Here is a 144,179-nt window from a genome sequence, read left to right as displayed (position 1 = left end):
CTTGCAAGTAAATCATCCACATGACCAAGTACTGGCCAATGAGATAAAAACACTAGTTTTATGGCAGCAACATCTGAGAAACTTTCTTAAAAGGCAGCTTTCTGCAAATATGGATGTGCTGCTGGAGCTCTAGTCATCATCTTTAACAAACGGCCGTACTCTTAGCTCAGTAGAGCTAAAGGCTAGCAAGAATCTGAGTTCCTTGTTATCATGAAGCCACTCCATACAAGGGAAAGAAATAAAATTATATCTTGTCCTAATCTGCTTTGTCTTTTTTTTTTTAAAGATTTGTTTTTTTATTTTTATTGGAAAGGCAGATATACATAGAGGAGAGACAGAGAGGAAGATTTTCCATCCGATGATTCACTCTCCCCAAGTGAGCACAACGGCTGATGCTATGCCGATCCGAAACCAGGAACCTCTTCCGGGTCTCCCACGCGGGTGCAGGGTCCCAAAGCTTTGGGCCGTCCTGGGCTGCTTTCCCTGGCCACAGGCAGGGAGCTGGATGGGAAGTGGGGCTGCCGGGATTAGAACCGGTGCCCATATGGGATCCCGGGCGTGCAAGGCAAGGACCTTAACCACTTGCGCCACCGCTCCGGGCTCCATCTGCTTTGTCTTTAGTTTTTAATCACCTGATGCTAAACCCAAAATGTTTTTGTTTATTTTTATTTTTATTTTATTTTATTTTTATTTTTTTATCCACTTAAAAAACATTTTAGAAAAGGCATGATACCATTTAATTCTTGTAAGATTGTATTTGTTTGCTTGAAAGGTAGAATGACAGAGAATGACAAAGAGAAACAGCAAGTGAGAGATCTTTCATTGACTGGTTCGTGACGAAATGGTTGCAATATGCAGGACTGGGCCAGGCCAAAGCCAAGAGCCAGGAACTGTATCTAGATCTCCACACAGTTGGCAGAGCCCCAGCACCTGAGTCATCATCCGGCTGTCTCCCAGGATACACCAACTGGAAGATGGAGCAGAAGCAGTTGCTGAGATAGGAATTCCAGTTTGGGAGGTAGATATCACAAATAACATTCAACCTGCTGTGCCATAATCCCTGTGCCCCAAATATTTAACTTCACCACTCTCATGAGAGCATATTCAGATTATTCAACCAACAAATTGAGAACCTGAAATATACCAGGCACTAGGAACAAAATTAAAGACAGAGGAGATGAGATCCTGGTCTCTGACTGTCTTTTGAAAGATAGAGCTATGGATCTTTCCCCTCTTGAAACCCCCTCCTGATGCTGTGCAGGAAGTTCCCATCTTTAACATTTTTAATAAGCCTTGCTTTTTACACTGAAAATAAAGATACAGGTGCCTACTAAGCAGGCAAATGGAGTAACTACAAATTGTAATCAAGGCAGTAAAGGAAATGATGAAATGAGCGGCAGGAAAGACCAACAATAGACATGGCAAATAGACACACTTCTCTAAGCAGGTGAAAATTAGGCCTAAAGAATGAAAAGGAACCAGCCGTGTTGATTAGGGATAAAAGGAAAAGTTTTGTATATAAAGTGGCAAGTGCAAAGGTCCTGGGGCAGCAATCTAGTCTGAGAAAGAAACTGAAAGCAGACTAGCATTACCTGGAACATCAAAAACAATTTTCACAGAACCTAGCATTGCCCTATTGACCAAGGGAATGCATCCATGTCGACATGGGCCTTGTTAGCCTCTGTGAAGCTCAGTGGTCTGTTCGAGGCCAAAAGGCAGAACCCAGCAAGCGTTCATTCATATAGTGTGGAGCTCAGGGTGGTAGTGGAAAGACAGATGGTTTTCCTGTTGGGAAATAAACTTCAAGGCAAGAAGAATATATCCTCTGAGCTTATTCATGAGCCCACAAAGCTCTGCTTTCTTAGCCAAACACACCACACCCTGGGAACCTCCAGTTATCAACTATTAGTATTTTTCAAGAATTTCCACTGAAACAGCAGGGCTCAGTGGAACTTATCAAGATGGAAGGGAAATTAAAAAAAATCAAAGGATAAAGAAAAGAAAGAAGTGCTTTACTGCTGAAGAGATAAAAGGTGAGACAATCCCAGTTTCCTGGCAGTTTGTCCAGGCTGATTAACTCCTATGAACTGAAGCAGTTGATTGATAATCAAGGAGGAGCTCCTTTTTAAAGGAAGTTGGTGCTCACTCCAAAAGCATTTATTCTCAATCCCAGTGAGGCTAGGATCCTTTGAACTCTGGTTTCAAGTATAGACACAGGCAGGAAATTTTCCCCAAAATTTCGATCCAGTGAGCTGAGGATAGGATGGGCCCAGGGAGCTCTTTAGAAAACACCAGAAATTTCTGACATCATTCACGAATATGAATTGGGCCAGGGCCAGGGGTCAGATGGAGGTCAGGCAGAGACTCCTTGGGAAACATGCATCACACTAAGCCACATTCATGTTGAGCAACCAACGCAGCTCTGCCAACATGTCAATTTTAACCCAGTAACCCATGTCCAACTGCTAACATCTAGAGCTTTCATAAATTCGTGTTGTCTTCAGCCACTGTGTGAAAAGTTGCTACAGTAACAATAGGAAACCAATACTCTACCTGAAGTTCTAATGCATATTATTTAACAATTCTCTCCCCTAAAGAATGCAAGCCTTATGAGGACAGGAACCTAGCTTACTCTCTGAAATGACATCTACAGTATTTATATAATAAATGCAAACCACTTCAAACTGCTCTCTTTGCTGTCATGAAAGCTTGAGAAGGCATGGGAGCTTGGAATTGCAGGCCATTGAAGGTGCCCCATAATGTTCAAAGTGCTGAAACCACACATGTCGAGGAGTACTGGAATTCCTGCTGTTTATTGAAGCTCAGCCTTACACATCACAGTTACTTCTCTTAGAACCACCCTCATCACCACATATACTTACTTGGGCCGCTTCAAAGTACAAATTAAGAATGTGAAATGACTCTGGTAATACCCAAAGATGTAACAATCAAATTTTGCCCCCCTTTTTTTCCACTACTGTTTCCACCTGTAGAACAAAAGAAAATCCTTCCAGAAGCATTTAAGAGACATGTCTCCAGCCCTGTTCCGAGTTTCTGGCTACTCTTTCTTGATTCTTGCTCATGAGGTTCGTGATGGCATTTAACTCCTCTCCACTGACACATCTGTCAATTCAAGAATTGTAGACGCTAGCATCATGATACCTATTCAACTCTCAAGGAATCTTGTTTGCAAATTATCAGAATTTTCTTGCAGCCATCGTAGTGGAAGCGGAATGTATGAGGCTCCCAGGATTTGCCGGCCCTACAGGAGTGCTAGCTTCAGGCATAGACCCAGGGTCATCAGGACCTGACACCTCTCCATCTTTTGACTCAGGGCTACACAGTGATGTCTTATGACTTACAGCCTTCCTCTTCCATCCCCAACAGGAAACAAGAGTCATGTTTTTGCTCAGTAACATTGGGTCATGCTCCCATCCCTGGCCAATCGCATCAGCCGGAAGGTTGAGACACCCACAATCTCTTTTCTGAGCTCCAGGGTAGAGTCAGCATCACTCATTTAAGACACGTGGATGGTAAGGGAGACTTCTTAGCAGGAGTTCTTAGGAGAAAATCAGACTTAACAGCCAGACGAACATAGTGAATGCCTTCTAGAGGAACAAATGCATTCATCTTCCACTCGGTCTCCTAAAGGGAAAGAAAACCAGAAAATTCACTTCCTGGTGAAGGCTATCTAGCTTGATGTGCAAATCCAGTTTACATAGGGTCAAAGATAACGTACACAAGCATTGTCTTAGCTCTCAGCTCAGGTCAGAGAGAGTCAGACACTGCAGCCCTAGAAAACATGGAGAACAGTTTTCTCAAACTTCTGGAGCTTCCATTCTTGCAGGCAAACCATTGTCATTTCCTCAGCTGTTTTTATGAGACTGCATCCTCCTTGTGAGTCCTGACATGTCAACATCCCTCTCTAATGAAAACAGAAGCATCGCACCCATTAATCCCAACACGATAGACTCACAGCTCACCTAGGAGGTGGACCCTCAAATCAGCACATGGCAAAAACCAAGGATGCCTGAATCACACTCGAAGAAAGCTACAGCCTGGGAGAACAGCATTATCACCTATAAGCCATCCAAAACCGACAGGTGTTCTCCAGTGCTGGAACAGATCACTGCCCTTAGCTGGATCACACAATTGATTGGTTCATTTTAGAAGCTGCTTGCACCTTAAACTCAGTGTTAACATCTCTATCTATGTACAACAGAATCAGATCTAAACCAGAGAGGTACTCACACTTGGAGAAACAGAGGAAATGAAACTAATGGATTAATTAATTCAGCTCTTATTCCAAATGAGGTATACACTTGTTGAGAGGTATACACTTGTTGAGTGGCAAGCTAGCAGAAGTTATGCACAATTCAATCTCTATATGTTTGTATTTAGATTATGTAAATATATGTAAGCAAGTATAAATATTTCCCCCTTTGGCTGTTCCATCCTACCCAAATGACTAAAAATAAGGCTACATTATTCTTATATATTAATATACATTAATAATTATTACCCCACCATATTTTTAGCAGCTGATTCAAATAGTTTGTTAAATTTAAAGATTACTTTTTATTTGAAAAGCAGATTTTACAGGGAGAGGTCTTCCATTTGCTGGTTCACTCCCCAGATATCCGCAACAGCCAGATTTGAGCCAACCTAAAGCTGGGAGCCAGGAGCTTCTCCCTGGTCTCCCTAATGGGTGCATCTTCCACTGCCTTCCAGGCCATCGGCATGTAGCTGGATTGGAAGTAAAGCATATGGGATAGCAGTGCCTTGGCACCAGCCCCATATTAAACCTATTTTCAACCAAACTTCGAGGGCTTATCATCTTAACAGAAGGACTGTTATCAGGTCAGAACTCTTGGATACTATTTATGTAACCAGTTACTGCTCTGGCCAGTAGAGCCAGTAACATGGACAGGGAGAGGATCTAGGGATGAAGCACCAAACGGGACCAGTGATAGCAGAAGTCTCTGCGAAGTTTCTATTGTTCCTTCACCACCCCTTATACACTCTTCCCTCTCACCACATCCTCATTTAGCAGGATATTGGAGACAGATGAGTCCAATTAGTCTAGGTGTTTTTAGCCACAAGCCTAGTTCCTGTTCCTGCCCAGGCCAACCAGCGCTAATCAACTACTTAGCCCACAATAAGTTATTGTAACCGAAATACTATACCTTGATCTTTACTTCTGTTCAATTTTGTCCTGCCAATTTCACCCATGAGTCCACCTTTGATAGTTATTTGGGGATCCCAATTCCGTCACACCATGTGTTCATTGCCTTTCCTAGGATTGTATCGAGAACAAATGTCCTATGATTCAACCCAAATACTGACAAAAGTATGGACCAAGTTGGAATCACCTGTGTCCAAGGCCCTGCGGCAACTCGCCAACTGTTCCTTCTTATTTGTCAAATAGTTGGTTCCCCAGCACAAAAACAAGGAGAGGCATCCCAATCACATGTCTTATCTCATCTCAAAGAGATGCTACCACAGTTCCACTGAAACCCAGATTCTCTGTGTGCACCATTCCCCAGGGCCATCTATCTCGTAACCCCTCTAAAAACAAATGAGTCGCATCTGGCATGATTCTTGGAGAATCAGGCTGAATCACACAAACCACTCCTTAATACAGTTGCTCAACACTGTGTAAAATTTCATTCTAGAATTTTGCTGCCCTGAATGGAAGCCTGTTACCAATGTATTTGATTCCCAGCTGCAGCTCCTGACTCTAGCTACCTCCTGGTACAGTCCCTGGAAGGCAGTGGTGATGGCTTAGGTAGAATAGGGTTCCTACCATGCATGTGGGAGACCAGGAACGTGTTCCAGGCTCCCAGCTTCAGTCCTGACCCAGCCTCAGTCACTACAGACATGTGGAGAATGCAGCAGAGAATGTGTGTGTGTGTGTGTGTGTGTGTGTGTGTGTGTGTGTGTGTGTGTGTGTGTTTCTCAAATTAATTGTTAAAATTAAATTTTAAATCTTTTGCACCACCCAAACATTTTAAAATAGTTTTAAAATCTTTAAATCAATTTCCCAAATTTTATATCCAGCTTGGTTGGGTTCATTCTGGCAAAACTCTAGATACACTGAAGGAAGGTTTGAAAGAACTGAAATGTTCTCTGTCTCTGGCATGTTCTGTCCATGTTCCCAGTGAATCCTAGTGAAAGAATGAGGCCTGAAGTAGGTTCTGTTTCAGTAGAAACTTCAGGAGCCATCGCCTAACTCAGCATGCCTTCAGCAGAACTGCATTCAGCCTGGGACCAGAATGAAGATTCCCAGTCAGTGTAGCTGACTGGTCGCCAATGTGCACACCAGTAAAAATTATCCCTCCATGGAGTTGGCATTGTTGCATAGTAGGTGCCTACAGCACCAACATCCTATATGGGCCCTGGTTTGAATTCTGGCTGCTCCAGTTTCGGTCCAGCTCCCTTCTATGCAGCTGGGGAGGCAGCAGAGGACAACCCAAGTGCTTGGGTCCCTACACCAAGTGGAAAACCCAGAAGCTCCTGGCTTTATCTGGCCCAACCCTGGCTGTTGTGGGCATTTGGGGAATGAATCAGAATATGGAAGACCACACCCTTCTTTGTTTCACTCTGTCTTTCAAATAAATAAATCCCAGCTCCCAAAAAGGACCTTCATACTGACAGCACTGAGATGAGGTAGTAATTTGCTGTTTCTGTAAAGATGAATAATACATAATCCAACCTCACTCTTCAAACTAAAGAAAAAAAATCAAGGCCCTAAACCTTGAGGTGATTAGTTCATTACCATAACTACTTAATAATTTCAACTAGGGTTCAAAGTAAGGCCTTCTTATAGGTCATGAATTTACTCCTCAGTTGATGCACATTGAAGTTTTATCAAAGAAAAAGAAGAAAAATCTTAAATTTAGTGAGGACAGCATTTTAGTGAGGCTAATAATAGTCATGCTGCTATATTAATGGGAGATCCACATAATAAGAACCAAGAAATAGGATGTGAAAAATGAGACATCTAGGAGAGCTGCCAGCCACCTCGCCAGCAGTGCCCACCATGGAACTACCACATTTGTGGGTTCTGGGTGTTAGGCTGGAAGACCGAGAATCCACACCCCACAACCAAAACTTTTAGCCTCCTCTATTGTTCCTCTAGTGTGATTTAATGAAATCTTTCTGGTGGCTTTGTCCTGTACTGTTTTCCTCCTCAGAGATTTTAGTTAGGTAAAACTCTAAGAAATCCTGTGGTAGACGAATATCCTTGACTTTGCTTAAGGCAGTATTTCCCCAGCTTATTTGAGCATGGAGTTCTCATCTGGGACCACATTTGCTGCATTCTGCCAAACTGTAAAGCTTTGTGGACATAATACCCCTCCCCTGTTCCCAATGCCACTAACACCCTTCGTGCCAATCAGATCAGTCACAAGATGTGGTGCTACCAAGACTCCTTCTTTTTAAAAACTGGATGCCCTTCAGAGTTGTGATGTAACAGGTTAAACTTCCATCAATGATGCCGGCATCCCATGTAGGCACCTGTTCGAATCCTGGCTGCTTTACTTCCAACCCAGCTCCCTGCTAATGCACCTGGGAAAGCAGCAGAGGATGGCCCAAGTGCTTGAGCCTCTGCATTGAGCCAATACAGGAAACTTGGAGGAAGCTCTAGGCTCCTGGCTCCAAGCTCCAAGCTAACCCAGTCCTGGCCATTGCAGCAGATGGAAAACTTCCTCTCCTCTCTCTGTAACTCTGTCTTTCAGATAAGTGAATCTCAGAAACAAACAAACTTGGCTGGCCCTGAGTTCTCCTTTTCTACCCATGTAATTCTTGGCTCATAGATACTAGAGAGAGAATAGCTGGATACAGCTCTCACACCAATCCTTGGGTAGGTTAATTTAATGTTTGTCAGGTGTCCAAGAGGTGGGGCTGTTTTGGTGGGGGCAGGCAGTAATCCACAGCCCTGAGCCAGACATTCCTCCTACTGCTAGGCTGTCCTGGGAGATGTTCTCACGCTCAGCAGTGCTGCTGCCTGCTCTTCTAGAATGTCACCTAATGCTAACACTGCAGAGCCAGAGCAGAGCTGGGGTATGTGACTAGCCTGCATAATGCACTCAGCCTCCCTTACTTGTGCTTTGTTTCTGCCTAGAGTTTCAGTAAGCTAAAGACCCAAAGGATTCAAGGTTAGAGCTGATCTGGTCCAGGACCCTCATTTTGTAGATGAGAAAGCTGAGGTACTCCAGAAGCCCCAGGTTATCCCCTAAATCAGCAAATTGTCATGGAAGCCCAAGCTTGGGAGCCCTCAAGTCCAAAATGTTTTCAATCCTATAATAAGGTTGTCAGTAATAACAATGAACTTTGAAAAAGAGAAAAAGCTGTTCAGACATAAGCTTCTCTGGCACAAACATCCACACATGTGTTTGATGCACATGGCAGAATTTAAGAATGGGTACCTGCAAAGGGGAGGTGGTAGGTGGAGAGTAAAACCAGTCATGCCAGTATGGGGCCAAGTAGAAGGATATGCAGGCCCATATCCTCACAGCTAATCAATCAGAAGAATCCGTGGAACAAAAAGGAGGAGCTGGGCCAGTGCGATGGCTCAATTGACCAATCCTCCACCTGAAAACACAAGCATCCCATATGGGTGCCAGTTTTTATCTTGGTTGCTCCACTTCCCATCCAGATCCCTGCCTGAGAAAACAGTGTAAGATAACAAAAAAACTTTGGGACCCTGCACTTGTTTGGGAGACCTAGGAGAATCTCCTAACTCCTGACTTTAAATCTGTTCAGCTCCAGCCATTGCAGCCATTGCAGCCATTTGGAGAGAGAACCAGCTGATCTCTCTCCTTCTTTTTATAAATTCTGCCTTTCTAATAAAAATAAATAAATCTTTTGAAAAAAAAAAAAAGAGTCTCTGAGCCCGCACCAGTGACATAAATGCATCTGAAAGGGAACTGTGTTCAAGTAAATTATGGCCTCTCAGTACTTAGAAGGCAAGCCAAGGAGGAGACAGTGTGGGCACAGCCTGTAAATGGAAGGTAGTCTTACCCTCTCTCACTCAGGTTTCCTATCCAGAAAGCTCACACCTGAGCTCAGCTGTTATCTCTGGCAGCTCCCAGCCCTCCCAGGAAGAGCCTCTCAGCTTGCACTCTGGCGCCAGCCCTTGGGTGAACTGCATGAGCCTGGCATGACTTGTCTCCTTGGCTGATCTGGCTTGTGACTCAGGGATATAAATCCTTCTCACAAGTGGCTGGTGCCAAAGGCCCTGCAGGGGACAGGCTGTGGCCTGGCACATGAACCATCCGTCAGGCTGTGGTCACCAGAGTTGTTGATAACCCAGACCTTGAGCTCACTGTCCGGTGCCATCTATGGTAGGCTATCTTGTTACCACTCATCTGTACTCAGCTGCAAAATTCCACCTGGCCCGTGGCAGTGAGCAGGATGATTGTAAAGGCCTCACCTCACCTTGTGCTAGACAAGAGATTGAAACCCTAGAAAACTACACATTGATGACTGTATTGGCCCTTAAGGAATGCTTGTTGAGTATTCATTATGTTGGCTGCATATCAACACTTATTAACTGCCTGGCAGGAATTATTCAAGGTGCTGTTTTAAAGACTCTCCCTCTATGATTACAGGCTTGGTGAAGAACCCAAAGTAACAACACAATGAGCAGTTTTCATTCAGGAACCATTGACTGAGAAGCCTGTACAATTCACTGGTGGGCAGCAGCAAAGACCAAGAAACCCTTAGCCCTGTCCAGGTTATACTCTTATGAGCACACTAAACTAACAAATAACTTTCTATGAAGTGGTATGGATATTAGGGAATGTTGAGGAATTTCGGTAGAGCAGCTCTGCAGCGGGAACCTGCTATTAAAGGAAAAGCTCCTGAGGAAAGCAGATGGGTGGAAGGTGGGAAACAGTGCCACACTGTAAAGACAGAGCAGATTATGGCAGGCAGCAGCTCAGAAGCTGAGTGTGGGAAACTTAGATCAAATCCAGCTATACTACCTGCCATGGTTCACTCTTGGACACTTTGCTCACAATGGAACCTCAGGTTTATCACCTGTGATAAGATGCTGATAATTATAGTACCTATCTCAGAGGATAGCTACAGTGATTAAATGAGTTCATTAATAAAAGGGAAACTCTTAATTAGCAGAACCAATTCTCCATTTGCAATAATTTTTAAAAATTTTTTTTATTATTATTTTTTCATTGGAAAGGCGGATACACAGAGAGGAGAGACAGAGAGGAAGATCTTCCGTCCGATGATTCACTCCCCAAGTGAGCGCAACGGCCGATGCTATGCCCATATCGAAGCCAGGAGCCTCTTCCTGGTCTCCCACGCGGGTGCAGGGTCCCAAAGCTTTGGGCCGTCCTCGACTGCTTTCCCTGGCCACAGGCAGGGAGCTGGAAGGGAAGCGGGGCTCTATGCCCCCATATGGGATCCTGGGCGTGCAAGGCGAGGACCTTGACCACTTGTGCCACCGCGCCAGGCCCATTTGCAATAATTAATATCTGGATATTATCATAGCTTAGCTGAAAGTGGAACCAGAGAAATCATATTAAGTCTTGCTAATGGAGTGAGTCTTTTGACTTGGGAAGGGCCAGCATGGTGATACAGCAAGTTAAACCAGCTCCAGTAACTCCAGCATTCCACACGTGTGCTGGTTAGGGTCCCAGTTCCTGCTAATATGCCTGAGAAACCATGGTATGACCCAAGTTTTTGAGCTCTTAAACCCACATGGGAGATCCAGAAGAAGATGTGGGCTCCTGGCTATGGATTGGCTCAGCTCTGACCATTACTGGAGTGCACCTGCTGATGGGAGATCTCTCCCCCTCTCTGTCACTCTGCCTTTTCAAATAAATATCTTTAAAATTAAGACTTCTCAGATAACTGAGAAGTAAAAAGGCATCAGCAATGATTCTGTCATAGTGAATAAACAGAGTACAAGCTGCAACAAGCCATGAATTAGAACATTGTAATTCTTAGTGTGACTCCTGTGATGATTCTGAGACTTAGCAGGTACTTTATTCCAGAAAATCACTTGCGGTCTTGATGCTTAGTTTCTACATCTACACAATTGAGGTAGCACTGTCTGCTCTGCAAACTTCGTAAGGTGGAACTGCAAAGCAGGTGAATGATGGCAAATCACACTGTATGATGTTCCTAAGGCATGAATTGTTGCTCCACAGGTTTTAGCTTGGGCAACCCAAACTTTGTGCTTTGGGCAGAATCTTCAATGAAGAAAGATTCTAGACTTTTCACTCTCCTCTTTTACTTGTTTTTAGAAGTCCTAAGGCTGTGTTTCTCAAACTTGACTGTGCCCACAAATCACTTGGGGACCTTGGTAAAAGGCAAAGCACGACTTAATTGATATGGAGTGAGTGCTGTGTCTCAGCACCGGAGATGCTGGACTATGGATGACGCTTTGAGCAGCAAGTTTCCCTAAAGAAGCATGCAGACAAAAAGGCCACGTTCCTCAGGTTGAGCTGCTAGCATGCACTAGGGGAGAGGAGTGAGTCCCTGAGAGCATGTTCAGAACCCACCACTGTCAACCAACCAGAGGCTCCTCCTCTGTTAACAATCAACTCTCAGATACCTGTTTAAAGTCAAGCACTATTCTAAGTGTTTGGCAAGTGTTTACCCAAATAATCCCCACAAAATCTCTATTTTATACTACTACTGTACCTATCTTATAGAAAAGGAAACTGAGATCCAGACAGGTTCACTCACACCTCACTCAGTCCCACACCTTCAACTCCAGACTTGAGTCCAGAGTTGAGGTTGACAAAACAGCTTGTTCTGTGATTTGGCTGCCCCTCCAAACCACAAGGCAGAATATCAACGAGTGCCTTAAAATACCATTCTGAATGGTGCTCAGAGCTGAGTCACTCAATGGCCTGCATTCCTGTCCTATCCAGCATTCCCCTCTCTCCATTCAGTGAGCCATCTAGTATCTATTCCCTTGCCACTTCCCCTCGCATATCACAGCCAGTCTACCTGGCTTCAGGTCTTGGCCTCACCCTCACCATTAGTTACAGAACTGTGGCAAGGCTTAGTTTTCCCACTGTAACATAGGGATAATAGTAGTGTTGCCTCCTTGACATGGCGGAAGAGGATTAAATGTGACCATTCAAGGTGAGCACTCAGCCTGATGCTTGACACACAGTAAGGGCTGACCTCTGTTCCTAGTATAATTATCAAGGCAAACTAAGACCAGTTTCTCAGTTCCTACAATGTGAAGTCAGTTCACAGGCCCACAGCTATCTGACTCCCTTCCTCGGATTCTCTCAGAAGCCCCCCTGGTGTTCAGGCCTGGACAATGGGAACAACTTGCTCTCTGGAAGGACTATAGGCCATTACACCTGCCAGCTGTGCTTTACACTGCTTCTCTTGCAATATGGGTGCTGTAGGCAGAAACTAAGTGTTTCTGAGAACAAAACTCTGCCAGGGCATTGTGCATGTAAGGCAGCAGGTGGCCCACAGATGAAGCCCTCAGATGCAAATGTTGCTCTTAAGGTGACAGGTTCAGATGTTACAGGTCATCAGGGAGAGACATCAGTGAGTGGAGGACAGAGACACACCCCAGTGACAGAGTCTAAGGATAGCAGCTATAAAAGAGTAATATTGTGTTGACAAAGTGTTTGATGAGGTCTGTGTCTGGCAAGGCCAGAGCCCCAGGTAGCACATGCTCCTAAGACAACTGGCCAGTGCTTTGCTTGCCTCCTCTCTGGGTGTGCCATGACCTCCCTGAGGACCTCCTGGCAGGGACAGTGATGAGTCAGCAAACACAAGTCCCTCCTCCGCCCCGTGAATGAAGTTGGCAGGAAATGAGGTTCCCCAAATGAATGAAAGATTTTGGGACAGGTGTTTAGCTCACTCTTTCTGAGAGAAACCCTCTGAGCTTCTCCAATTAAAAAAAAAAAAAACACTTCCCTTTTGTATCTTTCTTTTCTTTGCTCCTTCCACATTTCACCCTCTTCAAACACTGGTTCATGCTGTGCTGGCGACAGCAATGAGGATGTGTCACATATGTGGGGGCCCTTGATCACACATCAGGGAAGTGCTTAGTACAAGTGTTTGGACCGACTTCTCATGATTCTGGCCCTGGGCCTGCCATGAGTCAGCCTTACATCCCCACCACAGATCCTGAAGCTACAGTCCCCATTTCTGCCAGTCTCCTGTCCCTCCTCCCCTCACTGCCACCTGCTGTTACCAGCCAGGGCTCTAGAGTCCCAAGAAACCCAGAATAAAAGGGGGAGATGTTGAGCAATGTGAATGACAATTGCCGCACTGGCCCTCTAGGATAGGATAACTGCTATTAAAAGATATTCCAATCATTATTGCCAGCTATGGGGACCTTGCTGATTGCAGCAATCTGAGGCTCCCTTTGTGCTTCTGTTGGAGGGAGCTACCTCCTGTGTGGGGCGGCGGAGGGAATCTCATTTTGTGCCTTTCTTCTAAAATATAATTTAAGAAAAATAGCTAGGGCAAAATGTGATACTGCAAACGAGTGAGATAAGGGCTTAAGTGTAGAGCGGGTGAATCACAAGTAGAACTTTATTCAGCTACGTAGACATTGGAAACAGACTTAAGGGATAGAGTATTGTGCTTAGTGAGCAAATCATTTTCTCTTGATTCTCTTGTGCAGCCTCTGATTTCATCAGTGGGGAATTCTCCTTTCCTGCTAGCATATCTTCAACACCCTTTGGCACTTTTCTGTTTTAACAATGAGTAGAGAGAGGCCCACACCAATTGGGGTGATACAGAATAGCAAGCTCACACTAAAATCCAACTGAGGCACACAGGATCCCTAGGGAAGTTATCATGGCTTGGTTTCTTGATCTGTACAATAGAGTTAGTTAGAGTCCTTTCACAAACTTACCGTGAGGGCTGAATGAACAACTTTGGGTCAAGCAGGCTTGGCACTCAACTGACCTGAGTGCCTTTGACTGTTGACAGTGTCTGGCTGGCATATGATAGCCTTATTCTCACTGTAGTTACTTGTAAGGTGCCTTTCTGCTTGGGCAACATGATAGTGGTTCTTCATTTTTAATAGCAATGTAAAAATATATTTGTAGAAGAGATGTACTTAAAAGTTAACCCAAAATAGTATATGCACAATGGTCCAAATGATAGCAGATTCTGGCAGAACTCATAAAAATAAATGCCAAACTCTTGGGAAGCTTGTTCTAGTGTAATCCACTCATTACCTGGAGAACATGGTCACACAGCAGTCTGGCAACAAGGTGGCTCTAGAATCCAGAGCTCTATCTCCCAGCTTAGTGGTTTATTCAACACACTAAGAGCCACTAAGTTGATAATGTCTTAGAAAGAACAAATAAAAACTTGGACGTTGAGTGTTACCAGTTTGAAGCCCTAGAACTAAGGCTATGGAAACCTTCCACTACAGTGAGTCACTTTGCTCACAGCAATAAGCAATAGAGAAATAATACCATTTTCAGAGTTTTCAAAGAATTCAGGCTGAGCACAAAAACAACTCAGAACCCAGGTTACTCTTTTCTTTGGACCTTGTGCAAGACATGCCTTTGGGTTTTGGTGTATACACACACACACGCATATATATATATATATATATATAAAGGCATATCCAAGCTAAAGTGCAAAATACTGTGGTGACTTTTTCATAAAAGCAAAAAGGGCAGGCAAGAAGGCATTTGTCTCCTTGGCGAGCAAAGGATAAATTTATGAGCTCCAGTGTCACTTCAGCATAACAAGATTACGTCGTAGGGTAAAATCAGTCCAATGGCAATTAGAAAGCAGAAAAACAAATTACTTTCCAACCCTGGGCTGAGTGGTCACTGACTCCGAAACTGAACGTTGAATTCCCAAGCCTCTTTATTGTTTCTCTTTAGTAGACAGGGCTGGGGGCCTTTTAATATCCAACTTTAGATATTGATCACTTGCTAGTGCTTCAGAGGCTAAGGAATGGGCTTAATTCCATTAGTCTGAATGAATAACCACCTTCACCCTGTACCTGCTGCTATGAGCAACATATTAAATGTCTCCACCTCTGAATATATCCTTCCTCCCACTAAAGTAGATTAGACCCATACTTGATGACTAGAATCTGGGAACCAAGAGGAAGAATTTGATGTGGAATCAGAAAACTGACTTGCCTGGAAGTGGCTCTTCTCAAGGGTTCTACCCACCATCACCCCCGTATGACCATCACAAATTCTGAAGTCTTCAGTGGACAGGCAGACAATGCAAGATAGGACAGTAGGTCCTCCGGGGATTCTGAGAACCTGTAAAATGTGTGGCTCTCTAAAGGAGTAGCAGCAGCTCAGTTCCTGTCACCTGTTGTTGCCTTGCAATGGAGACCCTATAATGGAAGATATTTGCATGATTACTGTATAGCTGGAAACCTAGATTTCCATGTCAATTTGTCTGAGTTTTAAATGTCAGTGATGAATTCACCTTTTTTACCCCTCAACACAAGTATCAGGATCAACACCTGAGCCAGTCTGCAGGTGCCTCCACTCTGCATTCTTCCCCCAAGAGTCTTGCTGCTTTCTTAGTTTCAAATATAAAGTGTGAGCAATATCTTCCCCAGGCCGCACTTCAGCCTAGGTCTCCTCTCAGTCAAGGTGCATATATGGCTTTTGTTTTGTTTCTCTCTCAGTGGCATCTAACATAACAGGTCTTCATGTACTCTTGTTCTTCCTTTCAGCAGAAACACTGATCACAAGTCCTGGTACACAGTAGGTGATTTAATAAATGCTTATTACCAAATGAAGCAATGAACTGGAAGACAAATGAGCCACTGTGTTGTTCATAAGGAATAATGATCAGGATCTGATGCAAAATTTATCATCCCAAAATGGAGTCAGGGATAGGAAGGATCCCACAAAGTCAAACTGGGAGGGAAAAGAAAGATGAGGATTTGAAATTCTATAACCTGAATCAGAGCTGAGATATATCATTTGGGGATAGCCTGGCTTTGAATCAATGCTTTACTCGTTAGGAGCCCAGGGTTTTTGGGTAAATCATGAACCCCACCAGGTTCTGGGTTTTGGTTTCTACAACTGAAAGCCAGTACTTGGATTACCTAGCTCCTTAGAGGTGATTGATACATCAGACAAGAAACTTGTATCATCTTTGTTAGCCAGAAAACAAAAAAGCAGAAGAAGGAGAGAGGGATGGAAGAGTCCAGTCATGTGGAAGATGATGAGTCAGAAGGTCAGTGCTGAACCAACATGTTTCTTGGACTGTTTGTATCATTTAACATTTAGGTATGGCTGTTGTTTTAGTTCTTGACTTGAGTCATCCTGGTGCCTGGACTTCTGGAAGTTTTTAATTCCAGCTAAAACTGATTGGATGATTGACTAGGGAAGAGCTCCTTCACTTGGCCAGTAATGGGAGTAAACTAAGACAATAGATAAAGACAAAGTCACATACTCCATCCAGCCCAAGGACAAGTGGGTCACCTACGAAGCTCATCCAACAGGCTGTTTCTAAAGGCACACTTGAAACATTCTTCTAAGGCCTCCATGTTGATGAAAAAAACACACCAAGGAACTGGTTCCTTCATGGTGTGAATTATTTATGTTCATAACATGCAAGTTTACACAGAGCCATTAACAAAATTTCTCTCTGGCAACCACTTATAAACAGTTACGGTCACTGTGGTTTTTAAGTAGAAAGCGAGACCACAACATACAGCAGCTCTCCTCACGCCTGCTGAGTTTTTCTCTCCTTGTTCTCAGCATCTTGGAGCTGGCTGAATGGTTAAGAATGTGGTTTTGGAAGGCAGACAGACCCAGTTGCAAGCCCTGCTGAGTTACCTTGGACTACTTGACCTCTACGAATCACAGTTTCCTCAACTGTGAAGTGGGAATAATATCACCAGCAACTTTCATGAAAGGTTACTGGGATTACACGAGATAACACTGGCAAAAAGCTGATTGTAGGGCTTCTCTCAGGGAAAAAAAGAATCTGCATCTGCAGCCGCTTTGGACTGCATCTTTGATGTAGTCCTCTTCTCACTGAGATCTAGCTGATTCCAGACTACTAAAGGCTCTTCATCTATAAAAGATTCATTTTGATCTGCTCTTTTATACTGGAGCTGGGTATAGGATTTCTCTTGATGAAAGGTTTTCATTAGCAAACACGATCCAAACTCGCCACTGTATGAAGACAGGAGCAGAAATCCAGAGAGAAATATATTGTGAATAACTCCCAGCCATGAGACTGACTTTTATGTCTCAAAAAAAATAGATGTAAATAATAATTAGCCTAAATGATTAATTATTAGGAAATTACTATCTCCAGTGCAACTATTCTGGCTTTAATTGAATCAATGTTACTTTCAGCAAGTCTTTTTCTTCTCCTTTGAGACAGGGTCTAAAAATGCCCATCTCACATTCACAGATATTTCACCTAAGCACATACATGCTTTGTGCCTGAGTTCTACAATATATCCCCAACAATCCTAATATTCTGTGGTTTTACCCAAGCTGGTTCATAGAAAAATAAACCAAGCCAATTCAAAAGAGAAAAGGGGGTAAGGTAGGGAGTCCCAGAAAAAAAAAAAGAATCCATGAAATCTTAAAATAGAAGGGTTATATATCTACACAATGACTACACCTCCCAACTCAGGGAAAACCAGTAAATTATTATCATCATATCATCATGAACAACCACAGAACTGGCATCTTAAGAGCATGTCTTATAGCCAGATCATGCATCTAGTACTTAGCTCCTGTGTTCTCATCTAAACCACTAAAGAATGCTAAAATATTGTTTTTCCCTTTTCACACATGTAGAAAGAAATACAGAGAGAATTAAATAGCTCAAAATTGCAAGATGAAAGTATAATTGAAATTTCCATGCACATCACTGTGATTCCATAACTCTTGCTCTTATCCATGCTATACAGGTGGACTCACTCTACAGCCATGTGTAGCTTTCATAGATTCAACTAGAAGTTTCCCAAAAAAGCAAATAAAACATGCAGAAATAGAGGAATTCAGTGATACGGAGAGGGAGATGGAGGAAAAGAGAGATTCCTTGTCCTTCACCCACAGACCAGTGGAGTCAGAGAGATGTGTTCTGATGGTCTGAGCACAGGCACATGCCTTTTATAGCATCATCAACACTGCAGCAGAGAGTGACCCTAGGGCTTAAAGATACTTTTTCCCCCATTTTGCCAAAACCTAAGCCAGCTACGTAATCTGGGGCTCTAAGAAAGAGCAACATTCTGGTCCAACTCTGGGAAAAATGACTGTGTTTTGATTCCATCCATCTCCAACAAGAGCAAACAAACCCTTCTGAGGGATGTTCAAGGAAGATTGTGGCCACATCCTATTTTTATTCTTAAGAGCTCAGTTTAGATCTCCTCTCCCTGAGAAGTTGGGTCTCCTGTCTGCTGAGCAGAAGGGAAATAGCAATGGAAGAGGGTCAACCTCTAGCCCTCACTCTGTCACCAAACTCAAGGTGCCTCCTCACTGCCAAGAGAAGATTTGCACCAAGCTGGTCACAAAGAAGTCAAATGGTAAAGAAGCCCTGACTCAGTGTCCTAGTCCCTGAAGGCTGTGGGATTTGGATTAAGCCAAGTTGAACTCTACAAAGAGACTGTCCAGGGGGCAGCCCAATGGCTCAATTTACTAATCCTCCATCCGCAAGAGCCAGCATTCCATATGAGTGCCAGTTGTTGTCCCAGCTGCTCCATTTCCCATCCAGCTCCATGCTTGTGGCCTGGGAAAGCTGTAGAGGCTTGCGCCCAACCCACCCACCCACCCCCCAAAAAAGCCTTGGAATCCTGAAACTACATGGGAGAACCAGAGGGAGCTCCTAGCTCCTAACTTCAGATTGGCTCAGCTCCAGCTGTTGCGGCCTGCCATTTGGGGAGTGAACCACCAGATAGTGAAAGTTTCTCTCTGTCTCACCTTCTCTCTGTTAAATATAACTTTCCCATAAAACAAACAAATATAAACAATAACAACAAGAAAAAAAAGAGGCAAAGAGACTGTCTAGACCCTCCAGAGAATCTGATCTCATACAGAAGAGACCCCCAAGCCCCTCCATTCCCTGCTACACCATATAGTGCCTAGGATGAGCCTCTTTCTAGCCCTTCTGGGAATAAGACAGTTGCTAGGCCTGGAGGCACAGTGACAGCTGGGCTGGGCTGGACTCCAACATAGCCTCAGCTGCAGCTCCCCTTCATCCTAACCAGTCTCCCTATCCCCAACCCCAGCAACCAGCCACTAGATAAGTTTTGTCTCTGTGACAAAAGAAGGGTTACCAGAACCAAAGAAGGAGAGGCATCTGTGTCATTCAACTATGATCTGATCAGTGAATGCAGATGTCTGTTTTATTAAAATTTTAAAAAGGAAAGCAAAAATAGACCAAAACAGTGGCAGAGAGATCAAGACTGCACACTGTGGGGCCACCTTGTATACAAGGAGGATTTCCTCCTTCCGCCCATGGCTTTTGTCTTCCCCCGGCCAGCCAGCCATTCACTTTGTCTTGCCCTTTTTAAATGAACTGACCTGCTTTATTCCAACAAACAGGCCAATTGTTTCAATGCCAGACACCCTAGCCATCATATTCTGCTGCAACTGAACAAATTTTCTCACATCACATTTTGTGTGCCTGTTCAGGCTGATGAAATATACAACTTGATCATCCAGGACATGAACCAGTGTGACTGCCAGAGGAGGAAGTCAAAGCTAACAATCTGTGTGTAATGTGGGCCCACAGTCCCACAGAACAAAGTGCAATGCAATCCCCTTTGGACCTTGACTCTGTTACAGCGGTTAGATTCTTCCCAGTGGGATTTCACTGGTGCAAACTCAAAACAGACATTCCATGCCTAACAGTTCACTGCTTCTGTTGCACTAGGTAGCACAACACAAATTAGGGTTGAGGAGAAAGGCAGCCTGTAAGAGATGGGCAGAGGGTGTGCAGCCCTTCCAGAAATGACTCACACTGAGCAGATGGAGGATTCTCTCTTTCCCTCCCTCTCTCTGTCCCTCCCTTTCAAATAAATAATTAATGGATATACTTTTGGGGAAGCTTGGGAATTTTCTTTTCAATTACATTGATTAACTGATTGATTTGAAGGTAGGTTATGCCCGGCGCGGTGGCGCAGTGGTTAAGGTGAAGGTAGGTTATGGACATTTCCATTCACTGATTTACTCCCCAAATATCCAAAACAGTCGACTCAGAAACTGGGAATACAATCCACATCTCCCAGGTAGGTAGCAGGCATCCAACCACTTGAATCACCTGCAGCCTCCCAGGGCCTGCGTTAGCAGGAAGCTGGGGTCAGGAAGCAAAGGCAGATATCAAAACCAGGGCCTCTGATGCAGAATGTGGAAGTCTTAGCCAACATCTTCTCTGGTAGGCTAAATGCCTACTTTAAGATTTTGCTTCTTAATTGCGTTTCCAGAGATCTTTCAAATGGTACATATATAAACATTTTGGACAAGCTTCATTCTTGGAAAAAGAAAAAAAAAAGACAAGGTTGAGCATACAGGACAATGCTGTTCAGAATTGAGAATACCAGTGATGGCACATGAGCAGTATCAGATAGCCATGGAGAAGACCATTGAAACAGCATCTTCTCAGAGGATCCTTGGGTCCCTCATGTATTCCAAAGCAGAGAGAAGCTCAAGAGTTTGACTGAGGAGCCAGTGTTAAGCTTTAGCTCATGATATTGGCATTCTTTATTGAAATGCCGGTTCTAGTCCCAGATACTCTGCTTTTTTCATGGAGCTCCCCGATAATGTTTCTGGGAAGGCGGCAGAAGATAGCCCAAGCACTTGGGCCCCCTGCCATCCATGTGGGAGACCTGGATGGAGTTCCAGACTTCTGTCCTTGGCTGGGTTCAGCCTCAGACATTGTGGCCATTTAGGGAGTGAACCAGTGGGTGAAAGATCTGTTTGTTTCTGTCTCTGTCTGTCTCTGTCTCTCTCTGTCTCTGTCTCTCTGTGTGTGTGCGTGTATGTTGTCTTCTAAATAAATATATAACCCTTTTTCAAAAAAATAAAAAGCATAGAAGCTTACCTAATAATGGGCTGGAATGACTTCCAGGTCAAAATTCTGTTAACTAGGATGTGCTAGACCAGGATATTGGCCGTCAAGATAATCCCGACTGCTGGCTGTGACCCTGTGTACAGAACAAAACACTTAGCCCAATATGACAATGTGTAAAAACTAATTAAGTTGGTCCAAGACCAGCCACAGTGATTTCTGGAGAAGTCTCTGTTGCAGCCTACACTTGTCTTCTTTTGGCTTCATCTGCTTATCCTTAGCAAATAGATTGCAAAACAAACACTAGGTTTTATCTGTGTTTATTTAGATTTTGCTATTTGCTAACCCGTTTTTCCTTTCAATAAAACAAATTCACCGTAAACACGATTTATTTTCAAACACTGACTCAATCAATGAAGAAAATAAAAATCACTGAAAACACTTTTATAAGCATTCTTCTTTTTGTTTCTATGACTCCATCACCCAATATTTTATCTTTGACATGGTGCCATAAGTTCCCTAAAATTACCTTTCTTTTTTTTTTAAGATTTATTTATTTATTGGAAAGTCATATATACAGAGAGGAGGAGAGACAGGAAGATCTTCCGTCCGATGATTCACTCCCCAAGTGACCACAATGGCTGGTGCTGAGCCAATCCAAAGCCAGAAGCCAGGAACTTCCTCCAGGTCTCCCACATGGGTGCAGGATCCCAGGGCTTTGCACCATCCTCAACTGCTTTCCCAGGCCACAAGCAGGGAGCTGGATGGGAAGTGGGGCTGCCAAGATTAGAACCAGCACCCCTATGGGATCCCAGCATGTTCAAGGCAAGGACTTTAGCTGCTAGGCCACGCCGCCAGGCCCACTAAAATTACTTTTCTTTGAGTATGGTGGGGGCTGAGTCCTCTGTTATCTCATTTAATTGTCACATCATACCATGTGCAAGTTCTCCCCATTTTACAGATGAGAAACTGAAATTCAAAGAGACTGTCATCACCAAAGGGCACACAAGTCAGTAAGCCACAGAGATTGGTATCAAATCCAAATTTATTTCCAAATATGAGCCCAAATAAATAATGATACATTTTCATAGCTTTAATTTGTGCCACTGTGTTGCTTGCCTGACATACATTATCTCAGACCTTCCCAGATTTTATTCTAAGAACTATACATGTTGGGTGACTTGCCTGGATTGATACAACTAGTAAAAGGCAGAGCCATGAAGCAAATCAGGATTTCTGACTCATAAATTCATGCTTTTCACCAGAACCCTGAGTGGCACATGCCATTCCACAGACTAAAACAAGTGTCTGTGTACATGGAGTCATACTCAAAATGTCACTCTGGATCTGATTTTCTTTTCTGAGAGGTAATGGTAGTAGGTTTTTTAATCCTCATCTTTATGCTTGAAACAACAGGAGTCAGACTTGCTCCTTGAAGCCAGTAATTAGGTCTTCATTATTCTATGGGGTCTTGCTGGACCACAGCACACACTCTGACCCCTGAACCATCCTGCCCTATGTATCTCCTTTAATTCATTTAGGCTTATCATCTCCCACTCACTTGTCAAGTCTGGTACCCTACACAGACAACGGAACCAAACATTGGATTTCCAGTAAACCTCATTTCTGTGTTTGGCTTCTGACCAAGACCTTAGGGCAACAAATCCTTCCACCCAGCCTGCTAGCCGTAATTCTGACTTCAACATAAGCCCCTTGCCTTTGAGCAGTTGCCTCTCTCCTCACTGCTCAGGATTGGTTATGGCTTAATTATTAAGTCGGCACAGGAAATGCCATTAGAGAAGCCCCAAAATCTCAAAAGTCGTAAAATATCCAGTGTTATCACTTCCACAAAGAGATGAAGCTTTTTGGTAAATAAATACGCAGATGACAAAATTTGAGGTTTGCATTATGTCCATCACTCTGCTTTGAGGGAATCCAGCCCCATGACTTTGAGCAGTCACTTCCCCATGCTGGCCCTCAGTGGCTTTAGCTATCAAACCATGGGTAGCTCCAGGTCCCTGCAAACCCTATGAATCCATGCTTCTGTGATATTAAAAATGATAAGCCTGGTAGATATTACTCCCATCAATGTTTTTGTTCAATCATTAACCAAACTAATGAAACGACTTGCAATCTGACTGCAAAGTTCCCTGGGAAGGGAGGATCCCAACAGTTACACATTTCAGGACAACGTAGGGGCCTCACACTGACATGATTACCGGGTGCTGGCACTGGGGGATCACCACAGAAAAGGGGGACACTTTGGAATAAAGAATGAACACCCTTGGTGAGTAGATACTATTGAGTGACCAAAGTCAAGATGAATTCCGCTTTCTGAATTTTTTTTTTCTATGTTTGGCACCGTTGCTTGTTTTTCTCTGTTCCTTATGTAATCTTGTGGGATGCAATGTCAGAAAGTCATAAATCATTCATGGTGCTATGAAAAAAAAAAGTCGTTGTGCAAGGCAGATACTGCTTTAAATGAATGGGAGCTATTTTTGCATAACACCCCCCAAAGGAAACACAAAATTCACATGGCTTGTAGCCCATACTGATGGCCAGTTTCCACAATCACTATGTGGTTTGATCACTTTTTTCTAGTTTCGTGATGTGTATAGTTTCACATAGCAAGTAAGTTAAAGATAGAGCCTGTTGGAACTGTGCTAATTCTTCCGGGAGTCATAGTGAAAAGATGCTGAAGTCTTGGCATTCTTGGGCATGAGGAAAGTATGTCCTGTTTAAAGAAAATTAGAAAGTCCCCTTGCTCCCAAGTGCCCCTTTCCATATTTGTTGCTATTGTCCATCTTCCTATGGGCTAATTAGGCTCCTTTGTAAAATATAAAAACTTTTCCCCAGAACCCTTCAAGTAGCCTTCAATGTTAACAATTACCTCTACTAATTCTAAAACATTAACCAAATCTTAGTAAAATGGATTTGGCTAAATTATTTCTAATGCGGTAGCTAGCTGTGATAGAATTCCTGGTAAACAGGCAAATTATGTGGGTTTTTAAAATACTTTTTTCATATTCATTAACTTGTTCAAGCTTCACAGAAGTAACAAGAACACAGACATGCTCATTCGTGAGTCTATATCTACAACAAACTTCTCTGGCTGCCAAGTGCTGTGCTCAGGAGCAAAAGAAACCAGATAATAATGCTACTTGCCTTCATGATGTCCACAGTGCCTGGGTTGGAGGGTGACCCACATTAAAAATATTACAGTGACACCTAACAGCTTCGCCCCATGTCAATTAGCTAGAAAGTTCTACGGCAGAGATTTCCTTCTAGACCTCCCAAATCTATTTTCTGACCACTCACAAAAACATCCTATAGGTTTCCAATAGGTTTTTGTAAATTGAGTTTTCCTTCTTTCTTTTCTCTCTTTTTAAAAAAGATTTATTTATTTTTATTGGAAAGGCAGATATACAGAGAGGAGGATCTTCCGTCTGATGATTTACTCCCCAAGTGACTGCAACAGCTGGAGCTGAGTCAATCTGAAGCCAGGAGCCAGGAGCTCTTCTGGGTCTCCCATGCGGGTGTAGGGTCCCAAGGCTTTGGGTCGGTCCTTGACTGCTTTCCCAGGTCCCAAGCAGTGAGCTGAATGGGAAGCAGGACTGTCAGGGTTAGAACCTGTGTCCTGACACATGCAAGACAAGGACTTTAACCACTATGCTATCATGCCAGGCCTCTTTCTTTCTTCTCTTAAGTTCCATTATACCCTGATGTCACAAGACATTTTCCAAGAGTAATCTATTTCTCCCCAGCCATTTGCTAAGCTTTCAAGGATTCAATGAAGCCAAAAGAGTGCTGTGAGAGACTGTATCATGCACAGTTGGCCTAGCTCATTCACCCTGTCTCTCTCAAATTGCTCTCTCCCTTTCTAGAACAACAAATTCATTCTTCTCTTTGCTTAAGCACTGCATTTTGTGTGCTCAGAGTCCAAGTTTCTCCAGTAAAGGTATTTTTTTAAAAAGAGTTTTTTTTTTTTTATTGGAAAGGCAGATATACAGAGAGGGGAGACAGAGAGGAAGATCTTCCGTCCGATGATTCACTCCCCAAGTGAGCGCAACGGGCCGATACCATGCCCATATGGGATCCCAGGCGTGCAAGATGAGGACCTTAACCACTTGCGCCACCGCGCCGGGCCCCAGTAAAGGTATTTTTAAGGGTTTCTTTTCCTTGCTGTCAGGAGGAGCTTTTCTTTCAGAGAATTCTTTGACCAACTGCTAAGATAAGAGATATTTTCTAATTTAACAGAAATTGTCCAGCTCTTACTCCACTCAAGTTTAAAATCAAAACTTTAGACTACTGTTCAATATTTTCAGTATTTCCTTTGGCCACTTGATGAAAGATGGCAGAAAGTCACTGTCATAATATAGCTTCCAAATACTCTTTTTTTTTTCTCAATTTAAGAGTTCTTAACTCTTCAATTTAATGCCTGGCACTGGGTTTTTGTTTTTATTTGAGAAGCAAAGAGACAGAACTCCTCTCTGCTGGAATACTCCCCAAATGCCTACAACAACCAGAATTTTGCCTGGGGCCAAAGTTATGATCTGGAAACTCAGTCTAGGCTTCCATGTAGTTGACAGGGACTCAGGTACTTGAGCCATCATTTGCTGCCTCCCAAGCTTGTGCATTGGCAGGACACTGGAATTGGAAGGCAGAGCCAGAATCACTCCAATAGGGGAAATGTGCATCTCAACTAGAATCTCAACCACTAAGTCAAATGCCTGCCACTGCATCTGGCTTTGAGTAGCTGATACCATGGGTTTTGTGTCACTGAGTGTAGGCTTATATGTTCTGGGTCTATGACTATAATCACAAATATGTGTGTGTATATAGATAGATAGATAGATACATACATACACACACACAGCCACTGCATGCCAAATACTATGTTAGTGGAGAAAATAAAAAATCGTGCCATCTGCCTTCTAAGAACTTATGAGTCCAGCTCTGGAACCAAGTTAGCACAGAAACCTGGAGAAGTTATGACCTCCAAACCTCAGTTTCCTCATCTGTAGTAATGTCATAGCACCTGCTGTATAACATCACTGCAAAGAATAAGAAAAACATATAAAGAAAGAAAGAAAAACATCTAAAACACTCAGCTCACAGTTAACAATGTTGAATGTCAATAAATTCGCACTGATTGGTGAATGAAACAGGAAAATATAAATAATACAGAGTATACTAACAAATTTTATAGCAGAAATGGAAAATACTAGCATTGTTATGAGAGAATGAAATACCCATTCTAATTTAGAGGACTCAGAAAGACTGCTTAGGGTAAATAAAAGTGGAACTAGGTATGGAAAATGAGTATGATTTGAACAACTTAGGGAAAATAGAAATGGAATTGCGCATGGAAAATGAGTATGATTTTGAAAAATGACTTTGGGCAGTTCATGTAAGCAGCTGGTAATCAATATTGAAAGTTGCTTCTTTCACTTGTATTTCAGATTCAAAGTATGGTGATGTTGATTCCTACCAGTTAAGATGACAAGCAGTGTTGCCATATTCAGAGATATTTGGTCCAAAAGAGTTTTTAAAGCATGTAGTAAAACTGCCTGGTCCATGTAGTCTGTTGGGAGCACAGAATTCTTTTTTTTTTTTTAATTATTTTATTTTGATAATCTTTACATAATTGATTAGGGCACAAAGGGTCAAGGGCTACAGGAAAGTGGATAATACTGTTGTTTCTCTCTCTCTCTCTCTCTCTCTCTCTCTCTCTCTCTCTCTCTCTTTCCCTGTATCTGGAGTAAGGGGGGGGAAGAACCCCCACCCAGCAGCCTCCCACCCATCCTAGGGTCCTCGACATGGGGCATGCTCCGAGGGCACTGCTCAAGTGGTTTTGAGAGTTCAACAGTTCTGAATTGCTGCTAGTCTTGCCATTCCAAGCATGACGCAATCTCTCCAGAATCTACTGACTAACATAGTCCACCTTAGAATCTCCGTTTGCCCAGATTTTCACTGCCACACATGGCTGGGATAGATGATTGATTTGTTCTGTTCTCCATCCTCTGTTGTAGTACCAAGTGTCCTCTGCAGACCCCAGTGTACTGCCACATCTTCTATGGGCACCTGGACGTGTTGTCACTGCTCTGTCTGAGCCTCTGAGGAGGTTCAGCTTTGACACATGCACTCCATGGTTAGACCATGGAACCTGCACTTCTATTCATGATTGGGGTTCTGAGATCAGCAGTTCAGTTGGAGGGATCCTCAAAGAAACTTTGTCTGAGGTGATCTCAGACCTGATTCTTGTGTGTGTTTGCCAGTACAGGGTCTGGAACAGTTTGTCACCCCAATCAGCTTATGCATATGCTGCTGGTTGCTATTGCTGGGTCAGTTCTGCTTCCATCCCTGTCTTCTACACAAACAAATGGGTGTTGCAGTCCAACCTGATTCTGTCCACTTCACACTCAGCTTTCACGCAAACCAGTGGGAGCTTCAGTCAGTTGGGGCAACTCCCAATAACCCCACCAGGCCTGCCCCCTACCCTGGTTCCCATGCTTGCCAGTATGTACCGCAGACTTGTTCAGTCTGTCCCACATCCCAGTCAGCTCTTAACCATGTCACAGAGCATTGAAGCCTAGTTCAACCTAACCAACCCTACTGTCCAGCCCACACACATGCTGGTGGGTGCTGTTCTGTCTAGCCATGCCTGCCCAGTCCTGGTTTTCATGCTTTCCAGTAGGAGTGATAACCCAAGAGAAAGGTGCCCATTATTTCCGTACTGGGCCCACTCCCACTCCCGAATCATGCACTCTCCAGGTGGTTCTGCAGCTAAACTTGACAGAATTAGCCCCCAGTGCCAGCATCTGCCAACTGATACTGTGGCAGAGTCCAACCAACCCTCAACCACTTAGCCCAGCCTGGCTTTTCCCTGATTTAGCTCACATGAGGCCCATAGGTGTTGTAGTTCTGCCCAGTTTGATCTGCCATAACCCAACTCATGCTCTCCAGTGGGAGTGGTGGTCCTGCAGGGGAACCCTCCATATTCCACCTACAAGCTTTGCTTACCCCTCCCTCTGGTTCTCATGTGTGCTTGTTGGATGCTGCAGCCCAGTCTGGCATGGACTACCTCACCTCAGCATTTGCCAGTGGGTGCTATAGCTTGGCTGGCCCAGCCCAGCCCACCCCCAATTTCAGCTCATGCTGATGGGGGTTACAGCCTAGCCCAGCCCAGCTGGCACCCAGTCCCAGCTGTAGTGTGTACTGGTATGTGTTGTGACCTAGCCTGGCTCGACCCATACTATTCTGGTTTTCAGATTCACCAGTAGGTGATGTGAACTGGTTCAGCCTGGTCCGCTTCTGACCTGTGCCAAATGTATGCTAGTGGGTACCATTCCCTGTCCTGGTCTGTGCTGCTCCCTTTCTTGGTTCTTGTGGGGAGCACAGAATTCTGAAACCAGATGTTATGTTGCCTGAAAGATCCTGTAGACCAGTACTTACTAGATGATTCAGTTGTTTTTATACATACATCTTTGTCCTAAAAGATGTCTAATTTTCATACTTACTAGGGTGGGAAATTAATTGCCAGATAAAATTTTTATTGCAACATACTGAAAATAGCCATGAGTTATAAAACCGACCAGGTTTATGAGAAAACATGATAGCTAGTAAGAACAATTTCCAGAAAGAATATGTTTTAGAATGGAACTTAGTTTGGCCCTGCGCAAGCCACCCAGCCTCTCTAATCCTCAGGGCATCTCTCCTGCTGCTTTTATCCCTGCTATCCTAAAACTTTCAATCAAAAAATAATGCAAATCAAATTGATATATAGAGAAAATTATCTGAAACCAAGCATGCAAATGTATTATTTGTAACTTTTCAGCTATAAAATAAAGGAATTATTATTACACTATGAAATCATTCCATTGCAACTTAGCAAGGACACAGAGATCAACAACCATATTCTACTTCATCCTGGACAAACAATGCCTAGAAAGCCTAATACCCACTCTATGGATACTACAGTACAACAGGGAGAACAGTATACTATGATTTGATCATAGGCCTGAGGTATCACTCAGATAAAAGCTGCCAACTAATTGGAAACATAGGAGTAAATGAAATTCTATTAAAGGCAGGGTAATTATTACAGATGGACTTCCCATAGAAGTAAATTTCAGCTTCTTACAAAGATTATCCATCCCATCATAGTTTCCCAACTGGGAAAATAAATGAATCCTGAAAAGTATTTCAGAAGGCTCTGGAGAACTAAATCAAAGCAACTGTAGGAGACATTTTTTAACTGGCTAGGAGATTGGCTCAAAGATACAGAGTGTTATCTCATTTCTAATTTCTAATGCCACCTAAAATCCAGTAATATTTCTTGTGATTCATTCATTCATCCAACAAATATTTGTCATGATTCACTCAGTTACCAACTCAGGATGCCTCCTGAACTAGAGTTGGCTATGGCTGGGCTTAAATGTCAGCACTACTACTTCCTACATATGATTCTTAAAGGACAATTTTTTTTAAGATTTATTTTATTTTTATTGGAAAGGCGGATATACAGAGAGGAGAGACAGAGAGGAAGATCTTCCATCCGATGGTTCACTCCCTAAGTGAGCTGCAATGGCTGGAGCTGAGCCAATCCGAAGCCAGGAGCCTCTTCTGGGTCTCCCACAGGGGTGCAGGGTCCCAAAGCTTTGGGCCGTCCTCGACTGCTTTCCCGGGCCACAGGCAGGGAGCTGGATGGGAAGCGGGGCTGCCGGGATTAGAACCGGCACCCATATGGGATCCCGGGGTGCAAGGCGAGGACCTTAACCACTGCGCCATCACGTCAGGTCCCCTACATATGATTCTTTAGACAAACAAACTCTGCTGTGTTTTTCAATATTAACAATTATAAAATAAGAGTAATAGTAATTCTTGCCTCATAGAACTGTTATAAAGATGGAAGGAGATGAGTTATGTAAAGCACTTCTGAACAGTCTTTCACACATCATAAACAATTAATACTAGATAGTAATAATAGTAATAAGTAATGTGCTACTATGGTGATATATTACAGTAATATGTCAAGCACTGAGCTTGTTACTAGATCATTAAGGCTAAGGAAACAGAAATGAATCTTACCTTTCTTGAGTTTAAAGTCAGCCAGAATGTGGGAAGTTGGAAGAGATTGAACAATGTCACAAAAATATAAATAGGGTTTCAAACGATGACAAATGCTATGAAGGAAAAAAAGAGAGGATTCCATAATAGCATGTGATAGTGTAGAGAGGTACTCATTTAGATTGAGAGGTATATGGAAGAATTCTTCAAGGAGCTGATATTTAAGCTAAATTGTAATATTGATGTATCCTGGCCACCAGTGTTTTAGAGGGGTATACCCATGCCTAACAATATTTTTTTAAGGTTGGTTTGTTTGTTTGAAGGAAAAGGGATAAACAAGAAGATACTGATCTTCCATTCACTGATTCATTCTCCAAATGGCAACAACAGCTAGCGCTAGGCCAGGCCAAAGCCAGGAGCCAGGAATGCCATTTGGGCCTTCCCTATTGGTTGAGGAGCCCCAAGTACTTGGACCATCTTCAGCTGCCTTCCTTGAGCCATTAACAACAAGTTCAATTGGAAGCACAACAGCCAAGACTTGAACTGGCACTCCAATATGGGATTGGTACACAGAGAAAACATTATGCAAAACTTTAAGTCCACAGAGAAAACAAGGCAGCCACCTGCAAGAACAGAGTTTGTTGGAAATCGAACTTCCAGTTTTTAATCAAGTATCACATTAAGCATTGGGTACACTGTCTATTAGAGTCCTTTTGATTTTTTTTCTGATATCTAGAAGCCCATCAGTTTTTGTCATCCATCTCTCCATCAAGTCAGGTACCCATAAATCTATTTTTCCGCTCAGGAGGAGGCTCAATGATATGAATTCCCCAATGCCAGGGAACCTATATGGGAGACTGCTCTGTACAAATGTTCCTGAAAGATACATGGGGAAATGGAGAGAAATCATGTGGAACATTGAAGGAACTAGAAATTCAACACAGCTGAGAGTATAAATTAGAGGGCATTTCAGAAAATGTGGCATTCTGATTTATACCAGGGGATGCCAAGCAAAGTTAATTCAGCATTTAGGTTCTAAAATCAATATAGAAAATCCAAGAAATGAATAAATGATCATCAAATGAACCCTTAAAATTCCCTTAAACATGGAACATGTTGGAGAATGATAACCTATGGCTCAAGGAATTCAAGGCAGCCATCATTTCTTCTAAGCCTTTGCGTATACTGTTATTACTTGGGCAACAGGTGAATTTGTGAACTTGCTTTCAAGGGCATTGTTGTTTGAAACCTATAAATTTAGTCCATGCTGGACTAACATGTAGTGTGAAGAGTTGTTCTTTAAGCAGCTTAGGAAAGTGTAGCTATGGCTGACTGATCTGAGCTGCAAAGAGCCACCTTGTGCAGAATTATGCCCTTGTTTGGCAGCCCACCTCCACCCATACATAACAGCTCATCTTTTTAGGCCCATTGGAGAACAACTTTAATGAGCATCATAGTTCAGCTTTCTCTCTCTATCTCGTTCTGCCTGCTCTCCCTTCCCCAGGTGTACAGTTCCACCCCAAACCTTGTCCATGACTTTACTGTCAGGCTTTGTGATTGTTAGTATTCTCAGCACACAACCCCCAGTCTACATATGCTAGCTGATGATGCAGTAATGGAAGCAATGGTGGTATGACCTCATGAAGGTCTCATCTTTATAGGGACTATAGGCTCAACATCACTGGGATCTTTCTGTTTCATTTAGACACAAACTCAAGTGGGGGTACCATCATGTGGTGAGGCACTTGGTCATCCTCTTGATGATCAACCTTTGTTGGGCCCCTAGGGATGAGTTACCCAGAAAGTATTTGATTAAAGATCTGTGGAAACACAATTGTCAGCTCTTTTAGCTCACTCTTGCTTTTTATGTGGAGGGCAAAACATGCCTCTGACCCACTTACTATCTTAAAATGTCTCCCCACTGGGATGAAACATGTTCCACCATTGCTCAGCACTTCTAGGGTTTTCTCTGCCTTTCCACAGAGTGTTCATTTTGAAGATCCCCAAATGCTTGGAATGTGCTCAAATGCACTGATTTCTGTCAGCTACACCCTCACCACCACCCCAGCTCCACAGCCATGATTAAGATCTGGAATTTGGCAGGGCTTCCGGATGCCAGCAGGTCTACCTCTGCCCTGAGGAAGGATCCTCCACCAACAACTGCCCATATGTTGTCTTTCCTTAAAATGAAAGAAATTCCTTCTTTTATTTTTATTTTTTTGGATTTTAAATTTTATTTTCCTAGCTTGACACCATTCAATGTGAATCCAGTGGGTTCCAGAAACCCAGTGAATGTGTAGCTCGCCTCCCCCACATGCTGTTTTCTTTGCTGCCAACTAATTCCTGTCCTTAACCTTTTCAGGTGTAAGTACATCACCCATTATTCATGATTTCAATGATATTTCTTTCAACCTCCTCAAGTTGGGGGTGACTCATCCTGACACCAAGGGGCATCACTGGGCTATACAAAACCCCTTGTGTGAAGTTCATTTGAGCTGTTCTCTGAGGCCTTTCAAAAGAGGCACTCTGAAAACTTTTAATTTGATGACCTGAAAACAGTCATGTTGATTTCCCACTTAACATCCTCCAATATTAAATTAAGCAACCTGCCTGGGTCATGCAGGGGCTGGGATCCAGAACTGCCTCTGGGGAACAAAGGCCCAAGTCAGAAGTGTCCAGAGCTGCCCAGGTCTTCCCTAGGAGGACATATTTGAATAGGCACTCACTCAAAGACCATCAGCATAAAAGGGGATTGGAGTGTTAGTGCAGGTCTCTTTCTCCAGACAGTGTCCTTGGATTTTTCATGGGCTCTTTTATTTGACTGAAGAAAATGAAGCACTTATTGGACAGAATGGGAATGAAGAAGGTTTACTCCAAGATAAAAATTGTGACTTGGGGCAGGCAGTTGTCGTGGCTTTAAGTTGTTCCTTGGAATGCCGGCATTCCATGTTAGAGTGGCTGGTTCAAGTCTCAGTTCTTGTGTCTCTCATCCAGCTTCCTGCTAATAATGTACATCCTGAGAAATGGCAAATGAGTTAATTTCTAGATTCTCTGACACCCACATTGGAAAACTAGGTGGAGTCCAAATCTCCTGGCTTCAGCTTGTCCTAGCTCTTGCTATTGCAGGCATCAACAGAGTGAACCAATAGCTGTCACTTGAGAATCAAGCCCAAGAAGAACTGGAACTCCAGGGGTAAAGCCAAGGTATAAATACATGACTCTCAGACTATGTGGAGTAAGTACATAGACCACAGTTCACAGATGTGTTGGTTTAGTCCATACTGTCTTTCTTTAAAATTAAATGTATATCTTTAGTGCAAGAATTTCACATAAAAAATTTCAGTTTTCCATTGTTTTTAATCAAATGATCCAGCATCATTGTGCTAGCATGCCTCTATGGTCAGCATCAGTTGCAGCTAGGTAGCCAGCACTGGAGCTTGTGAGTCAACTATTTACCACACTGGGAGATCCCAGTTTGTGGGACTTTTCTCCTATAAAGACTGCCTAGAAAGTTCTTGGTTCTCAGAAGCAGGCCTAAGACACAATCCTAGAGTCAGAAGGTCAGCTCCTATGGTTCAAGATTTTTCCTGAAGGAACTGATGATGCGGTTTCTGGAATTGGAAGCCTTTACTCATGAATCAGGGCTGGTTGCTTGGCCCCTTGAAACCTCCTCTACCACTCAGCCCCCAAAAGTCTCAGATAATGGGCTCTGATGCAGGGAAAAACCAAATAAAGCTTCAGCTCCCAACCCTGATGCTACCCTCCCTTACAGCTCATCCTGCTAAGCAAGGATTGAGCAAAGCTGATGGCCTCAGAAGACTCTGAGCCCCTTTCCTCCTAACCATGCCAGACAGAAATGTCACAAAAGTCACTGATTCAACTGTCATCATAGCCCTGATCCTGGGACTCCCCATGATACACCAGGCACTGTGTTGAGTATGCATTGTCTCTCTTGATACTTTCAACAACCCCATCAAAGAAGTACTTCTCCTAACCCCATTTCACATGTGGGAAATGCAAAACTTAGAAAGATGATGCAGCTGGCTCAGGGTCATCTAGCTAGCAAATAACAGAGTCAGGTTTCTAACTCAGGTCTAGTTTTGGAGTCTGGATATTTAATAGCCAACACATTTTCCAGGTCTAGGAAGTATAACTTTTAGTGGTGCTTGGAGGATAAAGGATGAGTACTGTATCATTCAAAGCATGGATTGGTCTCTGATTTTTGGTTCTTCTTTCTTTTCTGAGCTTCATTTTCTGTTCTTGCTTGTTTCAAGGCTCAAGTGCTGGACTTGGTGCTCTGTAACCTATTAACAACAGTTTTGATCTCTTCAGTTTAGTCATATCAAGACCAAAAATCAGAGTAGGACATTAACCAACAGGACCAGCCACCAAGGTAGTCTCAGGCACCCATGATAGTCCAAGAAGTTGGTACCAGCAGGCCTAACATAATATAGATGTTTTATCAACAGAGTTCAGAGATGATCAACAGTTGTTATGTAAGCCATGTTCAAGCCTAAGATCCAAGGTTGCGGTCAAGGACTAAGAGGTAGAGTATGTGAAAGCAGGACACAGGGCAACTGGTGTCTAGTCCAATGTCTCTTGCCTCAACTAGGAGCAAAGTTCTAGGTACACACATGTGCCAGATGAAAGTAATGGGAAGTGGATGGAGAACTACACTCAGACTAAGATTTCAAACCAAGCAAAAGTATTGGGAAATGGGGAGCAATAGATTAAAAAGTCTCTGAGTGTCCTCAGATCCCTGTATCCTGCCAGTTTTGATGTGGTCAATTAATTCAAGTATTATTGCTTAACAAAAATATCTCATTCCTCCATGGCATAGTGAGATAACACTTTTGCACCTTCTCCAATCCTTGACACAATCTCCAAAGCATAGCTAAGTCTTCATGTAACAGATGACAAAACTGAAGCTTAAAGAGATTATGTTACATGTGCAAGGTCATCTACAAGAAAAGGCATGTCCCTTTCTCCCTAGTATGCATCATTCCTGAAAACTGGAACTGTGGAATCTTCATCCATGGGAAAACTGAAAATTGGGCAGATACACATCCATCAGCTAACATCTGGGTACCACCTCCAGGTTGGACAATGTGCTGGGTACTAGGAGGGCCTAGGCCCAAGGGACACACTGCCCACTCACCGAGAACCCGGACATGATTTTTCTGGTAGCAAAAGCTCAGCAAAGAAGCAGCTGGCTCTTTCTCCCCATACCCTAATCTTCACTAAGGCATACCAGGCCCACTGCTGCATCTTCCCCATGTCACTTGCTCTGCTCCTTACAGAAACTGTGACAGAGGCAGAGCCATTTGGGTGAAAGGATTAGACTATATTATTTTGAATCTAAACTGCATCTTCCATGATCAGTGGCCTCTGCAGGGCCAGAGGTTTCAGTTTGTTTGGGGTTGGTAGGATTTGCTCGGATTAGCATAGAGATTGCCTGTGCACTGGGGAAAGGGGCCCAGCGGCTGCCAGCTGCCAGCTGCTGATGGACCAGCTGGAATGCAGTCAGTTTAACTCCTCCCCAAGGACCACAGCCCTGGAGTGACACAGCGCTTCTCCAGGCTCCGGCAGCAACAGGCGCCTGCCTCTAAGACAGCCCGACAGTGGGAATGACATCGTTTGGTTGTCTGATCACTCTCCATCATTGAAACTCCTTAGGAATGATTTCAGCCCCCTCTCCAGCAGCCGGGGCTATAAATAAAGATTCCCCAGGGATGCTGAATCCTGCCCTTCATCCTGGCCGCTTCTGTGACTCATCGCACAAGTCAATTCTCTCTCCAGCTTCTTGATTCTGGGGAGAACAGAGAGGAGGGGGCAGATAGGGGATGCACTATATGCTTGTGACATGCATGGTGACTTAGGCACAAGTCTGTGCACATACATGTTTGTGCCATGTGAGCATGTGTGTCTACTTTTGCCTTGATATTTCACTTTAAAGGGTAGAAAGGAGAGGCCGTGTTCAGATTTACTTCCACAAGACAACTGCTTGCTAGGACTCCATATTCACACCTCCCAGCATTTATAAAGGCCTTTCTTTGTGACTGTCTTATGCTAAGCAGGGTGAATAAGGCACAAGCTCTCTCATCTTCATAGACTATAGTTGCTCAAAATAAATAAAGTCTATGAAGCACCAGCAGCAGTTGAGCATTTCATCAGCATTTTTCTAAACCTCACCTGTGACAGAGTCAAGAAAACACGCATTTATTGAGTCCCTTCTCTGTGTGCCAGGCATTTACTTAATGTTGCATAATTTATTTCTCGCAATGGCACAACCAGACTGAGTTTTCCTAACTTTTTTTCACAAATGAGAAAACAACTCTAGAGAAGTGAAATATGGTGCCTAAAACTCATGCGAACCATGAAGGTCCAAGGGAAAATTTAAACCAAGAGCAGAACCTCTCTCTTTTTAAGTTATTTATTTATTTATTATTAGTAAAGTAGTTAAATAGAGAAAGAGAGAGATAGATCTTCCATTTGCTGATTTACTCCCAAAATGACAGCAAAAGCTGGAGCTGATCTGCAGCCAGGAGCCTCATCTAAGTCTCCCATGTGAGTGCAGGGACCCCAAGACTTGAGCCATCTTCCACTGCTTTCCCAGGCCTTAAGCAGAGAGCTGGATCAGAAGTGGAGCAACCAGGACATGAACTGGCCCTCAAATGAAATCCTAGCACCACACGCAAAAGCTTAGTTTGCTACACTATGGTACCAGCCGCCAGAGCAGAATCTTAAACCTACACCCTACAAAATCCTTAAAACTGGTCATCAGTTCCTGGGCAAGAGAAACTCAACTCCCAAGACAGGCAGTTCCATCAACAGAAAATGCCAAACTACTAGAAAGTACTCTCCCATGCTGAAGTCATGACTGCCTCCTTTTTTCATTTTGCTTCCATGAAGTCTTATGCTGGAACTAAATAAGCAAGCCTGGTGGCTCTTCTTCATAGCCACCTTTCAACTTATTGATGGCAGTCATCCTGCTTTTTCCCCACCAAAGCAAATCATTCAACTATTCTACATTTTAAACTATTTGAAATCCCTAATTTGTGTGCATCACTGTGTCCTCCATGCTGATACCCACAGTGCTGCCACATTTGTATTAGGTAAATACCAAATGATTAAATAAAGAAGTGAGCCCTTTCATAGTGGATGGTGCTATTGGTTGTTCTATTAAGTGTTTTGTCTTACTTAAGGGTTGCCTGGCTGCCAGGCACAGGACCTACTCTAACTCAAGCAAAAATCTAGATTTTTTGGGGGAAGGATCTAGACAACTTGAAAAAAATTACATATAAGGAATGTGGAATGAGAACAACATCAGAATATGGGAATCTTAAGGGTGAAATTAATTCAGGTGCAGGCAGGGAAATCATCCATGTAATCATTGAAGAATATTCCTTCAATTGATTGTTTTCCAGAAACACCTCAGGGACCAAAGAGTAAGTTATAGGAGGAATTAAGGAAGCATACTTCCACATACCTGTAATCTTCCAGCAACCAAAAACAATTCTGTTCTTAGTTCTATGTGTTGAGTTGTTGTGCATTATTCCATTTACTAACAGGTGAGGAAACTGACTGCAGAGAGGTGAGACTTGCTCATGATCACAGAAATTGCTAGGGTCTGGGCATGTGGGTCCTTAGTCATGCTGACTCCCAGAACTCTTTTTACTTTTTTGCTGGTATGGGTCATATTGAGACAAGCAAGGGAACAGTGATTTTTTGACAGCTTTAAGTTAACCATCTGTGTCTCTGCTGACAGTGAAGCACTGGCCACTCACTGTTGATGTCTCTCCATCACTCAGCAGTCTGAGCATACAGCTGTGCTTAGCACTGTCCAAGCTGAAGAATGGTAATGAGCTGCTGGCTTCAGGACTCAAGCCACATCCCCTCTCTCCATTGCTGAACTTGATCTTTTGGCATCTGTTTATCTTTCAATTGCTAATTGGTAAAGGCCCTTGTGATAAGATAATCCAATGCATATAACAGATCTCAATTTTGACCCATGAAAGAGGGAGAGAATATTGCTGGGAGAGAATGTTGAGGAATTATCCACCCTGGCACGTCTAGGCAACATGACTGAAATGAACAAAAGCCAACTTGTCTTCCCAAGACTCAAAGTTCCAGGAAAGGGAGACAAGTTCACCTGACCATCTTCTTAGTGGCTACAGATGCTCTCTTGTACCATTCCTAGTTCTAGACTTTGCAGGCCACCATATTTATCATCATCTTTGCACAAATTCCCAAGTACTATAACTCAGATAGTGAAAGGTTTCCTATTTTACAATTGGCCTCTAGTCTTTTTTTTTTTCCTTTCCTAGTCCAACCTAGTTCTTGTCATGCTCTCATTCCTAGAATCATAAGATTTAATTCTTATTTAAACTCCCAATCATAGCATTCTCAATATCTTGCAGCTGATGTTAGGATTTCCTTATTTATTCATGTATGCACTTTCTTACCACTTTGTACGATGCCCTATCTTTAAAAAAAAAAATTGGAGAGGTTTATTTGGGATTGAGAAAGAGGATAAAATGCAAAAAGTGTAGCATCCAACATTATCTGTCCTGGAAAGGTCATCCCAGAACCAGATCCACTCAAAGTCAGTTCAGTACAAAAGTTAAAAAAGCAAACTTCAGGCCTTCATTTTGGTTCAAGAAGTTCAACCTAGAATGAGCGGCGTCAGCATATTTCCTCACTGTTGCCCTGTAAGGCCTATGGGGACTCCACGCAAACAGAATCTCTGTGTCACTTTCCTTACAGCAGGATAAAATTTGGGTGCACGCCATGAACTTAGCTACAAAACCATTGAAACACATAACATCCAAAGTCACAGCTAGTTTGAAAAGTCCGTGATTCTCTGGTGAAGCAAATGGAATTCATTTCAAAAGAAAAGAACATTTTACTCAATGAACCATAATTCACTCCATCGAATTCTGAAGACTTCTTGGCTGGTTCTTGAGAATGCTCCCATGATACTGAAATTTCTGCCATGTGCCTGGGAGTTTTTGCACTAGGGAGCAGGATCTGACCTGCCCCTAGAAGGAAAAAATGATATCTAAACTGTGTGGCAATAGCCCAGATTGACCCTCAGCACAAAACATGTTATTTGCTGGTTGACTCAGGCCAATTGACTGGCAGATGAGGGTTTACTGGTGGCTAACTGAACTGACTACTTACAACAGAGAGGAGGGAGGGCGTCTCTGCCATTTACTCAACAAGCAATCCTCAATATGACCAAAGCCAAGAATAAAAGAACCACTTCAGTTATGGGTGTGAAAAAATGCCCAGTTTCAGGGTGGGGAAGGAAAAAACAAAAAAAAAGGCTTGTTCTAGGTTGAACTTCTTGAACCAAAATGAAGGCCCCTGCAAGACTGAACTCCAGTCCCAAATTATGTGCTGTTGTGGGCCAAATACATTGACCTTCATCTTTTAAAACATATGTTGATCACAAAATGTGTGACCTTAAATCACAGAGAAACTACTTCAATGATAAATAAATGTTCAAAGCTATCACCTTTTAACCCAGAACACTATTTGAGGTGGAATAGCTATCTTGGATAGAGGAGTCCCAGACATATGGCTACAGTATGAAAGACTGTTGCTTAAGCATCTGAATCAATTATATTATTAACTCAGTTACCTAATTCATAGTGTTAGTAGCAGATTCAGGCATCTTGAAGTTAATTCCCTTTGGCTGATTTGTGGCAACTCTGCAAAGTTGAAGAATATGGCTGTTCTACCTGAGGTGTTTTTAGGAGTGGAAGGAAACTTGGAATCTGAGAGTTGTCCTCTCACCAGAAGAGGCAGGAACTGAACTTAACTCAGCCCACAGTGAAAATACTGAGATAGCGTGGGGCCATGAACACTCAGAGTGGGAAGCCTCCTGGGAGTGAAAGCAATCCAAAGCAAAAGTAATAATGAAAATAGGAAGAGTGAAATATATTGTTTGCAGGATGTTGTCAAATGTCTATTGCCAAAGTACCTCCTAATAGTTTTGTTGTTGGTATCCGGCCTGCCCCATGTAGCTTTTGCCCCTAACTCCAAAATGAGCTCCTTTGATCAAAGGTTACTTACCAGTGATTGGTCCAATGATAGCAATGAGCAGACATTTACTAGTGGAATCCAACACGCCCTTCCCCCAAAAAGTCTCTGCTTCACATAGTGAATCTGAAGAGAGATGCTCTGCTTCCTCTAGACACTGACACATGTAAATCACACGTGTAAATCTAATGCCTAAAGGGCTATACCACTCTTATGATATATATGCATTGTATGTATGTATTCATTTATTTATTGTAAAGGCAAAGTGACAGAGACAGACAAGAAAGCAAGATCTCAGATCTACTGATTCCTTCCCCAAATGGCAGTAAAAGCCTGAGCTGGACCATGCTGAATCCAGGAGCCAGAAACTGCATCTGGGTTACCCCATGTGGGTGACAGGAACTCAAGAACTTGAACCATCATTCACTGCTTCCCAGGCACATTAGCAGGGAGTTGGATTAGAAGTGCAGAACCCAGGACATGAATCAGCAGTCTACTGTGAGATGTGTACATCCCAACCCTCCAACACAAAGTCATCAGTGTGATACACTATGTTGCTCCCAGCCTAAAGTTGTTACTTACAGTGGCAAAAATAGAAAAATGGGGAAATTACATCACTAAGGCACAAATTTAACCAATTCTGAAAAGCCACTCTTGCTGAACTTCTACTTACATGGAACTATTGCACTTCCTTTTTAAAGCCACATTGAAGGACCAGCATTGTAGCATAATGGGTAAAGCTGCTGATGGCAATGCCAACGTGTCTTATGGATACTATTTTGTGTCCTAGCTGCTCCCCTTCTAGTCCAGCTCCCTGCTAATGGCCTGGGAAGAACAGCGGAAGATAGCCCAGGTGTTTGGGTCCCTACCACCTATGTCTAAGAGAGCAAAAAGAAGTTGCTAGTTCTTGGCTTCAGCTGGTTCCAACTCCCACCATATTTGGAGAGTGAGCCAACAGATGGAAAATCAGTCTGTCTCTCTATCCCTCTCTGTATCGCTCCCTTGTCTCTCTCCCTCTCTATGTGTAACTCTAACTTTCAAATAAAGAAAGAAATATTTAAAGTCACATTGAACTAGAGGTTCTACTAGTTACAGTCAGAAATATCCTAAGTTAGATAATACTCACTATGGGTCCACCACTGTTCTTCTTTTTATCAGTATGTTTAAACTTTATTCTTATATTCCACAAATGGTATTCAGACTTAGTCAATATTCTCTTCTTATGACTCCAAATTCTTAAAATCAATTGCTATTCTTTTTTTTAAATTCTTTTATTTTGATAATCTTTACATAGTTGATTAGGGCACAAAGGGTCAAGGGCTACAGGAAAGTGGGTAAAACTTTTTTCTACATTAATATATTTTCCCTGTATCTGAGATAAGGGAAAACATAAAGGGAGAAGCCCAACCCAGCCTCCCACTCATCCTAGGTCCCCAGTGTGAGGCATGCTTTGAGGGTCCTGCTCAAGCGGTTTTGATAGTTCAACAGTTCTGAATTGCTGCCAGTCTTGCCATTCCATGCATGATGCAGTCTCTCCAGAATCCACTGACTGACATAATCACTTCATGATTGGGGTTCTGAGATCAGCAGTTCAGTTGGAGGGATCCTCAAAGAAACTTTGTCTGAGGTGATCTCAGACCTGATTCTTGTGTGTGTTTGCCAGTACAGGGTCTGGAACAGTTTGTCACCCCAATCAGCTTATGCATATGCTGCTGGTTGCTATTGCTGGGTCAGTTCTGCTTCCATCCCTGTCTTCTACACAAACAAATGGGTGTTGCAGTCCAACCTGATTCTGTCCACTTCACACTCAGCTTTCACGCAAACCAGTGGGAGCTTCAGTCAGTTGGGGCAACTCCCAATAACCCCACCAGGCCTGCCCCCTACCCTGGTTCCCATGCTTGCCAGTATGTACCGCAGACTTGTTCAGTCTGTCCCACATCCCAGTCAGCTCTTACACATGTCACAGAGCTTTGAAGCCTAGTTCAACCTAACCAACCCTACTGTCCAGCCCACACACATGCTGGTGGGTGCTGTTCTGTCTAGCCATGCCTGCCCAGTCCTGGTTTTCATGCTTTCCAGTAGGAGTGATAACCCAAGAGAAAGGTGCCCATTATTTCCGTACTGGGCCCACTCCCACTCCCGAATCATGCACTCTCCAGGTGGTTCTGCAGCTAAACTTGACAGAATTAGCCCCCAGTGCCAGCATCTGCCAACTGATGCAACCCTCACCCTCTGATTTATGCTTGCACCGGTAGGAACAATCAGCCCAGCCTACCTTTTCCCTGATCTAGCTCACATGAGGCCCATAGGTGTTGTAGCCTTGCCTGATCTGATCTGCCCCGTCTCAACTCACGCTCTCCAGTGGGAGCCACCACTGATCTTCATATTCTACCAACATTATTTCATTTAACCTCTGTGACAACCTTATGAAACAAGTAATACTATGATCCCCATTCTACTTTACATAGACTAAATCTTGATGACAGTAAATACTTTTCTCAGAATCAGCTGGTAAACAGGCCTATATTTAAAATGCAAGCAGTCTGTCTCTTGGAATTGCACTTTTAATCCCCATGCTCTGCAACTCAGAAAAGGGGGAAATGTGCTCTGAAGAAGTATCACCCAGGGATTGAACCCAAGGTCAAATACTCCCTTGTTGTTACTAACAGTAACTTGAGAGATCAGAGGTCCGAGTTGTTACCCTCCCATACCCTTGTCCAAGCCATCCTTTCTCATGGGACTCTTAATCTGCCTTAAATCAATGGTCCTTCTCTCCAATCATTGGCAACTTTCTCTGGCTCTCTCTGTTTGTCTCTCTTCCATTATCCTTCTCCATTTCTGCTTTTACAGCTCATTAATTGGGCTTTTTCAGCCATTGAACGGAGACATGAGATTTTTCTAGAAAATCCCCTATGGCAGGGGCAGGATCATTGCCAGTCAAAAGCTCTCACCAGCAGGGAAATCAGGCTGTCTGGTGGTGTTGGCAAGTTTCCCATGCAAATTGGTTTCCGTCTTGATTCCATGGGTCTCCCAAGTCAGATGATGATTCAACAATTCTCTTCAGTCTCAGGTGTGGGAAGAAGGCAAGCACTTGGAGATGCTTGAAGCTGAGGATGATTCACAGGGGGCTCCACCATCGGGATTTGATAAGCCTTGCATTAGTCTTGAGTGAGAGTGATGAAAACACTGTTATGTTAACATGACAAGCATGAATAGGGATTCCCAACCTTGCATTGTAGGGTTCTGAAACTGGTGAAGCAGTAGGGTGCCGTACTTGTGAATATGATCTTGGAATCAAGTAGATGTGGGCTTAACACTCAGTTCAGTCATTTGCTAGCTGATGAATGCAATAAAGTAATAATGGAATTTTCCTGAATCTCAGTTTCCTCCTCTGTAACAAAGAAAGGTACAGTGGTTATAGATATTTAATGTAATGAACATAGCACTTGGCACATAGTGAATGATCAGTGCCTGAAGATAATGATGTTGGTCCCAAAGATAATGATGACAGTGATACTTGATAATAAAGAATAACTGAATGGATTTAGAGCATGTGCTAATCCTCACAAAGTTTAGCCTTAGTAACAACTCAGAACAGGTTCTCATTTGAAGAGACTCTGCCACTGTTTTGCCCTATGCTCCTATATCTTTCTTCCCTTCATAATGAAAGCACAATTTAGTACACTTGAATGCTACCCAAACAACAAAGTAGCTCTTGCATTGCTGCTACAAAAATGATTTTCTGATGTTTCAAGCTGTGTTAATGCTGACTGTCTACCTCAGCTCAGGGAAACCAGTTAGTCAAGCTACATACAGAGATGGAAAAGGTGAACCAAAACAGAGATGGGGGCTTCCAAGATGGAATGTTGGTTACAAGATACTATACCCTAGTGTTCAGAGCTATGTTCTTATCAGGTTCATGATGAAAAGACTCTGTCCATCCTTATTCAAGTATTTCTTGGGTGTGGCTGATCAAAATAGACACATCTTGTTTGAAATGATTCTGAGAAACATTTTTACTCATATTTCTGAACACAGTGTGCAGACTACCATTTGAGCAAAATGCAGGCATCATACTAGATTGCTTTTTGGTCACTTTCTTGCTGGTTCTCCCATCTGATATGGTTATAATCATGCTTCACAGAGACTTACTGTTTCATTGGAAGTGTTGATAAAAATTGGAGAATGGAGGACAAGTGGAATTCACAAAATTCTGGGGTACCTGACACTCCTGTCCATTAGTGTATACATTTATATTTTCTCTATTGACCTCTCAATAATGTTCCCAACTTTTAAACTGAAAATCACTCTCCCAACTGAACCCACTGATTCTTCAGAAAAAAATCTGCAACCCAAGGAAGTCAACTGATTTGTCCAAGATTGCACAGCTACCTACTAATGGAGCCTATAGGCTTGTTCATCCATTCATATGTCTGGTGATTGGTACTGACTGGTGGCTAAATCCAAGTAAACATTCTCAAGTGAGACATACAGAGGTGCAGCCTTCTTTGCAGCATGGCAGCTGGGTTGCCCAGGCTGACAGAAGTTGCAATATCCCTTACAATCTAACCTTTAAAACCATGTAGCATTACTTATACCCCAGGTGATAGATCAAGACAGGTTAGAGATCCACACATTTCAAAGAGAGAAGACATAGACAACCACCTTTCGATAACAGAGTGTCAGTACCACATTGTAAGGTGAACTGCCAGGAGCATGTACTGACACAGAGAGAATAGTTTTCTGCTGCAGATACCTTCAGTAAGCCAGGTTAAGTAAACCTCTTTAGACTTCTTGTGGTTGGATAATGCAGAGTACCTGCAAGGTGCTAAATGTACCCACACCAATCCACCCACCTACTAAGAGAGGAGCGATATCCCAAGAGTAGCAAATTGTCTGGCTCCTTTTTCTGAAGAAAAATAAATACAACAGACGCAAATGTCATCTCAAAAGGGCACCTGCTACACACGTTAACCCAGTGATACTCATTTTCATAATCCCTCAGAGCTATACACTGCTCTATAGCTCACAGTGTTCTTTTGCTTGCACACATTCATTTAATCAATAATCTCCAAGATGGCTTTTCTAATGAAGAAAATAAATAAATAAAACCATACAATGGAAGACACAAACATAGCTCAAAAATCACTCACACTGCACTTCACCAGCTCTGCTTCTGCCACCGTGAATTATTTTCATTAGAAAGCAGCCCCTCAGGGCCTGACACCTCAGCCTGCACTACAGTTTCCACATCAGCAACTTTGTTGAGGTGGGAAAGGGAACCAGGTAAGAAAGTGGCTACATAATCAGGAACAGGAGGTGCTAGCAAACTTGAGTTAATGTTCCCAAGCTAAGGATCCTGTAGAAGCTGGATAATTTGGAGGCGGAAAGGTACCAAATAAATTGACTGTGCTTTTTAACCCCCAGGCAAAGCATCAGTGATTCATTGCTGAGAATTTTCATAACACTCTCCTGCAGCCCTGCTCCCTCAAGTCTTCGGCTAAGGGCCAGGCCTGCCTTCATGTGAGACAAGGGCAAAGTCAAGTTGAGGGAAGTCAGAATTTGGGCACAAACTCTCATTTGTTCAACTAGGGAAGAGATTTTAGCCCATATTTTGGTGGGGAGAAATAGCTTTGGATTTCAATCATGACTGTAGGACATAAATGCCTTGAACATGTCCAGAAGTTTATCAACACTGATATTTGAAAGGGGTTCCTGGTGACAAATGAAAAGAGTAACAGTCTTCTGAAAAGGCTTTGTTGTGCCACTGACTGTCACAAAGAAGTTTACTGTAGCTAAGAGCTCTAAAATGAATGAAATTGATCAATCAGTAATTTGTTATGAGTACCTACCATGGTCTCCTAAAACTTGTGTTCTTTGGATTAGATGGTTTTTGAACTGAGACGGAACAATAGCTCTGCGGAATTCCTGAGCCTGATACATTAACTAGAAAGCAGAGAACCCCACACTGGTAACTGTTGTGTTGTTGATGTCTTGAGGGATTTATGCCACGTATTCAAGTGAAACCTTGGATGGCAGGGCTTAGCGAGCCAAGCTAAGAGTTTATTGTATCTTGATATTTGGTATATCTTAGACAGAAGTGGGCAGTGATTAAGATACAAGATTTTCTACCTTTGTCTATACCTAAAATGCCATGATACACTTAAATGGCAAATGTTAAACTCATAACTCTGACTGAAGAACTATGCTACTGTGATTAAATGGAGGAAAATGGATGGAGGAGAGAAAAAGAAGGGAGGGACAGAGGAATTCCTGTACTTATTAAATTGTGTCAAGGAAAATGTTAATACTAAAAGACACAGCTTGGGCTACCTCTGTGTCAGATCCCAGAGTGCCTAGGTTCAAGTCCTGGTTCCTCTTCCTATTCCAGCTTCCTGCTAATGCACATCCTGGGAGGCATCAGGCAATTGCTTAAATACTTTAGGGACTTGCTGCCCACGTGGGAGACCTGGACTGAGTTCCTGACTCCTGACTGAAACCTAGCTACTGTGGGCATTAAAGAAGCAAGTCAGCAGGTAGAAACTCTCTCTCCGAGTCTCTCTCCCTATCTCTCTTTTTATATCTGACTGTCTCTCTGCCTTTCAAATAAATAAAATCAATTAAAAAATTTTTTTTAAATCTATAGTGACAAAAAAAAATGGTCTTGGAGAGGCTCCAGTAAGGTTCAGGATGTAAAAGGAGGTCAGAAGAAAGGTCAGGCCTGGGTTTGGATCTTTCTTGGCCTTCACTTTTTGTATGGCCTTAGAGGAATTACCTCACCTCCCCTGTAAAAAAAAAAAAAAGGAAAGAAAGCAACTACATGGGATAATAAGCTTTTGCAAAATAAAAGTGACAAAAGTAAGTTGCCAGAGCTTGTGAAGTCAAGGATGATAAGGAAGTACGGACCATCTTCAGGTACAATCTTTTTGACTTTGCAGTGGTGCAGAGAAGCCATTGGCATAACATAGAAACCATACCTGAAAGATTGAATTTTAATCTTTTCCTTGGCCAGAACTTCATATTCAAACACATTAACAGATCTGTAGTCACACATATAAATATTTACACCAAGAGTGATAAAATCAGGCAGATTGTTTCCTATAGCTTCAGGCCAGATTTTGCTACAAAAAATGTAAATTTGTATGAAGAAGAAATTGGAGTGGACAAAACTAATTTCCTAAAATTTTATTTTTAGGAGTGTTTGGAACTTCATAATTATTGAGAAGATAATTTTAGATAGTGAAACAACCAATGAAAACAATTGAAGATGGAAACATGATTGCACATGATATGGAAACAGGGCCACACACCTGCAGCACCATGCAGGGCCCTAAGCACCAATTTTATCATATCATCCTGCTAAACTCTTGGAATGTCATGTTGTCACTACCATTTCACAGACAAGGAACTGAGCAATTGGTCCCACTAAAAATCTCATTCTAGACCAATGTTTTCTAAATCTCTATTAAACAAGTCCCACTCATGATGTTACTAAGTTCACACACCATTCTAATAGTGCTTTCAATTCTTTGAATCAAATTAGTTTTAACTTAGGTAAATTTGTTTTTAAAGGAAACACCATAAATGAAAAGATGATATCATTGTAATACACCTAAAAAAATGCATAGCTCTTAAATTTGTTCAAATCTTGCCTCTCATTCCTTCAGTGTTATCTTTGTAGACCATGCTTTGAGAAATGCTGACCTAGGCCAACAAGTGGAGCTGGCCAGAGCCTGGCACTCTTCTTCCCCCAAGGCACTGACCTTCTTAGACCAAGATGATATAAAAACCAACTAGGCACATTTCACCGGCTCACCTTATCTCAAACCCAGGGAACTTGGAAGAATTAACTCTGAGGGCTGAAGAGCAGGCACTGTGCTGAGGGCTTTCCAGATTGTGTCCCATGGAAATTTCATACCCACAACCAAATGCTACTGCTGTACCCATTGTACAAGAGATAAGAAAGCTATGGGTTGTCAAAACCACTCAGCCTAACAGAGGGACAGCTAGAACTCAAATCCAAATTTAAGGTTTCTAAAGCTTTCACTCAAGTTACATATACTTTTGCTCCCAAAGTCATGCCAGATCTCTGCTACACATTTGTATTAAGTGTTTGCATACCAGTTTGCAGTTGATATGGCCAAGTCTGCCTCACCCACCAAACAGTAAGTGCCTAGAAGACACAGCCTATATTTGAATGTTCTCAGTAGACTTAGAACTATGAAAGTAAGGGTCACTTCTGCCTTGTTCAATTCTGTTGAACTTCATGTAGTTTAGTGCCCAACACCCACTGTAGCTGCTGTATGGGTAGCTACTCATAAATCTGATACATCCAGTACCTACTACAATCATGATCTCAACCAGTATTTTTGAATCAGTAAATGACATTGCTAAAGCTTGATATTAAAAAGAATCAGAGTTTTGTGACTATTTTCTGGAACTCAAACAACATTGAGTTTTAAGTGGGACTTTGTTTTGTTAAAATAAACCAACTACTAAAATGCAAAGGAGAAGAGGGAATACTTTGTAATTCAATGATTCAGGATCAGTTTAGACGAAATGTTATCGGCTTTGACTTTGAAACCAAACCAACTGGATTTCTATTTTCAGCCAGTGTGCTTGCAGAAAGTACCAACTCTTGTATCGGTTCCCCAGAGATCAATAACACAGACCAATTTTAAGTGATTTAATGTGTTCCTAGAATTCTCCAGTGTTCCTCCTGGTTCCTGACAGAAAGTATGTACTTAGGGAGGAGAGGAAACATTTGGAGAGCTATGTAGGTGGAGAAAGGGGTGGATGGGAAGACTTGGGACCCAAGGGTCTCTTATGACTCACAATCTGGAAAGCAGATACAATGTGAAACCAATTGCATATCAAAAAGCACCTTATAGATCTTCTGTCAAATCCATTCTTGTTTTATGATGTGATCACCTCAGGGTAACATACTCATCAGTGGCACTCCACTGGAATCTCAAATGCAAAAACCCCATTGACAAAATCCTAGAGGACAGACAGTACTGCTCAACACAGGAGCAGAAAAACATCTTCTGTCTCCCCATCATCAAAACAGAAAGATGCAGGCTCTTTGTACACATTTAATGAGTTGATATGTTTAACTAACTCTGGGTCCCTGTATTATGACCTATTCTGTGCAAGTCCCCAGTAGCTATTGAGATAATAGATAATATGCATCATTGGAAACTTGTCTACACATTTTTTTTTATTCCCAGCAATACTTAAGAGTCAGCTAGCAATGAGTTTTATAGCTGCTTGCAACAGAGGAAGAAGTCAAAACCAACGTCCCACAGCAAAGAGCTCCCAGAGCTAGAAGGGAAGCGCAGCTGTTGGGATTCTGGAGACTAGCTCTCCAGGCTCTTCTGCCTCTCCTACTGGCTCTCTTGTCTTGCCTACCCACTGAAGAAACAGGTAGCCAAGTAAATTAAATAATCTTAAAAATTCCCTTGCTTACAAAAGGTCTTCTCCAACGACCTCCCAAGGTGCCTGAAAACCTTACCTGCCTCTCTTCAAGGTCAAGCACCACCTATAAACTTCCACAGGGTTGTTCTGACTAGTGGTGGATAAGTATTTGAACTAAGACTTTGCTTCTAGAACTCCACAGCCTTCATCTGTAAGATCAAATTTGGCTCACATGACCTTCAAAGTCTCTCTTTTTTTCTGGGACATTCTCTTTCAATCAAATCTAAGACAACATCAAAAGAGTTTGGCCACTTAAGTTTTGTTGGCTTATAAAAGGTCCAATATAGGGTGAGAATAAGAGATTTGAACAGAAATGTCCCTATCAGAGGATACTATACCAGAGAGCTGAGGACCACAGCATTCCAAGTCCAATGCCACAACCTAATGGCAGTTCCCATCACTTACCTGGTGCTCTGCCTCCTCTGCCTCCCACTCTCCTCACCCTTCTGGGCCAAGAAGGCAGACCACAGGATAGGGAGCTGGCCTGGGGAAATCTCTACTGGCTCTGCTGAGGCTGCTGTTCAAGGAAACCAATTACATGGATATCTCTGTCCTGCCAAATGTGTGGTTTCAAAAATGACAGTGGAAATCTTTAGAAGACATTCCTCCTGCCCCTACCACCACCTAAACCCTTGATCTCTTTTGAATACAGAAAGCAACAAGGTTGTGCATAGAAGGGAGAAAGAGAGAACCTTCCATCTGCTGGTTCACTCCCCAAATGGCTGCACCAGGCAGAACTGGGTCAGGCCAAAACCACGATCTTACAACTCCACGTGGGTTGACAGGAACTCAAGTGCTTGAGATGTCACCTGCCAGTTTCCAAGAGCTTTAACAGGGAGTGTAGTGGCCAGGTTCTCCAATATGAGATGTCTAAATATGGGTGAAAGTTGAGCACTATAACCAGAGTATAGTTTCTCTGTTTGCTGAAGGGCTATGCTTTCAGAGTCTTGATCATAATTTGTGAGCAATAAAGGGAAACCAGCAGCACAGCAGCTTAAGGCACTGTGCCACAACACCTGCCCCTCTGTCTTCCTCTTAAATAAACAGGAAATTTTCAATTTAAAATTAGCTACTGAATTATAGATACCTATATATAGAAGAGATGTGTATGAGTGTTTGACAACTGTGGACTGGTCAATATCCAGTTCTCAACAGGACTCAGCAATCTGTATATCCTCAATTGGTTTGTAACCTAGGGATCACATTAAAAGCATAGACATTGGGCACTGCTAGCCATCAAACATGTGCTTGTTGGTTACCATAAAGTCTTTTTTTAATGCTTAAAATTAAAATATTAAGTATAGGCTGTTTGTAAGATATCAATCATTATCTAAGGACTTTAGCTGTACTATCTCATTTAATCCTCAAGACAACCTAGGAAGGTACAGACATGTATGCAACTTATAGGTTTTGTTACCATCTGATGTTGGTATCAATGAAGAGAAATGGAGCAGAGAGTTAAGAGGGGACCATTCTGAGGATAGGCTTAGTTGCTCATTCAGAACAGGAAGGCAAATTTTGGCCCAACCACTAGTTATAATTATGAACTTGCAGAAACATAGAAAGTTGGGTTGAAGACAAATCTGAGATGAAATCTGGTTCAGTGGGAAAGAGTGACGTGACTGACAAATCTGTCAGGGGTACTGGAAGAAGTGTCACTATCAGTAGCAAGTATTTGCTATCCTTTGCAAAGAATAAATTCCAAATCCATCCTCTCAAGCAGGACTCCTTATTATCCAACATGGGTTATACTGTACACAACTTCAGGGTCTATATATGAGAGAGAGATTTTAGTATACATGGAACTCCTGAAATTGTGCAGTCCATTACCTACACACTAGTACCTGCTACCCCTGCTCATGGGAATGAGTACCAGGAGATGATGAACAGGACTATTGGAGAAGAATCCTTACAGGGTCAGCACTTCAGTACTAAGAGCTCCAAATGGAAAGTAAAGAGCCCTTGTGCCTGCTGTTCATTTACTGTGACTGCCAGGTAGGGTAAGCTCTTTGCCTTTAGGAACCTCGGTTTTGCCACTTGTCAAGTGAGCTCTTTAGACCACAGTATCCTTACAATCTCTGCCAAATGTGTTTGTAGGAAACTTTGTTGTTGGTTTTGCCACCCATGTCTCCTTCCTCTCTTGAGTCATCATATTAAACTTTGCTTTGGGGAACTGCCCTCCCCTTCCCCAACTTTCAAGCTTTCCTCCCATGGGAAGCATGTGACTAAGCCAAACCAAACAGTGCAGCTCATCTACTCCCTATCCTCAGGCCATGATTGAACCCACAACCCAACCAGGGCCAATAAGACGCAAGTTCAGGGACTGTTTTAAAGCACTTTAGAAGCACTTTTCACCTTTCCCTCTGCATGTGAAACTGACAGGACATAGCCCCAGGAAGTGCTGACAGTGTTCTGGGGAACTGCAAAAAGGAAACCCAGGTTGAAAACAGAGCCTATAGCAAATGGAAACTGTCCTTGGGTCACAGTGTTGGAGTTTTACATCAAGCTTCTTGCCATGCTTGCCAAGACATTTTCTTGCCAAATGTCATCAAAGTTGTCACATGCAGAGGAAACTTGTGGATTTGTTTTTCTTTATATCAGAAATATTCCGAGGCCTTTATTTTCCTCTTTAAGGCCTTCAGTTCATATGATTATTTGATGTATTTATATTTTATGAATTATCAATTTAATTAATCATACACATTGACAATATCATTTTACTATATCCTTTGTGTTTTAACTTGATAGTATAGGAAGTTTGCCAGATACATTTTGCATTTTTATTTACTCATTTCTTTCATGGTTTCTGATGGTGAATGTCATTGGTTAAAAAAAAAAAAAATCCTATGCCCAGGATGCTAGAGCTCATGCAATGGCTTAAGCATACCAGCATCCTTTATAAGCATTGGTTTTAGTCTTTACTGTTCATTTCTTTCTTCCTTCCTCCCTTCCAGCCTACCTTCCTTCTTTATTTCCTCCCTTTCTTCCTTCCTACCTTCCTTTTCTGAATGTCCATTTTCTATATTTTCTTTTTTCATTGATATTATTATTTTTCCAAGATACAGTTTTGTAGGTACAGGGATTCCTCGCTATGCCTCTCCATCCTCCTTCCCCATTTTGCCCTTCCGCCATTTACTCCCATATTATCACTTTCAATCCAGCTTCCTACCAATGCGCTGTGAAAGCAGCCAAAGAGTGCCCAAGTGCTTGGACCCCTCCTGCATAATGGGAAAGCAGGATGAGGTTCCTGATTCCTGGCTTCCAGTGCTGGTCATTGCAGCCATTTGCAGAGTGAAGCAACTGGTAGAATGTATTTTCTCTCTCTTTCTCTCTCCCTCTTTCTCTTTGACTCAGCCTTTTGCACAAAATAAACGAAATCTTTTTAAAAAGTTGCAGATATTCATCTATACTTTCCTACTGTTACAATGTAGATATTTACATTTAAGTTTCTAATTTATCTAGAATTTATATTTAGTGAAAGGTGAGAAGTGGAATTCTAAGTTTATTTTTTTACAAATAACCAAAATTGACACCATTTGTGAGGAGTAGAAATGTCAGGGATGGCATAATACATGATGCTGCCTATGATGCCAACATTCATAAGAGCCAGTTAATGTCCCTGCTGCTCTACTCGCCATCCAGCTGCCTGCTAATGTGCCTGGAAAAGCTGCAGAAGAAGGCCCAAATCCTTAGGCCCCTGCCACCCGCATGGGAGACCTGGATGGAACTTCTTGGTCCTGGCTTCAGCCTGGCCCAGTACTGGCTGCTGGGGTCATCTAGTGATGAAGATTTCTCTCTTTTCTTCTCTCCCTTTTTCTCTCTAACTCTTAAAATGAATCATTTTTTAAAGAATATAAATGCCACTTTTATCAACATGTTATCTCTATACACACATGTGGTTCAAATTGTCTGTTTCAGTAATCTCTCAACGTAATGCTTTCAGCCAATAGCATTGTTTTACCTACATTGCATTACCAGGCATTATAATCTGTGAGCAATTCTCTCCACTTAATCTTTCTTTGTCTAATTTAAAAAAAGAAAAACTATTCTTAAGTGCTTATTCTTCCAGAAGAGCTTTGGAATAATTTCATTGTGTTTTTTCCAAATCCCATTAATATTTTCTAGGCAACTGCATCAAATTAATAAATTGTGAGGCATTTGACATCATTACTATACTCGTAGAAGCACAATGGGTCTTTCCATTCAACTGAGTCCTCATTCATGCCTCTCAGTAAAGTGTTACCATTTTCTTTATATAGGTCCTGTACATTTCTTGTAAAAGTCATTCCCAGGCATTACATATGTGGTTGCTAATGTGAATAGAATTTCTTTTCTATGACATTTCATACAGGTCCATGCTGGTATATATTAAGTCATTGGCTTTATATGTTTTTATACTATTGGAACTGTTGGTGACTCAGTAGTCATACAAGTGAGAAAACTTTAGCAGAAACAGCCCGCAGGGAAGAAATGGAAGCGAGATGTACATTCTTCTGCTCTCCTCTTCTTGCTTCCTACCCCCTGTGCCTTGCCAATGCCACTCCAATCAAATGCAGCTGGGAGCCAGTTGACAGAGGAGCCTGTGGGTAGAGGGGAGACCCTAGCCACATAGAACAGACCAACTGCCTGGATCATCATGTCTTTGTGAGCAATACCAATTGCTTCTAAAAAGGCTCTCATACAACAAGCGTTTGACTTCATCCTTATGGTCACGAGGACTGTACTGGTTTGAGAACAATATCATAACAAGTAGAGGGAAAGATTTTAATTAGATTATTAAGACAAGCTTCTTGCTTCCTGGGGTGACTATTCTAAAGAGGACAATCTGCCCGTGGATATTTTTGTGTTATTTTTAAAGAGATGATGACAGAATGATTCATGACGTAAAATGGATGTCACTCCAACAGGTTCTCAAGAAAGGAAGGCCATTGGTGGTTCACTCTCTTAAGGAACCCAGTGGAATCTTAATTTCTTATTTTTTATCTCAAGGCAATGTGGTCACCAACCTGAAGAGATAACGATGGGTCAGTGGGAGTAGTGAGGACATTTCTCCATAAGTACACCCACTCACTTGCCTAATGCCAATGACACAAGCTAAATAGAATCCCAAAAGAATGAATATTAAAAAAAAAAAAGAAAAGAAACTCCCTAAGTACTGGCATAGTCTAAAGAAATTATTGTAAGACATAATTTCTGTTCAGTAGAGCCCAACTTTTGGTAACTAACCAGCTACATTACCTTGAGAAAAAATACTGAACATTTTTCCTAAATCTTTTTTACGGAGTTGTTAGTTCATCTCTGCTCTCCTCTGCAACTAGAAATAGAGGCTTGGGGAATTTTGGTGGTGACAACCCAATTAAAAAGTGGGTGAAAGAACAGATTTTTCCAAAAGATATGCAAATAGCCAACAAGCATATAAAAAGGTCCTCTCATCAGCCTGGAAATGCAAATCAAAACCAAGAAATATCACCTAACATCCATTAGAGTGACTCCTATCAAAATAAAAACAAAACAGAAAAGTAGCAAGTATTGGTGAGAATATGGAGGAATTGAATCCTAGGACATGGTTGGTGGAATTACAGATGAAACAATGAAATGGTATAGAGATTCTTCAACACATTTAAAATAGAGCTCCCATATGAGTTAGCAATCCCAATCTGCTTGTACCTCCAAAAGAATTAAAACACAAGATCTCAAAAATTTGTTTGTATACCATATTAATGCAGCCTTAGTCACAATAGCCAAGTAGTAGAAACTGCCATCAGAAGAAAATGACCATCAAGAGATGGGTAAATAAATAAAAGTTCTAAGAAATGAAATTTTAATAAGCTTTTTAAGAAAATGAAGTATTGTCCTCTGCTAGCACGTGGGTGAACCTTAAGGACATTATGATAAGAGAAATAAAAAAGACAAACACTGCATGACTATTTGCATGTGAAGCACTGTAAGTAGTCACATTCACAGAAACAGGGAAAAAGGCAAATGAGAAATGGTTTAATGGGTCCAGAGTTTCAGTTATTTAAAATGTAGAAGTCCTAGATATCATTGTACAATGGTGCACACAGTTAACAAAACCACAATGTAAACTTAACAATTGTTGAATTTATTTTATGCAATTTTAATCACAATTTTTTAGGAAAAATGTTTAAAGTGAATTTTAACCTCCTTAAACACGGACAACTGACATAGTAACTCATGAGAGTCTTGTATACTTCAGAATTTTCCAAGTGACAGGTTCTCATTGCATGTCTTACTTCTCTCTCTTACCTAACCACATACTTGATGGTAGAGTCTGTTTTTCCCATCTTTCTGTCTCCCAGTCTAACAAGATGCTTAGCACAAAACTGTTGCTTAAACCACTGTTCATAGAAGAAATGAAGAAACAGATGGTATAAGGGCCTCACTTTGCCTGTTTATAAGATGTGAGTCTTTACCAGCTGTTTTTCTTTTTCTTTTTAACGTTTTTGTTGGGGTTTTTTTAGATTTATTTATTTATTTTTATTGGAAAGTCAGATGTACAGAGAGGAGGAGAGACAGAGAGGAAGCTCTTCCATCCAGTGGTTCACTCCCCAAGTGGCCACAACGGCTGGAGCCAGTTTGAAGCCAGGAGCCTTTTCTGGGTCTCCCACTCGGGTGCAGGGTCCCAAAGCTTTGGACTGTCCTCAACTGCTTTTCCAGGCCACAGGCAGAGAGCTGGATGGGAAGTGGAGCTGTCGGGATTAGAACTGGCACCCATATGGGATCACGGTGTGTTCAAGGCTTGGACTTTAATCACTATGCTATCACACTGGGCCCCTACCAGCTGCCTTTCTAACAGCATGTGTGATGAAGGAATTCCTCTCAATCCCCACTTGTAGGAGGAAAGGACACAGGGGATTTCCTTCCTCCTCTGTTGCCTGTGTGTGTCTTTCCCTTATGATGAGTCATCTGGGAGCCAGACACCATCGCTCTTGAACAGAACGCATCAGGTATTCGCTAGCAAGCCGCAGGCCCATAAATCTATGCTGAGTCCCCTGCAATTACCTAGGGAACCCTGGGGGCCAGGCAGAGAGGAGGGTATTGCTGACAGAGGAGATTCTGACCAGTGCTACAGTCACACAGGAGCTTCCTAGTCTCCAGGTTGGAATCCATGTTCTACCCATGTAGAGGGCAAGGCAGTCTCCCTGAAAAGCACCAAGGCCTCCATGCCAAATGTTCAAACAAGTGAAAACAATCTATTAGCAAAACGACTGCACTAGGGATCAGGGCAGCTGGGATCTGGTCCTGCATTGCAGTCTCTGCTCATTACACAGGCAATCAAAAGCAGGTCCGTCTTCCTCCACTCTCTGTGGGTGTGGAGATTTAATCAGTCAATACATTAAACTGCTTGGCATAAGTCCTAACCTTCAACGTGCACCTAACAGAGCAACTGTAAATGTAATTATCACTTTTGTCACTAGTAGCAGCAGCACTAGTAGTAGTAAGGTATTAGCCTCACTGGAATCCCCCAGGGATTATCGCAGTTTACTGGTGAGAGACTGGGTTCAGAGATGCTAAAATGATGCTGAAATCCTCCAACCAAAATTGAAGCCACTGTGAAAATTGAAGCCACTTTAAAGAATAGGCATGGTTCAGGTATCTCCCGTGGAAGTGTGTGGAAAGGACAGTATATATCAGCCAACTCCATTCAGCCCCACACACCCATTCAGAATGATGATTGTAACACCTCCAGATCTTGTTCGACCTTGGCATCTCCTCAAGGTCTCTGGGAACTCATTGGCTCTCGTTGGGCTAAGCATCCACTCCTAGGGCTGGAAGGGAAGTTCAACCTGAGTCTGGGAGATGGAGACACAGTGTACAACAGGAGTTACAGTGAAAGGCCAAACAAGTTGCATGTGTGTGGTATGAAAAATCTAGAAAACATGCAGTGGAGTATTAACAGTGATATCCTCTTAATTGTGTAATAAGTGATGATTGTCCTTTTGTTTCCCATGCTTTTCCATAGTTTTGCTATAAGCACTTAAGAATTTTTTAAGTTATCTTCATTTGTTTGGTATTTGAATATAGTTAGTTATTTTAAAGATAATTATTTTAAGACTATGTTAGTCACATTTTCATTACTTTTTAAAAAGATTTATTTATTTTTACTGGAAAGTCAGATAAACAGAGAGAAGGAGAGACAGGAAGATCTTCCATCCACTGATTCCCTCCACAAGTGGCCTCAACAGCCAGAGCTAAGACGATCTGAAACCAGGAGCCAGGAGCCTTTTCTGGGTCTTCCACACAGGTGCAGGATCCCAAGGTTTTGGGCAGGTCTCAACTTCTTTCCCAGTCCACAAGAAGGGAGCTGGAAGGGAAGCGGGGCTACCAGGATATGAACCGGGGCCCATGTGGGATCCTGGCACATGCAAGGCGAGGATTTTAGCCACTAGGTTACTGTACTGGCCCCACAGTTTTATTATTAAAATCTGTAAGAAGGTAATTAAGAAGGAAGCTTTTTGTTTTTTTGGCTAATAGTTTTGGAGATTCACAGTCCAAGTTTGGGTGGTCCTATTCGTCTAGACATCCAGATATGAGAGAGGGAGGATTTCAGGTGAATCAGGAAGCAGAGATCCAAGGAGCATGCTCATCACTTACCTTCTACATGATCTTCTTTAATGTCATCATGGTTTGATCATGGTGTGCTGCCAAGCAACTTAATCCAGTCCATTCATTCCCCAAGACCCCACTTACACACAGGGTAATCAGATAAAGCTTCCACTTTAACTCTCAACCATTAGCATAAATCTATTAATTGTTAGTAATTGAACTTTTGGGTTCAAGTGTCTGCATTAGTTTACGGAACCAAATCCTATTCAAATCATATCAAAGACAATCAAGCTGGACATGAGTGGCCCCAGTTCTGGTTCTGGCTGGGCGACTCTGATCAAATCATTTGCCCAACCTGTTTTCCCTATGAAATAAAGGAAGAGCCTCAGAGCTTCCACTTAACAGCCACTGTCCATTATGCACACAAGTCAAAAGGTGTTAATGAATAGAAATTTATGGGCTCTCATGCATCAGTTAGAAAGCTTACTTCGACTTTCCTATACAAGTGCCTGATTTTGTCAAAAAGATATCAATACAATTCCTTTAAAAATATGCAGATAAATAGCATGCTAGAGAATCTGTTTTAATGCCAAGAGAATTCTTGCTGGTAAGTAGAAATCAATCCTGAACACAAATGGATACATTTGGGGATAAAGTTTCTCCACAAGGTGAGTGTGTTTCCTAGGGCCTCAAAGAAAGCATCACTCCTTAGTGACACCAAGTTAACCTGCTTGTGTCCAGGAACATGTTTCCCTCCTTTACAGGAAAGAATTAATATTACTGGTAGAGCCTACTACCATGTCCAGCTCAGCACAAAGAACCCTGTACACATGGCCTAATTTAATAGTACTAACTTCATAGTACTTACTGTTACCACCATTTGTTTAGCAAGTAACTAGATCCTAAAGTCTGTTGAAGTTCTATTTAACTGCCACATGATTACTGAATGTGAACTGATGATTCACCTCACCATAAAGTTCCTTGGGAGGAAATACTTTTTATTCATTCTTACATGTCCTTCAAACCTTAGGCAGTGCTTAATAAATATTTGTTGATCATTAGAATTCTCCTGTCATCTGTGTGCCTTAGGCTTCACAGAGTCAAGGGTTTGGCTAGTTCACTGGAGCATGCAACTTTTGGTTCAGAAAGTGCCGATCTTAGTGCAAATGATAAAGAGAGGCAAGAGAGCAGCAGGTCAGGCCATTATCCAGTGTTGGAAAAAATCCATCTTTTTGAAAAAATCCTAACATTCCCAGCAGCCTGAGGAAATAGGACACTGGACTGGCAGACTTTGATCAGGGACAGAAGTGGAGAAAAGGTTGCAGTTCAGGGATTCCTGGAGGTGACTTAGCAGCACTGGGACCTTGGAGGACAAAAGCTGAAAGGAAGAGGAGGGTACACAAAGGAGAATGGATTCCTGCCACAAAATTCACTACATAAATAAATTACACGAGGAGAGAGAGTGAGTGAGTGAGTGTGTGTGTGTGTGAGAGAGAGAGAGAGAGAGAGAAACCACACAGGCTTCCACCTACGCAGTGTTGCCTACTGGAAGCTCTGGCTTCAGGAATGGGGTGGGCAACTGCAGTCAAAAAGCCTGGGTCAGAAACAAGAGCAGCTTTATTTTTTTTTCAAGGTTTAATTATTTATTTGAGGCAGAGATGAAGACATAGATGGCAATGGAGAGAGGGAGAAGCGAAGAAGAGAGTGAGAGAGACTTTCCATCTGCTGGTTCACTCACCCAATGGCCGGTGCTGACCCAGGCTGGAGTGAGAAACAAGGGAGGGATCCAAACACTAAGACAAATTTTCACTGCTTCTCCCAGGCCATTAGCAAGGAGCTGAATGGGAAGTGGAGCAGCCAGGACAATGAACAGCACTGATGTGGGATGCTGGGATCACAGTCAACAATTTAATTTGTTGTGCCACCATGTTGGTCCACAGAAGCAATTTTAAAACATCTCAAAAAGAATGGCTGGCAGGCATCCCACATTAGTGCCTTGCTTACATACCCACCTCCAGTTCCAGACTCCAGCTTCCTGCTAATAATGTACACCCTTATAGGTGGTGGGTGATTGGGTTGCTGCTACCACATGAGAGATCTAGATTGAGTTCTTAGATCTGCACCTCAGCACCAATCCAGTGCCAGTGCCTGAGGTCACTTGGAATGTGAACTAGCAGATAAGAATACTCTCTGTCAAATAAATGAGTAATTTCTTTTTTATTTCTAAGAAGAGAATAACACTGGTAGACTAAAGTTGCACAGATTGTGGATGATGTTCATTTTCAGTTAAGGCTGACATTCATCTGCTCTTCTCATTCATTCACTCAGTCACTTTCTAAATCCTTATTGAACACCTCCTGCCCATAAGATGCTATCATAGGTCTTTGGCTAAGCAAGAGGAAATGCCAGCCCAACTGGCATTGAGCTGAAGGCTAGGGAGAGAAGCAGATAGTAACTGAATATTCACATGGAGGAGTGAAACCACAGACCTAGGTAAATGCTATGAAAGAGAGCAATGTGGCCTTCTGGGAGCAACCAGCAAACAGTATGGAGAAAGTGGGCTGTGAGCTGAGAAGTGAGAAATAGTTAGGCACTGACAAGCTAAGGAACAATCCAGAGCCATTGAAGGGCAAAGCCATTAGGAATGTATCCAGTGAGGACAACAGTGAGAGAATTGGTCATCAGAAAACCTGGGTTTAAGACCAAGGTCCTGTAAGAGCTCTCTCTATCAGGCACTTGATCATCTGGAAAATGAGAATGTTGGGCTAAAATAATATTGCTCAGAATGCAGTCCTCCGGTCTTCTTCAACAGAATCATGTGGATCCATGTGAAAAATACAATTTCAGGAACCTCACAGTTGACCCACTGTAGCAAAATATCTAGAGCTGGGGCCCAGGCCTCTGCATTGACTGTCATGCCCCTGTTAAAGGGCAAGGATTCTGGATTCCTTCCTTTATAAGTCCCTGGGCTCCCAATGAAGCAGCACCAAGATAGGGTAAAGTGGACAGTCCTCAAGACTTAGTGGAGAAACATTCTGAAGTTTGGAGACAATACCAATCAGCCAGGCTTAGAGATGGGACCAGGTCCCCAGCTTGACTTGAGAGCTTCAACTGAATGCTATACTTCTTTTCCACTGCATGCCTGGACCCTATCTAACAATATATTTTCTTTGACATCTACTCACTACCCTCTGTTTCCTTTTTTGTCCCCTTCTTGGGAACCTAATCCTCTCTATTATACCTGTGGCAGGTAGGGGATTATGGCCATGGCTCCCCATTGATTCCCTGTTTTCCTATGATATGAATGGTCTGCCTATAATATGGTTTATAGCCTGTAAGCCTGTTTGGTCTGTTATACAAAGAATATTCTTGTTGATACTAATTGTATCGATAACCAAGAATTGCAGACCTGCCATGCTGCCTGGGTTTCTTCTTCCCTCTACACAACAACCACAGACCTGGGTTTCTTCTTCCCTCTATACAGCAATCCTCCTGGGCCAACTGGCCACCACATCCTACCTCCTACTTCCCAGCCTCACCCTAGCTTTATCTGCAGTCTCACAGGACATTCTCTCTGGGTGCAGAAATATTTCTAGTCATCCCAGGCCTCTGATGATGGGAAGTTCAAAAGTTGCACATATCAAAGATTAAATATAATATTTTTACCTTCCAGATGAGAGTTAGGTGTTAAAATAAGATAATGACCTTTGTATATAATACATACCTAGCACATAATGTGTTCTCAACAAATGTTAGCTCTTTTTGCTATTTTCTGTTACTGCTTTCATGAGGTAATTTATATTAGAAAAGCGTGTGCTAGCCATATCAATTGGTAGGTGAAGGATTGGAAGGATGGATGAGAGATCAATAGGAAAATCTGTACCTAAAGACTCCAAATGCTAAAAATACATTGTGATCTTTTTTTTTTTAATGTTTGCTTTTTCATTTATATGAAAGGCAGCAAGAGAGAGGGAGAGAGATTTTCCATTTACTTGACACTTCCCAAATGCCCAGCAGCCATGGCTGGATTAGACCAAAGCCAAGAGCCAAGAACTCTATCCCGGTCTCCTGTGGGAATGGCAGGGAGCCAAGCATTTGAGTCATCATCTGCTGCTTCTCAGGTACATTAACAGGAACCTGAAGCAGAAGTGGAGGCTAGATGCAGTTCTCAGCACTCGAATATGGAATGTGGGAGTCCAAGCACTGGCTTAACCCACTTTCCCTAATACCTACTTCTGTTCTGTATTTCTAAGATTACACATAAATATCAGCAAAATCTAATATTTACCAAAAATTTTGTAGGTGCTCAACACTGTACTGCTTAATCCTTGCAAGAACTCAATATGCTAAATACTAGTAAGATTCCCATTTTACACATAAACAGATTAAAGTTTAAGTAATGGAAGCAACTTGCTCAAGGTTGCAAAGCCAGGAATTGGCAGAAGCCAGAATTTCCTCTGTCTGGATAAAATCAATCTGTAATTTAATAAATTACTTCATAGTACTAACTGGCATCTTTCATGTTACCTTTGAAAGTTGCTCTTTCTCCTATCAGTTGATTGCCACCTGGAACAATTTGCTTCGGATTTCCTACCCTCCTGCTTGGAAAAGTTGAGGCAGGAACGTACAAGTTCACTTGCAGTTTCCAACTAGGGCCAAGAAAGAGAGATTCCGTGTTCAGATCCGGTTCCAGAGAAGGGACAACTTCTTTATGCAGTTAGCACACGGCCCAAGCTGATGTCTGCCTCCCTGGCCAGCCAAGGCTCACCTGTGAGTTCCTGTGCTTTTGTTTAGCAGCAAGCCAACCAACAGCCAAATTTGGGGTATCTGGGGAGTGATAAAGTGACAAGCAGCAGCTTTTGAGTCGCACTGCCTCTGCTCCCAGACTATCTCCAGATAATCTTGGGCAAGTTAATGAATCTCCCTTATCTTCCACTTCCTTGCCTGTATGCTAGAGCCAACAATGGAGCACAGAAATGTTGTCGAGAAGACTAAGTGGGACGATGTGCTTTGCCTAATGCCAGGTGCAGACCTGCACTCAGTAGGCTTTAGTTTATGCACAGACAAAAGCAGGAGGCAATGCTGACATCTCGGGGCAAGCACTCCATTGGGACAGGAGATATTTGTACTACTACCTATCATGTACCTAACTGCCATTATATCAGCTTGTACTTATGTTGAAACTTCCACAAAATCTTCCCCATTCCCCCAGGCACTCACCAGGGCAGTCACCAACAGAAGAAGAAAAACCAAGATGCCTCCTTTTCCTCCCCTCAGCTTGCAAGGATTCCCAAGATGATGCTCCAGATGTTTTGATTTGGGGTCCACTAAAGAGCTGAGAAATGCTAGTACATTCTGTCCTCAGTGATGATGGAGCTGGAAAAGGAAAGTGCCTGTTTCTCACTCTCCTCCCCCTCTCACAATGCCCCAATGACCTAAGTGATACCACATGCCATTTCCCAAGCATGCCCACATTTATCCCAGGGCCCCACACTGTCACCTCTGCCAGAGCCTGGACATGAGAAGGCAGAAAGTGTCCTATGACATCACTTCCTGGCCTTACTCCCATGGGGTCTGGTCTGTCGGCTCCAAAGCCAGGCTCTAAGACTTTGTCCCGGGACAATTTTTAGATGCCCCCAAGGAAAAGTTTCCCACCACTTCCTTGAGACCTTTCTGAACTTGGTGGCTACCACAAGTGAAAATCCCCCAAAGGGCTTCTATTGCTTGGGCCAGAGAACACATTTGAGGAAGAAGAGGAAGAATGGAGAAATTTGAAACCTGGTTCATGTACTTACTACTTTCTGTATTTAATTCACATCCTTGTTCAATGTCAGACACAATTTGCTATGCATCCTCAGTTGCATGTTCCTGTTATTCATCTTAGACTGCAAACCCTGGGAGGACAAGGAAGGCCAATGCCAGTTCACTGTGTTCAGTTCAAGTTCTGCTCCATGATAAATGGCGAAACACTGAATGTGTTTTGTTGCCCAAAGGTGAAAAGAGGTTACACTGAGCTAGTCAACAGGAGGAGGTTCAGCAAACAGAAACAAGAAGTAATAAGAGCAAAGAGACATTGATCAGGGGGCCCTGCCAGGAGCTTGGCACTGAGGCAGGCCCTGTGAGGAGGTCAAGGAATGTGTGGGGTAAAGCAACATAGCCACAGTTTTCAGGAGCTTCTCAAAAACTAGTTAGAGTACTATTCCTTTAGAAATTTGAAGCAGAGCTGGGTGGATAGAGAGATCAGTGATGCATATACATGACTCATGAAAAGTGGCTGCAGACAGCAGTGTAAGAAAAGTAATGACGCTTTGTTGAGCATCTTTATGAACCAGGCCCCAAGCCTGCGTATTGCAGCTCTGGTAATTCTCACAACACCCTAGGATGTGCCTTATCACTGGTACAAAGCAAGCTGAAAGAGTTAACAAAGCTTGCCCGAAGTCGAACATCTGGCTGACTAAAGCTAGAATTCCAGCGGTGACAGCAGCACACAAACAGAGCCTTGGGCATGGATTCAAGTCCCCCCAGCTACTGATCCTGCCTCTGCCATAAAAAACACTTTCAACTTCCTGGATCTGTGGATGCCCGCGTGTAAAGGAAGAGAGTTGGACAAGTGAAAGGCAACCAAACTTGTTCGGCAGAGGACCAGAGAGTAAATATTTTAGGCTTTGCAAGACAGACCATCTCCATGGCAACTATTCGACCCTGCCATTGTATCATGAAAGTGGCCATGCGCAAGACACAAACAAATGGGCTATGTTCCAGCAAAACTCTAGTGACCAAGATAGGCATACAACTGAATGTGACCCCCAGACCATGCTGTGCAAACCCAAGTCTGGCTGAGCTCTACAGCCTGCTGGGCCTGGTATTTCAGAAACCCATCATGCTGATCTGTGACAGTGGAGCCACCATAGACTCCTAGGAAAAGTGATGGCAACAAGCCCCTGACCATACATAAGGAGTCGGGACAGTGACATTTCAAGAAAGCAGCAAACACTCCCCTTTGTCCTCCTCTGTGCGGTACCAGGGGTTGGTGCTGGCAGCTCCTACAAAGGAGCTAGTGGGCATCAGAGAGAATGGACTCTTTGAGGTCCCAGAGACAGCACACCCCAGCGGTCTGACCCTTGACACCACGGCCTCCCATGGAAGTCTCCCGGTTTCTTCCCAGACCTGGATGTAAATCCAGTCCCTGGATGACTTGGCAATTAGTTGCTGCCAGTTGCTGCAAAGGGCTGCCGCTCAGCTCGGCCTGCCTTACTTATACAACCACAAGCACTGGGCAGGGGGATTCCCCACTTGCCAGAGTGACAAGTTGCTCTTAGCAAGGAACAAAGCAGTTTGGCTTCAATGGCTAACTCTCAGGAACCTCTGCCCTTCTGCCTTGGGAGGCAGTAAATGCCTGGACTGCTAGAGCTCCCTGCTCAGAAGGAACAACACTCCTCCCCTCTACCACCAGGAGCACAGAGCAGCACTCCAAACCCCCAGGTCCCGTGATGCCAGGGGAGCCAATGCCTCACGTCTCTGATTCATTTCTCATGGTTCATCTCCTTCACTGGGTTCTCTATATTCCATTTCTGCTACTTGCTAGGCCTAGAACTTCAAGTAAGCTGCTGAACTACCATCTGAGCCTCTATTTCCTCTTGTATAAGAGTCAATATTGGTAACATCCACTTCCTACTCTTTTCTAGCATTCAGCTTCAGGAAGATAGTAGACATCAGGCTCGTCGGGCCCAGTGCCTAGCACCTGCTCTGCTGCTACTAACTCCTGGCTGAGACTAACACTATGCTCTGTGCTCAACCCCCTCCACACATTACCACATTTGCTCTACGCCACAGCACTAGGAGATAGGGACCCTCGTGATCTTCATTTCACAGATGAGGAAGCTTGGGCCGACAGTGATTCAAGTGACTTGTCCATATAAACCCAGCTAAGAAATGAGTGAAACTGGGACATCAAAACAGGTCTTTTAATGCCAGGATTCAGGTTTTTATTCACTTGGCTCTCCTACCCAAGGTCACATTAGAAGCTATTAAATGATGAAAGTGGGACTAGACTCCAGGTCCACTGTCAATTCCTCAGCAGACCAAACACCTGGACAGAGTGACTGAAGGACCTCCTTGGCAAAACTATCTCTGACCTCCACCTCACTCAGGACCCAGATCACATTCTGTTTCTCCTGTAATTTCCTTCAGGCCAATACTGAGCTTTCTGCTGCTTTTTTTTTTTTTTTTTTTTTTTTAATCTCAGTCTGGTGCAGGGAGAAGGATGCAGTCTTTGGAGCTAGACAATATGGCTTTGAATACCAATGCTGCTTACTCAGTGAATGGCCTTGGCCGTGTCATGGAACCTTTTCAAACCTCAATTTCTTCATCTGGAAAATAAGGATGGCTCTTCCCTTGCGTTACTGTGGAGGTTTGAGCAAATACACGTGGAACACCCAGCACTAAGTAGGCACTGTCTGGCAAGTACCTTCCTGTTGTCATTATCATCATCATGTCCCACTGTAGTAGCTCATCGTTGGGTTATTGCTTACTTACGCTATTCATCTGTCCAAAGCATCTGGCCTGGCACTCCTGTATATGTCTGGTTGAAGTGAAAATCGGAGAGATCCAAAGAGGGAGAGCCATGCCAAGCTACGTAATTACTGAAGGGAAAGGTCATCTCACAGACATCCTAAACAGATCCCCGAATCACCTAGAGCCTCAGTTTCCCCCACAGATCACATCCAGCTTCTCCTAAAGGGCTCACAAAAATGGCAGCTTGCAATATCAGAGGTTTCTAATGTAATAAGATGGATAATGAAAAGATTCTTCTTCCCCAAGCCTTGAGTGAGTCAGAGCTCTGTACTTGGCTCAGCCCCAGAGAATACCAAGAAAATGAAATATCGTCTGTATCCTCCTGACACCTGAACAAATGGTCAATTCCATGGGTCAAAAATCAACCAGAGGGGTTAGGAGCCCCCTCCAGGGAAGGCAGGTGAAGAACAGCAAGGAAATGACCATTTGTAAAGGTTGCTTGACGGGGTCCTGCTCCGCAGCTGCAGCACCTGTCTGCCTTTACTGTGAGATGTTTATTCTGCCTTTGCAAAAGACACCAGTAAATGACAACATGCCTGAAATCAACAAGGATTTGGGACTTCTCAATCTGGCTCAGTCATTTCTTCTCTATCCTGATATTGCATCAAGATATAAATTCTCATCTGGATAACAAGCCATTCTCTTTTGTAATATGGAGAAACCTCCTCTGAATCTCAGATGAGCTTGCTGTTTTTGCCCTGGCCTTTTGCCATCAGAGAAAACTGGCTGATAGGCTGAGTCTTTGCATTGCAGCTGGTTGCTGGGACCTTGTAGACATGGCATCTATAAATTTAACGGTGTGCCACTGCCTGTTCATGGCTGGTGCAGCCAATGCCCAGGGAGATAGGCTGCCAGAATCAAAATGTAGACTTGGAAATGCTCTTCAGATTGTCCCACCCGCTCCTTCCCCACATCCTGTCTTTGTATTAAACACCAGCTTTGTGCCAATTCATTGGTATTCTCTTCCTCCTACTACTTCTTTGGAGAGTGAACCAGTTCAATACCATCATCTTAGACATCAAGATACATAAAAAAGATAGAGATTGTGTGGGCGATGCCCCACTCCTGATCCCCATAAAAGAGATGTGGGAGAAAGGGCGCTAAGATTGCTGAATTATCCTGCAAGAGAAGTCAACCACCTGGATCTAGGGCATTTCAAAGATCACCTTGGCCCACCTCTGTCTCCAGCCATGTCCAAACATGGACAGTCTGTCCTCTTCATACAAACCCCTGACAAAGGAATGTCCCCAAGTCGTGCCGGTCTCCCAACTCACAGCATACATGATAAGAGGCTGTCTTGGGGTGTTGTACCTCAACCATGTAGCAACCATGTGTGTGAGCCTGGGGAATAGCTGGGCAAGCACCCCTGCCCTGGAGCAGCTCTGGCAGCCTGGTAGTTCTCTGCTCCCCTGCCACACTTTCACAGTAAGAAGTGAGACAAGCCTGGGGGTCCCAGGAGTACTTGGAGATCTAAATCACTCTAACCTAAGAATCACTTATGTTCATTCCTCAACTACAACTTTAGCCAATGTAATTGAGATAAAAGGGAAATAGAGAAATCTGTTTTCCGGGTTGTCTCCACACACATTTCTTCTTAATCTCCAGGAAAATTCCTTGAAATTGTGTGTTCTGTGCAGTGTGTTTTCTGCCACCCAAAAGGCAGAAAATTAAAACTTCAGCTTGGTCTGTGATAAACACCTGCTCTCACCCCCATAAAAATAAAACTTAAGAGCCCACCTTGGAGCTGCAGAGTTTAGAGCTGAGCGACCATGAGAGAACCATGCTTCCACCCTGAATGTCAAGTTTACAGTGACCATCAAGAAACCCAAGACGCACAGCTTGTGGGTTGGAGTAAAACAGTGTTGTGTCGGACCTGACCTTTTTTTTGTAAAGATTTGTTTTATTTTACTTGAAAGTTAGAGAAACAGAAAGAAAGGGATAGATGGAAAGATAGAGATCTTCTCTCCACTAATGTACTCCCCAGGTGGCCAAAACAGCCAAAGCTGGGTGCCAGGAGCTTCTTCTGGGTCTCTCACATCGGTGCAGGGGTCCAAAGCCTTGGGCATCCTCAACTGCTTTCCCAGGGCATTAGCAGGGAGCCGGATCAGAAGTGAAGCAGCTGGGACGTAAACCAGTGCCCAGATGGATTACTAGCCCTGCAGTTAGAAGATTAACATGTTGTGCCACTGCACCAGTCCCAGACATGACTTTTCAGCCTCCAACTGCCAGGGTCTATTGCTTTATCCTGCTTGTCTCCTCGGTCACAGACCTTCCTCTGAATCACTGTTTTTTCATCTGTCCATGGAAAGTGGTTACACTTCTCTCAAATAAGTAGGTTCTTTGCTATCAGCAGGTGCTCAGCAAGTGTGAACTCCATCCCAGCACTAGCAGTTCAGGTTCCCCAAACGGACCCCTCGGAAAACACAGCTCCCTCTGTAACAGTCACTCCAGTCCTCGATGCGGGGGTCCTGGGGGCAGAGTGCGACAGGGCAGCTAAGTGCTCAGCTTGGAAAGAGACCTCAGAGCTGCGCTTGGCTCCTGCACTGGTTCCTCCTCCAGGGCTGTGTGTGGGTTTACACAAAGAAGGAAAACCTCTGGGGAACTACATCTGCAAAGGAGAAACGAAGGTGACAACAGTCCCTTTGCTCACGAGAAAATGTAAAAAGACCGGAGCACAATGTTGGGTTTAAGAAATGTGGAATAAATTCTAACCTTATCTAGGATCTTCCCTGGGCTTTTTTTTTTTTTTCAGAGGGGGTGGGGGAATGGATGCTTCTAAGCAACATTCACTCACTCCTGGGAGTGTGTCCCTGCTGCTGAATATGCACCAAACTATCAGACAGAAAAGAGAAATATCAGCCAAGGATTCAAGTCCCCAGGGACCCCCGCGGCTGCTTCCCCTCTGAGTCTGCCGGCTCTTGGCTGGAGCGTCCATGCAAAAACACTCCCAAGCAGCTGTTGAAAAGTTCTGATGCTCCCTCACCCCCAGCCCTCCCCAACACACGCCCACTCCCAGTGCTTTTCCCTCCCTGAGCTTTCTTTTCTTTCTCCCTAACACCTGTCTGCATGTGACTCACCTCTGAATCTGTTGACGCGTTTGTCTCCTCTCGCTAGAATGCCAACACCTGGAAGGCTGGCATCTTTTTGGTTCGATTGCTAAACCCACAATCCCTAGAAGGGAACCGGTGGAGGGGCCACGCGGGGGCAGCAGTGGGTACTCGGTCATTGAATGAATGAGTGGCTGAGTGAATGAATGAAGAGAAGCCTCCAGCTTTTGTGGGGATCCAGAGAAGATGCACACAGGGGTGAAAGCATAGGGACTGACCAGCACAGCTGATTTGTTATCTCTCCCACCTGCCTAAGCCCCCCTGCAATTGTTCCGCTTTTAGGGGCCAGTCAAGTTGCACAGCTCATTAAATCCAGAGACATCTGATTGCGGACACCCCTTGGTCAGAGGTAAGCACCCTCTCCACCCCCCCCCCCCCCGCCATCCCACTTTGGAAATCCAAAAGTGAATAGGAGGAAAGATAAAGCCCTACGGGATTTTAGTCCCCGGGTGGGTGACCGGGGATCCCCACGCCCGGCTCCGCCCCCACGCCGGTCCCGCCCCGGGTGCGGCGTTAGGGAGCGCTGGTGGAGGGGCCACGGCCAGCCTCCCTGCTGCCTGGAGTGGCGGAGTCGGGGATGCGCAGGCCTTGGCTGGACCCGCATTGCCCCCTAGTGCCGCGCCGAGTCAGGGCGCCGGGCTCCCCCGCCTGATGTCACCGGCGTGCAGTCAGCCCAGAGGCGGCTCATTGACAGCAGACCCTCCTCGGCGCTCTCGCTGGGCGGAGGAGGCGCCGCGGTGCAGAGCCGCGCGGGCCGGCCGCTGCCGGGAGCCCCTGGCCCTGCTGCCCCCTCCCGCCTGCGCCCGCCCGCCCGGCGCGCCTGCCGCGGACCATTAAACTTGAAGCTGCCGCCTTGTCCCCTCTTCCCCTCCTCCTTCTCCTCCAGCAGGCGACTGAGCGGCTCGGTGCAGGCAAGGGACGTGCTGTCGCCAGAGCTGGGCTGCCCTGGGGACATGACTTCTCAGAAGGCCGTCCCTGCAAAGAAGATCACAAGCAGAGCAAAGTTTCAGGGCAGCTGAGGAGCCTTCACCGCAACCCTTCACCCCCAATCACCCCCGCTGGCTATGGAGGGCGGACTCTAAAATGAATCCCGATCTGGACCCCGGCCACAACACATCAGCACCTGCCCACTGGGAAGAGTTGAAAAATGCCAACTTCACTGGCCCCAACCAGACCTCAAGCAACTCCTCTCTGCCCCAGCTGGACGTCACCAGGGCCATCTCCGTGGGCCTGGTGCTGGGCGCCTTCATCCTGTTTGCCATTGTGGGCAACATCCTAGTCATTCTGTCTGTGGCTTGCAACCGGCACCTGCGCACACCCACCAACTACTTCATTGTCAACCTGGCCATCGCAGACCTGCTGCTCAGCTTCACCGTCCTGCCCTTTTCCGCTGCTCTGGAGGTGCTCGGCTACTGGGTCCTGGGGCGCATCTTCTGTGACATCTGGGCAGCTGTGGACGTCCTATGCTGCACAGCGTCCATTCTGAGCCTGTGTGCCATCTCCATCGATCGCTACATTGGGGTGCGCTACTCTCTCCAGTACCCCACGCTGGTTACCCGGAGAAAGGCCATCTTGGCGCTCCTCAGTGTCTGGGTGTTGTCCACTGTCATCTCCATTGGGCCTCTGCTTGGCTGGAAGGAGCCAGCGCCCAATGATGACAAGGAATGCGGGGTCACCGAAGAGCCCTTCTATGCCTTCTTCTCCTCCCTGGGCTCCTTCTACATCCCGCTGGCCGTCATTCTGGTCATGTACTGTCGCGTCTACATCGTGGCCAAGAGGACCACCAAGAACCTGGAAGCAGGGGTCATGAAAGAGATGTCCAATTCCAAGGAGCTGACCCTGAGGATCCACTCCAAGAACTTTCACGAGGACGCCCTCAGCAGTACCAAGGCCAAGGGCCACAACCCCAGGAGTTCCATAGCTGTCAAACTTTTTAAGTTCTCCAGAGAAAAGAAAGCAGCCAAGACCTTGGGCATCGTGGTTGGTATGTTCATCTTGTGCTGGCTTCCCTTCTTCATCACCCTCCCACTAGGTAAGCTGGAGATGGGCAGAGGGCAGGTGGGCATCCTCGGAGCTTGGGTCTCCTCCTGATGAGCTTGCCTTCGAGTTGTTATTGTTGAGAGCGTTGGAGTTGTTATTGTTGAGAGCCTTGGGGTTATTGTTGTGTTTTTATTTTTGTACAGTCTGTGTGTGTGTGTTTGGAGATTGGATAATACTGTTTGTTCTGCAAAGGGCTTTGCAGATTAAGGAGCTGGCTCAAAATCAACTCAGGTGGTAGATACCTAGTCACTCGAAATAGAAACACAGGAGGAAAATCTGGGATCGGGAATGACTCACTGCATAGGTTTGGTTTAAAAATTCAACAGGACACTGGCCCTGAGCATCACACCCACGTTATTTCGGTAGTAACGAGGTGTCGGCTGAGGCGGCGTCACTAATGCAGCATACAGAATAGTTGTAGTTACCGCAAACGCGGCGGTCGGGAGGCAGGCAGGCAGCATTCATTCAGCAGTGCCTGGACTCTTGCTGCGACCACGCTCCTCCAGAGCTTTGCAGAAGCTGCCCTCCAATCCCCACCCCACTCTTCCCTGCTGCCAGCTCTGTTCCCCGCTGCTGGCTACCCTCCCGCCTCCATGCACTGCCTTCATTATCACTTAATAACAGCGTTTCACAGCCACACAGTTCAGCCAGCCTCTGGCTTAAACAAAGCTTGAGATTTGCAAAGGAAAAGATGACCAGAGGGTCACCCATTCTCATATTTCACCCCAAGATGTTCCTGACTCCTCTGAGTTGTGGAATGTCTAGAATGAAATGATAGCTGTCCCTACACCTTCAGCTCCCAGACACCAGGAATTCCGTGTGTCCTCCCCCTTGTAGGAAAAGCATGTCCGTTCTGTTTTGTTGGGTTGCCCTGTCAATTGAACAGCTCACAAGGGCACCTGGCTTCTTCTAAACCTAAAAGAGGGCACTGTGATATGCTGTCCACATGACTGGGGAGACCCTGGTCCCTTCTCAGAGGTAGCACCTATATATGCACTTGGGTTTCTTCACATTTCCCCCTGGCAGAACACTGCACACAATGAATGAATGGAGGTGGGTGATGCTGACATGGTTACGTGCCAAGACAGTGAGAGAGGTCATAACTGCTGCATGCATGGACCTCATACACCTGCAAGCCTGTCAAAGTCTCGGAACTGAATAGAACCAAGCCTTGTAGCCACTCAAATTCTGAAAATCTAGTGCTTTCAAGAGGGAAGAAAAAATGTGAATGGAAAGAAAGCAAACTGATACCAAGAGTTGCATTAAGATGAGACAAAGGGAGAGAAGCCTATTTAACCTACTGTCCATGTCCTCTTAGGCTGACTTGGAGGCTAATGCCTTTCAGAAATACTTTGAGATCATTGTTAAGTGGAAAAGGCTTGAAGTATAACCCCTAGTATATCCCACTGCAGATGATCTCACTTTATTTTCCTGATGCCTTAGGGTCCTGCTGCAGGCATGTCCAGTTAACAGTGGATGATGATTCCCACTGCATTGGACCATCATGATTGCATGTAGGGATGACTTGGTCTCTTACTAGTCACATGACCTTGTCAAGTGACTACTCCTATGTGGACCTCAATCTCTTCATCAACCAAAGTTTGTTCACTGGTATCTGCTCCATGGGGATTGCATTTACTAATGTGTGCATGGGACTTACCATGATACACAGCATACCATCGGTCTCAGGGAAAATGAGCCATTAGTACTACAAATTAGACTCCTGTTATTCCTTCAGATTCACCTGCGCATTTTCTCCCTCTCTCGTTTGCCAGATCTCATACCTGTTTCGAACAGATCAGACAAGAGCTGGGTCCTTCTCAATTTTCCTTATCCTGTGCCCTGCACGCAGCGGAGGGCAAGGTCCCTATATGATGTAGGAGTGGATCAAAGGTACAGGCTTTGGCAGGAGGCCAGGGGAGCCAGTACAAACAGGTGGGGAGCTCTCCAGCATGTTGAATGGGAAGAGCACTACTAATGGGCAGGGACAACCATATTCCCAGCAAGCCCTGCCACACATTCAGCTCTGTGACTTGAGGCTTGCTGCTTTGCCTCTCTGGGCTTGCGATCTCATGCCTGAACTTCAAAAGAGGGCATGAGAGGGTGGAGCTAGAAGAAGTGATCTCAAACTTGAATGATCAGAATGACCTGGTCAACCTGATAAAAATGTAGGTACCTAAATTCCACCCATAGAGAATCAGATTCAGTAAGACAGAAGGATCCCAATGGTCTTCATGTCAAATCAGCCACCCAATAACTCTAAAGAGGTTGTCCACAAACCAGGCTGTGAACCCCACAAGAGTCTCTTCAGGCTCCAACTCCCTAGAGACCAGTTTCACACACTGCCAAGCTTGGACCTGCCCCCAGCCATGGGGTGATTTGTGGGTGGTGTCACTTGTCTCTGGGTCCTGCCCTTCAAGTTATCAAGCCCACACTCAGTTTCTTCTGAAATTTCCCCATGTCTCTCTCCTTTCCACCTGTGCCCTGATGAGCCCTTGTCCCTCTTGTATCTCAGGTTCCTGGCCTCCACATGATAGGCAGTAGAAGGTCTTGCCTCCCAGATGCTCTTGGAACTTGTACCCCCTCTCTGTACCATGACTGACTGACTCTCCCAGTTGTGATCTCTTGGTGATCCCCAGTGTGCTGTCCTGGAGCTGAGTCCATCCGTATCCATCCTCCCTGGAACCCAGCAGGGGAGAAGAGGACTCCCCATTAGAAGTTGGGAACTGCCTTGAATTTGGTATAGATTCATCCACAGTTACTTGATTGCTTCAAATCAAGAAAGTAATGAATGTTTTCCTAATCATTGAGGAAGAACAGTCCAACAAAATGGACGTGTGGGTTTCTACTCCTTCTGAGTTGAAATAACAAAGTAGTGTGATATAGGACAATAACTCCTTTGGAATCTGAAGAAGGTTCCACATTCTGAATTTTCTGTGAAGGTCTTTTCACTCCTGAAGGGAGAAATCAGATCTGGTGGCAGGGGTTGGGGGGACGGCTGGGAGGAGAGATACAGTGGTTGGCAGACAGAGGAATGCAAATGCAGATAGGAGTCACTTCTAGATGGTTGTAGACTTTCAGGGGCCTAGATGGAACAGATTTCCATAGCCATGTTTGTTTTCTCCATGGGAGAGAAGGGTTGGGATTCCTTCTGGGAAGGAGAAAAATAGCCATGCCCCCTATGAGATCCTGCCCAGGGGCCCCGTTTGTTTTCCCTCCACCCAGGGTTTTTGTTTTTGAGAGCAGGGCTGGGCTGTGTGCAGGGCAGGGCCTCTTGGCTCCTACTGTGCCCTTCCTACCTGTAATGCCTTCCCTACCCTCGCCCTTATGGCCTCAAATGAAGTTGAATCCAGGACCAGTACTCACTTGCTCAAGAGAAGGGGTTGCATTCTACCAAACAATGACTTTTTTTATTTGACCCCTGGAATCCATCCAAGGAAGGACAAGAAGTAATTGAAATAGAATATAGTAGGGCTTCTAGTCCACACACAAGATGTTCAAGAGAATCTTGAGCTGGCTGGCATTATAATTATAATGAAGATCAACAGCCACCTGCCAGGGGCCTGGGCAAGGAATGGCTGGGTGTTGAGGGGTGGCTTACAATGAATGGAGTGGGGGAGACTGAGGTGGCGGACTGTTGCAGGAAGTGCTGAGCAAGCCGACTAGTAGCTGAGCTTAGTGAGTTGTTTAGAAAACACTAGAACCTTGCCTTGCTCCAAATTTTTCTTTCGTCTTTTACAATGCTGAAAGGCACCAGGAAACCATTATTGAACTAGCTGCTTTCCCCTCCAAGTAAATGAAGGTCAATTTCAAAAGAACAGTTGTGCTCTCTATAGTCCATGATTCAAACCAAAATCCTTTTCTCTATGGATTTGATTCTCCAGCCCTCTCACTCAAATGAGTGTTGATGATTTTCCACTCCCTACAAGAATGAGAGGTCTCTGAGATGACTCAGGACAAAGCCACGCCTACAAATGCATACACAAATCCTCCAGCTTGTTGGCTTCAAGGCATAGAGAGCTGAGCTGCCCACAGAAACGCTTTTGGTTTGACTCCTTGCTGAGGGGAAAAGTTTTACACACAGGGACTCCTTCCTGGAAGTGGAACTTCCTACTGAGCTAAAATGCTTTGCATCATTTATTGAGTTAGCAAGGACTCCCTGAAGTATCTATTAAACACTGTGCTGTTGAACCAAAGCCGACATGGCCCCTGGCCACATGAGCTGCATGGCCAAGTGAGATTGTGTGGTTATTGAACACATCCGTACATGTGGCAGATCTTCTGCTAGACTTCCCACTGACTCTCTCACCAACCCTCCCACTCCTGAGAAATAAGCAACCTGAGAAAGACCAAGGTCAGCCAGCCGTGTTCCAACTTAAAGCTAATTTTCTCCCTGCCTCCTGCATGCACAGCAAATAAGGGTCTCTCCAGGCTGAATACTTGGCTAATCTCCCCATCCAGAAAGTGAATTTTGGGAGCTGGAATCCTAGCCCTCTTTTTTTTTTAAGATTTATTTTATTTTTATTGGAAAGGCGGATATACAGAGAGGAGAGACAGAGAGGAAGATCTTCCGTCCGATGATTCACTCCCCAAGTGAGTGCAACGGCCGATGCTATGCCGATCTGAAGCCAGAAGCCTCTTCCGGGTCTCCCATGCGGGTGCAGGGTCCCAAAGCTTTGGGCCATCCTCGTCTGCTTTCCCAGGCCACAGGCAGGGAGCTGGAAGGGAAGCGGGGCTGCCAGGATTAGAACTGGCACCCATATGGGATCCTGGCGTGCAAGGCGAGGACCTTAACCACTGCACCATCGCGCCGGGCCCCCTAGCTTTCTTTTTTTTTTCTTTTTTTTTATTTTTATTGGAAAGGCGGATATACAGAGAGGAGAGACAGAGAGGAAGATCTTCTGTCCGATGATTCACTCCCCAAGTGAGTGCAACGGCCGATGCTATGCCGATCTGAAGCCAGAAGCCTCTTCCGGGTCTCCCATGCGGGTGCAGGGTCCCAAAGCTTTGGGCCATCCTCGTCTGCTTTCCCAGGCCACAGGCAGGGAGCTGGAAGGGAAGCGGGGCTGCCAGGATTAGAACTGGCACCCATATGGGATCCTGGCGTGCAAGGCGAGGACCTTAACCACTGCGCCATCGTGCCAGGCCCTAGCCTTCTTTTCAAAACTGGAAGTCTGCACCTTGAATCATTCATTCCTTCCCTGAATACATACGTATTTATTGAGTGACCACTATGTCCAGGCATTATACTGGAAATGCAAAGGCAAACAAAAGTCCTGCTCTGTGGCGTTTGCTCTACCACAGGACACAGCACACAAATAAACATGAAAAAAAGAAGCTACCAGAATTGTATAATGGGATTAGTGTATCATGAGGGCCCTAAGATGTTTAAATCAAACTCTGAACCATTTAGAGAAGCTAATTCAATTAATGTAGGGAAAAGGACAAAAGAGGTGGCCAGGAAGAAGGGAAATAACACCTCAAATGCCTTTTTACATGAACCATGAGGAAGTAAAAGTGGGAAGACAGATGCAGGCTGAGCCTGGAGTATAGGCCAAAGGAAGGCAAGGTAGGGCCTTGGGGTCATGTTACTTAAGATTTTGTGTTATGTCCATTGGCTACTTTGGAAGAGTTGCAGCAGATGAAAGGAGGGGGTGTTCAGCTATACCCTACATCAGAGTGCCTGGCTTGATCCCTGGCTCCAGCTCCTGGTTCCAGCTTCCCACTAGTGTAGACCCTGGGAGGCAGTAGCAGCGGCTCGAGTGATTATGTCCCTGCCAGCTACAGAGGAAACCCAGACTGTGTTTCTTGTTCCTGTGTTCAGCCCCATCCCACTCTTAACCATTTTTTGATATTTTGGGAGTGAACAATCAGATGGAATCACTCTATTCATGTGTGTGTGTGCTTCTCTCTGTCAGCCTCTCAAACAAATACAATTTTAAAAGATGACTTGGACCACCCTGTGGTGCAGACTTAAAGACAAGTGCAGACTTTGCAATCGCAGTGACAAGTGACAGTGACTTACACCAGGCTGATGACAGTGGCAGTTGAGAAAACCAGGCAGATTCAAGGACTTGGAGGCAGGTTTGTGATGGTGTAGGAATAGGAAGGAGAAAGGGGGAAATGTATGCATAATAGCCCCCGGATCTCTCAGTTTGAGCCACTGAAGTAGTCCAGAGGTGTCCTTTGTTGAGATGGAGAACACAGAGTTGGGAGAAGTGGCTCTAAAAGGCTATGATTCAAAAGCATGGATTATTGGTCCCCACCACAGATCGATTGTGGGACCAAGACTGCCCACTTCTAACAAGGGTTCAGAATGATTCCAAAACAGCACAGTCTGCGTGTGCCTCGGGACTCCTTCTAGAACCAAGGCAGCCCAGCTAAGCTTCTCCAAGTGCAGCTAGAGGCATTCCCACTTCTGCCCAAGCCCTTAGTCCATTTCAGAGAAGGCAAGGTGGTTGGCAGGAGAGCAGGAGGCAATTTCTTTGAACTGGATTCTCCCTGGTGAAGCAGAGATGAGAATGAACACATGGCAGCATCCTCACCATGTCGGGTATCTTGCTGAGCACCGCAGCCCTCTGCATAGCAAACATCATCGTCCCTGATTCTGCAGCTGCAGCTGAGGCAACTAGAGTTCAGAGAGCCTCAGTTACTTGCCCAAAGTCACACACATTGTCTTTCAGACTCTGCTCTTGGCACTGCATAAATATCCTTGCATTCTTACTGTTGTTGACAACACTACTTCCCCAAAATCTGGGGTCTGATGGCCAATTTTTTTTTCAGATCAATGACAAAATGGGAAAAATAGTAGTAGAGAGATAGTGTATTATTTTAAAAACTAAATGTATCCAACATAAACAACTGCCCTTCTATTCTAAAGGCTGTACTATGCCCTTTTTATTTGGGGATACTGACTTAGCATTCTTTGGTAAAATGATGGTAATATGAGTTAAGTAATGGTGATGGCAATGTGTGTGCATGTTTTTATGTCTTAGCAAAATAAAAAAATCAGTAACCCTATGTCAGACTCCTCCAAAAATGCTTTTGAAATTTTACAGTGAGTCTGCTGAAATCTTGAAATTTATGCCTGGACATCATGAAAATGTATGGTGTGGAAAGAAGGGAAGAAGGAGAAAGTAAAGAAGAGAGGGAGGAGCAAATGAGTTAGCCTCAGCTTGGTTATGAGCTTCAGTGGATGGGAGCAGAGGGCCTGGGCAAGGAAAGAGGATGTGGGGGGAGTTACAACTGTCAGATATTGACAGGCTAGAAGGCCAGCATAGAGACATGCCATCTGCCCTCTGCTGAGCCGAGAGAGGCCACGACGGAAAGACCGGCAGCTGCGTAGGCAGCTGCAGTGTCATCACAGGTGGGCTTCCTAAGGTATGTAATGTAGGAGGTGCCTTGTCCTGAGTATGCATGTTGTGGATAAAAACATAACTCATGGTGGCTCCAGGCTGCTCTGGAAAATTGCTTTCTTTCATGTCTGCAGTACTTTCTGCAGCCACTGTGTGCCCTGACACACCTGATAGTAACAATACTGACAGCTCCTATTAGCAGGCTCATGGTGCTGCTCCCCATGATTACTCTGCCCCCAGGCTTGTGAAGTGATGTTCTCTTCTTATAGATGAGGAAATAGAAGCTCAGAGAGACTGAGCAAGCTGCCCAGCCTATCAGTGACAGGAGCTGGACTTGAATCAAGTGAGGTCATCATCGGGGGTACTCGGGCGTGCGGCTCTGGAACCCCCAGGAAGGAAGAGCAGGAAGGAACTGGAGAAATCAGAGGCTGAGAGGGAAGAAAGGAAGGGCAGGTGGGTGCCCATCATTTGGCAAATGCGAGTTTGAGATAACTACTCTAAGAATAAATCAAGTTGTTCATGTAACAATAGCGTTAATATTGGCGCTTTAGATTTTTTCCAACTTTACAGTTTGTTATTGGTAATGTCATATGTATTTTGAAGGTTTTTATCAAATTTGAGCAAATATGAGATTTGGAAGACTTTCCACAATTCCGTTTCTTGCTGCCTTAGTTTCAGGCCTGACTTCACCTACATCACCCACCCAGATGTGGTGCCAGTATCTTAGAACACTCTCCCCTTGGGATTCATCCCATCCCCTGGGATTTTCTATGCATGTCACAATGTCAAGTGTCAGATTGGTGAGCAATAGACTAATTCCAGAGGCCATTTGTTCCCATTCTATAGGAGATATAGCTACTGCTGACCTAGGCATACAGAAAGAAGACTGCAAACCACATATTACATTCAACAAAACACACATAGGATGTATCTTAACTCTTTGCTTGTTCCTCAGAATGCCCCTGACCCATCTAGCCCCACCACCCACATGAACAGGAAGGAAGCGAGGGCACTTGCTGTTCCTTCAGCAACAGAGGGAATTCTGTAAACCAGTCGCAATTAATAGACCTTTCTTTTAAGAATGTCCATGGCTGTTGGCCAAAATTTCTTTAAAAGAAAAAATTTATTGGGCCCAACGTGATAGCCTAATGGCTAAATCCTTGCCTTGCATGCGCCAGGATCCCATAGGGACACTGGTTCATATGGCAGCTACTGCACTTCCCATTCAGCTCCCTGCCTGTGGCCTAGAAAAGCATTCGAGGATGGCTCAAAGCCTTGGTACCTGGCACCTGCATGAGAGACCCAGAAGCTTCAAGCTCCTGGCTCTGGACTTTAGATCAGCTCAACTCTGGCCATTGTGGCCACATGGGGAGTGAATCAGAGGGTTGAAGATCTTTCTCTTTGTGCCTAAATCTTTCTATAAATAAATAAATAAATACTATTAAACATAATTTTAAAATAGTAAATAAAATAAATAATCTCCTAAGATATTATTTTTATTGGAAAGGCAAATTTACAGAAATAAGGAGAGACAGAAAATCTTTCATCCTCTGGCTCACTCCCCAAATGGCCACAACGGCTGGAGCTGAGCCAATCCAACACCAGGAGCCAGGAGCTTCTTCTGGGTCTCCCATGTGAGTGCAAGGACCCAAGGACCTGGGCCAACTTCCACTGCTTTCTCAGTCTGTAAAGAGAAGTCGAGCAGGAGGGTCTAGAACCAATGCCCATATGGGATGCCAGCACTGCAGGTGAAAGATTAACGTGCTACATCACTGCCCCGGGTTCCATGGTCAACATTTTTATGGCCTGGTATGGGGACAAGGGTAGAGGTATCCATGAAGACAGGAGCCCTGAAGCTAATCTTTCAGCCACACCCAAATACTCCAAGATGACTCTCCCCAGCAACCTCAAAGCAAATCTGCTTATCTTCTCCTCTAAGAAGTGACCAAATCCTTTATCGCTGCTGAACACAGATCCTTACACAAGCTGGTTAAGTGAACGAATGAGCTGCCCTGTAAACTCAGCAGACCTGAATGCACTCTTTTCCATTTCCCAAATAGACTTTCCTGCCTCTGTGCCTTTGCTCTTGCTATTCCTTCTGCCATCAGTATGTTTCCTGTCCCTTCTGAATATCCAAATCCTCCTCACCATCTCTGTGGAAACCTTCCTCATGAAGTCACCTCCTGCAGCGGTCACTTCCTTCACACCTGGTTTCTACGGCTTGTCACAAACACCTGGGAGAGCACAACCAGGCTGCAAACTCTTGGAGGGGGTAGAGGCTAGCTCTGAATCATCATCTTCTTGTGCCCCATGCCAGGAAACATCTACATAGTGATTATGTGACATTGGAATTCACATTGTGTGCCAGACTTTGTCTGCCACTTGAGCCTCTGATACAAGGCTATTGCAAAAGCTTATGGAAAAATAGAAAAAAAGATATGTTTGCTATGTTACAAAAAAAAAGTTTTTGAGAGGCAGATGTTGTAGGACAGTAAGCTTGTGACTATAATGTGAGCATCCTGTATGTGTGCCAGTTTGAGTCCTGGAAGCTCTAATTCCAATCCAGCTTCCTGATAGTGTGCCTGGCAAGGCAGTGAAGATGGCCTAAATGCTTGGATCGCTAACATCTATGTGGGAGACCTGAATGGAGTTTCAAACTGTTGGCTATAGTCCTGTACAACCCACTAACTTCAGCCTGGTCCTACTCTGCCTTCTGTGGTCATTTGGGGAGTGAACCAGCAGATGAGATCGATCTCTCTCTCTCTCTCTCTCTCTGTCACTTTTTCAAATAAATTTTTAAAATTTCAAATCTACACATAATTTTCTGTGAGACAAATTTTTTGTATCTTTTGGAGACTTTTCATAGATATTAGTGTTTTCACATTTTCTAAATGAGGGAATGGAATGATCTTCAAAAGGCTAAATGGCTTGTTCCATACCTGGAAATTACCAAAAACATTTTGGGAGGAGACAGTTGTATTCTTTTATTGTAAAACCACTATGCCACTCTCAGCCTGCTCAGGGAGCCATTGGAGAAGAATGAGGCTAGTGAAGGCCCTGGATGCAGGCATGAGTTTGGCTGTCGGATGGCATCTTCAGAGGCCGAAGGTATTGGCCAAGTCCTCGCCTTAGGATGGTGGACTTAGGATGTTTTGGTTTTTAACCATGCTGTGAAAACACTAAATATTCCTTAGGGATCATAATTTGAATTGTGAATTGGAGCAGAGGCAGCTCCCAGTGAGCCTTGGGATCCTGAGGGCAAGCAATGCTCCACAGGGTGTGGTGTTGCTGAGCTGGGATGTTTGGTCAGTTAGGTGTGTGTGATACACTTTTTAACTTACGATATCTTCAACTCGCAATGGGCTCATCAGGGTGGAACTTCATCATGAATCAAAGAGAATCTCTAATTGTCATTTTACATGAAAATAACACAGAAAAGCCTAAATTTAAGGAAAATCAACAATATTTTGATTTTCCCCATGAAGCAAACCTTGCTTTCTTTAATAGCAAGAAGCAGAGGAAGCTGGGCTCTAATGCTCCAAGGACATCCCAGGTTTGTGTGTTGGGTAATGGAGTGACTGCAGCCTAGTTTGCCTTAGATACTCCTCATTTGTGCCTTGTTAGGAAAACATGATTATTATCATTACTCCTTCTTATTCTCTAAAATGTCTTGATTCAAACTACAGTAGAACAGTATCTCCCTATTTTAAAGGTCAGAGTGAAAGCATTTGCAGTGGGGTTATCCTGTCATACCCCAGTATGAGAGCAGTGAGGAGACAGAGAGGGCAGAGGCACCTCTAGGTCAGGGGAGGATGGGCATAGCTTGCCCTGTGCACCTTTGGTGGGAAACAGGACTTCTTATAAATGTTGGTTGGAAATTTTTAAATGAAGCTCTCTTCATTTAACACCTTGATTATACCTGTGCTTAGCTGACTTGACCTGGCCCCAAGTCCCCAGTGAATAAATGGAGAAATAGAGGCTAGTGTCGTGGGACAGTGAGTGGAAACTGCCTGTTATAACATTGGCATGGCACCTTGGAGTCCTGATTCAAGCACCAGCTACCCTGTTTCTAATCTCATTCCCTTCTGAGGCACCTGTGAGGATAGCCCAAGTACTTGAGCCCCTGCTACCCATGTGGGAAACCTGAATGGAGTTCCTGACTCATGATCTCCACCTGACCTCATCCTGCCTGTTGCAACCATTTGGGGAGTAAACCACGGAATGAAAAAATCTTTCATTTTTTGTCTCTTCATCTTTGTCATTTTGCCTTTCAGTTGAAGAAGTCTTTAAGAAAAGGGCAGGGGACGAGGGAGAAATGATCAATTTCAGCACCAGCTATGTGATATAATCTCGATGATGACAGTCTGGTGGGCTGAAATAAGTTCTGGAGGTGAGCAGAAGGAAGGGGAACTGTGCTGGAAGGACTTACATGGCTGGCATGGCTGCAGGAGCAGAGCCATACTCACCCCTTCTAGCCTTACCCCTCCTGGTGTGACAAAGCATGAGTCAGCCCAAAGAACAGTTGAATCTGTCCTCCCGAGCAACCTAGTGTTTTTAGGGCTCTGTCAACACCCTTGGCCACACCCACCCATATCAGAGCCCCCTTTGAACATTTCAGTGTCCCCCTCTCTTTCCACACACGGACTGTGCTAGAAAAGTTGCACCAGTGAGCAGTTCAGGCCAAAATGTTCAGAAACAGAATGTTCTAGCACATACAAGTAGACCATTCCTCACAGAACCCCACCGCCCCTATGTAACTTTTTTGAGTGGAGTCTTGCCCCCCCTAAACTTTTTCTCTCTTCCAGGATGAGTCAGGGCTTGACCTTGCCCGCTCTTTAAAATTCTTTAAAGTGGAGTTTTCTGCAAGGCTAACATGCGTGACTTGGAGGCTGAGCTTAGTGCCTTGGCTGAGTCCCAGAAGGAGGTTAAAACGGGACCAAGGGCAACCAGGGCTCACTGTCATTTGCAGGCATTCACACTAGCAGCACAGGGCCAGGCCGACGTCCAGCAAGGCAGCTGGTCAGGGAGGAGGAGAAGGATCCACCAACTGGAACAACAACAACCAAATTCCATGTCTGATTCATAGATTCAGGCCAATAATTGCCCCTGGCATCAAGACAGCAAGACAGGGGTAGGATCCCATTTCCCTACCACCAGGGATGTCCTCCAGCAGCAGTCTTTTGCAACACCTTGTCCCCAACTCTTCAGAATTCACCTCAGCACAAGGGGTCTGTGGGATCTTCATTGTTGGTCCGTGGACCACTTCAGCAGGTTGATAAAGCCCCTCTCAGAACAGACACGGATAATGAAAGACTTAGGGTTTCAACAAAATCCAATTATATTGAAATACTGTTATTGTAATGATGAAAACCAAATTTATTATAGAGTTTAAAAATGTCTTGCTTAACATATTAAATAAACAAGATCTAGCAGCCAGTCAAATAAATAACTACTATAATTTTGAAGTAGTGACAAGAGGAAATATTTCAAGAAATCTGCAGTGAGTGCAATGTGATAGTATAAATTTGATTTCTGTGTGTGACAAATCCTGCTGATGCTACTAGGGCTTAGAGCCTGCATGCCTACAGAAGGAAATGCAAAGGTTTTGTTTTATGTTTTGTTTTATAGTTTTGGGTTATTTGTTTGCTTTTTAAGAAAAAGGCAGATTCCCCCCACCATGGACCCCATAACCACAGAATAAGAGCCCTGCCTTAGTACATTGCAAAGGATGTGAAATATCATCTTTTCTTTATATTAAAGAAAAACCTTATGACCACAAAGCACCTGAACTATGCTATCATGTTTTGTAACTATTATGTGTAAATATGCATAATAATGTTTTTATTTATTTCATTTTTATTTCTAATACAGAGTTACAGAGAGGAGAAAGAGAGAAAGATCCTCCATTTGCTTTTTCACTCCCAAATGGTCACAACAGCCAGGATTAAAATTATTTAAAGCCAGGAGATAGAAGCTTCTTCTGGGTCTCAAATAGAGGCCCAAGAACTTAGACCATCCTCCACTGCTTTCCTAGGCCATAAACAGAGAGCTAGATGGGAAGTGGAGCAGCCAGGACTTGAACAGGCACCATATGGAATGCTAACACTTGTAAGCAGAAGCTTAGCCTACTTTGCCATGGTGACAACCTTGCATAGCAATATTTTTTATCAATTGTATTTTTAAATGATGCATAGACTTAATTAAACCATAAAGAGGAAAAAAGAGAACAATGAGAAAATGTTTCTGCCTCACTAAACCCCATGATTCACATCTCCCCAACATTCAATCTTTTTCTCTGTAGGTAAGTACTATTTCCAGATGAGTTCTGTGACCTTCCAAAAATACTCTACTTGTATATTCAAATATAGATATGTGTGTGAGTGTACATTGGAAGGTATAAACATATGGAATGATCCTTCTGCACTGTTTATTTTACTACTGGTGTTGTTTGAAAAATCCTTCTGTGAAGGTTGTATATTTTACTCAAGAATGTCAGAGTGTACAAAGTTACCACTCTTTTCCTGGCTGCATAGTAACTCATTTATCTGAGTGTGCTGTTTGACTTACCAATTTCCCCGTTGGTTGATGTTTAGGTTTCTCTTGATCTTTCATGTCTACAAATATGTTCCAATGTGAACATTCATATATACAAGAGGATTTCAGGAAGTTCATGGAAAATGAATTAGAAGCTAATTTTGACACCCAAATTTTTGAAAGCCCTAAATAGTTTTTTATAATATACATTTTCCATGAAGTTTTTTGAAGATCTTTCATATATATAGATAAAACATATATGCCCATGTATTCAGGATAAATTCCTAGAAATAAGATCACAGAGCCCTGGAATGTTTGATACTTTAAATTTAACTTGATTGTGCCTTGCTTTTATTAAATAAAGAATTGAAAGTATACTGAAATATAAAGTGTTTTTCAAAATAGGTTAGGGGCTAGAGCTGTGATATAATGAGTAAAGCCTCTGCCTGCAGTGCCAGCATCCCATAGGGGTATTGATTTATGTCCTAGCTGCTCTACTTCTGATCCAGTTCCATGCTAATGTGCCTAGAAAAGCAGCAAATGATGATCTAAGGACTTGGGCTCCTGCATCTACAACATGGGAGACCTGGAAGAAGCTCCTGGCTCCTGGCTTTGGCCTAGCCTAGCCCTGGTCATTACGGTAGTGAAACCAGCATATGGAAGACGTGTGTGTGTGTGTGTGTGTGTGTGTGTGTGTGTGCGCGCGCGCGCACGTGCGCCTGTGGGCCCCCCTCCTTCTCTCTTTGTTACTTCACTTTTCAAATAAATAAATAAATAAATGTGGGGTTTTTTTGGGGGGGTGGGAGGAGCTATTTAGTCTTTAAAGAGTAGGGCATCTGTATTATTTCCTATATTGCAATGAACAAATACACTGATTTACGATTCAGAACACCCATTTAAGAAGATGTGACGGAGTAGGCATTGAGCTTAGGGGTTCTGATGCCCTTATCCCATCACTGAATACCTGTATTGGATGCCCAGCTCTGGCTCTCAATTCCAGATTCCTACCAAGGTAGACCCTGGAGGGCAACAGTGATGATTTATGTAATTGGATTCCTGCCACCCACACGGGAAACCTGGTCTGCCTTCCTAGGTCCCAGCTCCCAGTTTCAGCTCCAGCCCAGTCCCATCCCAGTCTTTGCAGGCATTTGGGGGAATGAACCAGTGGATAAGAGATGTCTTTCTCCCCGCTCCCTCTCTCTCTTTCTCTTCCTCTCAAATAAAGAAAATTAATATGGGAGATTAGAAACCAGATTTTAATAGAATTATAATAGGAAACTATCATACTTTTTATTTTAGGAGAAAGTTTGTGAATGGCTAAAAAGGAAGGACTGTTGTCTTTAGTCATTTTTAATTTAGCTTTGCATTTTTATATGGTTTGAGTGTGTGTATGTGTGTGTGTGTGAATACATATATACCCTACTCTGTGACTGTCAGCCCTAAAATACTTAGAAATGAATGTAGCTCCGTCTTCCTCTGATTCCCTGCCCACTCCTGGAGTGCAAAAACATGTTGCAGGTTCTTGATTTTTGGCTCTGTATTTTTTCCCCAGAGTAATGTTTTTTCTTGACAGGAAAAAATAATAGTAATAATTTATAAATAACAGGCATAAAAAGAAGGGAAAAGTCACTCATAAACAGAGCACCTGTCTTTGTTCATTTGGGATGCTATAACAAAATACCTGAGAATGTGTAATTTATAAGAAATTTACTGAATAATAAACTTATTGTCCTCATTTTGGGAGCTGAGAAGTGCAGGATGAAGACCCTGGCAGCTTTGAAGTGAGGACCTGTTCTTCAGAGATGCTGCCTTCCATATGTCCTGACTTGACAAAGGAGGCAGACAGTCACCTTTGGTGCTTTTTCCTTCATGTAAGGATGTGAATCCCATTCTTAAGGGCCTATGACCTCATCATCTCGCAGGTACCCACCTCCCAACACTGCAGCACTAGGGATTAAGCTTCAACTCAAGAATTTAGTGGGGGGGACACAAACACTCAGACCAGGACACCATCCACATAGGCATTTTTAATAGTTTCCTATGAAACTTTCCAGAATTTTCCATGAGTGCTAGTAAGACAGATTGGATCACTCAGTGCTTATCTTCACTAAAAATCAAGCATGAGTTTCATGCCAATCAGTAACTCTAATTTTTTTTCACTTTTCGCATCTTTTTCATGTTGCACTGAATTCCATAATACAGGCTACCCTAATGTAAGAACAATCTGGTTATGTAAGCAGCCCACTTACATAAATAGATGACACACACAAGGCATTACATTCACAAGGTGCAAGTGCAGGGTGAGAAGCACGTCCCTCTCACATCCAAGGGCCTCCGCTGTTCGGTTTTCCCTGGAGGTAAATCTTAGTATTAGGTCCTTACATATTCTTTCAAGGATGTTTTGTGCTTAAGCCGAGGTAGCCATATGTTCTTTTTCTATGAACAATGGATCTTAAAGACATTTCCACTTCATTGCCGATAACACAACCTCATTCTTTTCCCAGTGGTGTGATAATTCATTTTTGTAACATTTTTGATGCTTCAAAATAATAATTTTATCATGCTTACGTGGGCAAATATGTCAGTAAGAAAAAAAAATCCTGGAAATGAACTGGAGTAAATTTTTACATTTTTTAAATCAATATTGCCAAACTATCCTCCACAGAGATTATGCCAGTTTTTATTTTGGTTGCTGTCATTTGAGGGTACCCACACATTCATCAAGAGTATGTTACCAACCATTTTTTACCTTTTCCATCATGATAAGTTAAACTGTTGTGAATGAGGTTAAGTGTTTCTAAATGTTTAAGGCAGCCTTTTTCTCCTGGTGTACATGACCTTTTGTGGGTTTTAGCTGTGGTAAATATTTTGATACATATACTTTTCCCTTCCACTCAATGGCTCTATCAGAAGTTAGACTCATGGGAAAGGGAAAAATCTCAGACACATATTGTCCAGTTACCCTTGGGGAAGGGTATTGCAATTTACACTCCTCCTAAATGTGTTAAAATGTTGCTGAAGAAACTCCTTTAAACCCCAGAGCCTAGAAAGTCCCAGGCATCTGCATGGCAAATCAGCCCCCCTCTGAGGTGATAAGATGGCTTGAAAGCTTCAAATCCTTTCAATTTCATGTCAGCTTCCCAGAGCTCAGTGGGTCAGCTCACTTGGAATACAACACCCCATCATCCATTAGGGCAGCAACTTTGGAATGTGTGTATTTTACCCAGGATCCCAGAACAAAAAGCAGTCGCCCATGGTGCACAAACGGATTTGATCTTCTGCATAGCTGCCAGGCCCACCACAGGCCACATCAGTGGTTCAAGGCTCCAGGACATCAGAGGTCCAAAATTAAAACCTAGCAAAATAAAGTAAAACGCTGTTGCCATCACCAGGAAATCAACTGAGGCTCAGGCACTCAGGGGATGAGTTAATAAGGAAGGATTCTTTTAGGCCTCCCAGGCCGGCCCCACCCCACTGTGGGGGCCAATGAGGACCCAAGGAATACAATGGATAGTCTATATTTAGTCAAAGGCATGGCAAACACACTGTATTTTAGTTACAAGATTCAAAATGACCCTGAAAGATGCCAGCCTCACAGATTGAAAATGCGCTTGAGCACCACTCAAAAACCAAGGAGCTCAACTGGCTGAATAGAATCTGACAGGAGGGAGGCTTTTCTTGATAGTACATGGGATCTGGTCAGTCAGGAGCACAACTTAATCCTGACCTTGAACTGCTGATCTGGAAGGAGAGGCCAGGTTATTTTCAGACTGTACTAAATCCAGAGGTGTTGGAACCAATAGCTGGGACAGGGCAGGGACAGGGTGAACTTTGACCCACTGCCACAAGTTCAGAGGACCGAGAAAGAGGTTCCCAAGGCAGGGATCTGGGCTCAGAGAATGTGCCGAGGAAGGCACTTCCTGCCACCTATGTCAGTCACTGACATCCCACTCCCATGGCTCCATGAAGAGGGCTGTCATCCGCTCTTCGGGGTTTCCGTTTGAGTGGCAACTGGTAATCCTAGAAAGAACAGTGACATTGACATCAGACAAATACAGATCCCAAGTCCTGACTCTGCCACTCATCTCTCTAAGCCTCAGTTGATCCATCCATAAAATGAAACTGGTCCTCAACCTCCTAGAATGTTCATGCAGAGTAAGTGACAGGACTCATCCAGATGCCTCTCACTAGTGAATATTCTCTAACTGCCAATTATTAATATACATGAAGCCTCTAATAAAGTGTCCACTCCTGGAGAGAAGTGTAGTATTCTTCTGATGCTGGCAAAATCTATAAATGGGCTGTCTTTCTGGCAAAGGAAAGGGGTTGGGGGGAAGACAGAATCCTTCTCACTAAATGGTTGGGTGAGGTCCTCTGCTATGAAAGGCAAAAAGAGGAGTAAATGTTCAGATGCCATTTGGGATGCCCATAGCCCATGTTTCAGTGCCTGAGAGCAAGTCCTGGCTCCACTCCTGACTCCACAAGGCAAGAGATGATGGCCCAAAGTACTTGGTTTCCTGCCACCTGTATGGAAGACTTCGGTGGAGTTCCTGGTTCCTAGGTTTGGCCTGGTCCAGTCCTCAGTCCTGGCTGTTGCTTTTAGGGAGTGAACCAAAAGATGGAAGATTTATTCTCTCTCCCTTTCTCTCTCACTCTGTCTTTCAAATAAATTGCTAAAGACATAAATCTTTTTTAAAAAATAGATAATTCACTTTGAAATTTGAGTACGATTTGAAAAGAAATGTCATGGTGTGTATGCCTCACTCAGCCATCCCCTTTCTATAGGCATCCACCCTGACATCCATCGTTCTGTGTCCAGCCTTCAATATGTGCTCTGAGAAGCAAGGCGAGTACACAGTGCTGGGACTGAGGCACTGGCCCCTCAGTCCTGGTACCAGCTCTGCTCATGCTCCCTTATTAGCTGTACATAAATGAAAAAGGCTTTGGGAAATTGTTCAACTTCTCTATTCCTCCTCCCCCTCCTCTCCAAAACAGGACAAGCAACATCCACTTCAATGGGCTGGTGCAAGGAGGAAACAAGATTCCTCATGAAAATCAGTGGTTCTTAACCAAGGACAATTTGTCCTGCCACCCCCGCCCCCCCCCCAGCCCCCAGCCCCCTACCAAAGTGATGTTTGCCAATACTAGGATACTTCTTTGCTTTTCCTTTTTTTTTTTTCTTTTAAAATTTGTTGTTGTTTTAGCTTTTGAGAGGCAAAAGACATGCCCAGACAATGAGATTTTCCACCTACTGGTTCACCCTCTTCCCCAGATACCTACAACCTACAACAATCTGGATGAGGCCACGCCAGAGCTGGGAAGTGAGAACTCAGTTTGGCTCTCCCACCTGTATGGCAGAGACCCAATTACCTCAGTCATCACCTGCTGCTTCCCAGGCTGTGCACCACAGGAAGCCACAATGCCGAAGCAAAGCCAGGACCTGAACTCAGGCACGTTCAGGTGGGATTACTTTACCACTGAGCCAAACAGCTATCCCACCAGACATTTTTGATGGACACACTGCAGGGTGCTGCTGTCATCGAGTGTGAGACCAAAGATGCTACTAAACCTCCTGCAGTGCTCAGGAATCTCCTCCCTTCCCCCACAGTAAGGAGTTACCTGGCCCAAGAAGTCAGTATTGCTCAAGGGACGAGACCCTGATAGTGGGCACTATGTAAGAGCTGCATAAATAAGTGTTCAATAAACATTACATAAATTATTGCAGTAACACACCATATCACTTTCACATACACTATCTGGTGAGTTGCCCCTTGGCAAAAGAATGATCAAAGGCAAGTACTATTTCTTCTAAAGGTGTGAGAGTGTCTATCCAACTTTCATATCAAAATGAGCAATTTGGAAAACTATAAAACTTCAGGCTAATAGATTAATTGGAAGTTGTCTCTCAGAGCCTAACTCCTGCTTGCTCTCTGTAAAAAGCAAATTGTATCAATGCTTTCAGCCACAAGATTAGTTTATTTAAACCACAAAAGATAAAACCTTCCACCCCAGCAGACTTGTGGACTGGCATAGCAAAGTAGTTAGTAAATAAGGCATCATAATTAACAGAACATTTATGGCCCTGTTTGCAAAGACTGGTTCTCAAGAACTCATGAAACCCACAGGGGACATAGGAAATAGGGAAGATAAACCTAATGTACCCCAGGCTCTGGTGAACTTGGACTTGGGAAATCTAGCCCACAGCTGTCCCAGGACATGGGATAGTTAGCGAGTATGTCTCCCATGTTAGTCAGAGAGTAAGCACTGAACAGCCTCATCCAGTGGGTCTCCAGGTATGTTTCCCAGGCCAGCACATCCACATCACCCAGGACTTTGCTGGGGATAATAGGTCGTGGACTGTACACTGGAGTTACTGAACTAAAAACTAGAGTCATCTCAGACCAACTGGGTTCCCTTGGGTCCTCTAGGTAGTGCTGCTGCATGCTTCAAGCTTAAGAACCACTGACAACATAAAACCAGGCCCCAGTGGCCCAGTGAGTCTATTTCCTGTTGCCTGGAGCCCTCCACACTGTCACCACACAGCTCCCCAGCACAGTTCAGAAGCCAAGCAGCTGTCCCTGTGCCAGGGGCTCCAAATACATCAATACGCACAGCAAGAATAGGAGAGAGCTAGGATTAGCCCCTTTTCCAGCTGCAGAAAAAATATAGCTTAGAGAGTGTGAACAACTTGCCCAAGGACACTCCTACATACAAGGGTTGGAACCAGGCTTGACAATGGACCAGCCTAGTGCCAAATCCTATCCTCTTATCTGTGACATCATCTGTGACGTACATTGCCCACTGAGGATGAAGCGGATCAACTCTGCCTGCTCCAAACTGTGAGCCTGACAAGTTGGTCCTTTTTTATTTTTAAGATGTATTTTGTTTTATTTGAAAGTCACTGTTACCAAGAGAGAAAGAGAGAAATAGAACGAGAGGTGGAGAGAGAACTCTCTTCCATCTACTGGTTCATATCCTAAAATGGCCACAATTGCTAGGCATGGGCCAGAGCCAAGCTATGAGTCAGGAGCTTGTTCTAAGTCTCCCATGTAAGCACAGGGACCCAAGGACTTGGGCCATCTGCTGTTTTCGCAGGCACATTAGCAGGGATCTAGGCCCAGCGCAATAGCTTAATGGCTAAAGTCCTCACCTTGAATGCACCGGGATCTCATGTGGATGCTGGTTCGTATTCTGGCTGCTCCAGTTCCAGTCCAGCTCCCTGCTTGTGGCCTGGGAAAGCAGTCAAGGAATGGGCCAAACCTTTGGGACCCTGTACCCGCATGGGAGATCAGAAGACGCTCCTGGCTTCAGATCGGCTCAGCCCTAGCAGTTGCGGCCACCTGGGGACTGAACCAGCAGATGGAAGATCTTTCTGTCTCTTCTTCTCTCTGTATACCCAACTTTCCAGTAAAAATTAAAAATTTTTTAAATATAATGGCAGGGGTCTGGATTAGAAGTGAGGAAGCAGGTTCTCCAACTAGTGCCTATGTGGGATGCCATTGTCATGGGTTGCCTTAGCTACTGTGCCACAATGCTGGCCCTGATAAGTCTTAGGGTCCCTCAGTTGTCTGTTTCTGAGGGTCACCTGGCCTCAGTTTATCTCTTGGGGTTATTCACTCCCAGGTGATGCTACCACTAGAGGCCAATGCCTTTCACACTAGCTTGTCCTCACCTTTCACTCTCACCAGTTATGTGACTTCTAACTCAAATCCTGGCTCCTATCTGTAAATCAGCAGTAATTAATCCCTGTTAAGTTCATTACAAGAATTATTGCAGGGGTGTCCAACATGATGGCTTAATTGGCTAATCCTCCCCTTTGCAAGTGCCAGGATCATATATCCTGTCCCAGGTCTCTGCTTCCCATCCAGATCTCTGCTTACTTATGGGCCTGAGAAAGCAAACCAGGATAGCCCAAAGCCTTGGAAACTGGCACCCATATGGGATACCTGGAGGAGGCTCATGGATTCCGACTTAAGATCAGCTCAGCTCTAAACGTAGTGGCCATTTGGAAAGTTAATCAGCAAATGAAAGATCTTTCTGTCTCTCCTTTTCTCTGTAAAGCCAGTAAAAAATAAATTAATCTTAAAAATTAAATGGAATGACAAATGTGAATCTTCTTAGCCCAGTCCCTGGTGCATAGTAGCAGCCAATCAACTCCTGGTTTCCTTCTGCCCTCTTCTCTTTAGCAACAACCCTCAAACTACTCCATCCGGGATGGATTCTCTGTAAGTGCCATTTGTTGGCCAATTGCTCAGTTGAGCTGTTCTTCCCAAAAGGGTTTATTGGTAATGATGGGTTTCTGTGTTTGCCTCCAAAACCACATTTGCATTTCAGCCATGGGCCCTTGGTCCCCAGACTTTTGTAGCCATGGAATGATTGATGAAGAACATGTAGAAGGCGGGTGGGATGGATTTTCCTCTCCCCAACCCTTTTTATCACTCCAAAATCCCATTGTTGGAGCCTGGACAGGGACCCCAAGAAAATGAAAGTAGCAAGCACCTGGTTTCCAAGAGAAAAAAAATGAGCAACAGGCATCTGAATCCCAGTATAGGTGTAAATGATGCAAAAAAGAAGTCGAATCAAAGACTAATGGGTCATTTGCCAACATTTAATACAATTGCTTGGGATCTATTTGGTTGAATGTAATAAGGCTTCATTAGAAAGTGGTTATAACAACTAATCAGACCCTAATTAAATTAGTTTTCACTGTGCAAACTGCTTGCAAGGTCCTAATTAGGTTATTTGCTGCCATTGGCCCAGCCTGCAAACAAAGAAAGACTGTTGAGTCTTCAGTGGTGCCTAGAAAGCTGGGCCTCGGGCCTCCTGCAGGAAATACTAAAAGACAAGAATTTGGAGCAGCCAATCTCTGATTTTCCTAACACTCCCAAAATCACAGTGTGTGCCCCGAGTAAAATCTCTTTAAAGGGTCATGGCTGTCAGGAACCAGACGATTTTAAAGGAAGAAAGAACTGTAAAATTATGGAAATGCTAAGAATGTCATCTTTCGGGGAGGAGGTGAGGTCCTGTAAGAGCATCTCAGATCTGCAGGTGGTGGAGCAGTCAGCATCCTTTGCTCTTCCCTCCCCACACTGATGTACCTTCTCCGTGGTCTGAAACGGACGTAGATCTTGGGGCTGCTAGAGCCCATGAATATGTGGGAGAGGAGAGGAAGTAAAACAGGCTGGATTCTCGAAGGTGCTTGTGTGTACATGCATGTGTGTGCGCGTGAATGCAGACGCAATGTGTCAAGGGTAGTTGTGCTCCAGGTAAATTGCTAATTCACTTACAAACTATCTCTGCACTGCTGCTACAAAGATCTTTTTTTAAAAAGAAAAAATTATCTTCTAATACAAAAAGAACAGAGTCCATACGTTCCAGAGGCATAACTCAAAGAGAAGCATACTTCCCTCATTCCCTGTTTCTCCCCCAACTCGTGTCCCTCCCTTCCTTCCCACTCCTCAGCAGTATTTGTACAGTCATGTTCACCCACTCTGTATTTACAGAGTGACTGCACCACCATATTTCCACAGGAGTATTAGCATAGGCTAAAGGTTACAATCAAATCCCAAAGTGGCCATTTCATTTTGTACTCTGCTGTGTGTTCTGTATTGTCTGCGACATATCAGAGAACACATAGATTTGTTTCCTTGAAACTGGCTTATTGCTGTAAGTGTAATGGTGTCTAGTTGCATCCATTTGTTGCAAGAGGATTTTATTCTTCTTTGTGGCTGAGTAGTAATAATAACAAATAGAGGAGAAATAAGCAAACAAAAAATTTGAAAATTAATAATACAAAAATAAAAGAGATCAAATGTTTAAACCAAGCCTATACACATTAATCAAGTCCCAGAGTGCCACTCTCATACCTATATTGCTATTTTCTGTATTCTGTGAATTAGTTACCACAGATTAGGGGAAACATGAACTTTGTCTTTTGGGGACTGACTTATTTCACTAACCATAATGGTTTCTAATTGCATCTATTTAGTTACAAAAAACAAGATTTTATTCCTTTTTATAGTTGGGTAGTATTTCATCATGTATATGTACCACATTTTCTTCACCCAATCATCCATAGATGGACATCTAGCATGATTCCATTGCTTAGGTATCGTGAATTGAGCTTCAATAAACATGGGTTTAATGTTTATTAATGAAATCATACGCTGATTTCATTGCTTTTCTGTAAAATCTCAGGATTGGCTTAACTGTGTCATGTGGTAGACTTATTTTCAGTATGCAATCTCCATACTATTTTCCATAGTACTAATTTACATTCCTGCCAACAGTAGATCAGAATACCTTCCCTCCCCGCCCTCTATTCTCATCAGCATTTGCAGTTTGTTATCGTTAGGATGATAGCCATTCCAGCTGGTGTGAGATGAGATCACCACATTGTAGTTTTCCTTAGCATTTCCATGATGGCTTGTGATCCTGAGCAGTTTTTCATGTCTGTGTTGATCATTTGTAATTCATCCTTTAAATTGCCCACTCATGTCCTCTGCCCATTTTTTAACTGTATTGTTTACTTGTTGTTCAGTTTCTTGAGCTTCTTTTAGATTCTAGAAATTAATCTTCTATCTTTTGCGTAATTTGCAAATTGTTTTCCATTTTGTTGGTTGCCTCTTTACTTTTTCAGTAGTTTCATTTGCAGTGCAGAAGCTTCTTAGTTTGATCTAATCCCATTTGCCTATTTTTGCCTTAATTGTCTATGCTTTTTTTCTAAGAAGTCTTTGCCTCTGCTTATGTCTTGTACTTCAGGTTTTAGATTTACATATGTGATCTATTTTTCTAGTTTATTTTTTTGAAGATTTGTTTAATTTTATTTGAAAGACATATTTTACAGCAAGAGAAGGAGAGATAGAGAGGGAAGGTCTTCTATCTGCTGGTTCACTTCCCAGATGGGCACAAGAGCCAGAGCTGAGTTGATCCAAAGCTGGGATGCAGGAGTTTATTCCAGGTCCTTAACATGGGTGTAAGGGCGCCAGAGACTTGGGTGAGCCTAATCTGTACTTTCCCAGACTGTAAGTGGGGACTGGATGAGAAGTGGAGCAACCAGGACTTAAACCGGTACCCACATGGGATGCCAGCATTACAGGGCAGAAGATTGGTTTGCTGTGCTATCATGCTAGTCCTTGAGTTGACTTTTTTTTTTTTTAATAAGGTATAAGGTAGAGGTCTTGCTTCATACCTCTGCACACATAGATTCAACACCATTTGTTGAAGCATGTCCTTTCTCCTGGATGTATTACAGTCTGCTTGTCAAACATTAGTTGTCTGTAGATATGTAAGTTACTTTCTGGTATTTCTGTTCTTTTTATCAATCTGCATGTCTATTTTTGTGCCAGTATCAGGCTGTTTTGATTACAACTGCCCTGTAACACATCTTGAAGTCTGGTATTGTAATGCCTGTTGCTTTGTTTTTGTTGTTTAAGATTGTTTTAGCTAATCAGGGTCCTGTGTGTTTGCACATGAATTTTAGTGTCATTTTCTCTATATCTGAGAAGAATGTCATAGGTATTTTGATAGGGATCGAACTGAATCTATAAGATGTTTTTGGTAGTGTGGACATTTTGATGTTAATTCTACCAATCCACGAACATGCAAGATTCCCCACACTCTTTTTTGGTGTCTTATTCTTTGTAATTTTCACCATAAAAATCCCCCACATACTTGGTTAAATGTATTCAAGATATTTAAAATTTCTTGGAGCTATTGAATGTAACTGATGTTACAAGTTCTTTCTCGGCCATGAATTGTTTGTTTATATAAAAGCTATTTAGTTTTTTTTTAAGATTTATTTTTATTATTTTTTTATTGGAAAGGAGGATATACAGAGAGGAGAGACAGAGAGGAAGATCTTCCGTCTGATGATTCACTCCCCAAGTGAGCACAACAGCCGATACTATGCCCATCCGAAGCCAGGAGCCTCTTCCGGGTCTCCCATGCGGGTGCAGGGTCCCAAAGCTTTGGGCCGTCCTCGACTGCTTTCCCGGGCCACAGGCAGGGAGCTGGAAGGGAAGCAGGGCTGCCGGGATAGAACTGGCGCCCATATGGGATCCCAGGCGTGCAAGGCGAGGACCTTAACCACTTGCGCCACTGCGCCGGGCCCAGAGCTATTTAGTTTTATATGTTGCTTTTATACCCTGTAACTTCACCAAGCTCTGGAAAGTTCCATTAGTTTCTTATTAGAATCTTTTGGTTTCCAAATACAGAGAATCATATCATTTGCAACAGGAATAGCTCCCTCCTTTGCAATTTGTATCCCTTTGATTTCTTTCTCTTGTCTAATGGTTCTGGCTGGCTAAAACTTCCAGGAGTATATTAAGTGGCAGTGGGGAGAATGAGTATCTTTGTCTATTTCTGCGATTTAGTGGAAATGCCTCCAACTTTCCCCATTCAGTTGTGATGTTGGTTGTGGATTTGTTGTATATTGCCTTGATTGTGTTGAGGGATGTTTCTTCTATACCCGGTGTGTTTAAGGTTCTTACCAGGAAGAAATGCTATATTTTATCAAATGCTTTCTCTGCAGGTATTGAGATAATCATGGTTTTGAAGAAGATCAACTTGTTTATGTGATATACCACATTTTTTATTTGAAAATTTTGAACTACTCCAAAATATCAGAGATAAATCCCACTTGGTCCAGGTGAATGATCTTTCCTGATGTGTTGTTGGATTCAATTAGCTAGTACTTTATTGAGGATTTTTGCAGCTATTTTCATTAGGGATATTGCTCTATGGTTCTCTTTCATTGTTGTATGCTTTTTCTGGTTTGGAGATTAAGGTTTTGATAGCTTAACAGAAGGAATTTGAAAAGATTGCCTTCATTTTAATCATTTTGAATAGTTTGAGGCGAATTGAAATTGGTTCTTGAGCTCAGCTGTGGAGCTGTCTGGTCCTGGGCCTTTCTTTATTGAAGGTTTTTTATTATGATTCAATCTCCATCCTAGTTATTGGTCTATTTAGAAACCTTTTAGGTCCACCTAGCCAGAATCCCCTTTGCTCATGCTTCCTCTTTGTCATTTGCTGTCCACTGTCTTCTACCTTGTTTGTTTAGCCATATATTCCCGTTTGCAGATGCTGTACGTGGAGTTCAACCATTCTCTCTCACCTACTACAAAAATCCATTACAGTGGCCCCAGTATCTATTTCCATGATCCCAAATAAAGCCTTACTTATCACGACTTCACAAACATTACTGAGTACTTTTTACTATTTAACAGCATTCACACACACACACACACACGCAGCTCTGTTCAGCCACTCCCAATATTAGCAATAATTATCAGTAGTGATCTGTATTTCCTTCTCGTACTTCCCTGATGAATGTGTATTGCTCTCATACTAGGAAACAATGAAGACAGATCTTTAAAGTGGCTGGCTTTAAGGAGATGTATGAAACCTCAAATTTCCAAACACATCTGTATAGAACTTGGGAGTCAGCTGACTTTCAATGTGGTATAATTCTGATGGGAAACATCACCATCTCTGAATTTCTTCCCTGTGATACCTGTGAATAATGAGTTTGATTGGGGCTGCAAGGTACAAATAAGAATACAGATCACTTCCCCTGTATCCTTACCGCAACTACTTTGAGCATCATGAGTTTTTAAAGGCAGGATAGCAGAAATGCATTCCATGATACCCAAAAGCAAAATCTATTGTCAACATGGGGGTAATCAATCTTAAAGTAATTTAAACTGAATAAAATTTAAACTTTACCTTCTCAATCAAAATAATCACACTTTAAGTGTTCAATAGCTACACAACACTGGTTGCTTTTTTACTGAATCATGCAAACTTAGAACATTCTTGTCATCACAGTTCTGAACAAATTTTAAATTTATTTTCAGAATAATTGATAATATATGGAAAACAAGCACATTTATGCTCTAGGGAACGTTCAGGGTGGTATAAAATGGTGCAGCCACTTTGGGAAACAGTTTGACAGTTCCTCAAAAAGTTAAACACGGAATTGCCTTATGACTCAGCCATCCTGCTCCAGGGGAAGCCAGGATAATTGAAAGCATGTGCTCACCCAAAAACTTGTACACCAAAGTTCACTGCAACATTGCTCATAATTGCTGAATAGTGGAAATAATTCATATGTCTATCAGCTGAAGGAAAGGTAAACAAAATGTGGTATATCCATATGGTAGAATTATTTGGCAAGAGAAAAAATGACATTCTTTTATCCCCCCAATATCCACAAGGGATTTGTTCTTGAATTTCCCATGAGTACTAAACTCTATGGGTGTTCATATCCCTTATATAAGATGGCATGATATCTACATGTTCTCCCTAGATCACTTACTACAACATAAATGCTTTGTGAAGAGTTATTGCACTTTTTTGTTTAAGGAACACTTATAAGAAAAGTAGTTTAAACATGTTCAATACAGACCAAGTGACTTTTAAAATATTTTTGCATCTTTTTGATCTACAGTTGGTTGGCTCCATAGACAGAAAAACTACAGGTATGGAGGTCAGCACATTGCAACATGAGTAAACCTTGATAATGATAGGCTAAGGCAAAGAGCCAACCACAGGTTGCCATACTACTCATGAATCTGCTAGTATGAAATGTCCAGGATAGACAGATCCGCAGAGAGCATGTCAGTGTTTGCAGAGGCTAAGGGGAGCGGGAAAGCAGGAGAACTGCTGATGAATACAGGGCTATGTCAGAGGGGAAGACAATTACCTGGATGTAGGTCATGATGGTTGGTGTGCCAGTATGTAAATGTCTAAAACCTACTGAGTTGTACAGGTTTTAGTTAAGGATGTTTAGTTATGGATGTTAAAGTATGTGGGTTATGCCTCATTAGAACTCTTTATGAAATAAACACTGTTGGGATTAGGAAATCACCTGAATGTCCAACCATAGTCAAGTGAAGAAACAGACCATGGCACATCCAAAGAACAGACTAGAATGCAACAGTTAAGGGCACAGGGTGGGCCTTGTAGTTGCAACATCAGTCAATATGACTGTGTCCCATACTGGAGTGCCTGGATTTGCTTCCCAGTTCAGCTTCAGATTACAAATCCCTTCCAATGATGACCCACATAACTGGATTCCAAGATCCCACAGTGATAGCCCAAGTAATTGAGTGTCCCTGCCATCCTCTTTGGAGAGTTGAGTTACATCTCCTAGTTTTAGCCATTATGGGCATTTGGAAAGTGAATCAGCAAATGAGAGAAATTCGTTATCTGTCTCTGTCTCTCTCTTTCAACATTTTTCCACTCTGAAAAAAAAATATCGGTACAATAAAAAACTAATGCAACATTTAGAATGAATTTGATTTGTACCCTAATTGGGACATATTTTTAAGATAAATTGTTAAAGGAAGAAAAGCAAGTTTCTGAGCACAATATGAAATATTACATTTAAAAAACAAAAATTTTAAATATTTCATTTTGTATACATACAGGTAGAGAAGTCCATTTTTTTTAAAGATTTATTTTTATTATTTTTCATTGGAAAGGCGGATATACAGAGAGGAGAGACAGAGAGGAAGATCTTCCGTCCGATGATTCACTCCCCAAGTGAGTGCAACGGCCGATACTATGCCGGTCCAAAGCCAGGAGCCTCTTCTGGGTCTCCCATGCGGGTGCAGGGTCCCAAAGCTTTGGGCCGTCCTCGACTGCTTTCCCGGGCCACAGGCAGGGAGCTGGAAGGGAAGCAGGGCTGCTGGGATTAGAACCGGCGCCCATATGGGATCCCGGGCGTGCAAGGCGAGGACCTTAACCACTTGCGCCACCACACCGGGCCCCGAGAAGTCCATTTTTAAAAAAATGAAAAGATTGTACCCCTTCTCCCTAAAAAAGGTAATAGTGATGACCAAAGGAAGAACCTGGAATTATGGATGATAGTTAAACAGTTATGTTCTAATTATGTAACTAATTTTAAAGAGTTCTTTAATAAAATAAAAGTACAAATCAACTCTGTGGAGAACTAAAGAGAAAAAGAATAGAAAACAAGTTAAAAATAAACTACCTAAGTACAGTCAAAATAACTTTTTCTGTTTCTTCACCAAGGACTTATATTCTCCCAGAGAAACAACTTAACTCTTAAACTTTGCTGAGCCCTGAACTTGGTAGGGCTGAAAATATACCCGCAGGTTCATTGCAGTGATGTAGGCCCTAGACCTGAAAGTCCCTAACTCCCCAGCTCCAACAGAACTGAAGGTCATGAGACAGATGACTTCTCTGTGTCACCTGTCATCGCCTCTTCCCATCAGATCTAACACCTCTGCATTCTGACGTTTCCTGTGGCCCTGGCCTCAGTCGCCACTGATTGAGGATACAGCCTGCCTGCAACCCACTTGGGATTTTGGTGTTTGGTTTTTAAAAATCAAGGCAAGAAAAAGATTGCCACTTATGTGACTTTTTTTGATAATTTTTCCCCCCAGTATTCTCTTTGTCAGATCACAGCGGAGAAAAAAAAGATTAAAAAGAACAAAGTGAAATGCCTTTTCCTTTTGCAGCTAAAAGTCTGTGATTTCCTTCCAATCGGTATATTGTTACCTGGGTGACTGACTACTGGAATTGGCCCTTTTTCTAATTCATCCTCTCGCTCTCTGACTCTTCATTCCCTGGTTCTATTATTCTGGGTTCAGATCAATAGCCTTTCCTGTTCCATAGGTGTGTGTGTGTGTGTGTGTGTTTATCTATTGGAAAGGCATATCAGATTTTTTTTTAATTTCATTTTGTGACACAGTTTCATAGGCTCTGGGATTCCCCCAGCCCCTCCCCAAACCCTCCCCCCCATGTTGGATTCCTCCACATTGTTGCAGTAGTACAGTTCATATCCAGTCATGATTCCCTCATTGCGAGCATGTACCATGCATAGAGTTCAGCATCTTATTGTCCAGATAAATTCAACAGTTTCATTGGGAGACCATCCCTGGTCTGAAAATAGAGCTGGCAGAGTATCATCCCCTCCAATGAAAACTCACAACACAACATCAACAATTTACAACATTATGGAGTTAATTGGTATGGTATTGAGTGTGTGTTTTATTTACTTATTAGAAAGGCATGTCAGATTTACAGAGAGAAGAGAGAGAGAAAGATCTTCCATCCACTGGTTCACTCTCCAAGTAGCTGCAATGGCTGGAGCTTAGCTGATCCAAAGCCAGGAACCAGAAATTTCTTCCAGGTCTCCCAGGCAGGTGCAGGGTCCCAATGCGTTGGTCCATCCTCCACTGCTTTCCTAGGCCATAAGCAGGGAGCAGGATATGAAGTGGAGCAGCCAGGACCGAACCAGCATTCACATGCTTGCAAGATGAGGGTTTAACCATTGAACCATCGCCCCTTGGCCCCATGAGGTTCTTTACCTAGCATCTGGTAGATACCACCTATCAGCTTAGAGGACTTAGTTTCTGAAAGCAGACTGATCTTATTCCCTCTGAACATTTCAAGCATGTTTTTCTTAGCAAAACATATCTAAAGATACCAATTTACTGAAGATATCACAGGAATACATGGCCCCGTTTGTTACAGTGAAGATTCTTGACTATCAGCTTCCTCACCAGCCCCTGGCTCATACTCTCATGTTTTCATCATCACGCACATAAACAGTGCCCTGTCCTGTAAACTGCTCATTCTTCCAGGTATGCATTCCAGCTGCTATGTCATTTGAAGAATGATCTGACGTAGTGCAAGGTCTCTGTTAATCAGTTAATTATTGTACATCACACAGAGTGGCTCACACTCAGTGAAAGAAACAGAACAGCGCTGGGAAACCTGGTCTCTCTACAGGCGGCGCTATCATCTTGTTAAAGTACCCCTAATAGAAGATGATGGCTTACTCATGATAAATGAATCAGAGGCCTCTGGTGGGCACAAACTTAGCAAAGCCTTGCAATTAGCAAAGAGGGAACACAGCCACCTTTTGTACTGGGTGCCCAGGCACGATGATAAGTGCCTCACATATTTTATCTCCTTTCATCTTTACAACAACCCAGAGAGTGGTGAGATGAGTCTAATTTTACAGATATGGAAGTTGAAGTTCAGAGAGCGAGAAGCTTGTGAAGCTCACACCGCCAGATGTCTGTTCAGTACTCGTTATGTAGGGCGTTCTTTGTGCTGAAAATGCAAGAGAGCGCACGCTGGCAAAGCCTCCACCTCCATGAAGCTTCTAGCCACAGAGGGTAGCCATGGATAGACAGGTATCAGATCACCGTAGGTACTGTGGAAGAAATAAAACAGGCAGCTGTGCTAGAGAGATGGTAGAAGAGTAAGATCAGAAAAAGGAAGAAGGGCGAGCATGTGACACATTCGTTAAGTTTTCGCTTGTTTGGTATCCACATTCCATATTCCAGAATGCTTGCGTCCAACTCCTGACTCCACTTCCAATTCTAGCTTTCTGCTAATGCCTGCACTGGCAACCACCAGATGGGAGATTCAGATGGAGTTCCTGACCTCAGCCTGGCCCAGCTGGAGCCATTTGGAGTGCAAAACAGCACATAGAAAATCAATCGCTTTCTCTCTTTCACTTGCTCCACATTGTTGCAGTAGTACAGTTCATATCCAGTCATGATTCCCTCATTGCGAGCATGTACCATGCATAGAGTTCAGCATCTTATTGTCCAGATAAATTCAACAGTTTCATTGGGAGACCATCCCTGGTCTGAAAATGAAAACTCACAACACAACATCAACAATTTACAACATTATGGAGTTAATTGGTATGGTATTGAGTGTGTTCAAATACATAAATACATTTTTAAAAGAAGAAGCATGAGAAGGCTTAGAAGGAAGGATTCTGATGTCACAGAAAGAAACTTAGCTAACCAGGAGGAGGCCCAATGCAGGGATCTGGGAGGAGGGCATTCCAGACAGCAGAGATGGGTTTGAAACAGCAAAGAAAAGAGGAATAGAGACAGGACAAACAATGGCAGGTAGGAGAGTAGCCTGGACATCTTGTAAGGCCTTGTAGAACATAATAAAGGTGTCAGAGTTGCCTCTTAGTGCATTTGAAAATCGCCCCAGGGTTTGGAAAGTAGCATAATTTAATTATTGACATTTTTTAAAGGCCTCATCAGGTATGTGGAGAATGGATTATAGAAGTGCAAGGGTGAGGCAGTGAGACCAGCTGTGAGGCTGTAACAGTGGTTCAGAAGAGAGTCATGGTGGCTTGGGGTGGTGCTCTGTGCTAATGGTAAAAGGTGAGACCATACAGGAAAAGGCAGGAGGCAGGAGGCAGGAGTCCCATAGAATCCCCAACCTTCTTCCGTAAACTGACATCTTCAGGACTTCTTCTGGCTCCTGTTGCTTGAGCTCTGTGTGCACTCCTGAAATGGGCTGTATGACTACTTACAAAAGAGGGCACTTCTCATAAGAATATGTTGTTATCTATTTGCATGAAGTAAACACTGCCCAGTAAGCAACACAGCCCAAAACAAGAAAGGAAAGATTGTCAGTGCCCCCCTTCCAGTCCACTCCTGGCATATCAAATGTATGTCCATCATGTGTTTTACAGACTGACCTTCTGTAAATGCATCCCCTCCATTTTATTTAACCTGTATCCCTTTCCTAAACTTAAAGTGTCAGGCCCCCTGCAATCGGGATTAGAAGTTTGTGTTCTGTGCTATGCACAGGGGAAACAGCAGGGCTTCCCTTTGCAGAGCTTAGTGTAATACTGAATATAGGTGGGTTTTTCTTTTTTTCAAATTTGACATGAATTCCCATTCCCCCAGTTCTGTTTTACCCCCTAGTAATCATCAGAACTCACACAAAAACTTGGCCCAAATTCTGTTAAGCCCACACTTGCCTTGTCTAAAAAGAACAGTCTGGAAATGCAGGGACCTAGGGACATAGACTGGGGTTCAGGAGTTTGTAATACACCGGAGGAAGCCACCACTGCCAGGCTTTGTTCAGAGACTGAGACATGGCTAGAGAACCAATATTTACTGAATGCTTATTATATCCACAGGACTGAGCTGCAGGGTTCAGGATGTGATCTCCTTCAATCTCCACAAGCCTGTGAGGAAGATATCCAAGTCTCACAAAAATGAAATAATTGACCCAAGTCTCAGGGCTCATAAGTGACAGAATTGAGCTTGCAGCCAGCTTGGCCTGCCTGCCAAATCCCGTGTTCATTTCCCCCAACCAAAAGAGGCCTGCCTTTAGTCCTATGATCTGAACTAAGTAGACTGAAAATGTTGGTTTTAACACTTGGTTGCTGCAAGAGGTCCTGTTTCCTCTAATGTTTTCCCTTTTACATTGCTTTTTAATACATTGGTTTTGAAATTAACGATAAGGCTATTCATAAATGAAATTGGGACATGGCTATGATTATGCTCTTTTTTTCCATTAAGCAAGGGCTCTTTAAGCCTGATCGGGTTTAACACTTGCTGCAAGCCCAGGGAAGAAATGAATGAGTCCAATTTAAATCATCTCAGCCCAGTGTCGCCCATGGGAGGGACGCAGGAGTTACGTCACAGTATGATCTGTTGTGAAGAAAGGAGCCAGCAATTAGCAAAGCAATCTAGATGTACCACATTCACATTTCTAGGAGAGAGATTCATATTCTCTGGCTTTCTGGAAGCGCTTCCAAGCTCAAGCTGTCCCTGGGCTCTTTAGCTTTGCGTCATGAAGGGAATTGATTTGATCAATTACATTGCTGCTGTCTAATTAGTAGGCATGGCCACACTTGCCCATCGGTTTCACAGAGATTAAACTTGGGATCCTGACTGCCAACCAATTCTCGTGACTGAAAGCCGCTGTACCTTTCATCCTCAATCCACACCAAGTTCCCCAGAGTTAATCAAACAGGCCTTTAGTGCAGGGCGGGTAGGGGGGTGTTCTCCACATCCAGGTAGCTGGACCCCCTCCCTGGATCCTGCAGCGTCACAGCACAGATGATTTTGTGAAAGCCGCCCCACCCCCAGGTTCAGAAGTCCATGCCTTCCCCCCCGCCACCCCAGCCCATGCCACCCTTCACAAAGCACATGTTGTTTCACTCTTTCAGTTGAGCTCAATAAGGAAAGAAGGTACAGCTTTGATTTCCTCCATCAGGAAAAGAACCTGCACAGAGATGGACACAGCGCCACAACATATTTCTCAACTGAGATCTGTCATCATTTTTGCAAATGTAGCATTGTTGGGTTACCTTATCTTAGGGCAGAAGGTATACACACTGATTACAGAAAATTTAGAAACTATAAAAAACAAACAACAAAAATAATAAAAGGTCACCTTGCAAAGATTATCACTGAAAGACTTAATGCAGATTTTTCATAAAGCATTATCATGCATGATATTTTAAAGATTCATGTATTTGGTTGAAAGGCAGAGACAGAAAAAGGAGAAGAGAGAGACAGTCTCTTCTGTCTGCTTGTTCACTCACCAAATGGCTGCAATAGCCAGGTTCCAGGCCAGACTGAAGCCAGGAATCTGGAACTCCATGTCAGTCTCCCACATAGGTGGCAGGAACCAAAGTGCTTAGGCCATCATCTGCTGCCTTCCCAGAAGCAATAGCAGGGAGCTGCATCTGACAGAACAGCTGGAATAGAATAGGCATTGCAGTTTGGGATGCTGACATCACAAATAGCAACTTAACCACTGTTTCTCAATGCTTCCCCACCCCAAGTATCCTATTTTGTAAAAATTTTTGCCTTTTGACATATTATGAATGCTTTTTCAACTTTAGTCACTAAACTAATCTTTATTGGTAGTATTGTTTAAGTCAATCACTTCTGTTGACTATTGGGGTTATTTTCAATTTTTAGTTATGACTAATATCCTAAAATTCTTATTTCTAAATTATAATAACTAACATTTATTGTTTATTATGCCTCAGACACTATACTGGATCACATGTATTATGTCACTTAACCCTCTGCAGAATCCTATGGATAAATAACATCTCTACTTTACAGATGTGGGAAAAGAGACCTAAAAAGGTTTGGGCCTGGCACAGTGGCCTGGCAGCTAAAATCCTTGCCTTGAACACACCGGGATCCTATTTGGGCCTCAGTTCTAATCTTGGCAGCACCGTTTCCCATCCAGCTCCTGTTTGTGGCGTGGGAAAGCAGTTGAGGATGGCCAAAACCTTGGGACACTGTACCCACATGGAAGACCCGGAAGAGGATCTGAACTCCTGGCCTCAGATTGGTGTAGCACTTGCTATTGCAGCTACTTGGGGAGTGAATCAGTGGATGGAAGATCTTCTTCTCTGTCTTTCCTCCTCTCTGTATATATCTGACTTTACAATAAAAATAAGTAAATCTGAGATTAAATAATTTGTCCTTGATGACATAGAAAATTAGAGATAATACCAAATTTTAACTCAAGTCCATCTGACTGCAGTACTTGTACCCTTAGCCACCAACATAAGTTCTTGCAGCTATCATTTCAGGGACTCTACATAAAAAAATAAAAGGCCAGGCTCAGTGTGATAGCCTAGCGGCTAAATCATCACCTTGAATCTGCATGGGCACAGGTTCATGTCTTAGTTGTCCCACCTTCCATCCAGCCCCTTTCGTGTGGCCTGGGAAGGCAGTAGAGGATGGTCCAAAAGCCTTGGGACCCTGCACTTGCATGGGAGACCCAGAAGAAGCTCCTGGCTCCTGGCTCCTGGCTTCGGATCAGCTCAGCTCTGTCCATTGTGCCCACTTGGGGAGTGAACTGGCGGACAGAAGATCTTTCTCTCTGTCTCTCCTATTCTGTTTCTGTATATTTATCCTTTTAAGATAGATAGATAGATAGATAGATAGATAGATAGATAGATAGATAGATAGATCTTTAAAAAAAAAAAAACTATGAGGTCTTTGGACACATTTCCCAATGACCCTCCAGAAATCAGGATCAGGTACCAATTTATACTCGACTATCAGGGTTGGCATGGCCTCTTCATTTCCATTGTCACCAACACAGTGTGCTATGCCATTTATGTTTTTTTTTTTTTTTTTTTTACAAAAAATGAAATCCAGGCTTGTGACAGTTCATTCTCACCCTTAAAGCGCTCATGCAACTGATCGAAACAGTGATTTCCTTTACATTAGTGGGTCTTAGCCTTTCTTGGGTATGTAGGCCTTTTTGAAAACCTGATGGAAGCCATAAAGAAGCTAAAGAGAGCATGCACAGATACACTTCCCATAGCTCCTTTTACAGTGGATCTCAGATGCTGGTAAAAACTCCTGTGCTTGCTCAAGCATTGATGCATCAACAGCACTGAAACTTAAGCTAAAAGCGGCACTGAGTCTTCCAATGCAGATTTTTTTTTTGAGACTTCATTTATTTTTATTGGAAAGTCATATTTACAGAGAGAAAGATCTTCCATCCGATGGTTCCCTCCCCCAAGTACCACAGTGGCCAGAGATAAGCCAATCAGAAACCATGAACCAGTAGCTTCTTCCAGGTCTCCCATACGGCTGCAGGGTCCCAAGGCTTTGGGCCATCTTCGACTGCTTTCCCAGGCTACAAGCAGGGATCTGGAAGTGTAGTGGAGCAGCTGGGACGCTAACTGGCACCTGTAAGGATCCTGATGTGTGCAAGACAAGGACTTCCGCCACTAGGCTATAGCGCCAGTCCCCAAGCCAGATTGTACCAGATTGTTCTTTCTAACTGCCCCATATCATAAGGAAACCATCAGTAGAGAGACTGGGATTTAGTACTAATGCAGTCTGGAGGTGCATTTGCCAAGTGGGATAATGACACAAGTCTAGACTCTGTCTTATAGATGTTCTGTCTTCCTTCAAGCTAGCAAGGTCTTGGAACACACACTGCCAAGCATTGGCCTCTGTTGTGCTTCAGCAACCTTGGAAGTGCAAGTCCAGGATCTTCTTTCCAATTGCACCCATTCCATCCTGCTCCTATGGAATATGCTTCATTTTCTCTATTGACTTTTTGGCTCCTGATTCCTTGGTGGTCTGCCTCATAAGGTCAAAACAGCAATGGATGGGGGAACTGATGGGTTATAATGAAATAACTCTGTAACTCTGAGAAAAATTACTTCTAAGCCTCAACTTCAGCATCTGTGAAATAGGAATTGTTACCTCGCATATAGAGTTGCTTTGAGACCTGAATGGAATGATGTGTGTTAGGGCTCAGTTGCAGTGCTTGTGCCACCTATAAGCTATTGATAGATGGTAACTGCTCTTATTAATATTATCATTATTACTAAGTTCATCTTCTGTGTTTCCTTTAGAAATGTCATAGTCAATTTCTAGCTGTGATGGGAGTGAGCACATATTCTCCTCTGTAATCAAGATGTTGTATAAGGAGTCAGACTCTTTGACATACACTTGCCATATTGCCCTTACTTCCCCACCCACAAAGGCATGTTCCTCTCTATCCCTCCAGCTCTTGCCTCCAACAACAAAAAATGTTTGAAGGTGAAAGTACTTTTGCAAGAATGTTCTTTGAAGGTAGCAATGTCAAATAGGGCCTCCTCCTCCTATTCTCTGGGTCCCTGCATGTAGCAGACACCAGGTGGCTTTCTTCTAGATGTCTTCATACTGAATGTTCTGGGAGAGTTACAAGTCTTCAGTAGCAGGGAATCAGCCCTGGAGTTAGGAGTCAGGTCTGGAATTGAATCCTGTCTTCACTTGCTCCATGTCATCTTAAGCAAGTTCCTTAATTGCTCTGAGCTGTGATTATTTTTCTCATCTATAAACTGAGCATAATTACACCTGCTTCTTAGACTTGTGGGAACTGAAAAAGTAATCAGTGAAATTTCCTTGCTTCCCAAATCAATGTTCATCTCCTTGATTAGATCCTTATCCCAGAGACAGGCATCTAAGAGATGTTTAATAGACTTGCCACAAAGTAGAACAAAATGTGGAGACTTCTCACTGGCATTGATTGTCCAGAAATCTGTGTCAACGTGGGAATGGGACACTTATTTCCATTAAAAGCACTAAAGGGGGTGGAGAGATCCCATTTTCTGAAAATTAGATTTTCTTTAAAAACAGAAAATGTCTTTGGAAAAAAATTTCTTCTTTAGAGCTGAAAATAGAAGATAAAAGTCATGTCCCTCCACGATCCTCTCAAAATTACCTCCCTACTACCTACCACAAGGCTAGTGGCAAACCTACCAGAAAAGAGAATACAAATGCTCACCTTAAAAAGAAGATAAGAATTTGGATCCCCTGGGGCAATCTGGGAGGGAGGTGGAGAGGTGGAGAAGGAGGTCAGGGAGCCTGGAATCAAGTAGTTCTGCTAAATGTCTTGGGCAGCTCAGGCTGCCATAGCAAAGTACTGTAAGTCAGTGATTTATAAACAGCAGGTGTATTTCTTACCATTTCAAAGGCTTAAAGTCCAAGATCACAGTGCAGGTATCGTCAAGTCCTGTTGGCATCCTTTTCCTGGGTTGCAGATTGCCAACTTCTTGTATTCTCATGTGGCGGAAAGAGGGTGAAGGAGAGAGAGAGATGGTATTCATAAGCAGGGACTTGCGAATACCATCCCATGGGGCTTAAGGTTTTCAACAAATGAATTTAGGGGGACACCTGTTGTGTAGATCATCGCACTTTGCATGGGTGATTTTCCTCTCATGGAATCAAAACCTCGACATGGTGCAGGTAGAGGAGAGCGCTGAGGGAAATGAGGCCAAGAGGGGGAGAGGCCAGGTGAAAGTCAGTTCCCCCGCCCCTCTGCAGAAATCTGTGGAATTCCAGAGACAGCCTTAAACTTCCAGTTTTATGGGAAAGGGGCACAGAGACAATCTCGCCTGGTCTTCCAGGAACAGGGAAGTTCCCAGCAGACATCTGAGTGACACACAGACAGAAAGCACACGCAGCATTACTGGGCACATTCTGAGCTTTTCTCACGGAAATTCTCGGAAAACATTCTCATGTGGCCCCAAGCCGGCGCGCACCCAGTTCTGGGTCCTATGGGACAGCTCTAAGTTGAGCAAGGAATTATTTTCCAGACACTTCTACCTAGTAGACTTCCCAGCTAAGAGGGCCTTCAAGCTGTGAGCAAGGGCAGGAGTTTTAGAGGTTCTCTGTAGCTCAGACTGAACAGAAGAATGGAATCTTCGCTGTGTTAGAATCTAGAAAGCAGCACAGCCAAGACTAACTCAGTTCATTATACAGCTGTCACTGTGCTTTGCTTGTGGGATGCAGAAAGGCAAGAGAGGCTCCAGGCAGATGTCAAGACACCCCCGAGGTGGTAGCCAGCATCATTCACTCTGTCATTAAGAAACACATATTGTGTGATCCCCAGGTGTGGCCACCTCAAGGAGGAATGTGTGTCCCACTGGGCCAGACAAGTGAAGAGGGACCTTGGAGCCATCCAGGAGTCCCAGATCTCATCTAACCTGGCAGGCCAGCTTGGGCATAAGGAAAGTTTGTTTTGTTTTTAAGATTTATTCATTTTTATTACAAACTCAGATATACAGAGAGGAGGGGAGACAGAGAGGAAGATCTTTCGTCCAGTGATTCACTCCCCAAGTGAGCCACAACGGCCGGTACTGCGCCAATCCAAAGCCAGGAACCAGGAACCTCTTCTGGGTCTCCCACATGGGTGCAGGGTCCCAAAGCTTTCGGCTGTCCTCGACTGTTTTCCCAGGCCACAGGCAGGGAGCTGGATGGGAAGCGGGGCTGCCGGGATTAGAACTGGCGCCTATATGGCATCCTGGCATGATCAAGGTGAGGACTTTAGCCACTAGGCCACGCCGCTGGGCCCCATAATGAAAGTTTTGATTGCCACCAGCCAAAGGCCAAAACAAAAGGATGAGTCAGAAAGAAGAGTACACAAATCAGGGGAACAGCTGCTGAAGGAAGGGATCAAAGGCAGCACGCAGGGCCTAATAGCCTAAGTGGCCCAGTCTCCGTGTTTTGCCATCTGGCTCCCCAAGGCCAGTAATTTCCCTGTTCTCTCATGGAGCCTTTCATCCCAAGACACCCAGGCCTCTCAGCCAACCAGCAGCTCCATCAGCTAGCTCGCAGAGAAAGATCAACTGTGTGCAGTCTGTTTGTTCTAGGCTCAAAGAACATCATTCCTGCTAAAGGGAGAACCAGGGCTTAGAGTTAGAGAATTGGGGAGGGGGAGAGATGCAGTAGTTTAGGCAGCCCCCTTGTTTTGTACTTGTAGAAACTTGGGCTCAAGGAGGCCATGACCTGTCCTAATGGTCTACCAGATCTTAGTATTACACTGACTTTTTCTCCTTTGCTTGCAGACTGCCTGCCTCCCTCATTATCTCCCTTTTTCTCCTCTCCTCTCTCCCCATCTCTTCTCTTCCCCTTCTCTCCCCTCCGTCCTTCTCTCTCTCTTTCTCTCTCTCTCTCTCTCTCTCTCTCTCTCTCTCTGTTGCCCTCAACCTCTAATTGCAAGAGCAATTATTTGTTCACTGCAAAAAGAATGTTAAATTCAAAGTGAAAATCTTTACATAAACTCATCTTCCAGAGATAACCACCATGCACAGTGTGGTGTCTGTTTACCCAGATTGTTTTGCTGTGAATATACTAAGACACTCATGCACACACACACATGCATATACACACTCCTATATTCACACAAGCACAAGCAGAGATTTTGCATAAAAATCAAATTGTGCTAAGGGATAATTCCCTACAATTTGCTTTTATCTTCCTGATTCTTTCATGGGTATCATTACCATGTGGATTTGACTTACCTTTTTAACACAGGTTTTTCCTTGTATTAGTACTACACAATTTATTTCATGATCCCTTATTGCTGGACATTTTTATTATTTCCCATTTAGGAGGAAAATTACTGTAGTTTCTGATACTTTCATCTTTGTCTCCTTTTAAGAATACGCTTATCAAATATACTCTTGAATGCCAAATAATTTGATCAAAAGTCTTGTTTATTTTACTAGATAATATCAATTTTCCACCCAAAACCATCACCCCCTACCCAAGATGAATGGAATATCTGTTTTCCACTTTACCATTGGTAAAGTGACCATAAACATATTTTAAAATGTCTTCCAAACTATTAGAGCTAAAGTATTTTCTGCTGCTTTTTAATTCATCATTTATTGTAGAAAGAAATTTTGTATTTATTGTTTCTCTTGCTTGTCCACTATATTTATTTGCTTCCCCATATGATTTGTGTAACTTTCAACTAAATTGTGTGTCTCTTACTGATTTGAACAAAAGCTTTGTGTATTAGAAACATCCATTTTCTTACTTCAATTACAAGCAGTTCCCTCAGTTCTTCTTTTAACTTTGATTTTGGAGTTTCCAGCCTTACCCAAAGGTCTAGACAGATTCATCATACCTTTCATGACTGATCCTGAACTTCTGTCATGCTTTAAAGGGATTTTCCTCTTTCAGAATTATTTTAAAAAAAAACTAAAATGACCAACATTCTCTTCTAATAATGCAATGATTTTTCTATTTAAAATCTTTCATCATTTGTGTTTATTTTGGTGTGAGAAATAAAGTATAGCTGCAGCCTTGCTGCTTTCAAAATAGCTATCCATTTGTCCCGATGCCATTTATAGAATAATCTGCTTTTTCCTACAAGCATTAAAATGGCATACAGCATTCTCATGGATGTTTTGTTGTCTTTCTAAAACATGTAATTTTAATAATCCTTCAGGTTTTTTTCCTGTACTTCCTGTCCTATTATTTTTAATTGTTATGGTCTTAAAGTGAGTTTTTGAGTCTAAAGGGGTGAGCTTACACTTTCTTTATGCCCACCCTACCCTTCCTCTTGATTTATTTCAATTGACATGGACACTTTTCTTGTGGTGGTTCTTCCATATGTCATAATCTTCCATCTATTTAGTTTTGTATCATGTAGCTTCTTCCTCTTTTCCAGACCCCCCAAAAGAAACAGGGGTTTTAATTGAGGTGGTTTTAGATTTTTGGATTAATTTTGAGAGAACTAAAGTTATCTTCGGTAAAGATTTCATGTACAGAATCAAACTGTGTCTCTTCATCTATGCATAAATAATTCTTCTTTTTGTGCCTCTTAGAAAGTTATAGCTGTCCAGTTTGTGAAAGTGTTCTGTGATGAAATTGCTATTACCAGAGAGGTCAATGCTTGGAACAGACTCAGTATGGCATTGACAGTAGTCTCTTGAGTGATGCAGAAGCTACTCCATCCCATCTGGCCCCAGCTGGGCCTGAGCCAGAAGGTGGCTCCCCTGCTAGAAGCTGGACTAGGTCCATAAACTAATCAGTGGGTAATGCATGGGCACTCACTGAGTGCTCAATCCTGGGCTAGAAATAGAAGACATGGACCTCATCTTCAAAAAGCTCCTTACTCAACCTGCAGAGACAAGAAATACAACCTTTGATAATAATATTTTGCGTTAAGCCCTGCACCACCAACAGGCCTGTTTTTGTTTTGTTTTGTTTTTTTCAAAGCATCTCACACATTTATTACTGACGCGGTCACATGTCAGCTGCCCAGTAACAGTGGTGTCCTTAGCTGGATGTGGTCGGTAGTGACATGCTTCACACGCTGAAGCGCAGCTCCTCACAGACCCAGCTTGGTTCTCCTCCAGTGTCTCCTCTTGGAGTTGTACCTGATCTTATTACCAGTTTTCATTCGAATCCATTGGAGAATTGGACAATTTTGTTTCTGTTTCTTGGCCAGGAATCTCTTGATGCTGAAGGTTTTGTGAGAAGTCATGGCGAGGAAGGCTCGGAGACAGTCTCAATAGTGAAGGACAGAGGTCTGGTGTTTCCGACAACAGGGGCTCTGTGCCTCTGGGCGGGCTCCGGCTACTCTGTGCAGCCGCGTGGGTCCAGCCTGCCGGTGGAACAAAGAGGACAGGCCTGTTTTATAGGAAATAAATAAGAGGGTTCACGCAGTCAAGGAAGGATTCATGAAGAAGATGGGGATAGAGGAGGCTGTTGGCCCACAGTTCCATTTAGCTAAAGAAAGAGAAGAAAGGAAAGCAGTCAATCAGCAACCATATCATCAGCACACACTGTGCACCTAATTCTGGATTGGGCTCAGGGAGAGGAGGTGTTGTGCTCAGCAAATATTTTTACCCATGAAATCAAGGTCTGTGTCAGGATTTGGAGAAAACAAGTTGAGGGAGACAGACCTTGAGACCGACTCTTGTACAGTTAGGCCATTAGGTCAGAAATCCATGGGGAGGGACAACAGCAAAAGTTTTCCATCTATGGATGGGAAGTAGCAAACCTGCAGGGCCCTGAAATTCTAAGGATGCTCCACAATCTTCTTAACCAGGAGTAGAATGACATGAAGATCTCTGTTTATAGATTCTTGTATTTGAACAACCAGATACAATATATGTAATGCTTCTATGATTTTAAAAAAAAAAAAAGTAAACCATTCTAGGCCTCCTTCACCCAGAAGTGCTCTAGTTTAGAGGCAGTATTTTGGGGGCTCTGGCCAGCTTCTGGGCCAGGCAGGTAGGGTTTGAGTCCTAACCCTTCTGTTTAGTAACTGTGACATTAGGTGAGTTATGTCATACACTTGTGCCTCCTTTTCCACACTTGTAAGTGGAAACCTGCAGAATTCGCCCGCCCAACTGCCTCCTGTGAGGATGAAATTGGCCGAGGTGGGGGAATTTCATGGATCTTTGCAGGTCTTTTCACTCTGTTCATCTCCTCCCACTTCAGAGGAACATGATTATGAGAAGGAGGGGATTGAGCCAGGCCTAGAAAGGATAGACAGAAGGAAGGAAGAGGAGAGGTTGTCTCTTCAGTGGCCGGCAACAATAAAAGGAAAAGGATCAGAAAAGTCCATGCAGGCTGCAAGGAATCAGTCCATTTTAGTGAAAATGAATGAATCTTAAGTGCCAGCCCAACCAGTTTGAACTTTATCCTAAAAACTATAGGGCCACTGGAGGATTTAGAGCAAGGAAATCAGTCCCATGGTAATATAGCTCTCAGTCCAGCCTTTGCTCACACATGAAGCCCAAAAATACATGGGAAAACAATTTTATTTACTTATATATTTGAAAGAGATTTTTCATCCACGATTCACTCCCCAAACACAACAGTCAGGATGGAACCACATCACAAAGGCTGGAACTCTTTCTGGGTCTCCCACCTAGATGGTTAGCAGGAGCCCAAGTACTGATATGCCTCCAAGAAACATTAGCAGGAAGCTAGATCCAAAGCAGAAATGGAACTTGATTCCAGGCAGTTCATCTAATATGGGATTTAGACATCCCAAAAGACAGCTTAACTTGCACTACAGTGCCTACCTTGGGGAAATAAATTTTAAATAACATAATGTAGGCTAAAACAATATTTATCACATAAGGATCATGTTCTAAAACAGATTCTAAAGTCTGGAGTCAAGAAGTCTGCACTTCCAACCAGTACACAGTGACTGCCTACTCACCTAACTTTGAGCAGCCAAGTGCCAACACCTTTCACATTTTTTTTTTAATATTTTTGTTTTTATTTTCATTTCTTATTTTTCCCATGATGATTACATGGTTGATCAGGGTGGGAAGGATCGAGGATTAGTGAAAAGTGGGCGAAATCATTGATTCCAAATTTGCTATTTCTTATTTCTGGGAGAAGGGGTGAAATAAAGGGGGGGAGCCACACCAGTTACATTATTTTTATCAGTGTTGTCGTTCCTGCAGCACTTGTTGGCAGAACAGCTTGTCATGTCTTAGGCATTATGGTAGGCCCAGGCAAGAGAGAAGAATCAGACAGAAACTTTTTTTCTAGAAGTTTCCAGTTGCAGCAGAGGACAAGAGAGTAAACAGTTGTATGTGATCCAGGGTAGAAAATGGTAAAGGCCACATGTCACAGCTGGAAACAGCACTTGGAGAGTTCAGCAGCAAGGTTGTTCTGAGGTGAGAGAGGAATTGCCCAGAACTTGAGGAAGTGAAAACAGGTTGCTTTCTCTTATACTGAATCATGAGAAAAAAGTCAGGCTTCAGAGTTGGGTTTGAATCCCAACCCATCACTTCCAAGTCGTGTGACCGCTTTAATCTTTTTTGCTGTTGTTGTTAAAGATTTGTTTATTTTTATTAGAAAGTCAGATATACAGAAAGGAGAGATAAAGAGGAAGATCTTCCACCTGATGATTTACTCCCCAAGTGGCTGCAGCAGCCGAATTCACACCCATCCAAAAACAAGAGCCTGGAGCTTCCCTCAAGTCTCCCACATGGGTGCAGGATCCCAAGGCCTTGGGTCGTCCTGTTCCTCTTTCCCAGGCCACAACCAGGGAGCTGGATGGGAAACAGGGCAGCCAGAGCAGGAAGCAGTGCCCACATGAGATTCTGGCACATGCAAGACGAGGACTTTAGCCACTAGGCTACTGTGCCAAGCCCCTGGTTTAATCTTGCTGGAGCTGCTGAGAGGATTGCAAGAGAGATGTTTATAAATGTGGCACTTCCCAACTGTGGTAGGAACCAGTTATTGTTGATGGTCCCTCTGGTGATTAGCATTGTTGTTTTCAGCCTTTGCTTTAAAATTTAGTGTGTGTCTCTTGGCCCTTAAAATACTGTCTTTGTTGGATAGATTCATGATCTCATTCCAGGGTTAAGTGGCAAATGAAAATGGAAAAACCTCAAAGGGAATTTCCAAATCCAAGGAAGCCCCTTTTTACAAAGCTGCCGCTGAAAGTGGTAACTATTTACAATTTTTTTTCTAGTTTTTATTGAGCCAAACTACTTCATGTGGAGAGACTTGGCTTGGTATAACGTACTCTTCACATGAGCCATGCTGGGGAGGCATGCCCTCCCCGGGCAAGTGTATCACCTTGATTGCACTTCCCCTTTTTTCCTGAGGTCAGGGGCTCATCTGACATGGACTGATTTATTATTATTTTTATTACTTCTTTACTTCATGTATTTGAAAGCCAGAGCAGCTAACTGGGCCTCCCACATGGATGTGAAGATCCCAATGTGTTAAGCTATCACGGCTGCCTCCCAGGGTTTGCATTATAGGATGCTGGAATCAGCAATAGAGCTGGGACTCGAACCCAGGCCCTCCAGTGTGGGATGTGGACATCTTAAGCAACATGTTAGCCACTGTGTCAAACACCCTCCTTGACCCTGAATGAAATATGTTCAATCAAGTTCATAATACTGGAGTCTAGAGTGACAGAGCTGGGATGGGATGGCAGTAAAGAGGTATTAGAAACAGACCAATCGTGGCTTAGGGTAGGCCAAATCAGTGACTTTTTACATCCACAGGCCTCAGTACTCTCTCCAAGCACACCCATTCATTCATTCCTTCAGCCAATATTAAGTGAAGGCCAATAGGTGTAGGACTACATAAAACATAAAAGTATGCTTCCACTTATGTCCTATTTCAGGCGATAAGGGCAGGGCTGTCCAAGGAGACCACTGGACATAATAAGACAAGATGGCAATTTCAGGCCTTCTTTCTGTTACCTGTGGGAGGCCCAGGTCAAGTGCTGCTGTCCACCTGGGTCTCCATTCTTCTTCTGTCAAATAGCAGTGATGGCACCTTACTCATGGAGCTGTGGTGGGAATTCAATGAAACAGGACATGAGCAGTTGGCAGGCACCTAGCATGGATTCAGTAAACACAGCATCTTCTGGCTTGGTTGCTTTTTAATTTTTAAATAATATTCATTGGATTTTTCCCAGTTGCAAGAGTAATTCATGGTTATGGAGAAAATTTTTGGAAAACACCAAAAAGCACAGAAAAAGAAAATTCCCCATCATTCCCCCACCCAAGGATAAACACTGTTGTTCCACTGTATGTCCTTCCTGTTCCTTAACAACAGACACGTATGCGAAGATGCTTTCAAAATGATTGTGGAAAATGGAAGTAAATCATTAAGTGTGCCTGGTTTCTATTTCTTAAGTTTTTTTATTGGAAAGGCAGATTTACAGAGAGAAGGAGAAGCAGAGACAAAGATCTTCCATCTGCTGGTTCACTCCCCAAGTAGCCACATGGCTAGGAGCTAAACTGACCCGAAGCTAGGAGTCAGGAGCCTATTTTTTTGTTTTGTTTTGTTTTTTCTTTTTTATTATTACCACTATCATTTTTTTTAAAGATTTATTTTTATTATTTTTTCATTGGAAAGGCGGATATACAGAGAGGAGAGACAGAGAGGAAGATCTTCCGTCCAATGATTCACTCCCCAAGTGAGCGCAACGGCCGATACTATGCCGATCCGAAGCCAGGAGCCTCTTCCGGGTCTCCCACGCAGGTGCAGGGTCCCAAAGCTTTGGGCTGTCCTCGACTGCTTTCCCGGGCCACAGGCAGGGAGCTGGAAGGGAAGCAGGGCTGCCGGGATTAAAACCGGCGCCCATATGGGATCCCGGGCGTGCAAGGCGAGGACCTTTAACCACTTGCGCCACCGCGCCGGGCCCCACTATCATTTTATGATACAGTTCCATAGGCCTTGGGATTTCCTCCACCCCCACTCCAAGTCCCCTCCACCCCACTAAGTTCCCCTATTCTATTATGATAGTATAGTTCTTCATAAACAGTCATATGGTCATCATTGCTAGCATGGACAATGGCAGAGAGTCCAGCATCCTATTGTGAAGATATAGTTAACAGTTTCATTGGTAGTCCATCTTTGAGCTGGAAGTAGAGATACCCACTGCATTGTATCCTCACATCTGGATATGATAGTATCCATTACACAGTTACCATACATCCCCTTAAATGAAAAGCCACGGGCCCAGCAGCGTGGCCTAGCAGCTAAAGTCCTCACCTTGAATGTGCTGGGATCCCATATGGGTGCTGGTTCTAATCCTGGCAGTTCCACTTCCCATCCAGCTCCCTGCTTGTGGCCTTGGAAAGAGGTGGAGGACGGCCCAAAGCCTTGGGACCCTGCACCCATGTGGGAGACCTGGAGGAATTTCCTGGCTCCTAGCTTCAGATCGGCACAGCAGCAGCCATTGCAGTCACTTGGGGAGTGAATCATCAGACGGAGGATCTTCCTCTCCATCTCTCTTCCTCTCTATATATCCTACCCTGCAGGGACACTGCATGCAGTCTGGAGACATGCTCACCATGGGTGAATGCTGTGCCTTAGAGCTGTGCAAGCCACAGTCAAGTGGGGGTGCCTTGGGAAAAGTGACCATTGAAGGAGTGATTGGAATCACGGTGTCTGTGCGGAGCTTGTATGGTGCAGGCTGCTATTCTACAGGCACACCTTGTGATTTTGAAGAGCTCAGATTGATTGAAGGACATCTTTGGATGACCTTTAGAGACCACATCTAGCTAGGAAATGCTCCTCTCTGTGCTAATTCTGTTTGATATTAGCCATTGATCCTTGCACATCACAGTCTCTGGATATTACTCTTGGGGATTCCAAGCCCAAGTGATGTAAGTGGGCTCACAGCAACATCTGTTCCTTGATGTCTGCATCATCCCCCAGCTCTGCCTTCTATTGCCCTTTCTCTGCGGAAAGAAATAGAAATCCCTCTCCCAGGTAGTAAGATTCCATCCCCTCTAAACCTTGTCAGTAGTGTTGTCTCATTTGATCTGCTTCATAAGCCAAAGCAAAAAGCGGCCAGAAGGATTGGAGTAGAGCCATGGTGCCATGTGATGTTTTGCAGAGCTGCACCTAGGCTGCAGGTCAAATGCACTATCTACCACAGCTTGAAAAAGTATTTATTTAGTATCTACTGTGAGCCGGAGGCTGGGCTCCCCAATATAAGAAAATGATTCCCTGCTCAAAGCTGCTTCACTCCTTTAGGTTTTGTAGACAGAAATGCCCCTTGATTTAGGACCCAAAAATCCTCAACACTGCTCAATCCTGCTAACATCCCTTTTTCAAAGGACAAGGACAGACTTCTGCCCTGCCATGCTCTGGAGTCATCCAGAAGGTACTAATATTGTTTTGTCTTTCTGGTTTTTGTCTACTGGGGCTTTTTACTTAGAGAAAATGATGCAGGTTTTAAAATGGTGATAGAAAACTTCCTTCTGAAAAACTTCATTTCCAAAAGCCAGTTGACTTAGAGAAAAGGATTTAGTAAATGGTAGTACCTGATGGATAGCAAGCCCAGTCTTGAGATGGGTGAGTCTTGACCCTTTGAGAGTTACAGAATTCTTTCAGATCACAATCCTCCAGAAAAAAATTAAAGCATGATTGTTGTATACAATTTGAGCAGGTAGGAAAACCACACAGTGCCCATCCTTGGGCCTGCATTGGGAAGAGTTCTAAGGGGCCTGGTCAGACCTCCTCATGGATGCCCTTGTCCTCCCTAGCACTGGTACTGACTGCAGTGTCACAGCACTTGGTGCAGTCATGAGCAACTTCCCTGAGAGCTTCCCAAGTGCCAGGCACTTAGCAAGACTCAGCTTCCTTCATCCACACTGAAAAGAGTTCTCACCATCCCTACCTTCTAGGGATATGAGTCACAAAAGCCCAAGGATTCTCTAAGATCACACATCTGGAGATGCCAAAGCCAGGATTCGAACCCTGATCAAAGAGGTCCTTAACCAACAAATGCTGCTGTCTTCATAAATGCTTGTGCAGTCAGATGAATGGCAACGTGAACATATCCCAGTGAACCACCTATTGTTTTTCAGCCAAGTAAACTCCAGTGAGTCACTCACCCTCCCTCCTGGAGTCCCTGGGAAGACAGGCTATTTCCCAGCCCTAGTAAACCATGGTTCCAAGACACAGGCAAAGGGCTTTGTGGTCAGTTCATGGGTGAGAGAAGGAGGGACATGCACAACGAATTTGTGACACTGTCCAAGATGCCGGCACAGCCATGCCTTCCAGGAACCTGTGCTTCTGGCGAAGGTTGCTCCCCTCCACTTCCCAGTGAAAGGACTGGTTGAGTGCCTGCGGGAAACCATCCCTGTCACCTGTCCTTTCCTGCCAGAAAAGATCAACACCTTCCCTAATTAACTCTGTCTTCTTGGCACCCGCTAGGGCAACCTGGCACCACCAACAGGCCTGGCTAATCCCAGAAGTCCATGTACTACAGAAGGGAGAGAAAGAGGGGTTGCAGAAATATGCACGGGATCTGTGGCCCTGTCACAGTCCAATCCCTGACCTACACTGCCCCTCTGTGGCAGGTCTGGAAAAGCAGGTACCACCAGCTGGGATGGGCAGGGCTTCCTAGAGCACCAGCCATCTGTAGCTTCATGGAAATCCTAAAGGCTAAGGCTGGGAAAGATCCAGTTCAAACCACTCAGGTAAAGGAGGGCAACTGAAGCCCGTAGTGGGAAAAACAGCTTACCGGAAGTGACAGATGGGAGTTACCAAATAGAAATCCCAAACATGGATATTCTAACATCGGATTCCAAGCCAACCAGTGATAGAAGAAACACAGGGTTTGCTGGATTACTGTTCATGCAGTCAGTTGAGAGATAGGCACCTGCTCCAGAACATTCATGAGGCCTTCATGTGTTTCATCTTGCTTAGTGCTCATGATAACCCAGAGAGGTCCATCAGTGGCCCCATTTTATAGAAGAGGAGCATGGCTTAGGAACAAGTGTGAAATATACCCAAGTTCACACTACTGCTGCTGGGAGAGCCAGGACTCTATCTCAAGAGCGACTCTGTCTCACTCCAGCCAGACACGGGCATGTCATGCTGGGGTTTACAAAGGCACAAAACAAAATGAGATGCAAATAAAAGAAAACGGAATGGTCTTTGTTAACCTATCAAACAGCAGGAATTGAAAGGGCTGATGGTACCTAGAAGCCATGGAGGCCAGTGGATAGAAAAACCTCACACTCAGACACAGAGACACAGTTAATGGGAAGCCACGCTGCTATGGCCAGTTCAGAAGGCAATTTTAGCTAGCTGTTGGTGCTCAGGGGTGAACTGATACAGTATTCTGCATTTAGGGATTTATTTGACAGAAACACTCACATGTGCAACCAAAAAAAAAAGAAAGAAAGAAAGAAAGAATCGCTTGAAGCTTTTCATGATTGCAGTTTGCAGCTACCCAGAATTGGAAATCAATCAACTACTTGACTATCATTAGAGAAAAGTGTAAAATAAACTACTGTAAATCCAGATATCAAGATGCAGTGCAGCGCCTGGGGGGCCAGGGCTGGCCTGGGGAAATATATATGTTCTCTGCAAAGAAGGCAATTTAAGGGAAAGGAAAATGTGGTGGAAAAAATCAAGAAGGATACAAATGAAACTGCTAACCCAGGTCCCTTGTGCTTGGCTGAGAGAAAGAATGTTCACTCCATACTTTATAGATTTTTTTCATCATGTGTAACTTTTTAAACTCAGCATGTCTCATTTTTGTAATAAAAACATACAAATCCGGGGGGGGAAACAAAAGAAATGAAAATACAGTTTGTACCCAGAGGGAATTTATGGTCTGGGTGGTAAACAAGGACTCAGCCAGCCCCCGGATGGTAGAACAACATTAACAAGTGAGCCGGCACCATAACAAAACAAGATCCACTTGTCTGTGCTCTATGAAGAAATGGATCTAAACTGAGTGGGGTTCATCAGAGCAGAATTCCTGGAGGAAGGGGATTAATGGATCAAAGAACAGAGAATGGCCACTGTGTGCAAGTAACATTTTCATAGTGCCAGATGCTGTACCACATATTTTGTGTGGATGTGTTCCTATACTCACAATCAATCCCATTGGACAGATGAGGGACTTGAGGCTGAAAGAGCCATTACCTTTTTCTAAAGTCACACAACTAAAGAGAAGACTCAGTACCAGATCTGTGCAGATCCAAACCCTGAGCTTTTTGTCCAAAGGTAAAGGATGGTATCTTCGTGGGGGAGTCAACAGCTAATGGAGCTGAAGCCTAAGAGATGGTTGTAAATGCCATCCTCCCACCCTGACCCACCAACCCCAACCCTGAGAAGAGTCTGCATCATCCACTTAGGCTGATCGGTTCTCAAGGCCAGAATCCTTTAATGAATGTTTTGTAACAAAATAAAGGCCAAGAGTCAGACTGTGTCCTCAGCCAGGTGCTTGCTGTGAGATGAAGAAGCATGGGAAAAAAATATGCCCCCAGCGCATGGCAACAAAGTGACATTTACACCTTCATCCTAACACCAAGTGTGTTCTCTTGCCATGGCCTGTGAATGTCCATACTCCAAACTCATCTCTCTATTCCCATGGCTTGGCCTGGTGTGTCTAGCACTTAGCCAGAGCTCGGTATTGATGGAACAAATGAATGGAAGAACAAATGAGTAGATGTATAGAAACCTCAAGAGCTACCACTGTTGTATACTGATGAGCTGATCCAAAACATGGGTCTACTGGTTTGGTCAGTAGTCCCTCCTGATTGTTGTGGTTATCCATAAATTCGTGGTACAAAGAGTTCTGCACAGGACCTACAGAGCACACACTCAGCATACATGGTACCTGTAATGAATGCTGGTTACCAGCATTCCTCACATCTGTGGAGCCTCTAAAAGAGCCAGACCCTTAGTGCAGCCCCACTAATGCATTCAGCGTCTGTTGCACAAGGCAGAATTGCAAGTTTGTCTGCAGCAACTTTTCTCTGCTGTTCTCGATCCTCCACAAGTTTAGTCCTGATTATCCATGCAGCCCCAGCTTCTTTCCTGGACTTTATGTATCCTTGAACAAAGGGGTGTACTACCTGGACACACATCCATTGCATTCACCCTCATGGGGGGATGCACAAAGTTCCCTAGTTTATGTTTCTCTCTCTATTTCTCCCCTAAAAGTAATTCTCCGCCTGCCTCCACCTTCAGCATCAGTGACAGAGACAAGCCCATCATCACCAAGAGACAGCTCACACCCATTTATATGCCATCATTATTCCACCTGGGACCTTTTGTATCTGACTCCAAGTAGTGTGACCCTTGTCACAAATGAGACTATGAGGTGATGCCCTCATTTACCTTACCTCAAGCAAACCTGGAATGGGGCCCATTGCTACTTTTCCCCTCAGTGGAGAAGGATTAGTCCTTAGAGTTTGAGTCAGTTACATCCAGCTGGGGGTAGCTCCTCACTGGCTTCATCCTGCACCAGGAGCACAGCCATCTCTCACCAGCTGGCTTGCTAAGTAGAAAAGCAGGGTTGGAACTCCCTTGTAGCAGTAAACAAAACTTCCAAAAGTCAACAAAGGGAAGTAGTTCAGGGGAGCAACCCAATGCAGAATCACAGAGAGGAATTCTGGTGGCATCTGTGCCACCACCTTCAGGGTTCTCAGTCACTTTCCGGGCCTGAACATCTGCATCCGTAAAAGGGTTGTTTGTCTTGGAGGTTGCTGAGGTTCCTCCCATGTAGATAATCCAGAAGCACCTGCTCTACACTCAACATATAGATTCAAAGGTGAGCTCCAAGACCAGGTCCTTGAGGAGCTTAGTCTAACAAAGGAAGAAACACAAGAAAGAACATGTCCATATCCCTGACCAGGCTGCAGGGTTAGGGACATAGTCTGAAAATACAGATGTCCAATTGGTAGTCCAATTGTGGAGAATATTTGCATAGGTATATGCAGTAGGGTTTGGTGTTTTGTGCAGTATGGAATGTTCATTCTCCTTATGAGTATGCCTTGCTGGAGTTTGGCTCTTCCATATCCAATCAGCTTCCTGTTCATTCCCAGCCCACGAGGCAGCAGGTGGTGACTTAGACACTTGCATCCCTACCACCCAAGTGGGAGGCCCAGACTGAGTTCCCGGCTGGTGAATCCAGGCTGGACCGGTCCTGGCTGTTGTAAGTGTTTGAGATTTGGGAAGTGAACCAGCAGACAGAAGGTGTGTGTGTGTGTGTCTGTGTGTCTGTGTGGCCTTTCAAATAAAATTAAAATAATTTTTTTCTCGTTTTAGAATCTGAAAGAATATGACCCAAAATGTAATTTTTCTGTATTATAGAATTATTCTTTTAAAGTGTTTTCTTCTTACATTTTGACTTTTCTTCATTTTTCCAAAAAGGAGTATTATTAATAGCATCTTTTTAAAAAAAATACTTTGTATCCAAATAGAATTTAGTTTAAATCCCAGTTATATTACAAACATTGCTGTGTGACCTGGGGCAAGCCACTTAACTCATCCAAGTCGCAGTTGCATTGTATTTAAAATGGAAATTGTTTTTAATTCAATATTATCATAAAGTGGTTTTGGATCTCAAATTTGGGATGTGGAGAGTTGATCATATTTCTCGGTTTATGACATCTCATCATCATCAGTTTATGCCAGGCTTCTCTCTTTATTGTTTTATTTCTTTCTGTTCCCATTGCCCATTCCCATGAGCCTCTGCCCTCACCCCTAAATAAACATTGTGTTCAGATTTCTTAAATGCCTTTGCAAAAGGCACACTGTTGTTTCGTAAGTCGCTTAAATAGTGTTATGTTATAAATCTCATTCTCTCCCTCCTATCCTCTCTCACTCCTTCCCTCACTCCCTTACAAACATAGTGTTTAAGTTCTTTGCCACAGCGTCCTGGGCCTCTAAGTGCTGGACAATGTTCATATATGCCTGTACCCCAGTCTACTTTCCTAGGGAGGGATACAAGATGTCCCCCACTCCCTATCACTGCAAACAACACTGCCATACACATCCTCACACACACCCTCTTACAGACATGTGGGAAATTGGAGGCAGAATGGCTGGGTTTCACCTTGTAGATTTGCTTCTCCCTGCCAAGGAGTCCCAGGGCCTTCTCCGGCATGTCTGCTCAGCCTGTGTCCCCCTTACCCAACCACACAGGAAGGACCTGAGGTTCCCGCTCTCAAGACCTCTCCAGGCTCCTAATTTTTGCCAGCCCAACAGATATGTTATACCTCTTTATGGTTTTTGTTTTCATTTATTTGAGCATTAGTGAGGTTTTAATTTATATAAAGGAAACAAACTTCATGTACTTCATATATACATTTTTAAGAACATAATGATAATTCCCAATCTACCCTCTTTCCCTTCCTCTCCTCTCCTTCTTTTCTTACTTTTCTTTTTTACAATGACATACTTTCAATTTTTTTTATAACCACAAGATCACCAATGTTTTGAACACCTTCTCCTAAGCTCATTGAGCTCTTGGAATTAATGGCTTGTAAATTGCTTGTTCAGCATCTTTGCCCACGTTTGTACTGGGGAGGTTGTCTTTTCCTTCTCGATTTGCAAGAGTTCTCCGTGTGTTCTAAACAACCAATGCCTTGAGGGCGTTGGACATTGGAAATATGTCTTGCTTCTTGTTTTATCTCTTTGGAGTTCTGCTTCGCGTTTCTTTGTTCCTTTTACCTTTGAAGTGCTATCTTTTCCATGGAAGTCTTTCACATATCTTCTATTTGCCATGAAAACAAAGCATGGCCTGTTGTAACAGATAAAATAATATCGGCAAAGCATCCAGCACAGAAGAGAGGTGCAATGCCACGTGGTCCAAATGCCAGTGCGGTCCTGGGAAATCTGTGCCTGCAGGAGCTTGGGGGCCGTCTGGCCAGCTCCAGGAAAGTCTCCCGACCAAGGACGAAGGCACTAAGGTTCTCCCTGTAAATGCGTGCAGGATTCATCCGTTCTGAAACGTGAGGGTGAGCTAGCAGGAGAAGGGCCTGCGCAGGTGCACCACCACTCAGCCCAGGTTGCTAGGGACACCTGGAGGGTGAGCCCTTTTACTCACGGCTGCTGTCTGTCTCCACCCCATGTAGGCTCCCTGTTCTCCACCCTGAAGCCCCCCGACGCCGTGTTCAAGGTGGTCTTCTGGCTGGGCTACTTCAACAGTTGCCTCAACCCCATCATCTACCCGTGCTCCAGCAAGGAGTTCAAGCGCGCCTTCGTGCGCATCCTCGGGTGCCAGTGCCGCGGTCGTCGCCGCCGCCGCCGCCGGCGCCGCCTGGGCGGTTGCGCCTACACCTACCGGCCGTGGACGCGCGGCGGCTCTCTGGAGCGCTCCCAGTCGCGCAAGGACTCGCTGGACGACAGCGGCAGCTGCCTGAGCGGCAGCCAGCGGACCCTTCCGTCGGCCTCACCCAGCCCGGGCTATCTGGGCCGCGGCGCGCCGCAGGCCGTCGAGCTGTACGCTTTCCCGGAGTGGAGGGCACCCGGCGCCCTGCTCAGCCTGCCCGCCTCCGAGCCCGCCGGCCGCCGCAGCCGCCACGACTCGACTCAGCTCTTCACCTTCAAGCTCCTGGCCGACCCCGAGAGCCCCGGCACGGACGGGGGCTCCAGCAACGGTGGCTGCGAGTCTGCGGCCGACGTGGCCAACGGGCAGCCTGGCTTCAAAAGCAACATGCCCCTGGCACCCGGGCACTTCTAGGGAAGTGGGGAGGGACCCTCCTCCTTCCCCGGGGAAGGCAATCCTGGTGGAGAGAGGATGGTGCCCACGCCGGGGGGGTATGGGGATTACGGGGAGGGGGAGGGGGCTGGGGACTAGGAGAGGGGGACAGCTGCTTGTCTGGCAGGGGCATGGGTGCCAAGTACAGCATGGAGAGCTAGGCCGAGCATGCTGAGAGCCTGGGGGCACCCCACACCTGCTGGGATGACGTCTCTCTCTCTAAAACCCCCACCCCTGTACATATAAGTCCCCTCTCTACATGTATTTAACCGTGGGTACACGTGTGTGTGTGTGTGTGTGTGTGTTTGTGTGGTGTGCGTGTGGCCTGCATGTGAGCGCGTGGGGTGGGGGGTGGGGATGCCCGCGCAAGTGCGGGCCGAGCGAGTGTGCGCCCAGGAGAGGGAGGGCGCTCTGTGTCTCCTGACTCCGTACCTCTCCGGCCCCTCCCTCCCTGTTCCTCACGAATTGATGGCACTTTGATGGGGGCTGGAAAACAAAGAACATTAAAGATCATTTCTCCTGTGTGCGGCTTTGAGTGGTTTGTGAGCACGTGCTCCCTACAGGTCTGGTGCAGTTGTAGATCTTGGGCTGTGGCTGTCAAGGACCTATCCCCTGGCCCCATGGGCAGCTGTTGTGCTGGATCTCCTGGGACCAGGGCTGAACAAATCTGCCTTATGAGGTGAAAGTGGTTCCCTGGCTTTCCCATATGCGCTGTTCCCTTGCAGTGTCTCCTTACTGTAAAATCATCATCATCATCATTCTTCTTGCAAATAGCAGTTCTCCTGCTGCCTCTTCCTGCTGTCTCAACACTGGACAAGCTGTGGCCAGGCCTTGAGCCCTGAGCCCTCAGACCACAACTGTAGGTAGGCCTGGTCAGTACCCTGGTGTGGGAGTGAGGGAGGACTGGCCCAGACGATGGGTGAGATTCAGGCAGAGAGAGAAATTCATGTCGTTCTCTTCCCCCTCCATCTGCTCCCCCCAGGGCATTCTATGTGTCCCCAAGGACTCTGAAAACAAATTCAGGCTGCACACGTGCCTGGATGAACCAGGGGTCCTCAGGGCTCAACCGACACAAGGAACACAGGAACCCTCCCAGTCTCTTCTAACTGCAGGTGAGGCTGTGGCGTGATGGGGGTGGGGGTGCTAAGAAGGGTCACGCAGAGAGGCGAAGAGGGCACAGAGAGGAAGAGCCAAGTGCTTGGCTTAGCTCTGATTGTAGACCTGAAGAAGGTCTCCCCCTCTGGATCTGGGTTTCCCATCTGTGTAATGGAAAGGTTGAGTCTGTGCCCACCCTGCAGTCAACACCTGGTTTACCAGCTCAGCAAGGAATGGGAAACAAACAGGAGACATTTTTCTTCTGAGGTTCCATAGGAGAAACTCCTTCCCCCAGTCCCACCTGTTTCAAAGTTGAGCTTGATAATTTTCTAACAAAGAAGAGCTTGCTTCCATAATATTAGCCTATCAATCATTAAAAAGAAAATTGGTCAAAGAGAGAGAACCGATAATTTGTTTAGTTGAAAAGTGGGCATTAGGGTTCCCACATGATAATGGTTAAATCCTAGCTTTGCATCCTCCAAGGTCCCATTTGGGCACTGGTTTGTGTCCCAGCTGCTCAATTTCCCATCCAGTTCTCTGCTTGTGACCTGGGAAACAGGTTGAGAATGGCCCAAAGCCTTGACACCCTTCATCTACATGGGAGACACAGAGGAGATTCATAGCTCCTGGCTTTGGATTGGCTCAGCTCTGGCCATTGTAGCCACTTGGAGAGTGAGCCAATGGATGGAAGATCTTTCTGTCTCTCTTTTTCTCTGTAAATCTGACTTTCCAATAAATATAAATCAGAAAGAGAAAGAAGAAAGAAAAGGAAAAAGAAAATTGGGTATCAGGTATGGCTGGATCCAGGGGCTCCCAGTTACTGCCTCTTTTGTCTTGCTACCATCATTTACTCTGCTTATCTCTGTGGGTTGCCCTTGTTTCCTTACTGTAGGTAGCTTCCTCCTATCATTCTTAGGAACTGATACCCTCCAGAAGGAAAAATAAGATGGAAGAGGTCTTTCTCTCTGCATCTCTCCCTTTCGCTGGATCCCTCTGCCTTTCAAATAAATCTCTTTCAAAATGCATTAGTTAAGCATAATGTCCTAGACCCACTTACATCAACTGAGAGCTTCATTTCAGGGACCATTGACACCAACACCCTTCATGTTACAGGTAAGAACAGCCAGCCCAAAGCACACCACAACCAGAGCTAGAAGCCAAGTTCTCTATCCTCCCAGTCCTCTGCCCTCCAGGGCTGTGCTGCCCTCCCAGGTCCTCTGCCTGCCCTCCTGCGTCTTCTGCCTTCCCACACTGTGCTGCTCTCCTAAGACTGGTAAAAACCTCCAAGAGAGAACAAGTCTCTCCTTGCCCCTAGAGAGAAAACGGGAGTCCCAGGAAAAGAAAGGCCTGAACTTCATCCCCAAGAAAGAAAATATGGCTTGAGGCAGTCCTCCAAAGACAGAGCAGCACAAATATGGTGGGGAGCATGCATTCTTTCCCAGCAGGCTTAGCTGTCGCCTGGGGTGGGCACATCCTACATCAGAGTACTTGAGATCAAAGGCCACCTCTGCTTCCTGCTAACACAACTGATAGCAGGTGGTGACTCAGATGCTTGAGTCCTGTCCACTAGAGTCCCAGCCAAAGTTCCTACATCCAGGCCTTGGCCTGACTTTGCCCTGGCTAGTGCAGGTGTTAGGGGAGGGAACCAACACAATGCAAGATTTCTCTCACTCTCTTGTTCTTCCTCTTTCACTCTCTTTCGCTCCTATTCTCTTTTGCTCTTACTCTCTCCCCTCTCTGCCCTTCAAAGAAGTAAAAAAAAAAAAAAAAAAAAAAAAGATTTTTTAAATACATAAAAACCAAATAATTTTGTTAAAAGGGCACAGACTTCTCTCAAAGCAAGTTGACACAGAATCCTGAGGCAGGAGCAGCTTTGAGTGAAGTGGGGAGCATGTGACAGCCTGATTCCTTCATCTGCTCACTGTAGCCTGCCCTGATCCCCCTGGGCTCCATGCAGTGTTATCTAATATTTGAAAATCACCACTGGCCTCCTGCATCTGACACAGATTTGAGAGTCTGCAGGAAGTGGGTTGGAATCCTGACCTCAGATGACATTGGGCAATTTTCCTCTTCTGCTCAGTGTGGCCATCCAGCGAATGGATGTGGTCCTGGAAGCCCCATTGGGGAGCACAGGGGAGTCGATGTGCTCACTGTGGTTGAAACACTGAACTGTTGATCACTGGGCTGACGCAAGCTGTAATTTGGATCTCAGCTATCTGACAGCACAGGCAACAGAGGCATGTCCTGGGCCACTCGGTTCTGATGACTTCACTCATGGCTGTCACTGGGAGGTCACCAGACAACACAGAGAGGCAGCAGCAGCCCCTTGCATCTCTCCAGGCAGACTGGCCCAACAATGGTTCATATCCCTCAGAGAGTATGGGCCTCCAGATCTGGCACCAGGCCCAGGCTGCATTGTTCTGAGCTCTCCAGGTCTCACTGTGGGAGGGTTCAGAGTTGGTCAGCAACTGTCCTGCCCCCTTCATTGTCAATAAGACATTTGTCACCATTGAGGCACACACAAGGACACATCTGCCAACCCAAATAAGGAGGCATGTTGGCTTGGCAAGATGGGGTATCAGTTCCTCGTCTAGGCCTCAACACTGCCCACTTAGTAGCTGCTTAACACTAGGCCACTGACATCATGGGTCTAAACCTCAGTTTCCTGAACTATAAAGACAGGATAATAATAGTACCTAATTCTGTGCGACATGAGAATCATGAGAGTAGAACAGCAAGAGGCCAGGTTCTCAGTAAGTTTCCCACAAATGGGATAATGGCAGAGATATTCATTATTCTGTTGTTTAATATGATATATGAAATTAGGAAGCCTGTTTATAAGGACCAGAAATCTTCAACTTTGTAGATTTCAAGATTCTAAGACCGAAGACCCTCCTGATTCAGAGGTAAGCATGGTGGCCAGCAATCCCACTCCACTGTGGCATGGCAGTGGGGTGATCTACCACCATCCACGGCCAAGTCTAACTCCCACTTAGGGGATAAGGGGGATGGCAGAGTGTTCTAGGATCTGACAAGCATGATGGATTTGGACGCATTTGCTTCCCTCAAGGAGGAGAGCTGTGTTTGGAAAGATCTGCACCTGCCCAGATTTCCCCCTCTGTATTTAAACCTGTTTTTTGAAACTTAGGAGACAAGAATTTGATGCTTTTTCCCTTTGCTTCCTCTAGACAATCTTCACCTTGGGTGATGGGTGACTGAGTTCCAGCTGGCTTGAACTGAGCCACCACCACAGCGCTTGAGTTAACTCACTGAGGTACAAGTGTTGGCAGTGAGAGGGGGCACAGAGATGCAAGCTGCCTCCTCTTGGATCTTCTCCCCTGCCCCTGTCCCCATCCTCCCTCACCTCTTTCCCCAACACAGGCTTCTAGAGCCAGCTTCTCCAAAAAGGCTTTGCCCTGGCTCCTCCCTCTGCCTGGCACTCCTCTCTGCCAGGCTTCCTTGCCCACCTCCTTCACCTCTTTACTCCCCTGACACCTTTGACCATCCTGTTTAAAGTTAATCTCGCCCATTGCCAACACCATCCAGCCCTCTCTATAGCCCACTCCCTTTTATCCTTCTCCATGGTAGTGTCAGCACCTAACATACTATTTATATATATGTATATACATGTACATATATAGCCACATATGTGCATAGACATGTATATATAGTATATATGTGTATAGTATATGTGTAAATAGGCCTCTAATTTTCATTATTGTGAGATGCACATGGGTCCCTATTGCTGCCTTATCTCTAAATGCTTGCAAAGGCCAGGGTTGGGCTACATTGAAGCTGGAAGACCGTCAATCCAAGTCACCCATATGGGTGGCAACACCCAACTATCTGAGCCATCACCTGCTGCCTCCCAGAGGGCACATCCACAGAGAGTTGGAATCAGAAGTGCTAGAACTCAACCGTAGGCGCTCTGACATCAGAGGAAGCAAGCATCCCACCCAGCAGCTTAACCACCTGGTCAAGTACTCCACTGTCAGTAAATAGTTGTGAATGAAAGAGTGCAGTACCTGCTGTGAGTGTGGAAACACTGGAATGGCAGTAGACAAGCTCACAATGGGAGCACGCAACAGGGGCTGCTACCTATTATTTGGTGGGAGGCCATTCTGAGCAGACAGGACTTTCTGCAGATAGTGGCATGTGAAGGCTGCCGGCTAGGTTGGCCCTGCCAGCAGCCTGTTTCCAGGGTTTGTGCTCTCCTGCACTTTGCACTTGAGCTCCTGGCTCAGCCACAACCCCTGTCCTTCTCTGGGCCTCTGTCCTGAGTCCAGGTCTGCTTCCAAGCTGCAGATCAGTGAGTCCAGCTTTGCTTCTCCTATCCTCAGTGCAAACACAAGCCACAAAGGCAAGCTATCCTTGGGGACAGCTTCATGGGGATTAGTAAGACAATGGGCCCCAATGATGACCTCCTTTGGCAAAGCAGCTTGTTCCTAAGAGGCTTCCAGAAGTGTTCGGGAACAGCGAAGGGCTGAACCCTCATGTCTGCCTTCATGTATGCTACCAGCTACAGTTGCCAGCAGGTGCGACCCCACAAATGCCACCTGAAACCCTGTAGCCATTGAGCCCTGAACACAGCCTCTTTCTCACCCTTGTTCTTCTACTTCCCTAGGAAGTGCCCACATGGGGCATAAAGCCGGGACACAAGGAAGAATAAAGCTGTGATATCAGCTCTCACAAGCTCAAACATGTGTCCAAATAGGTAGAAAGAGGTCTCTAGCCACACAGAACCTTAGAGCCAGAATTGTATGATCTGGCAACAGGGCTGATGCTCCAGTGTGGGACTTGTCAGTTCAAGGGCAAGTTGCCTATATTCTCTGAGAATTCCTGTTCCATGATGTGTGTTAGTCTGAACAGGAGTTGGCTCCCCAAGCCCATGCAGAAACTGAAACACCAAAGTCTCACCTTAACAATGAATGAATCCGTATTAATGACTAGTGGATTTGATCCAATCTGCAAGCATGCCTAGAGGGTGGTCTTCAAGACACTGGAGGCATGCCCTCAGAGATGAGTTTGCACAGGAGAGTGGGTTGTTGAAGCTGATGTTGGCCGAGCTCGCCTCTCTGCTTCTAACTCACCATAGGACTGTCCCTTCCCCACCCTCCGGCTTCAATGGCTGCTGCCACCAATAAATGGGGCCACCCAATTCCAGGCTGCAAATCTCCAAAACTGGAAGGTGGAAACAATCTTATTTTCTTAGAGGGCTTTCATGAAGATCAGTCCCACTGGAGCTTGAAGCAAGTCTAGCGCTAATGTCTCTATAAACGGCAGTTGTGGTTACCAAATGCCATGGGAGGGGTTCCTGGCCACCCAGATCAGAATTCAGGGAGGCTGTGGTATCTAAATGGCATAGCAAAGGAGAGATGGGATGAAGTGGGAGCAGAGGGGACATAGCATGGGAGGAGGAGGTAAGGGAAGACAGAACAGGAAGCACCCTGAGGCAGAACCAAGAGCGACACCAATTAGCATGGACCACTATATGTGGAGGCACCCAAGGTGTGCGAGAAGAGAGCATCCAGATAGTGTCGCAAAGACAGCAAGAGGCCAGTAGCCAAGCAACTCCAGGCATGTCAGGAATGAGCATCAGCAGCACACACAGCCAAGAGGGGAGGGAGCAGGCGGCCAGGACACCCACCACACATCACAGCTCTCCTGTGACTGGCTGAGTAGCTACAAGAAACTTTGCTCCCCAGGTCACCTCTTGATGGGGGGAGGGAGAAGGGAAGAAGGGAGTTGGTAGCTACAGCAAGGCTATGTGTTGTCTGCCTCCTGACCTAGAATTGATATGAAATCTACAGATGGATATGTTTCAACCTCAGACCTCAATGCCCAGAACATATCTGAGAAAAGAGGCAGCACAGCCTGACCATTAAAGATTTGAGCCTGAGGTCAAGGGTCTCCTCCCTGCCAGCTGTGTGCTCCCAAACGGTTGCCTATTGGTAAGTCTGGCATAATGGTAGAACTTTTTCACACCATTACTGTGATGAATGCATGAGCCAATGCATGGCAGTACTAGGCTTCTAGGAAATTCTCACCCAAAAGCAAGAGTACTACGTCACCGTTATCTGCTGTGAAAAAAAAAACAGGAAAACATGTTCGGACTTGCCCATAAGAAAGTGAGGTCATCTATATTAACAAGTGTTACAGATATCTCTTCTCCACCCCTTATCCCTCCCTCCCATTACGTCCATGTTCTAACTCTCCTGGGAACAGTTCTATTTTGGGAGACTCGGTGATAAAAGAAAAGCAGGAGAAAATAACATGAATCCAGAATGCCAGAACAGAGACAGATGTAATCTGGGCTTGTGAAAGTGAGACTTAGGGACACAATGGGTGCGAGGGTCGGACTCAGCTGGAGTCTGCTGGCCAAGGGCACCCCACAGGAAGACATGCATTTTAACCTGCATCCTAGTGAATATAGATACAAATAAAGATATAGGTCAAGGTCTCAACCTTAATTCCGTTGAAATTTTCAGCTGGGAGCAGGCTGTCCTGTGAATTGCAGAATGGTTAGCACCATTCTTGGTTGTGACCACCAGAATGGTCTCCTGGTGGGCAAGATCACAGCGTGCTTCAAACCACTGATGAATGTGGAGAGAAGAAACAGAAGTTCCATTTTTTTTTCATATTTATGGGCCACCAGCGGAGGTGTTGTGCAAAAGCTGCCTGTACCAGCTGTGAGACCAGATCAGAAATGTGTCTTTCCAGCTTTGTATTCGGTGACATCACATGCATAGCTCAGAACCTGCAGTGACGGCAACACTGACGCCACCAAAATCAAACACCAGCACAGATCAGGATGTAGGGGATCCTGTGGATGCAACTGACAGGAAGCCATGATGGAGGCAGTGCTGGGAGAAGAGGAGCCCACGGGTGGGGGGTCGGGTAGGGGCTCCAAGAAATATGGGGAGGGGACTGACCTTTGCAGGCAACTACTAAGCAGAAACGAGCAACCATTCATAATCACGTGACTCCACTTGCACCCTCTGCCTGTGGGGATGGGGTGGGAGCTGTGAATAATTTAGCGTGGAAGGAGGTGTGTGCTCAGAATCCCTCAGTGACTGGCACCAAAAGCTGGAGCTGTGGTTCTCAAACTCAAAGTACAAGAATCACTCAGGGAGCTTATTAAAAATACAAACCACCTCCCGCCCTCCCCCATCCCTCCAACTGATTTAACAGGTGGTAGCGCTGAGATCCAGGAATCTGCACGCTTAGGAAGCGAGGACCTGCCTTCCAGCAGCATGGTATCTTAACACTAGCAAAAGGGTTAGAATGCGCTCCTCTCTATACGGCCAACTGCGCCTCTGCCTTCTAGAACCCACTCTGCTAAACACGGAGTTGGAAGAGCCGCTTCCCCTCCCGCCCAGGTGCGGCTCATGGCGTCAGGTGTAATTCATCCTATGGCTTCTGGGAAAACACGCCTCTCTTCTGACTCAGTCGTACTTCCCAGTCGGTCCACCCGACGAGCCTGCCTCCTGGGAGGAAGAAGCGGGGCCTGCGAGGAGCGCTGTTGTAAGGTAGGAGAGCTGGTTTCTAAAAACCAAACAGCAGTTGTTGGCCTATGGCTCTGAAATTACATAGAGTGGTCTCAAGTTCCTCCTTTGCAGGTTTCACAAATATGCGCCGTTTGGTTTCTGTGCTTTCTGCTGTTGCTCTGGTTTCCCCCACACCTCGCGCTGCAAGGGCGCAGTGCGCACCCAGATGCGCGGGGCTCTCTCTTGGGTTCTTGGTGCCTCGGCATCTTCAGCTTACAAACTGCGAATAAGGCTAAGCCTGCTGGGGCCGCTGCCAGCCGTCTGAGGCGGTGCATCCTTCCTCCGCACGTGTGGAGACTGGAAAACAAGTTGTTGAGCCACTATGCTGACCTAGACCGCTCCCCGCTCCCGATTGCCCTGAGCCGGTGCTTGGAATTGTGCAAGCTTGAAGTTGAGGCGGACGGGGGCGCCACCTGCTGTCCAACACGCTTAAACGTCGGGAGTGTAAAGCAGGTTGTTTTACAATTCAGGTGGCGCTGCTCTGCGGCAAGTCCTTTGGAGGCGGGAGCGAGATTTGGTGTCTCAGCTACTGCGGATATTCTGGAATTCTAAGTTAGGTGTGTTTCACGTAGGGTCTGTGTGTTGATTGCAAGGAGTCTTGGAACTCGCTAAAATGTTATGGATAAGATAACTTTTTAACAGTTTGCAAAAACCTAACACGTATTTTGTAATCGAGGTGCCATGTGGCAGGCAATGTGGCAAGCCATTGGTGACAAGTGGCAACAAGGCCAATGTGTCAGTTCTCTTAGACTTTACAAGTTGAAAAATGGTGCCTTCTCCCAAAGCTGTTCACATGCTAAGCACAGAGCCTCTGAATGTCCCTGATCGTGCCAAGGGCATTTTGCAGATATGACCATAGTCAAGGTCTTGCCGCGGGGGTGTTGTCCTGCATTATGCCAGTTGAGGACCTGTTCCCCAAAAGTCCCTCTAAGAAGGACAGGCCGTACAACTAAGACCAAGGCCACAGATAGACTGAGTTACCGCGTACCAGATACAAGTTTTTATCTGAGTCCCTTTCATGGGACTCAAGTGGGAGGGTCACATTTGGTGTTGTGTTTACTTTCCTGGGCAATACAGAATCCAAAAGCCATAGAATAAGTATGGAACATCTCCTGAAGCACCAGTTTTACTGAGTGACAGAGGATCTAAAATACCTTTGTAATATAAAAATGAGTTATTGGCTGCCTCTGTCTTTTTAAATATATGTATTTATTCATTTATTTCGAAGTCAGAGAGAGATGAGACAGGGAGAGACCAAGAAAGGAATCTTGCATCTGCTGGTGCACTCCCCAGATGGTCACAGCAGCCTGCTGGGCCAGCCTGAAGTTACTTCTTGATCTCGCATGTAGATGCAGTAGCCCAAGCGCCTATGCCATTCTCCACTGCCCCCCAAGGCTGTTATCAGGGAGCTGGGTTGGGGTGGAGCAGCCAGGACTCAAATCTGTGTCTCAAGAGGCAGTTTTACCTACTGTGCCACAGTATTTCTTGTCCTTATCCTAATAAATTGAGTTTAACGGCAGGCAATTTGGAAAGATGTGTTTGATTTCTGAATGCAGAATGGATTAGAGGAAAAACTTGGTGTTCTGTGAAAGTTAGTCCCTACATAGCCACTAGAATGACTATAATTTTTTTCTAAAAAAAAAATTTTTAATTGACAAATATTGGCAATGAAAGCAATGGGAGGGTATAACTGGAGCTTTGGTGTACTGCTGGTAGGAACACAGAATGGTGCGACCAGTATGGAAATGTTTTGCAAGACCATAGTACATTAGACACATACGAGCCATGTGACCCACTCTTCGTGAAAAAGTCAGAAGATTTGAAAAGAGACTCAAACAGAAACTTGCACACCAGTAGTTACAGCTGCAGTATTTCCAGTTGCCAAAATGTAGAAACAGCTCAAATGCCCATCAATGAAATGGGTAAATAAAATGTTGCATATATATGCAATGGCATATAATTCAGCCATGAAACAGGATGAAATCCTGGTACATGCTACAACATAGATGAATCTTGAAAAACAAAAGCTAAATACAAAAGATCGCCTATAGTACAGTTCCATGTATCAGAAATACATGAAGCAAACTTCTAGAGAGACAGAAAGCAGGCTACGGAGATGGAGATGGGAATTTCCTACAAAGGGGCACCCAGGACAATGGGTATGGCAGCCCCTGAGGCTTGGCTGCCAAGCTGCCAAGGGTAAGAAAAGTCAGCCCTGGCACTGTGGCCCGAGCAGCCCTGAGAGCACCCCTGAATGGGTTTTAGGCATACTGGGGCCCCATGACACACTGGGATCGATCAGCATTGAGGGCCAACACCCTTCTAGTCCTAACCAGAGGGAATAGAAACAGAGCCTCGCCATTCCAACCACTTTCCTCCTTTATCTCAGAATGTGGCACTCCTAGCATTGTTCTAAGGTTACTGAACAAACCTGCAAGTGAGCAGGAGGGGAGAGCTTGGTCAATCCAGGACCACCCAAACAAACATCCTGAAGTCAGTAGATACTTGGAACTCAATCCAATGCTTCTCCATCTACCTCCCTATCTTCCTTCCTTTCTCCCTCCCTCCCTTCCTTCCTGCCTGCCTGCCTTCCTTCCTTTTCCCTTAAATAAACAGATACTAGACCTCAGGTTTAGAAAGCTAAACAAGCAACCTGAGTATTCAACTTTAATAATTATGTTTCATTTTCTTTATACTTATTTTTGCTGGAGATGTCTCTTTAAAGCAAGCAGCACTGGTATTTCAGAAGTGCTGATGTGAAATTTTCCTTTGAAAATACTCATAACTGTTCTTGAATGAAAAACATGGTTAAATAGTTTTTAAAATTTACTTAAATAATAGAAGATTACAGAACTAACAAAAATCCTGAGATGCTAAATGCAGCAAATGTCCCTTTTTCCTGCAGACTCATGTCCTTGTCACCTACTACACCAAAATCTTCCTCCTGCCTGAACATGCGATGGCTTGTACATCACAAACACAATACTTTGGTACTTTAAAATGGGCATTTGCACTTAATGTAGTAAAGTGAAGGTTGGAAACATGCTTCATAGCTCAAAATAACTTGTTGAGCCCAGCTAATGAATCCCAGGAGGAAAAAAAAAGTGCTCGTTCATGTCATTCCATTTGCAGCAGAGGCAGAGTTCTTTTTCTTGGTCCAAAAGACCGAAGTTGAGGACAAAGGGGGGTTGGGTAGCTGGCCCAGTGGGGGGGCCCGATGCTTGGCATCGGCCTTGTGGCTGATGCTGTCCAGACTGTCGGCTCTATTACAGATGCTCCCTTCACCCATCCATCCCAGTATTAAAGGCCACTTCTTTATCCAGGCTCAGAGGCATCTGCCTGACCCTGAAAAACTCCTGAGTCTCCCTGCCAAGTCCATATCCATAAGTACATATTTATGGATAGAAATCACCTTCAGAGTCCCTTCGCTCTGCAATTGAGACTGCTGTATCTGTCCTCTCCTCTGTCCTCCAGAAGAACATGGCCTCTGAGGTTAGTTTGAGCTCTGTCTATTCTGCCGACTGTTTGACTTTGGGGGAAAGCTTTCGACCCTCCTGATCCTAAGCCATATCATTTGTAATAATAGTACCTGTCGATTTCATCCATGGAGCCAACAGATACTTGAGTGCTTTGTGAAAATCTGGAAATCGAAAGATTTTACAGCAAATATGACAAGATCCCTAGCTCTCTAAATCTTACAGGCCAACAGAGACAGTTCTAAGTCAATACTGAATGAATTATCACTGATAGTGACAAATTATTTGAGGGAGATATAGTAGGTAATACGGTAAATGAATTATGCAAATGACTGTGCATGCGTTGCAAACCATTATATGGATCAAAATAAACTTCTTCTGAAATTCCATTTTGCCATGAACTTTTTGAAGTATCCATTTCAAGTAAGTTTCTTCAGTGACTTGGAGGAAACAACTGAGAAAAGAGATGGATAAACTCTGGGAAGAGCTGTTGCTGAAACCAGTGCGCATATGGGATGCCTAGGTCGTGTGGTGTAGATTTAAATCTCTGGCTCTGGGAAGTGAAGGTGCACAGAGCTTTCCCACAGCATGGATGCCCAGCAAGTTGGCACGGGAAGTGGGAGGAGTCTCTGTCTTTGCCTGCAGGTTATCACAGAGTACAGCTGAGTTAGTGATGTGCGAGTTAGTGCTAAACATCCTGCACAGTATCTCATTGAAGCCTCACAGACCCTTACAAAGGAGATGGCACTCCGACAGCCCTCCTGGATCACCAAGACCACCTAGGTGGGAGTGGGGATTCCCAACCAGGCCAGGCTGGCCCCAGAGTCCACACCCGGACCCCCAGACTGGACAGCAATCCAGTTGTCAAGCTTGTGAACATCACCCTGAGGAAGACTCCTTCTCTCATGCCCTCCACCTTGCCCAGACATACCAAGGCATGCTCATTTTTCCCTGGTCTCTGTTCTGTTCCCAGCACAGAGCTGACTCCAGAGTAAGTGCTTGCTGTTTTACTCATTGAGTGATAGACATGTATCATTTATTCTTTTTAAAGATTTCTTTATTTTTATTGGAAAGTCAGACATACAGAGAGGAGGAGAGACAGAGAGGAAGATCTTCCGCCTGATGGTTCACTCCCCAAGCTGCTGCAATGGCCGGAACTGAGCAGGTCTGAAGTCAGGAGCCTCTTCCGGGTCTCCTACGCGGGTGCAGGGTCCCAAGGCCCCAGGCCGTCCTCAGGTGCATTTGCAAGAAAATAGGTGAGAGTAGAGGAACTCTAGCCCTGGCACAGTGGCATGCAGCCCAAGCCTCTGCCTGCTATCACCAGCATCCAATATGGGTGCCAGTTTATGTTCCAGCTGTTCCCACATCTGACCCAGCTCTCTGTTTATGGCCTGAGAAAACATCAGAGGATGGCTCAAGTCCTTGGGCCCTTGCACATACAGATCAGCTCAGCTCTCTGTATCATTCTTTCTCTGTTAAATCTGCTTTTCCAATTCTGATATTAAAAATAAATAGTGGTTTGGCCATGGGGCTTGGGTGAAGGGAGCCCTCAGCAGTGTGGCAGCTGCTGGGGGTACCTGAGCCAAGTCAGACTCAATGCTTGGGATTCTGGCCATGGACACCACTGCCATATGGTGAGTGAGTCCTGGGCTTTTGGACAGCCAGCACGCCAACTGGTGCCAGGCTCCACCTGCTGACCACCCAGTGGCAAGGGCTGGGGTATTGGGGGTTTGGAATTGCTTCTTAGGTACATCCATGGATAAGGCCATTGTGTGTGTAGGTGAGGAATGAATCCTTAGGGACTCCGAACAACAGGGTCACTGTGCTTGCAGGTAAGCAAGGGGACTGAGACCTGGCGGTTTGGAGGGCAGAGATTGGAAGACCTGTATGGGTCAGACTGATATACCAGCCTACATGGGATTGCTGAGTAGGGCTTGTTATCATGGAACATTGCTGACCAGCACACACACCAGTCCATGTGAAAGCTAGGGCTGGGGACCTGGCTAGCAGGGCTAGATACCTGGCTGCATGTCAGAATGGGGACTGGTCACACTAGGCAGGGCTATTACACTAACCAGGTACAAGAGAACCAAATCCAGGGATAGATTCTATGCCTGCTGGGCTGGGCTAGGCTATAGCCCCCACCAAAATGAGCTGGAATTGGGTGCTGCAGCTAGACAGAGAGTGGCACCCACCAGCACATGTGTGGGCCGGATATTGGACCTTGTTGAGTTGAACTAGGCTTCAATGCCCATTGACATGTGTGAGAGCTGAACGGGATGTGGGACAGACTAGACTAGTCTGCTGCACATACTGGCAAGCAGCATGGGAACCAGGGCAGGAGGTGGGTCTGGTGGGGGTTGTTGCGGGTTGCTCTGACGAGGCTGCAGCTCCCACCAGTTTGCATGAGGGTCAAGCGTGTGGTGGGCAGGGTCGGGATGTGCTCCACCACTCATTGATTTGCATAGAAGCCAGGGCTGGAGACAGACTGAACCAGTAATTGCAACTACCAGTGTGTGCAACAGACTGAGCCAGACCCTGTACTGGCAAGCACATATAAGATCAGGTCTGGGATCACCTCAGATGAAGTTTCTTTGGGGATCCCCCCAACTGAACTGCTGGACTCAGAACCCCAACAATGGAAAGAATTGCAGGTTCCCTGGTCTAACCATAAAGTGCATTTGTCAGAGCTGGGCCTCCTCGGTGGCTTAGAGCAGTGGACAGCACATCCAAATGCACAAAGAGGATATGGCAGGACACTGGAGCCTCCAGAGGACACTTGGTACTGTGGCGGAGGACAGAACAAATGGATCATCAATCCTAGCCAAGTGTTGGCAGTGAAAATCTAGGCAAATGGAGACTCTAAGGTGGACTGTGTCAGCCAGTAGATTCTGGGGCGATTTCAAATTTTTCAGATATATCTTCTGCCGCATTCTTTTAGTTGCTTTCACGTGGTCCACAGCCTCTGGAAAACTCCACTGCATGTCTGCAAAAGAATGAATGTGAAAGGGCCCAGTGCGATAGCCTAGTGGCTAAAGTCCTCGCTTTGCACATGCTGAGATCGCATATGGGTGCCAGTTCTAATCCTAGTGGCCCCGTTTCCCTTCCAGCTCTCTGCTTGTAGCCTGGGAAAGCAGTTGAGGATGGCCGAAATCCTTGGGACCCTACACCCGCGTGGGAGACCCAGAAGAGTTCCTGGCTCCTGGCTCCGGATGGGCTCAGCTTCAGCCATTGCAGCCACTTGGGGAGTGAGCCATTGGACGGAAG

At 44.3% G+C, this 144,179-nt stretch overlaps 2 protein-coding genes across 2 annotated transcripts; one reads left to right on the top strand and one right to left on the bottom strand.

Annotated features, from left to right (window-relative positions):
- Nucleotides 1-70,513: 70,513 nt before the first annotated feature.
- Nucleotides 70,514-128,778, top strand: ADRA1B (adrenoceptor alpha 1B). Its single transcript, XM_040975741.1, has 2 exons — nucleotides 70,514-71,859; nucleotides 128,169-128,778. The coding sequence occupies exons 1-2, from the start codon at nucleotides 70,911-70,913 to the stop codon at nucleotides 128,774-128,776; spliced, it is 1,557 nt and encodes a 518-aa protein (XP_040831675.1). The 5' UTR covers nucleotides 70,514-70,910; the 3' UTR covers nucleotides 128,777-128,778.
- LOC121153306 (60S ribosomal protein L39-like) lies at nucleotides 115,042-115,360 on the bottom strand. Its single transcript, XM_040975754.1, has one exon. It carries the CDS (start codon nucleotides 115,319-115,321, stop codon nucleotides 115,166-115,168), a length of 156 nt encoding a protein of 51 aa, XP_040831688.1. The 5' UTR covers nucleotides 115,322-115,360; the 3' UTR covers nucleotides 115,042-115,165.
- Nucleotides 128,779-144,179: the final 15,401 nt, after the last annotated feature.

Source organism: Ochotona curzoniae, unplaced genomic scaffold (genome assembly GCF_017591425.1).
Source record: "Ochotona curzoniae isolate NIBS_2020 unplaced genomic scaffold, NIBS_Ocur_1.0 contig_1, whole genome shotgun sequence".
NCBI lineage: Eukaryota > Metazoa > Chordata > Mammalia > Lagomorpha > Ochotonidae > Ochotona > Ochotona curzoniae.
Note: the sequence above shows the minus strand (reverse complement) of the source record. Positions and strands in the feature narration are given on the sequence as shown.

Excerpts from the sequence above, each read along its gene's own strand:
- ADRA1B (XM_040975741.1), top strand. The coding sequence starts at position 70,911 with ATGAATCCCGATCTGGACCCCGGCCACAACACATCAGCACCTGCCCAC. Across the intron at positions 71,860-128,168 it reads CTTCATCACCCTCCCACTAG|GCTCCCTGTTCTCCACCCTG; the intron begins GTAAGCTGGAGA and ends CACCCCATGTAG.
- LOC121153306 (XM_040975754.1), bottom strand. The coding sequence starts at position 115,321 with ATGACTTCTCACAAAACCTTCAGCATCAAGAGATTCCTGGCCAAGAAA.